This window comes from Mustela putorius, unplaced genomic scaffold, assembly GCF_011764305.1.
Source record: "Mustela putorius furo isolate JIRA1106 unplaced genomic scaffold, ASM1176430v1.1 tig00003834_pilon_pilon_pilon, whole genome shotgun sequence".
NCBI lineage: Eukaryota > Metazoa > Chordata > Mammalia > Carnivora > Mustelidae > Mustela > Mustela putorius.
In genome coordinates this window covers 46397770-46541948 of record NW_025421987.1, presented here as the reverse complement: position 1 = coordinate 46541948, position 144179 = coordinate 46397770, and the positions used below count along the sequence as shown (strand labels likewise).

Below are 144179 nucleotides of genomic sequence, written 5' to 3'. Positions count from 1 at the left end.
TTTCAAATCATTTTCAAATAAGTTGAAGCAAGTCATACTCCAATAATTGATATTCAAGACTAAACATTCTCCCACATCTTTGTCATCACTGGATATTTTCACTTTTTTTGAAAAGCAGCAGAGTATATTATATATATATATAAATATATTTATATATATATTTATATATATAAATATATTTATATATATATAAATTATTTTTTGTTTAGTTTTTATTTAAATTAACATATAGTGTAATATTGGTTTCACGTGTACAATTTAGTGATTCAATGCTTATCTACAATACCTCGTGCTCATCACATCACTTTTGCTTTAATTTGCATTTCCCTGACTTTAAGAATAATGATTAAGAGCATAAATGGATGAATTGTATGGTGTGTGAATTATATTCCAATAAAACTGTTACTAAAAAGTTAATTACAAGTAGTAACACATTTTAAATAATCAGCAAAATGATTTTTAAAACGCACACTAATCCATACCCTGAACATCTTTATAACCTTAATTTCTACCCATCTCGCAAAGGCTAATCAACCTCCTGAATGTCTCTACAAAGGAATTTGTAGGGATTACTGCTGAAGTTAATCCTAGATTGTGGCTCCTCTGGGTGAAAATAAAACTCATTCATTCTAGAAAGAAGAAACCAAGTTCTCTACTGGGGAGGGAGGAAAGACCTCAGAAATAAATCAACCGATCATATTAAGTAGAAAAAGGATGTGAGAAAGGGGAATAAATAATAATCCAAATAATGGCCCTGGCCAAGACATGTTAACTTCTCTGAGCCCTGCAGCTGCCTTTGGTTACAGGAATGATAGCCCTGCACAGAGATTTCATACCAGCTTGCCACAGGGCTGTTGCAAAGGCCAGAGGATTATCTGCCAATAATGATGACTTCCTGCCTCAATTTGCCAAGCCCCCATATCTGAAACCAAAGTAGTCCCCAGAAAACCTAGATGAGTTGGGTGTCTTACTACCAATTGAGTTTTAAGGTCCAAAGTAGATTTTGGAGCACAGAAAGAAATGCACACAGTAACATGTGACTGTATCAATATTCAGTTCATTTAAATTAGAAAAATGTAAGCTTATAGTCACCCATAAACATAGTTGTCTTATTCATAAATATATATGCTCAAAAGTATAAAAATAAGAATTACTTTCTCTCATCATTGAACTAGTGTTCCATTAACTATAAATTTAAAAGATTATAGTCCTCTAACAAATAACTATCTTTATAAATTGAACTACGTAAATACCCTTAAACATTTAAAACAACATTTACAAATTTAATGTCAAATACTTTCAGGCATTTCAGTTACCTCACAAAACAGTTATAAATTTAAGAAACAAAATTGCTAAATCCACACAACCAACAAAACTAAAAGGCAAAGGGCAAATATCCAAAATATCTAAAGAACTTTTACAATTCAACACCCTAAAAACAAATAATCCAATTTAAAAATGGGTAGAAGACATGAACAGACATTTCTCCAAAGAAGACATCCAGATGACCAACAGACACATGAAATGAGGTTCATCATCACTTACCATCAGGGAAATGCAAATCAAAACTACAATTACATACCACCTCACACCTGTCAGAATGGCTAAAATCAACAACACAAGAAACAACAAGTGTTGGTGAGGTTGTGGAGAAAAAGGAATACTCATGAACTGTTGGTGGGAATGCAAACTGGTACTGCCACTCTGGAAAACAGTATGGAAGTTCCTCCAAAAGTTAAAGATAGACTACCCTATGAACGAGCAATTGTACTATTGTGTATTTACTGAAAGAATACAAAAACATGAATTCAATGGGATATAGGCACCCCTATGTTTATAGAAGCATTATTTACAATAGCCCAGATATGGAAGCATTCCAACTGTCCATCAATTGATGACTCGATAAAGATGATGTGGTAGACAACTTCAATGGAATATTACTCAGCATAAAAAAGAATAAATCTTGCCATCTGCAATAACATGGTTGGAGCTAGAGAGTATAATGGTAAGCAAAATTAAGTCAGTCAAAGAAAGACAAATACCATATGGGTTCACTCAAAGGTGGAATTTAAGAAACAAAACAAAGAAGCAAAGTGGAAGAGAGAGGAAGAGAGAGACAAACCAAAAAACACTTTTAAAAAAAAGATTTTATTTATTTATTTGGCAGAGAGAGAGCTCATAAGTAGGCAGAGCAGCAGGCAGAGGCAGGGGGTGGGTTGGGGTGGGGGAAGCAGGTTCCCTGCTGAGCAGAGAGCCCGATGTAGGGCTTGATCCTGGAACCTGAGACCACAACCCAAGCCAAAAGCAGAGGCTGGACCCACTGAGCCATCCAGGTGCCCCCAAAAAACTCTTAATTAAGAACAAACTGATGGTTACCAGAGGATAGGGTGGTGGGGGGATGGGTAAAATAGGTGATGGGGATTAAGGCACGCACTTACTTATCATGATGAACATTGGGTGATATATGGAAGTGCTGAATCACTATATTGTACACCTCTAACTAATATAACACTGTATGTTAACTAACTGGAATTAAAATAAAATTTTTGACTTTTTAAAAAATAACAGACACACACAAAGATACCATGTTCCTGTTATTTAAGCTATTTATGGTTTAGTGTTTTCTTACCTGCACCCAAAAGCTTGCTTGTTGAGCACTCATATGACCCCATAATAGCCACTTACAGTTATGGCCTCTCAATAGCTCTCCCAGCCCCCTTCCACCATCCTGTATCCAGAATACTCTTCCTAAAGAACCGCTTGGATTAGAGAAATCTGTCACTCAAGCCACTACAAACAAAAGAAGGTAGTCACAAAAGACCACATATTACATGATTCCATTTATATGAAATGTCCAGAACAGGGAAGGACAGAAAATAGATTTGTGGCTTTAGGCTTGGGACAAAGATGAGTTAGGGGGTGAAAGATAAAGGTTTCTTTTTGAAGAGCCCAGATGTCCACTGACAGATGAATACATAGAGAAGATGTGGTTATACATATATATATATGGACTATTACCCACCATCAAAAAAAAGATATCTTACCATTTGCAACAACGTGGGTAGAACCAGAGGGGATTATACTAAGCAAAATAAGTCAGTTAGAGAAAGACAAATACCATACGATTTCATTCTTATGTGGAATTTAAGAAACAAAACTCATGGGGCACCTGGGTGGCTCCGTTGGTTGGGCAACTGCCTTGGGCTCAGGTTGTGGTCCCAGGGTCCTGGGATGGAGCCCCACATCAGGCTCCCTGCTCTGTGGGGAGCCTGCTTCTCCCTCTCCCTCTGCTGCTCTGCCTACTTGTGCTCTGTCAAATAAATAAATAAATAAATATCTTTTAAAAAAGAAACAAAACACATGAACAGAGGGGAAGTGAGGGAAAAATAAAATAAGACAAAAGCAGAGAGGGAGACAAACCATAAAAGACTCTTAACTATAGGAAACAAACTGAGGGTTGCTGGAGGGGGAGGGGTGAAGAGATGGGATAACTGAGGGATAGACACTAAGGACCAGGGCATGTGATGGAATGAGTACTGGGTGTTATGTGCAACTGATGAATCATACTAAACTATATCTCTGAACCTAATAATACCCTATATGTTAATTAAATTGAATTTAAACAAAATTTTTTAAAAAGGTTTCTTTTTGAGGTGATGATCATATTCTAAAACTGACTGTGATGGTTGCACTTACCTGTGAATATACTAAAAACCACTGAATTGTGCACTTTAAATAGGTAAATTGTATGGTATGTGAATTATATCTCAATAAAGCTGCTAAAAGAATACAGCCTTTAGGGGAACCTGAGTGGCTCAGTTGGTTAAGTGCCTGCCTCTTGGTTTAGGCTCACAATCTCTGGGGTCATAAGATGGAGTCCTGCATAGGCCTCCCAGCCCAGCAGGGAGTCTACTTTTTTTTTTTTTTTAAAGATTTTATTTATTTATTTGAGAGAGAGAGATCACAAGTAGGCAGAGAGGCAGGCAGAGAGAGGAGGAAGCAGGCTCCCTGCTGAGCAGAGAGCCCGATGCGGAACTCGATCCCAGGACCCTGAGATCATGACCTGAGCCGAAGGCAGCGGCTTAACCCACTGAGCCACCCAGGCGCCCTACTTGAGAGATTCTCTCCCTCTGCCCCTCCCCCAGGCACATGTCCCCCCTCCCAAATAAATAAATCAATCTTAAAAAAAAAAAAAATACAGCTGGGGCACCTGGGTGGCTCAGTGGGTTAAAGCCTCTGCCTTCAGCTTGGGTCATGATTCCAGGCTGCTGGGATTGAGCCCCACATCGGGCTCTCTGCTTGGCGGGGAGCCTGTTTCCCCCCCACCCTCTGCCTGCCTCTCTGCCTACTTGTGATTTCTGTCTGTCGAATAAATAAAATATTAAAAAAAAATACAGCCATCAGTGGGGATTCCGTTACCTAGAAAATAAAGCATGGAGCACCTGGGTGGCTGTCAGTTAAGCGTCTGATTTTGACTCAGGTCATGATCTCAGGGTCCTGGGATCAAGCCCTGTATCAGCTCCATGCTCAGTGAGGAGTCTGCTTATCTCTCTCTTTCTCTCCCCTCTGCCCCTCCTCCTGTCATGCTCTCTCTCAAATAAATAAATAAAATCTAAAAACGAAGAAAGGAAAGCACAAATTCATTACCTTGGCATCCAATTCTTTCTATTCTCCAGCCTCAAATCTAATTTAACCCCTGGCTACTTCTCTATATAGCAGTCAATCAGACAGCTCACGAGTGATTCCAGAAACACAGCCTGTGCTTCCCTATTTCACTACCCTTGATCCTGTGTTCCCTTGGATTAGAAAGACCTCTTTGACCAGCTTGGTCTCCCCCCAATTTTTTTTTTTTTTAAGATTTTATCTACTTATTTGACACAGAGAGAGAGATTCCTGAGCAGAGAGCCCGACGTGGGGCTCGATTCCAGGACCCTGAAATCATGACCTGAGCAGAAGGCAGAGGCTTTAACCCACTGAGCCACCCAGGTGCCCCTGGTCTCCCCAAATTTAATCTGCCTTCAAGGCCCAGTTCAAGTATTCTCCCCAGTCTTCCCAAGCAGAAACACCCCTTGCTCCTCTGAATTCACAGAATTTATGTATATCCTGCAGTGTTTTCCTTGTCCTCTTTCCCAGGCCTGTGTTTATATCCCCTGACTGGCTATACTAGCTGCAGTTTCCAGATCAAAAGCTGGATGGTAACTATATGTCAGAAAGGAAGAATACTGCAAATATGGACCATCTTAGAAATTATGGATTATATGGTTGCCATAACAGTTTTCCCACTAGAATGGATGGTTTTTTTCCTCCTTCACAGAGTTTTTAGAACTGTCTCTCAGATGGATGAAGGAACTTAGCCTCCCTTTCTCTCCCAGATGCACGGAAAATGCAGTTAGGTGGTTTTAATGCATTATATGTCAAATAAGTAAAAGCTAGACTGATGATACAGAAACATTTTTAAAGGCTATAAAAATACCAGGAGAAAATAAGAGAGGATATTTTTATAATCTTGTGATAGAGGAGACCCTCCTACATAAATCACAAAATCCAAGATGCCATCAAGAAAATCAATAATGAAATTTCCCCACCTAAAAACTTAAGCCTTCTGTATGGCAAAAGACACCATAAACAAGGTTAATGGACAAAAAACAGACTTTGAGAAAATATTTTTATGAGATGTAATAGTTAAAGGAAGAATATCAGCACTAACTGAACAAACAACACATTTTAAAAAGGCCAAAGGGCACCTGGGTGGCTCAGGTTGAGCGTCTGCCTTCGGCTCAGGTCATGATCCCAGGGTCCTGGGATGGAGCTCTGAATGGGCTCCCTGCTCAGCTGGGAGTCTGCTTCTCTCTCTCCCTCTACTGTTCTCCCTGCTTGTGCTCTCTCACTCTCTCTGTCAAATAAATAAAATCTTGAAACAAAGAAAGAAGGAAAGGAAGAAAGGAAGGAAGGAAAGAAGAAAGAAAGGAAAAGGCCAAAGCATATGAACAAATAATATGTACAGAAAAAATCGAAATGACAACACATGAAAGATGTTCAACATCACTAAGCACCAGGGAAATATGGAATAATATGCAACAAGGGTCAATTGCCTCTCAGATCCGCAAACATGGAAAAGATTAAGGCAATCCGTTATCGTCAAGTGTATGGGGAAAAGATCAGACATGAATAGGAGTGTTGCATACATACCATAATGTATGTAATTTTGAAAGAGCAATTTGGTAGGCTCTAATTATTTTCTGCAACAAACAGGTATTAAAGTCATAATTCCCAAACAAACTTTTCAAAAGCCATTCTTGATGAGTAATGAGGGAAATCTCAAATTCTCACTTTCCCAGTTTCTCCATTCTAGGCGGCTTATACAGAACCACGCTTTTAAAGATAATTTTTGGGTTACTTTCAATACTAAATAAGGAAGCCTGGCAGTGCTGATCATCCTTAAAAACCCTGCTCTAACTCTTTAAGTGAGAATTTATTTTTAAAAATTCTCCATATTTGCCTGGACTGACATTAGCCATGTTACCTGGCTACTTCTTCACATGGTGCATGTCGAATTGACTGATGCCAGGTGCAGCGGTTGGGGGCTACTTTGTTCTGATTTCCCCTCCCTTGGCTTTCCTTGATCAACACTCAATTGTATACATGCTTTTGGCTTGCCGGCTTTAATAGAAGGTTGGGTCTTGGTATAAAGCTTTATCAGTCTTTACAGTCATCCAAATACCCAGACTTTTGCGGAGCCTGGCATATTCCCTTATCCCACTGTCCATCCCGTAGGCCATAACAGCCCTATGATGCCTTGGTATGAGTTAGGAGAATGTGTCTCCTCAGGTGCAGCTCCAGGCCAGGCTGCATGGCTCTAGGAGTGGAGCACAGGTGTCGTTCAGGCCTGCCACCCCCTGGGCCACTGCTAGCCGTCCTGCTCCTCACACAAGTCTTCATCCAACTGCTGCCTAGGAAATCTTTGCACACTGCCATTTCCTCATTTCAAATGGTCACAGGATGCAGCAGCACCTGCTACTGCTGATGCCGCAGACACGTGGCTCAGGTTTCTTTCCCTGGCTTCTCCTCCTAAGTGGCCCTTGGAGATTTCATCAGGTGTCCAAATCTCGTTTGTTAATGCTTTTAGCCACCCCACCCCCACAGCCATCACACACACCCTACCAGGTCCTTGTTCCGCAGGGGAAACAGAGAGTGACGGAGCAGTTAATTGGTGTCTTATCCTTTTTACTGCTGTGGCCTTATCAGCGAAAGAGAATGATAAGGTGATTTTCTTCTTGGCCTTGAGTTTTCAGTTCTGAGCTTCCCCTCCTCACGGGAAAAGAAACAGCCCTTTGTGCTTCACAGGCTAAAACAGAGTCGTTTCTAGGCCCCCAGAATAAAGCTTTTTCCACTCAGATCTTTGTTTGGAAGCCAGACTTAAGAATTATTCAGGATCAAAGGAGGGAAGTGTGGGCCAGCTCCCCTCAGGGTGGCTTCCTAAGAGGGAGAAGCATGCATGTGCATGCGTGCCTGTGTAGAGGTAGTGAGTACAGGTTTCCAGGGTGGCAGGGTCTGTGTCCCACCACCCCTGCAGGAACTTAGGTGGGAGGCTACTTGAAAGCCTGTCAACGTTGGACACTACACACTTCTGGTTTGAGAGCCTGGGTGAGGACCTCTGTGGACAAACTATAGCCATTGGAGGCTCGCACAGCACCAAGGAGCCTCTCCATGGTCTTCTCAGCATCCTCCTGGACTGGCACAAGGGGTAGCAGAAAGAACAGTAAAAACCAAGGCACAAATCAGGATACCCCACTTCCCTGGGCTTGTGAAGGCCTAGAGGACAGAAACAGAGACCCAGTGTTTATGCTATTAGACTCTTCCCCAACTACAGAGAGTGAGGAATGTGAAGCCAAGTTTAACTTGGTTTTAGGGAAATAAAGAAATGTGGCATTCCTTGCGCTGAATATTATGCAGAAATTCCTACTTTTGCCAACATTTTTGTCTATACTATAATCTATGGAAATCCCCCCTGGAAAGAGAAGGGCTCCTGCATTTTGAGTAGTTTCCTTAACTCTTTCCTTTCACCATAATCTTCACCTATTAGAAATTTTCTCTTGTCTAAACAACATGTATAGTATAATTCGGAACATGCATTTATTAACTCAGTGGAAACACGAGTTCTTAGGATCCTCCCAAGTGCTCAACTGTCCATTAAAAAAAAAAAAGAAACAGATTTTTCAAGAAGAATCATGAAAATAAGACCTGGAGTTGGGGCCCACCAGCCTAGATCAGGATCTTGATTACTTGAAAATTCTGGTGCCCAAAAGGAATCCACTGGGGAGCAACTGGGTGAACAACAAGTAGACAAATGGATTTAGTTCCTTTGACTCAGGGTTTTACAGTAACACCCCACTGTGCAAAAAGGTAATGTGTGTTTGGCACTTGGGAAATACAGAGAAGTACAAGATACAGGTCCTTCCAGGAGGATGGCACCAGCTCACCAGAGAGAGAAGATAATGGGGCCATGAAATATATGATGAACTGGGTAGATGGGACATGGTGAGCCCAGAGAGACAAAAGGACTAATGAGTCAGGGAAGTCTCCCTGGAGGAGGGACACTGGAAGGAAACTTTGCCTATACAATTCCCTGATTTTAGCTGTCTGGAAGAGGAAGGTGAAAGGGAAGAAGAAGGTTCCAGATCCTTGACAAAGGGACAGAGGTAGGAATGGTCAATGCCTGGTTGTGAGGTCAGTGATGTATGCTGGAGGAATTAGGGAATACAAGGAGCTATAGCTGGAGAGTGGAACCGGTTTGAGGATAGCTTCTAGAGAGAGGAGTTTAGATATGAGGCAATTGGGTTTCCAGCCCAGAAATTACATGATGAGAGCAGGGCTTAGGGAGGATTAGCAGGCAGCTCCCATGAAAGAGACCAAGAATTAGGGACTCTTTGGGTTCGTAATGATTTCTTTGTAATAACATTTACAGTATTAAAAAAAAAAAGTTGACTTTGAGATGCAAGCATTGGATGTTGTACATAATGCTTCCGAAAGGTTTATACCTTGATATGACTTAACCCACTCTATTATTAAGGGAATGAAGGGATTATTGACTTATGAAATCAACATTCAGGAGGGTCTGGGTTGAAGAAATTTGGGAGCTAGCATAAAACTAGATGCCCAAGTGTTGACTTCATAAGGTGGTTATGAGAAAATGAAGAAGTTGGCGGAGGACCATGTTCTGCAAGAGCAGACTTGCAGGAGGGATGACTGGAGGATCCCCAGAGACAAAGGCGGGAGTGCTGGATAGCTGTCAGGAAATTGCCCTTGATGATGGTGAGTCACATGACACCTGGGAGCAACCTCATTGTACTCACTGCCTGATTTTGCCGTATGCATTCATTCCTTCACTTATACACTCAAAATTTTTCATTCATTCAAGTATTTATATCAGCTATGGCTCTATGGATGGTACAGATTTCAATGATGCATGACATGATCTCTATAATCCAGTGGGAGAGAAAAACATGCACAAGAATGATGGCAGTTCAGAGCTGTTCTTCTCTCCCTCCCCCACCAATCTCCTTCCCAACATCCCCTCCCTCTGGAAAACTAAAATATCTGTTGCATTGGTAGCTGATTGGCTCTCAATTTTCCTCCACGAGTTCCAACCTGAGGTTCAAAAACTAGCTTTGCTTTCTCTTCCATGGAAAGTTAAAAAACACCTTCAAAGAATATAAGCTTAACTCATGTAAATAATAAATCATTAGAAGGAAAAGATTATAGCTAATATTTTCAATTTAGAATATTGAATCTAAGAGAAGCAAAAGGAAAAATTAATGATATACATTTTAATATACTAATAAGAAGTAATTATAATTTTTTTTGTAAGACAATTTTTGTTTTGCTATGCTGGACTTGGGTAACATATTTAAATCGGCATTTGAAAGGAATTATGTCATATGCTTTTTCAAAAATTTTATGAATTTTACATCAGAAGAATTCGTGAAACATGTAAGCAAAGATTTTCTACTTATAAAGTATAAAGCAAGCAACTGGTTAATTGACTCCCAACTCAAATAATGGCAAGGCTACCTCTCCAGGAGCCCTCAGTAGTCCCTCTCTGAGTCCTAAGCACAGCCTCCCTGCTTGGAGGTAAGACAACCCTGACTTGTATGATTGTCTTTTATCTGCTTTTTAATATAATTTTGCAACCCACATTTATAATTTTTAAAGCTCTGTCAAAATAATCATGCACATCATTAAGAAAAAAATAAATAAAAGTGATGGTTTCCTGTCTTCCCCAGAACCACTCTGCAGAGGCAACCATTTCTCATCTTTCATGACATTTCTTCTGGTAGGTATCTCCACAGCTTTGAACAATACGCTCATATTATGATTGCATGATATATCCACATTTTTTTAAAAAAAATTATTTATTTATATATACAGAGAGAGTGTGCATGTGAGCAAGGGAAGGGGCAGAGGGAAGGAATCTTAAGCAGACTTCCTGCTAAGCAGGGGAGTCAGGCACGGCTTGACCTCAGGACCCTGGGATCCTGACCTGAGATGAAATCAGGGAGTTGGATGCTCAACTGACTGAGCTACCCAGACACCCCATGATGTATCCATTTTAAGAGGGTGAGAGAAGAAGAGAGAAATGAGTTTACCAACAGATCAAACATTTGAATTATACCTGACTTGTCATTAGTGACACTGGAGGCTAAAAAGCACTGGAGTGATTTTTCAACATCCCAAGGAAAAAAAACAATATTTAACGTAAAAATCTACTACTAGTTAAGGTATCAATTACATGTGAAAATTAAAGACAAGGATGAAGAATATTTATCACTCATACATCCTTTTTAAAAAAGTTACCTGAGGATGTACCTCAGTGAACTAAGGGAGTAAGGCCATAAAAGAATGAAATGTGAGGCCCAGGCAGCAATCTAAGCCAGTGAAGAGACTGAGGGATTCCTGTGCAGGAGCTGTGGAGGTCTCAGCGATCTCAGGGACAAAGATGGGGATATGTTAGAATCCATGATTAGATAAGGAGATTATACAGACTTGAGGATAAAATAATGGCAAAGTTTCTCAGAAAGGCAAATACAAACTTGAGGGGGAAAAAAATCCAAAAAGCTATAAAAGAAATGCAACCAGAGTGACTAATTGTCCTATAGCAAACAATATTTTCATGGTCATAATAATGTAAACCCGGTTGCTCATTTCAATATTTTAGACTAAGACTATTGAGAGAGCATGGAAGACTTAGTTTGGTCATAGAACACATGACAAATGTCATAGAGAACATTTTCTGTATCCTCAATATACAAATTTAATGATTATATGTCTAGGAGACTTATATCCTTCACCTATGGGAAATGTCTTATAGTTCCCATTATCTATTATTTTTTTCTTCTGGTAACTTAATCAGATGTGGGATATCCTAGATTAGCCCTCTGTGATTCTTTTTTTTTCTCTTATGATTTCTATCACTTTGTCCTTACTCTGGGATATATCTTTGAATTTATATTGCAATGCTTCTATTGATGTTTTTTATTTTTTTACAAATGTATTTTTTAAAAGATTTTTTAAATTTATTGAGAGAGAGAGGGAGAGAGCACAAGCATGGGGGGGGAGGGGAGGGCCAGAGGGAAAGCAGAAGCAGACGCTGCTGAGCAGGGAGCCCCCCGGTGTAGGCTGATCCCATGACCCCAGGACCATGACCTGAGCCAAAGACAGACAGTTAACTGAGCCACCCAGGCGCCCCTTACAATTTTTTTTTTAAATATTTTATTTATTTGTCAGAGAGAGAGAGAGAGAGAGCGCGAGAGAGAGCGTGCTAGCACACACAAGCAGGCAGACTGGCAGGCAGAGGCGGAGAGAGAAGCAGGCTTCCTGCCAAGCAAGGAGCCTGATGTGGGACTTGATCCCAGGACCCTGGGATCATGGCCTGAGCTGAAGGCAGCAACTTAACCGACTGACCCACCTAGGTGTCCCTACAAATGTATTTTTAATTTCCAGAGGCTATTCGTACTTCTCTGATTATTCCTCTTTCATTGCATCCTGTTCTCTTATAATGCAGTGTCTTCTCGAACACCTCCGAGAATACTAATTGGAGGTTTCTTTCCTCCCTTCTGTTTCCTATCTTTACTCTTTTCTCTGGTAACTTTTTTAAAGAAGATTTTATCTGTTTGACACAGAGAGAGAGAGAGAGAGAGAGAGCGAGCCCTCACATAGGCAGGGGGGCAGGAGGCAGAGGGAGAGGGAGAAGCAGACTCCCTGCTGAGCAGAGCTCCAATAAGGGGCTCCATCCCAGGACCCTGGGATCATGACCTGAGCAGAAGGCTGCTGCTCAACTGACTAAGTCATTCAGGCATCCCTCCTCTGGTCATTCTTGTGTTTATTTGTATCTATCTTTCATGCTGTGATTTTTCTTCAAATATCTGGTCATCCTCAGTTGTCTTTACTTCAGAATGAGACAAAAGATGTTACTTCGTGTACTTTTTGTTTTTTTCACCCAGGTGGGCCTTATTGAGTCTTCACCTTGTGGTGATCTAGTTTTGCGAGCTGTGTGATCTTAGGCAAGTTATCTAACCACTCCGAGCTCCAGTTTCTTCCTAGAGTTGTGAGCATTAAATAAATTAATATATAACATAGTTATTATAGTGCTATGTAACTATTTGCTACTTGTATAACTTTTACTATGATTACTTGGGAGAAACCCAGGTATTTGGCTAGGGAAGTCCTAAATACCAACAGATCAGGGGACTTATGTGTGGGGCCATTACATTTAGTACAGAAGAGAATATTGTTGTTCTTTTATTAGTAGTAGGGTGATGCAGGGGGGAGAGGCCAACTGCTTCTTTGTACTATTTTATCCATCACCACAATTTCAGCCCATCACTCACTCACTTGAGTTGCCTAGTACCCCAAGTTCTGTTCAGCAAAACATTTCCTTCTTGGTTCTATCCTCCTCCAACCTCCACTCATGCAGTATGAGTTTAGCTTCCTTTGTTCTCTTTCTTCTGCCACCACTCTTCCATCCACTGATTATCCTCTGGAAAAATCTTTGAAATATGTTATCTGCTGAGAGTCCCTATGCCATTACTGGGTATTTATCTCTTTTTAAATACCTTTATTTTCATTTTGGTGGGGTCTTGGTGACAATAAAATCAAGCGTGCCTAATCTGCCATCTTTAAATCAGACATTCATAAATTCTCTTGACAGATACAGTGCCAGTTTCCATGTTTAAAATCCTTGAATTTTTATGCACTTTTCTTACACTTGTAGGGCCGTTTAGCTTGGGGGAGATGAGGAAGGAAGGGAAGAAAGGAAGTGGTAACCAAAGTGACTTGATTTAGTTGGTGTCCCTTAGAAGACAGTCTATTAATGAATTCCTCTCCTGGAATGATCCAGTTGATCTGAATTTGCAGTCAGCAGGAGAGAGGGTTTTAGGCAAAGTTTCAGGAAAGATATCACAAGTAATAATAAAAAAAAATCACTTAAAAAGAGTGAGATACAAATTGCTTCTAAGTTCTGAAGTTATTAGGAGCATTTCTTTTACTGTAACTACTACCAGATCATTCCTTCATGATGCTATTGCTGGAAGTCAGTATGTATATTAGCTCAAGAAGATTTGGGGCTATTTCTGCAAAATGCAGTAGTAATTCTATTATGAATAACATAATAATGGCATATGATTCACTATTTTCATTACATTTATCATAAGCAGATATTGAGTAAATTTAGGCCACCGCTTTGAAGCTCAAGTTGGCAGAATTCACAATCATTTGTGAAATCTAAGCATCTTAAAATTTTACTTTTAAGCAGTAATAACTTCAATAGGTTATGGACTACCCTTCAAACAAATAATTAAAGAAATAATAGATTGGTAACCACAACCCTAATTAAAGAAATTACTAATAGCTAATCCATGTTAAAGGAAAACATGTTTTAACCATGACATATGTTATTAGTTAGGGTCTAACCAGAACAACAGAAACCATTATACAGATTTATAACAGAGGAAGTTTAATGCAAAGAATTGGTTATACAAGTTGATGAATGAGAAATTTAAGTTTGTGACGGTGGGAAGTCACTCACAACCCTGAGCTGGGGGGACAATCAGAGGTAATGGTATTACCAGAGGCCAGGGCTTGGGATCACCAAAGCAGCTGGAACCACAGTAGGCCCTTCATACCATCCAATGGCAGGAGACTTCAAAAGAAATATCCTTGTCTTTCCCTTCCTTCCACCCCAGGGCTTCTCACAGGCTGAGCCCAGCTGGAACCCAAGTGACTAGGCAGTTGGGGAAACCTGTCTGCAGTGGTCAGTCCCCTGAGACACAGAGCAGAGCAGGTGAAAGTGAAGAATGGGTCTGAAAGTAAATGGGTGCATGACCTATACAACACATACATACTATAATAGACCATTTAGACATTCCTTAGTTTAAATATATGACAAGTACTCATGTACAATATATGTATGTATAACTCTGTGGTTATATTTGTACTCAGATTAAATTGGAACCATAGTCTTGGCCAATTGAGCTCAAAATATCTAAATGGATTAAAATCAGGTTCAAATGAGCCATAAACGATTACAAACATAGCTGTCAATTAAATGAGGCTTCTTGGGGGCACCTGGCTCGCTCAGTTGATAGAGCAGCATGTGATTCTTGATCTTGGGGTTGTGAGTTCGAGCCCCATCATGGGTGGAGAGATTACTTAAAAAAAAAAAAGGGTAAATGATGCTTTTTATTTTTTAAATTAGGAAACACATCAACCACCCACCTTTGGACATGCAAAACATTTCCCTCCTTTCATTTTCCATCTACTACTAACTCTAGGAACATACAGTTTGAGAAGCACCACAGTTCCCATGATGGCACGAATGACATGTGACCTGCTCATGCAGAACTCACAGGCTGTGTGGTTTTTTAAACCAAGGACACCCAAGTTTAAGATTCTTTGGTAAATTTCACAGGACTATCAAAGAAAGATATTCTGAAATGTAGGCTTTACAAATAATGAAGAACAGTTCTTTGATTCTTCCTTCATAAAAGCTAGCAGTGGAAGTGCCGCGCTGGCTGTTTTCCCACACTAATTTCCTCCTGGCAGATGGCAGAATAAAACATTCACATGAGACAGTGCCTTCTTTCAGAGACTCAAATCCACAAAGTACTTGGAGAAGAAGGCTTGGGTCTTGGTCTCCTTCCGATGTGAGCATTAAGCAATAAATAAAAACCTCGGAGGGTGTGAGAGATGCCATCAGCCCATACCAATGCCTGGCTCCAAGGACTGGGCTGAGCTGAGCCCGGCTGGACACTGACTCATTTGCCATTTACCCTGAATGTCAGTGTCTCTTCCTAACCCTCCTCTGCTCCCTCAGTCAGAATGTAAGCCAGGAGGAAATAAAAATATTAAGACTATAGACTGTGCTGCCTTTTCCATTCTAACCTTTTGTTGCAATGGAAGAATGGCTTGGACAAACAAAAGGGAACTGCACAATTAGTTCTAAATAATTACAATAAAAATGGGTGGAGAAGAGGAGAAAGAGCAGAATAAAGGGGGAGGAGCTAAGGAAGGCACTTCCCCAGTTAATGGAAGCATTTATTCAAAGCTGCTCCCCTCACTGCCACCCTAGCTTCAAGTTTATTCACAAAGAAAGTCTCCTGGTAACTGGTTATCAGCCCTGGCTAATTACTGGGGGCACGAAGCCACCTAAATCAGATTCTCTGGGGTGAGACCCAGGTGTCAGTATTTTTAAGATCTCTGTTTCCAATGTGCAGCCAGAATGGAGAACCTTAGAGGTATGCCCCATCTTGGGCAGAACTTGGCCAAAGGCGAACAGCAGGAGTTTCGGAGGTGACTGGAGAGGAATCATAGTCACTATTTAGAGCAGTGGCTCCCAGTTGGGGCTGTGTTCCAGGAAATTTCTTCTCACTGAGCAGCTCAGTAATCTAGAAACTGCCCACTCCCAGCCCCTCCTGAGGACTGACATTGCCTTCTGCTCACATGCTCTGAGCAGAAGTTCCCAGTGGCGGTGATCTTGTCTCCTGGGTGGCCTTTGGAAACTCCATGGGGGTGTTTGCAGATGCCACACTGATTAATAGGTTACCACTTGGGTGGAAACTAGGCTATTGGAATGGGTGAGGGAGGCAAGGGGAAGGAAACTAACATTGGAAACCTCCCATGTAGTAGGCACTCCGATGGGCTCTTGGGAGAGATGCAGGCCCCCCGCCTTCCCACTTTTCCACCCCCAACACAAGCACTTCCACACACTCACCCACGAACTACAGCCTTATACAGCTTTTCTGAGTGTAGGGAGAAAAAATGTACCAGTGCAAGGAAGCTAAGAGATAGAACCCAGGGATAACATGGGAGAATACTATCCTTGCCTAATAAAGCCTGGATAATTAGCTCACACGAAATAGGGTCAAAGTTGAGTCAACAGAAGCACTATGACTCTCAAATGCAGACAGATGGGGTTGGGAAAGGAAAAAACCTATCCTCACAGCGCGAGGTCTGCTTGGCTTTAGAACTTACAGGACAGAAAGTACAGCAGCATGAGTGGAACCCCACCATTCTTTAATGCTCATATACCTGTGTCCCTCATGGGGCAGAGTTCACCTTTCCCAGTATGAGCCCATACCAGCTGTCCAGGCCCATGTGTTCATCTGCAAGCACTGTGGCTATTCCAAACCTGTGTCCCAAGTACTAACCCTGGTCAGCCCCGACCATCCCTCCCAAAGCCTCTCTCTCTCTCTCTTTTTTTTTTTTTTTAAATGTTGTGGCCTCCCAGGAACACTGCATCTTCTCTTCCCACAGAAACCACCAGAGCTTCTTCCCAGGCCAGACATCTTCCTATGGTGCCTCATCTTTTCAACCCACCAGAACATAGTCTCACCCAGCTTCCTTCTTTTGCCCACTTCCCAGCCTGACCTCCTATACTCTGGATATTATGCCCACTTCTCACAGCTATTTTTCTAGGGGTCACCAGGGCTCTCCTAACTGCCTATTCTGGTGGCCTCTTCAGTTTTTGTTTGTTTGTTGAATAGATTTTAGATTTTCTGAATTTTTCAAACACAGAAGTATAATAGTGTAACAAATACACCCATTTCTTTGATTTAGCCATCATCAACATTTTGCCATAACTGTTTCCTTTTTTTTTGAGTTATTATATAATAAATTACAGACATTCTGACATTTTACTCTAAAATAATTCAGTATGCATTTCTAAAGAATAAGAACATTTTTCCACATGACCATAGGATCCTATCACACCTACTAAAACATAGTTCTGTAACATACATTTTCCACATTCCAATTTCCTCACCTGTTCTAGAAATGTCTTAACAGCTAGTGCATTCAGACCAAGCTGCAATCATGAAAGTCCACTGTGTATCGCGTTGTGTCTTGGTTTTTACCAGTGACCTATCTCACTGTAGCGTTTGCTTCCACTAAGCAGTTCCTTCTGGGAGGTCCTCCTTTGGTTTTCATAATGTCAACTCTCTTTTCACTGCCTATTCTTGGCCATCTGTTTTCATCTCAGACCCTTCCTTTGCCATTTACCTTTTCAGTATTGGTGCTTCACGGAACTCTGTCCTTGGCTATCCATTCTTACCTTACACTTACATCCCCGCCAATTCTCCTGAACCATAGTCCACTGAATGGCTATACCACGTTTTGTTTATTCATTTACCAATTTATGGACTTTTGGGTTGTTTCTATCTGGGGGCTATTATGAATAATGCTGCTGTGAATAGAGTTTGTATATGATCACTTGTATTTGTACACACATTTTTTTTGTGTGAGCATATATTTTACTTTCTCTTGGGAATATACCTGGGTGTGAGATTGCTGGGTCATATGGTAATCTTACATTTAACAGTTTGGGAAGCTGCCAAATGTTTTCCAAAGTGTCGTTACTGTTTTATAGTCTTACTAGCAACATATAAGCGTTCCAATTTCTCTACATCCTTGCCAACACCTATTAGTGTCTTTTTTTTTTTAAAGTTTTATTTGTTTGTTTGTTTGTTTGAGAGAGACAGTGCAGGAGTGGCAGGGAGGGGCAGAGGGAGAAGGAGAAGCAGACTCCCTGCTGAGCAGGGAGCAGACATGGGGTTCCATTGTAGGGCTACATCCCAGGACCCCGAGATCAGAGACCACGAGTTGAAGGCAGACACTCAACTGACTGAGCAACCCAGGCACCCCTATTGTCTGTCTTTTTTATTATAGTCATCTTAGAAGGTGTGAAGTGATAGTTCATTTGGTTTTGATTTGCATTTCCCTAACGGTTAGTGGTTTGAGCATCTTTTAATGGGCTTCTCAGACACTTGTACTTTTTTTCTGGGGGGGATGTTTATAGAGGGGTTTTTTTGGCCAATTTTTAAATTGGGTTACTTGTCTTTTTTGTTTTTGAGTTGTAAGAATTTTTATATATTCTAGAAACAAGTCCCTTAGCAGAGATATGATTTGTAAACATTCTGTGGGTTGTTTCAGGATGTTTTTTATAAAAATCTCATAGAAGAGGAGTATGGATGTATGTATGTGTGCATGTGTGTGTTTCTTGAGGTTTAGGACAGAGCTTAGTCTCCAGCCCAGTACATATTCAATAAATACTTATTGAATTCAGTTGAATTCTTCATAGGTTTTCTGGCAAAGTCTTTGACCATCTGATTTACTCTCCCCTCAACTTGAACTTTCATTCTTAGACTGTAAGAAAATACAAATAAAAAATGAAGAATATGCACAATTTGGACTGGACATATGCATTTTTAAAAAAAAATCCAAAATGTAAGTGGTCTTTAAACAACAGATTTTAACAAGTCATTTACTCCCTCTGTTCCCTCAGCTGCAAATTGGATGATTACATGATCATCTCGATGCTTGCTTCTACTTTAACACTAAATGTATTTAACAATAATAAGCCAAGACCATTCCTGATGGCATGCTGGGCTCAGATCAAGTCACTTGGAATAATCACTGTGTCTGTCTTGTCTCTGTTATATTACAAGCACAGAGCACTGTGACCTACACATAGCAGGTAATAAATTGAGTGAATAATCCCTGCTAAGCCTACACCTCTCCAAATACACTGGTGACTCCCACATTTGCATCTCTAGCCTGGACTCTTTTCCTGATGGATCCCTTTGCTCATTCAATACTTACATCTGCAGGGCTAACAGAAATCACAATTGTAATGTGTCAAAAATAGAACATGTGATTCTCTACACCTCCTTAAACTTGCTCTGACTCCCCACCCAACCTCAGGCCTTTTTTTTCCCCCTTCATGCCCAGCATGAAGGCCATTGTGGGCTTGAACTCAAGACCCTGAGAGCAAGACCTGAGTTGAGATTAACAGACTTATAGACTTACCCACCTAGGTGCCCCCACTGGGCTAATTTCAGTAAATGGCACCAAAGAGATGCTCAGGCAAAATGATTAGTAGTCATTCTTAACTGCTCTTCTTCCTTAAAAGTTATTCAATTTGTCAAAAAGCCTTATCAGTTCTACCTTCAAAACATATTCCAAATCCAATGCCTTCTTACCCTCTTCATAGGTTACCACTCTGACCCAAGCCACTATCTTCTCTCCCCTGGATTCCTACAACAGCCTCCTAACTGATGTCCTGGAATCTACTTTACCCACCCTAAACTGCTTTCTTCATGCAAGAGGGCCAGGATGATTCTCAAAAAACTAAAGCCTGATCATACCACTATCCTGTTCAGAACTTTCCAAAGAACCTCAACCATACTCAGAATCAATTCAAAATCCCACCAAAAGCCTAGAAAGCTCAGGTGATCAGGGTTTGTCTTCCTCTCTGGTCTTATATTCTCTTTCTCTCTCTGTCTTGCTAACTCCAGCTTGACCTTATGTTCCTTGAACATGGCCAGCATGCTCTACCTCAGGGCATTTGCACATACTGCTCTTTGCCTGCAACACTGGTTCACCTGAGATTTCAACACGGCTTACTCTCTTGCTTCATTCAGGTCTCTGAATGTCACCACCTCAGGGAGGCTTACCCAATTGCCTTTCTAAAGAAGCCCCCTTTCAACTTATCGTCCCTTTATTCTGCTTTATGTTCAATTCATGGTGTTTAACATTTCCTAAATTACAGTCTGTATTTGTTTACTTCTTGTTTCCCCCACTAGAATGCAAGCTTTATGAGGGCAGACATCTTACCTTAATTTATTGCTTTGTTTATTGCTGCATCCCTAGTGCTGGGTACCATTTCCAGCACATTATAAACATTCAGTAGATGCTGTGGAATGAATAAATAAGGTGATGATATCATATTTCTCATCTGAGAGCAAGCCCTGGGTTTGTGCTTTGGCTATGCAACTTAATAACTCAACAGCCTTGGGCCAATCATTGAATCTCTCTAGGTCCTGGTTTCCTCATCTATAAAAATGAGCTATTAATACCCACTGTGAAGGAGGCTTAGAGATAAAAGTGTCTGGTTCAAGCGCTCACTTCATAGACCTGTCATTACCCATAAAAACAAACACCCCTCTTCATGCATGACTTGGTTGAGGGACAAAGGAGATCATCAAACCTGCTCTCCTAGAACCAGAGTTTACTGATGAAAAATTGCACACTTGGGGCTGAGGAAGAAAATGAATCCATTTCAGTGCGGAAGACTCAGAGCGCTGGGTTTATACACCAGCCATAATAGCTGGGCTTAGATACACAGCTTCCAAATTCAAGTCAAGGAGCTGCTTTGTTCTACGGACAGCAGCAGGGTTGGAGACAATGATTCAAAATGAACTCAGCTTTAGTCTCATCTGGTCCTGTGACCAGACCGCAGGCCACGCCCCATCCAGGGTAGTGATTTCCTCTGCAGCCCTCTGCAAAGAGGCCCTTGGACAGGGTGAAATGCTGTGCAGCCCTGGCAGAGGACGAGGCACTGCTACATGTCCTGACATGCAAAGGTCTTTAACACATGAAAATCTCCAGTTGCAGATAAAATATCGCACACAAACACTCACCAAGAACACTCCACACTATGTGTATACAGGTTTCTACAGAAGTACACAAACATACAAAGGCTTCTGGAAGGATGGAAACCATATAGGTTGTGCTCGTTTCTTCCGAGAGGTGGGATGCTGGCTGAAATTGGAAGTAGACGTCAAAGGAGACCAGCTTCATCCAGAATTTATTTTTATGAAGAGAATGTATTACTTCTATTGATGAAAATTAATTTTGAAAGCTGCCCAAACACGATGATGCTAAAACACACATTTAAGTAAAATGAAGGAGTTCACTTTGCCCTAACTAGCAGTTCTCCAATGGGACAGTCACTCCCAGTGGGTGCTTGGTGGCACTTTTTTGGTTGTCAAAAACTCCAGTGCTATTGACATTTATTTCCCCAGGGACGAGGGATTTAACTGCCTGTGTGTGTGACAGAGTCCCACGGCATAACACCATATCTCAGCCCAGATACCAACAGCAGTCCTAGTGAGAAACACTACCCAAAAGCTGGGGTTTGTTGTACTTATAAATTTATCTGTGACCTCCTACCAAGAATTTTCTGTCTTTGGGGCATATGGGTGGCTCAGGCAGTTAAGCAGCTACCTTAGGCTCAGGTCATGACCTGGGCCCCGCATCAGCACTCTCCCTCTCAAATAAATAAATAAATAAACAAAATCTTTTTTTAAATAGGGAATTTTCAGGGCACCTGGGTGGCTCAGTGGGTTGAGGCATCTGCCTTCGGCTCAGGTCATGATCCCAGGGTCCTGGGATCGAGCCCTGCATCGGGTTCTCTGCTCCACAGGGAGCCTGCTTCCTCCTCTTTCTGCCTGCCTCTCTGCCTACTTGTGATCTTTGTCTGTTGAATAAATAAATAAAATCTTTAAAAAGGGGGGGGGGATTTTCTGTCTTTGATTTGAGCTACTGAGATGTCCAGCCCATGTTCCATCTGGATATACAGGACAGTAAATTTTATAATCAATGGTCAAGCAAAGTAAGTTGAAAGCATGCCAGTCGCTGTGTCTGGGAAGCACAAGGGGGTTGGTCTTTATACCTCCCATCTAGAGTATGTGAATATTTCTGAGAATAAGGGTTGTCCAGGCACCAGCCACTTTGTACTTTGTACTAAGATTTTCAGACAAATGTCCCATTGGTCAGCAGTCAGGCAAGGGCAGGGAGACCTTATGGGCAAGTTGGGAAGGCCCCTTTACCCAAGATTCCCACACAAGATGGTCTACCTTCAGACCATCTGCCTTTGGGAAGCAGCTTTCAGCCTACAGAAATAGTGACAGAATGGTGATGATAGGCAAAACAGAAAGTGCTATCATTTCTCCCATCAATTCCATACTCTTGGACATTATCCTGATGCATGCATTCAACAAATACTTATGGAGCAACCACTATATGTCAAGACTGGGCTTGGTGCTGAGATGTACAGAGAAGGAGACAGGTTGGAAAGACGTAATAAACAGATCCACATCAATCAAATCTTTTTTTTTTTAAAGATTCTATTCATTTACTTGACAGACAGAGAGAGATCATAGTAGGCAGAGAGGCAGGGGGAGAGAGGAGGAAGCAGGCTCCCCGCTGAGCAGAGCCAGACTCCGGCTTGATCCCAGCACCCTGGGATCATGGCCTGAGCCAAAGGCAGAGTCTTTAACCCACTGAGCCACCCAGGTGCCCCAATCTGATCATTTTAAATAGTGTTAACTGTTGGGATGGAACAGGAGGAATGCGGAATGCGGTTGATAGTTACTAGAAGCGGAGGCCAGACTCAGGAGGCGGGCTAGGGGAAGAGGATGGGGATGATTCTGGGGGCCACCGTGGAAGGCTTACACCTGTGCAGCTGTTCCCGTCTCTTCCACCCCAGCCAGGGCAACAGGCCCTCGGGGATAGCAGATGTGCTCCAGGTCCCATGGGTCGCCAGGGCTCCTGAGCAGATAAAATTATCACAAGTAACATTCATGCTGCTGTTGATTTTGTTTTCCAGCTGTCTCCACCCAAGATTTCACCTGTATCCGAGGAAGCTGATTCCATGTGTTTCAGAGGTGTAGGGGTACATTGGTGGATCACTGGAATGTGCTTTCAAAGTTATTGTTACTTAAAAACACTTGCTTGGCACTCACGTTGTGTCAGGCACTGCTGTAAGCACTTTGCAAATGTTAAGTCATTTTGTCCTTACAGGAAACCTACATGCCAAGTGCTGAGGTATTACTATCCTCTGTTCTGCCAATCACTGCCCTTTCCCATCAGGTGCAGTGTGGTCTGCTGCTGGAAACATCAGCATCGGGTGGGGATAAGGCAGCAGCAGCCATGGGGTCAGAAAGGCAGACCTTTGACTGCCCACCAGCTACTGAATCAGACTCTGTTCTCTCCAGGTGATCCTTATGGATGGCCAAGTTCAAAACCATTGATCCAGTCCATTTTTTTCATTTCTAGGGAGATGATCTAAGGATGAGACTTCCTGATTAGCTAATCCTTCAAAATCAGATGAGTGTTCATTTTTACGCACGCTTTTTCCTCCTCAGTTAAAGTTCATTTCTCAGGTAGAGGAACCATGCACAACAGGGTTAGAATCAACCAGTAAACAACATGAAAGCAGGACATAGTATGTGCAAAGGGCTGGGTTTGGTGGTGCCGGGGGGTTGGGGAAAGTAGATCAGAGAAGGTGCAAACAAAAAGACATTGTCCCTCCCGGGAGGAGAACCTTATCCCCATGTGGAGAAAAGATACATAAATGTCAAAAATGTCAAAAAAGATACACAAATGTTTGGGCAGACAGACAGAGGTACTGTATTTTTACAGTGACATCTTATCCCACAAACAACTGAGAAGTCATCAATTTAACTGTACATCTCTGAGAGAAAGTCAAGAAGCAAGAGAGAGGGAAGGAAGGGAAGGGGGAGAGGGAGAGGATGAGAGAGAAAGAGATTGAGGAAGGAAGGAAGTGAGGAGGGAAGGAAGGGGGGAAAGGAGAGAGGAAAGGGGGAGGAGAAGAAAGGGGCAGGACAGGGAGAAGATTTAATGTTGGGGGGTATTCCCCCCACATTCCTCCAATGAGATGTCTCAGAGGCAACCTGCATTTCCCTGGGAGTCCTCAGCTACCACCTGCTTCTCAGCCAAGAAACGCGGCCCGCTCCCATGCTAGAGGGAAAACTGACTGTGTAGGGCTTACTGAGAGACATAGGTGTCCCATACTTTATTGGGTGATTTAAAGGATTTTCAAGAGACATTTTTTATTAAATATGTTTTCATCTTTGTGCTGACTTCAAACACTACCCTCTACTTAAGAGGTAACTGGACTCTGTGTGAAGGCCTCATATTTTCTGACTTTCTCTGTTGTCAAAACTGAGAAAGAAATTGGCCAACCAGACCCCATCCAAGGCTGCCAAGTCCACACTGAGGGGAGGAGACAAGGTTGCTGCCTCCAGAGGAAGCAAGAGCATCACAATCTCTGATGGCATCTGTCATTGATAATTCCTGCCCGCATTGTCACTGAGCTTGCACAGTATAAACATGTGCTCACACCCCCCGCAAAGTACAGTGCCAGGTGTATCTGTGTCCATGAGAGGGTGCAAGGCGAGGGGTCACCGCAACCCCAGTTCCTCTTTCCCCACCCACATGTTTCTTGTCCTGGAAAGCCGAGGCCCTCGTACTTGGCTTCTTGTGGCCAACCTCTCCTGTTGGTGCTGCTTGACCCTGTTGTGACCTCTGCATGGATCAGGCAGAGTGGACCACTCAGCACAGGCTGGACCCAGTTACCTCCAGGGTCTCCCTCTTCTAAACACAATCCGAGGGGTGCCCAGTCCTGCGGTCAGGTGGTAGCAGTCTCTGGTACTGGAAGGATCTGTAGATTTGGGGCTGGTAGCCATCTCAAGCACACAGGAACAGGCAAGAAACACAGGGACGAGGTGGCCTGAAGTGAGCAACCAACCAGGTGAGCAATCTCCCCCTTCAGGCTTTTTGTGCCCAGTTGCACCTGATACACCATCCTAGGGGTCCTTTACCTAGGTCTTTACTGCACCCCATCCCCCTTTTATTGAGCTGATGGGCCTTGGGTTGTCTTCTGTGTACAAATGAAGCTTTGCTGGCCTGGGCTTTATACTGTCCTCCTGGGGCTCTGAAGGCCCCCCCTAGAGCAGATAGGTCTTCTACCCACTTTGATACCTCACTGGAGAGCTTCAATCACTTGTGACATTCTGTGATCCCCAAAATGCAAACTTCTAGAATTTAGATGGTCTTGGCAAGCTCACTTGTCTAATTAAATCCCTTTCTGTAGGATGGACATTTTTTTCTTGGTACTATGTAAAATGCCCATTCTTTGGGCGAAATTCTTCCTTTTCTGATGGTTTCTCAGGGCTACCATCACCCTTTCCAATGGTGAGCATGAACTTTCCCTACTGTTTAGCACATTCGGAAAAGATGTAACAGTGCGCCCCAGGGCTTTCAACATTTTAGCACTGGGTTTTTTCCTTTTTCAAATTAATGTTATTTGAGGCAATAGAGAAGAGATACAACCCCGGCCGCCTCTGGGTTTCTTCTCTCTATACCCTTCCCAGACTCCTAGCTGCAGGCTCCTGCAGAACCTGAGGGCTCTGGGAACAAACTTTTGGCGCAATGATCAGGGTGGCTGATTGTTCATCCTTATCTTGGGCAAACATCGAGGAGCATCCATTACATAGTAGAGACATCCTAGGGCCTGTCCCAGGGTCTGGAAATGTCCCAGAAATACAGTGGCGTGAAAGATACCTCCCCAACACAAAGGAGAAACTGGGCAAATGAAATGCTAACAGCCTTCAAATAGAGTGTGTGCCAAGTACAAGGGTGTCAACCAGTACAGTTAGGACTGGAGAAGAGGTCAGGGCTAGAACAGTGGGGGGCAGGCCCCACGGAACAGCAGAGGGGCTTCAGCAGGATTTTGAGAGATTTACATAAGAAGAGAATGTAAAATCTGAGGGGTGGGGTTGGCAGGGTACATCCAGACTAGGGGAGAAGCACAAACAAGGGTGGAAATGTCTGTCATAGGAAGTGGTTAGCTGAAGAATTCGGTTGGATGACAGGGCATTCCCAACGGGAAGAAGGGAAGGGGCCAGAATTTGAATAACAGGCTAGGAAAATTCAACTCATTTTGGAGACCATCAAGAGGCCTGAGTGATTCAACTTAGAATTTAAAAAAACATTAGGAAAAAGAAAAACAAGATAAGAGCAGAAAGCAGACATCAAGCAGCTCAGAGGCGGTGTCTGGCATAGGTCTGCAGGAAAGACAAGGGTCAGCGAAGGGAACCCGCGATGACACATTTCCCTACCACTTAACCTCCCCCGCAACCCCTGCAAAAGGGTCAGAAGTCTTTGAGACCAGGAAAGGCAAGCTGCATTATCTTCTACTTATTCATCAGGCATCAAGAACCACTTGACTCATTTGAAGTCATCCCCCTGAGGACTCTGGGGGTCCTGATTCATCGGCCTTCCCAGAAGAATCCTCTCCAGCAAGAATGCATGATCACGAGACACTTGCTCAGTGGCTGGTGAAAGCAGTCTACAATTAGCTCAGGGCTTCTCAGGCCTTTCTCCTGCCTGAATCCAGGGAAGGGAAAAACCCCAAGTTACTCCCAGCCTCAGCTTACCACAGCACATTTACCAAAGGAATGTGGAGGGAGACGCATCGCCTGATAGGGAAACTGTTCCAAAATCATTACGGGGCAACACACACACACACACACACACACACACACACACACACAGGCATACCGGTCATCCTTAGAGAAGGTGTGAATATCAAAGAAGGTGTGAATGCAGTCACTCCTGGAGAAGGTGGTAAAGGTGAGGTTTGTACTTGGTCTGCCCTGAAGGAAGGCCTAATACTACAAACTTCCATGGGGAAGACAGTATAAAGATAGTCCCTCACCAGACACTGACTGATGGTGAACCATCTGGGCTAACCAGGTGTCTCTGTCTGTCTGCTACATAATATAGAATTCAGGGACAGGGGAAGGGCATGTTATGGGAGGGAAATAGGCCATAAAGAGTCCGAGTGTCTTCCTCAAGGGCCCTGGACAAGGCAGTGCATGGCTCCCCCTGTCATCCAGAGGCGGTGTTCTGTCCAACAGTTCCATGGGACGGATGAGAATGATATTATCAGAAAAGGGGACAGAGAATAGAGAGGACAGCCACTGTCAGTGGAGGAGGATTTCTGGGAGGTTGTGAGGTGGGGGTGTTCCTGAGGCTCTGGGGGTTGAGTGGAGGAGGGGGCACCCATGGTGGTCTTCTAGTCAGGAAAGCCTGTTAGTCACAGTTCAGCTAGTGACTTGCCACTGATGGGAAGGCCAGACCTCCCTGAGGTCACCAGCTGCCGTCAACCCTGGACATGTCCACTTCCCAGCACATCCCCACATATGTGGAGGGGACTCAAACTAACTTCCCAGTGACTGTACTGTCCCCCTTCTGCAATAAACAGACCATCTCCCCTTTACTGATTGTCTCTTCCAACTAGTTTTCTAAAATTTGTAAATAGAATAGCATGTGCCTGATTTTTAAAAATTCAAACAGTAGCAAAGGCTGTCCAATAAAAAGAAAAGCAGCAGAGGTTTAAGTATAACTTTCTTGCACTTGACCCATCAGTGTAAAGCAGCTTCATGTGGCTTCCACTCTGTGTGTCCTGCTTCTACTCTCATCTGTCCCATCCCTAATGCCTGCCCCCCTTCCTGTTGTGGTTACATGGCACCAAGGTTCATAACTTTTATGTTTTGTTCCAGAAACAGAATTGTTAGCGCTTCATCTAGAGCTTGGTTCTTAAAATTAAAAACAAAGAACCAGCATTTATCATATACTAGTTGTGTGATTACTGTCCTGTCCAGAGGCAAGCAGAGACCCGAAGAGAAGAACACGTGCTACTCAAAGGGAAATGAGGTGAACTAAGCTGGGAGGAGGGCTTGGGGAAGGGAAGGAGGTATTAAAGTTATTTCTCCTCAGCATGTTGAAGGCATTTCTCTGACTCCTATTGTTGGGTTGAAGGAGGGGAGGAACAAAATCAGGGGCCTTGTATTCATCTGTATTTTTTGAGTACCAATTATGCGTTAGATACTATGCTAAGCACTTAAGATGCGTACAAAAGCATTTCCCCGCCTTCAAAGAGCTCCTAGGGAGAGGCAGGAAATCAAAGACAGACTAAAAGCTCCAAGGCAGGGTTTTGTTCACTGCTGTAGTTTTAGTAGTTTAGTACTTAGATAAGCCAATTACTGAACGAATGACTGGGTGCAATGCCTGAGTTCAGCACAGTGGAGGCAGTGTGGGTTGGGGGAAGGAAAAGGGATGGGGAGGAGCACCTATAGGACCATGGAAGGAGCCCTGGAGGATGCCTCGTGCTTGAAGACTCAGAGGACTTTTCCAAAGAGAGCTTGAGTTGAATAGTGAAGTGGGAAGAGGATATGGGAAGAAACCGGGGAGAGGGGATCCCCAGTAGTATAGCAGAACCAGGAGGTGAGCTTGGGAAGTGGCCGATGAGATGAAATGACAGGAGGACCCAATCTACAAGGACTTGTGTGCTGGGCTGACTACCTGGGCTTTATTCCGGGGTGCTGGGGATTCTGGGAGGGCTGTCAGCAGGACAGCAGCATGGTCAGCTCTGTGATTTAGAGACACCTCTGTGTGGGCAGGGACAGGGGTGGATGGGGCTGCAGATGCGAGTTCAGCCAGGGGACAGGCTGTCTCTGGCATACAGCATGCTGAGAAACTGGACCAAGGCTCTGAGGGTGGAGGAAAGGGCTCAGCTCAGAGAAACATTAAGGAGGTAGAAACTGGTCAGTTTGGAAACTGATGGGCTTTGTGGGAGAGCTCAGACAGAGTGAGCTCCTGATGTGAGTGGCTGATGGGGTAGTGGCATCATTCGCAAAAAGGAGGATTAAAAGAAGGGCTCAGCAATTTCTAGGAGTGCTGCAGACTGCTGTGTGTTGTGCATGTGGGACACCTAAGTGGGGACGTCCTTATGTGGATCTACTTATACATCAGAGAATTATTGGCAAGTAAGTGGTATATAAAGCCAAGGACAGAGAAATGTAGGATACTACATACATGAAAGTTTATGGGAAATGCCACCTTTAAGGATGAACAGACCCAGAGAAGTCCCTTAAGGAGACTGGGAGGAGAGAGGGTATCACTCTTCCAGTGTAGGGTCGTGTGTGAATAAATAAAATAAAGGAATGAAGTCTGTATATTAAATTATTTATCCCTGCTTTTCCTTCTTGAAGTAACTTAAGCACTAGCCTGTACATTAAGAATCTGTTCCCATTAATCATAGAGCAACAGCCGTCAGAAGCACAGCCTAACTCTGGATGTGGTTAGAAAGTTTCCCTAGGATTTTCAAAAAATATTGGAAGTCATGAAGAGTCTCAGTAGTTTTTCAAAGAGTGGTTTCTTTGGAAGTTAGTTTTGTTTGTTTTGCCTTTTTTTTTTTAGGGTTTTATTTATTTATTTGACAGACAGATCACAAGTGGGCAGAGAGGCAGGCAGAGACAGAGAGGGGGGAAGCAGGCTGCCCGCTGAGCAGAGAGCCCGATGCGGGGCTTGATCCCAGGACCCCGGGATCATGACCTGAGCTGAAGGCAGAGGCTTCAACCCACTGAGCCACCCAGGTGCCCATGTTTTGCTTTTTTAATTTAAATTCAATTAGCCAACATATAGTTCATTAGTTTCAGATGCAGAGTTCATAATTCATCAGTTGCATATAACTCCCCCTTCTTTTTTTTTTTTTTTAAAGAATTTATTTATTTATTTGACAGAGACAGATCACAAGTAGGCAGAGAGGCAGGCAGAGAGAGAGGAGGAAGCAGGCTCCCTGCTGAGCAGAGAGCCCGATGCGGGACTCGATCCCAGGACCCTGGGATCATGACCTGAGCCGAAGGCAGTGGCCTAACCCACTGAGCCACCCAGGCGCCCAGCGCCCCCTTCTTTTAAAAGATTTTATGTATTTATTTGACAGAGAGACACAGCGAGAGAGGCAGCACAAGCAGGGGGAGTGGGAGAGCAAGAAGCAGGCTTCCTGCTGAGCAGGGAGCCTGATGTGGGGCTCAATCCCAGGACCCTAGGATCATAACTTGAGCCAAAGGCAGACACTTAACAACTGAGCCACACAGGTGCCCCAACACTTTTTTTTTAAAGTAAACTTTTCATTTTAGTTTTAGGTTTGGAGGAAAGCTGAGAAGATAGTAGAGAGAATTCTCATAAACCCAACACTCAACTTTCCCCTATTGGTAACGCCTTACATTAGTGTGGTTTGCTTGCCCTAACCAGTGAATCAATACTGATACTGTTTCTAACTAAAGTCTATACTCGGATTTCCTTGGTTTTTAAGTAACGTCTCTTTGTTGTTGCTGTTCTAGGAAAGTATCCAGGATTAGCACATTACACTTAGTTGTCACATCTCCTGATGTTCCCCTGGGTTGTAATAGTCTCTTACACTTTTCTTGTTTTTGAGGACTTTGATAGTTTTGAGGAATGTTGGTCATTATTTATAGAACTGCTCTCAATTTGGGTTTGTCTGCTGTTTTTCTTACGATTAAATTGGGGTTATGGGGACACCTGGGTGGCTCAGTATCTGCCTTTGGCTCAGGTCACGATCCAGGGTCCTGCGATCCAGTCCCTCATTGGCCTCCCTGCTCAGTGGAAAGCCTGCTTCTCACTCTCCCCCTCCCCCTGCTTGTGTTCTCTCTCTCGCTGTGTCTCTCTCTGTCAAACAAATAAAATCTTTAAAAAATAAAAAATAAAAAAAAATAAACTGGGGTTATGTGTTTTGGGGAGGAAGACAACAGAGTTTGTAAAGTGCCATTTTCATCACATCATATCAAGGTACGTACGTACTTGACGTGAGCTATCACTGTCGATGCTGACTTGCTCACCTGGTCCAAGTTGTGTTTTTCAGGTTTCTCTTCTGTAAAGTTAGTCCTTGCCTCCCTAACAAACTGTACTCTTTGGAATGAAGTCAATATGTACATCCTACACTTAAGGGTAGGAAAATTATGATCCCCCTTTTTGAAAGGAGCAGGCAGTTAACTTTTTAAATTCTTATCTTGCCTTTTCATTTGAAGGAAATTTCTCTCCAGCTTCCTTTTCTGCCTTTCAGATACTTTTTTTTTTTTTTTAAAAGATTTTATTTACTTATTTGAGAGAGAGAAAGAGTGCATACAGTTGGGGTGAAGGGCAGAGAGAGAAGCAGAGTTCCTGCCCAACAAGGAGCGGGGGACTTGATCCTGGGACCCTGGGATCTGACCTGAGCTGAAGGCAGGAAGGCAGGAGGCTTAACTAACATTATACCTCTCCTCCCACCCCCGACTGAGCCACCCAGGCATCCTCAGATGCTCTTTTAAGAACACATAGACCTGGGGCACTTGGATGGCTCAGTAGGTTAAAGCCTCTGCCTTCGGCTCAGGTCATGATCTCAGGATCCTGGGACCTCAAGATCCTGGGATCTCAGGATCCTGGGATCGAGCACCGCACCACCGGGATCCCTGCTCAGTGGGGAGTCTGCTTCCTCCTCTCTGTCTCTGCCTGCCTCTCTGCCTACCTGTGATCTCTCTCTGTCAAATAAATAAATAAAATCTTAAAAAAAAAAAAAAAAGAGCACATAGACCTATCAAACCATGGAGCCTGACTTTAAAGGGATCTTTTATGGGATTTAACATTTCTTAATGTATCTAAACACATGCAATCTCAAAATACCACGTGGCCAGATTTTATTTTATTTTTTTAAGATTTATTTATTTCTGGGGCGCCTGGGTGGCTCAGTGGGTTTAAAGCCTCTGCCTTCGGTTCCGGTAATGATCCTGGAGTCCTGGGATTGAGCCCCACATCGGGCTCTGCTCCGCGTGGAGCCTGCTTCCCCCTCTCTCTCTGCCTGCCTCTCTGCCTACTTTTGATCTCTGTCAAGAAAATAAATAAATTTAAAAAAAAAAAAAAGACTTATTTATTTCCTTTGGGGGAGGGCAGGGAAGAGCAAAGAGTGAGAGAGACAGAAAATCTCAAGCAGTTTCCCCACTGAATGCAGAACTCAGAAGGGGTGTGACTCAGGGCTCCATCCCACAACCCTGAGATCCTAACCTGAGCCAAATCAAGAGCCAGATATTCAACCAACTGAGACCCCCAGGAACCCCCACATGACCAGATTTTAAAATGCAAGTAGTGACTCCCTTCCAGGTAGGCACTGGTTTACTACTGCCTCTGGCATGATGATTCCCTTTGAAGCAAGCCCAGAATGATGACTTATACAGGGCTCATCCCTTGTCCACCCTGCTGGTGTTCTGTATGAGGCTGCCTTAACTTAAAAGTCAGGAATGAGTGAAAAACCCCTCAACAAGAGAGAAGAATCAGAAAGGAAGTACTTGAGAGGACTGATGTGTCCTTGTACTGTACAGATAAATAATCTCCTACTTTGCTACAATAATAGCATCTCTTCTATAAACCAAGAATATCATGGCAAAGCCACATAACACGATCAGAGATTGCATCCCTAAAAAAAAGGCAAAGAATTTCACAACAAGGAAAGATTATTTAAAGACAGAGAAACTCCACCAAGAATAATATAATGTGAATTAGGAAACATGGCACATGTATCTCAGCATAATAAATTTTTATAACTTAATAAAAAGTTATTGAGCTCTGGTAAGATAAGGCCCAAACCTGCTGCTTTGGTTTTCTCCTGTGACTGTGTCCTGCTGCCCTCTTGGGGCCTCACCACGGGGTAAGGAAGAGCAAGGAAGTGACACAAACTGTTTTTCTCGCACTCTTTTTTCTATCCTTATTGCCTGGACTTTGAAGTTCAGTGTCATGTAAATATTAACTCACTTCTTAAATAAAGAAAGCCTCAAAGAACAAACTGTAATCTGAGCATATGATTTACGCCAATATTTTCCCATGAGCTCTAAGGATTCGGATTTCTTCCCTACCAATAGGTCTCTATTTCACAGAATTAGTTTGAAAATAGTCTTAACTTATCATCACTGTTATTATTATGATGATTATGTGACTGAAGTATTTTCCAAAGAATGCCTGAGATGATTTTAGGTGGGAACAACCACTATGTTTCCTTTTAAATATATTTAAATTAAAAAAACTAATTTGAGGGGTGCCTGGGTGGCTAGTGGATTGAGCTTCTTGCCTTTGGCTCAGATCATGATCCCAGGGTCCTGGGATGGAGCCCCGCCCTCATCCGGCTCCCTGCTCAGCGGGGAGCCTGCTTCCCTCCCCCCTCTGCCTGCCTCTGCCTACTTGTGATCTCTTTCTCTCTCTCTCCCCCCCCACCCCCGTCAAATAAATAAATAAAATTAAAAAAAAAAAAAAGCAACTAATTTGACTTGGGGCACCTGGCTGGTTCAGTCAGTGGAGCATGTGACTCTCGGTCTCGGGGTTGTGAGTTTGAGCCTCACACTGGGTATAGAAATTACTTAAAAATAAAATCTTAAAAAACAAATCCTAATTTGACTTAAAGAAAAAAAAACATCAGTAGCAGTACACCTGGTGAAAAGTAGAGCAAAAAAGATCACTGGCTAAAGTTTGGGACTTACTGAACTCTTTACTAATCAGTTTCACAGGGGAAATTTATTGCATGTGTAAAGCCTGGATCATATTATTATAACTTTGGGAACAACCAACAGCATTAAGATGGTGGGTTTGGTTTCTTTTTTAAAAAATTTCTTGTTTTTGCTAGTCACATTACCCATAGTTTTCTTTTCTAATGCAATTGTGTTGATCACAATGGTCTAAGTAATTCCCGGGAAACCTTCAAACCAAATTAGACACCTCACTGACACAATCTTTGCAGAGGTGGTCAAGAGAAAGTTTCTTTGAATTTGTCTTAGAGAAGTTTTTAGATTTTCTTCCAGGTTATATTTTATTTTCCCAAATTAAAATAATATAAATTACAGTGGCTTTTTCTAATATTGAGAGCTTTAATGTACATTGCTATTTGAATTGCTGAAGAAATAGTCCCTTACTTATGAGATTTTGATTTTATAAAAATTCCACGTTTTAATTACCCCACTCTCCCCCTGTCATGGTGTGTTCTTCTGCAGGGTACATCTCATGTAGAGTTGGCTTGCTGGACCTGAACTGTGTAGCCAGTATGAGCTCAAGCAAATAAAGACTGATATTTAAAAAAAAAAAATGCCAGTTTCCTTAATCTCTTTTTTTTCCTCCTGCAGTGTGATGTTTCTCCTTGACACCTAATTAAATGCTTTTGAGCATTTGCTGAATTACTGCGTGGTTAAGCCCCCTCAACGGCAGGAAGCTTAGATATTTGTAAATTTCCTCCACACACCATTTCTCATTATTTAACCTTTTCTAAATAGTAAGCCAACCACTTGTAGTCAATTCTATCACTCCATGATTAGCCTGCATTTATCTGTACATAACACTGTTGGTGGTTTTTATTTGTTTTGAGGATTGGCATAGACAAAACAAATGGCTGTTATGTTACAGAGTTTTGAATTTATCCTAAACTATGATCACTGCTGTTACCTTAATGCTTAAGCTCCAAAGAATACGTTTGTTGTTATTCTGGCTGTTAATATTACTTCATCTTTATAAATACATCCCTCATTTTGCAAAATGACTTAATTTGTTTTATTGATTCTAGGTATCAGTGGTAGTGTACCTAATAAGCTTTGGAAACACAACTGTTATCACATTATTTCTGAATAATACATTAACATTCGTTCTATTTGTGCCCATTCTCCAATCCCTTCTCTCTCTCTTTCCCTCTTTCCCTCCTACTGTCCTTTCCTGTTTGCACCAAACATTTATTGGACATCTACATATCAGGCACTATGCTAGATGTTGGGGAGTCAATGACGGATGAACTCTTGGTTTCCCATGAAGCTTATTCTCTCAATTTAAAATCTTTCCTTCCTGTTTATTCCAAAGATTATATGGGAAAAATACACTTACGAAATTCACGGGAAAGCGAGCAGACACGGACTGCTTTCACTGAACTGGAAAAAAGCACATCACTCACCTTTAGCTGCTGCAGTTATCTTCCTTTCCTGTGGGCTCTGGCTATCTCAGCAATCCTTCTTTTCCCCCAAGAACTGGCTCCCGGGAGGGCATTCTTCCTCCTCTAGCAAAAATAACTCTGGGTGGGAATATTAGGATGGACACCAGTTGGACAAGGCACAGAGCAGCTGGAGAGTCCTCCTAGAAGACTCAGATGCTCACGCTCGTCTGGTGTGGCAGCTTGAGGCCTCTGGTAGAGAGCTCCTGTAGGAAACCACAAATGCACAGGAAATTGAGGAAAATCAGATAAAGACAAACCATTAAATGACATATGTACAGAGAGGAAACAGTTAAGAATTAACCCAAATTAATTTAAGGCTATAAGAACAAGTGGTGCAACGGTTTAGTTAATCAGTAGCTAGTTTCCAAAGCTAGGATATTTGAGCCAAATGACTAAGGACCTTCAGAACTATAAGGGGGCAGGTGGTTGGAGAAATGGATCTACCACAGAGAGAGTCACCGACAGCTGTGGAAAGTAGAAGTAGGCGCTGCATAGTGGACCAACGTTGGTTCATGCATACATCCATCTACCTACACCACACATGTATTGATCCATTCAGCAAATGCTTGTTGGGTGCCACTGTCCTAGGGGTGGTGTTGAGGATAGAGCAGTAAGCATGCCCTCAGGGACCTTAATATTCAGAAGCATGCACGAGGCACACTGAACAACAAACTGGAATTTAGGTAAGGAATATATAAAGAAAAGACAATGTTAAAACTTGAGTCTGCTGAGTTTGGCTAGTTTCTTTAGAATATCAGGGCCCAAAGAACCTTCCACTGGAAAAAGCTGTCACCCACTTCCTCACCCTTCCCCTAATCTGAGATTGTCTCCCTGCCTTTTCATTTTTTTAGCTTACAAAGCAACATCATGTCACCATCTACATCTTTAGGCTAAGGCCCATCTATATTCAGATCTCTAGTCCTGCTCTAATAGGAAACATAAGACCCTTGGCTTAAGTATCAGCTTCTTGAATTTCTGATTTCTTCCCTGTTTTTGACCTCTAAAAATTGAATTCAAGCTCCTGGACTTTCCAGACTCAGTATTTATCTAATGTCCTCTGTTTAACTCTGTTTAAATGCCCATCAATCTACGTGACCTTACTCAAATCCTTAACCCAGCCATGAAGAACTGGAGTGTGGAGTATGACAGTCTGGTCAGAGTGCCAGGGAATACAGTGGACAGAAGTGAACAACCTCAAAAGTGAGATGGGTTAAATGTCTGGAGACCAAGTTAGGAGATATAGTCCACAAGGGTCATAGTCTACTGGGGACGCGTTGCTTCTAGAAGACTCTCCCAGAGGTAATTCAACCCATGTTGTGGTTTGCAGATAGTTCAGTGGTGAGAATAAGGTGTCCTGTTGTAACTAAAATCAGGAAAAAGACCATTTGTAAATTCAAATGAGACAGAAGGGTATAGGGTAGAAGGGTGACTATCCCCCCACCCCCACCCCACTGCTTTTTTTAGGTAGGCTCCACCCTGGGCATGGACACGGGGTTGAAGCACTAAGCAAAGAGCCACCAGCTTCTACAGCAAAAAGTGCAGTCCTTCCACCCATGGGTCCTGTCCCCACGCTACTTAAATAAACTTACTAAGGCCTCAAAAATTCTTCCTTGACCATTGCATAACATTTTTAGTGGCCTGTACGGGGTTTACAGGGTGAATCCAAGAGGTTTTGTGCAACTTGTTGAGTCTTTTTATTTCTCCAGCCTCTACTTCTTACTTATTCTTTTCTGGAGATGTCCCAAATAGTATGACCCTTTTGAAAGTGTCTTTCCTGAGTGCTCAGGAGAGCACCTGTTGGTGGTGGCTATAACACGGGAAGGGATGGACTCCTGCTGCCCCACTAGATACTATTACTTTGGCTATAATAGCACTGGGCTCAGAAATCAGAGCCCCCTTATTTTTCCTGTTCTTTTAATGCATATATTCTTGTCAGGCACAGGACGACCACATAAGCTGTTTGGACAGCCATCAATCTCAAGACTCCCATGTAAGGTTTCTTCCTAAATAACCCAGTGTGATCCCTTAATTAGCATAAAATCCAAGATACATCTGATGCCATGCTTCCTGAAAGGGACGAGTCGGAAGTATTATCCAGTTGGGGAACTCACCCAACAGAGGACCACTCCCCTGGGGCTGGATCACGGATAAAGCTCCCAAGAAAGTTGTCCAGATTAGAGAGGAGTTTGTTTTCTTCTGTCTCTCATTTATCCTTATCCAAGGGCTGTTTGGCGTTCTCAGTCCTGGTCCCGGATTGAAAGTACTTCCAGCTTAGCTATATGATACTTAATACAATATAAAATAGCTGCCTCTTCCTAACAAAGGCCAGGACCTCTACCCCATCCATTCATTCCAGACCTAGGCTTACAAAGGGTATTATTATTGGTTGCCAAATACATTGACTCCCTCAAAATGGAAAGCGGAAACCTCAATCTCTGTGGTGTTTGAGTCCATTTACCAGCAACCCCTATAGCCTGGAATGCAATGGGGAAGTGAAGGGAGATCTGCACTCCTTCTCAGGTATTACAAAGGTATAAGAGGGCTAAGAAAGAGGGACACCTCCCACCACTCTGTACCCCAGGAACCTTTGGCAATATTCTTGATGGTACTCCATTTGGCAATGGAGGGAGATTTTGGCAATGAACTCTTAGTTAATGTACGCTCCTCATTTTGTAGGGATTAACTATGAAATCAACTTCCTCAGTTCCAAAGGATTGACCTCTGGGCTGTCTCATAGCACACTGGAATCAAGTTGGACAACAGGATTTAAAGAAAAAGTGCTTCCTGTTTTTCTATAATAATGCCTAGCCTCAATATTCTCTGGAGGATGATGAAAAAAAGGCCCATTAATGGGTCCTTAAGCTTCAATACTATTTATTAGTTAGACCTTTTTTTAGGTGTCGGGGAAAATGGACCAAAGTGCCCTACATCCAGGCCTTTATGGCACTGAGTCAGGCTCTTAATCTAAAGAGACTTGTAGCTATGTCTGTCAAGATTCCAGGCCCCCCTCCTTTAGATTTTTCATGCCCTGATTGTGTAAATACACCACACCAATCTAAGAAACCAACTGAGTCAAACAAGAAAATCAATCGACAGAAGAAAAAGTCAAAATAAGCCTGCAGGCATGCCCAGGTCCCCTAGTAACTCCTCCTCCATATAAACCTTTGGAGCCTTCTGCTCCTAACCCAGTGGGACATACTAGAAGCAGAACATCATACCTACTGAACACTCAGATTAAGGCAGGGCTGTATCCACTTTGGGAAGTAGCAAATGGGGAAATGGGTACAATTAAGGTACATATCCCATTTTCCATGTCAGATCTGGCTCAAATAAAACAATAACTAGCATGATACTCAGAGGATCCATCCAACTTCATAGATGGATGTCACCAGGTGTCTCTAATGTTTGATTTAACCCAGCAGGATATCTACATTATTGTAACACATTGTTGTCCCCCAGAAGAAAAAGCCTGATTTGGACTGGGGCACAGGAATGTGCAGATGAGCTGGCAAGTAGGGATAGAAATCATTATCCAGTAGGAGGAGATGCTGTTCCAAATGCCGAGCCTCACTGGAACTCCTGTGCAGACAGGACAGACCTGGCAGGGAAAGATGGGACCATATGGTCACCTGTTTATTGGGGGGAATGAAAAGAGGATTTTCTGAACCTGTCAATTTTGATAAAATTAAGAAAGTGACCCAGGAAAATGTTGAAACCCTAGCTTTATTTCAGGGGCGTTTAACAGAAGCAATTTATAAATATACAAATATAGACCCAACTGCACGAGAACGGATGCTATCCTGAACATACATTTTATGAACCAGTCAGCACCAGGCATTCACTGCAAACTGGGAAAGATGGCCCTAGGCCCTCAAACTCCAACCCAATGGCTGCTGCAAGTGGCTCCTGGAGTCTTTAATAACAGAGATTTGGCTCTAAAACAGGAGGACTGCAGGGCAAAACACAGGCAGAATGCAAGCTCAGATACTGGCTGCTGCTACTGCAGATCCCCCATAAGGCCTGGCTAATCAGGGGCAGCCAAAGAAGCTGGTATCAGACGGAAGTTCAGGTAAGACCCCATGTTATAGGTGCAGCCAAACTGAACACTATAGTAAAGAATATCTGAATAAATGCTCTCAACCAGAGACACTTCCGGCCTGCAAGGCAGAGGGACACTGGAAAAGAGACAGTCCTGGTCTCCAGAGAGAGGGAGAGGAAGACAGAAACTCATTTCCCAGGAGCAACAACTGAAGAGATGGCATGATAGGACTGAGGCTGGTCTGGCTCCACTGAACATCAAGATGGCCAAGCCTCAGATGTGGGAGGTAAATTTGTTGATTTTCTTACTGATATGGGAGCCACTTACTCTGTCCTTGTTCAGCACTCCAGCCTGACCTGTCTTTCTAAAATTACTGGAATAGAAGCAGAACCTAAATCATGTTTACAAACATCTCCTTTAACTTGCCAACATGAAAACCAATTAATAACCCACTCTTTTCTCGTTTTCTGTTCCTGTCCCACTGCCCTACTGGAAAAGGACTTCATGGCTAAGTTGGGAAGCCAGTTCAAGCTAAACTCCCTTGGATAAGCCAAATCTTTATGCTATACTGACTCCAGTTCTGGGCAATACAGAAAGGTTTACAGTGCCTTCTTTTGTATCCCCTTAAGCAAAGAGGCCCAGCCTCTATCTGCCTTAGAATTGACTCCACTAGGAGAACATCAAGCATTCCAGTTTACATAGACTGTCCCCAAACAGGGATTTAGAGATAGTCCCCATTTGTTTGGCAATGCACTCAGTAGAGAACTTAGAGCTCTCACAAGGCCTCAGGGGACAATAGCACAATATGTCGATGATATTTTAATATGTTGCCTCATGAAACTGGCCTCAGACTATAATTTTATTGTATTAAACAAAGGATACTGAGTGTCATCCAAAAAGGCTCAAATTTCCAAACAGAAGGTACAATACTTAGGATATGAATTAACTCCTGGAGATCGTTTCTTGTCGATTGAGAGAAAAAGAGCAATAACAGAATGGGACCTCCTGCCATAAAGAACCATCTCTGAACCTTATAAAAGGCTGCATTTTGCTGACTATGGATTCCAGGGTTCTGAGTCTTAGCCACTAGGGGGCCAAATGAAGAGCCTTTAAAATGGACAAAGAACAAGAGGCCTTTTAACAACTAAAAACGAAACTAATCTCAGCCAGGCTCTGGCTCTACGGAACTAGAAAAGCCATTTTACCCTATTCTGGGCAGGAAAAGCAGGACCAACTTCTAGGAGTACGAACACAAAAACTAGGGCATGAGTTGAGACCTGTAGGATGTTTTTCCAAAGCTACTGACAGGGTAGCACCAGGATGGCCAGCATGCCTCTGAGCAGCAGTACGTAGAAGCATCTAGACTTTTAATGGGAGAACCATTGACAGGGATGACTCATCAGGTTCAAGGAGTTTTAGAAAGTAAAGGACCTCATGGATGACAGGGGGATGACTGACTAAATATCAAGCTCTACTTTTAGACTCCAGTGATACTGTTCTCCAAACTTATCAAACCCTAAACCCGGCATACCTCATGCCTGGACCAGACCACGCTACTATTGTGTGTGAACATGGCTGTAAAGAGGTAATAGAATTAGTATATTCCAGCTATCTGGATCTGAGAAATCAAGTCATAGACAATGCTGCCAATAGCTGGTTTATAAACGGTAGTAGTTTTGTTTGTTTGTTTTTTAAGATTTCATTTATTTATTTGACAGAGAAATCACAAGTAGGCAGGCAGAGAGAGAGGGGGAAGCAGGCTCACTGCTGAGCAGAGAGACTGATTCGGGGCTTGATCCCAGGACCCTGAGATCATAACCTGAGCTGAAGGCAGAGGCTTAACCCACTGAGCCACCCAGGTGCCCCCAGATGGTAGTAGTTTTATAGAAGGACAGGAAAGGCTGGCTATGCAATTGTTAGTTTAATGAAAACTACTGAAGCCACTTCATTACCGACCAATAATTCAGCTCCAAAGGCAAAACTGATAGCTCTCACTCAAGGTCTCTGGTTAGCGAAAGGCCTAAGAGTCAGTATAAATACAGATACAAAATATGTCTTCCTTGTTACTCATACGCATGGTGCCACCTGGAAGGAGAAAAGGATATTAACCAGTCATAATTCCCCTATTAAATATGGACCCGAAATCATAACTCTATCACAGGCGTTCATCTCTCTGAAGAAGTTGCTGTGATCTATCTTAGAGGACATCACAAGGGAATAAAAATTAGAACCTAAAGGAAATAATTTAGACAATGGGGCAGCAAAATTGTCTGCTCCAACTAGCTATGAGTCTTATACCAGTGCTTAAATCCCTTAAGCACTGTTGTTCCCACTTTTACTATGGAGGAGAACAAAGGGGCGCTTGGGGAAGGATATACTAAAAATGCCAAGGGATGGTATAAAAATGATAATGGAGAAATCTTTGGCCCTAAGGAAAAACAAAAGAAATTAGCAACAGGTCTGCACCAGGCTACTCATATGGGAAGAGAAACTTTACGGAATTTCACCAAACACTTATTTGATGGAATAGGAATTAGAGCCATCTTACAAAAGGCACATAAATCTTGTGCAATACATGCCCGGGTTAACCCTGAAGATGCACTCTGACCACCCCCTCTTTTAACACCTGTCCAAAGATGAGGAACATATCCCGGGGAAGACCGGCAAATTGATTTCACACAAATGCACCTTACAAGGATATAAATATTTATTCGTCTAGATAGTTACTTCTACTGGATGGGTGGAAGCCTTCCCATGTAAGACAGAAAAGACTACTGAAGTAACAAAGACTTTATTAAGGGAAATCATCCCTGGGTGTGGGTTCCTTCAATCTCTTCAAAGTGATAATGGCTCCTCTTTACAGTGCAAATAACTCAACAGGCAGCCCAAACCCTTAAAATTAAATATTTTGTATATCCAGCCTGACATCTTCAATCATCAGGCAAAGTTGAAAAGGCCAATCATAATTTATTTTTTTAAAAGATTTATTTATTTTAGAGAGAGCAGGGGCAGGGCAGAAGGAGACAGAGGAGAAAGAGAGAAGCCCACTCCCCACTGAACATAGAGCCTGAAGTGTGTCTCCATCTCATGACCCTGAGATCATGACCTCAGCCAAAATCAAAATCGGAAGCTTAACCGACTACACCACCTAGGTGCCCAAGGCTAACCATAATTTAAAAAGACCTCTCACTAAGATAAGCATAGAAACACAAGAAAACTGAGTAACTTTTTACCAATAGGTGTCTTAAGCATAAGAATCACCCCACAGGAAAGATTAGGGGTAAACCCTTTTGAATTAATATATGGTAGGCCCTTCCTTAACTATTAATTTAACCTCGAACCCAGATTATAATAATCTGTTACATTTTTCATTAGAAGCTGGATTAATCCATAAAACTCTTAACAAATATGCCAATAAGGTACAGCCAAAACTGGACCCAAAGGAAATTCAAAATCCTCTGCAAGTAAACCCCAAATAACTAGATTATTTAAAATATTGGAAGGCAAACTATTCAGGAAAACTAATTCCTAAATGGGAAGGACCTTACAGGATCATATTAAGCACTCCCACTATGGCAGTCTACAAGGTCACTTGACATGGAGTCTTATTTCTAGAATTAAATTTATATCCCCTTCAACAAAGATGACAATGAACTGGACAATGTGTCCTCATATTCCTGTGACCAGCAAAAGAGCTCAAATTCCTCTCAAACAAGGAGATAAGAAAAAAACAAAGGTCTTTTTCTTTTTTTTTTACTTGCTATCTCCACACCATAACCAAGTGGTGAGTATTTTCTAAAATGGGTACAATGTTGGACTGAGCTACAAACCAATCTTCATGCTGAATTTGTGGCTTATGGTCCATATCAAGCACTTCAGGCCTCTGTTGGTGGGTTTTTCCATTACAAAGTACAGACTGGCCTTATTTACATCAATACATAGCCAATATGATACATCACCCCAATACTAGCACATATAGGGATATTTCTATTACTGAAAAGGATGTTTCTTCCCGACCTATGGTAAATGTTACATGTGAGTCTCCAGGCCGTAAGAGGCCTTTCTCTTATCCTCAGACTACCAAAATTTTAACTGAATATGTGAATCTACAGATTGGGGCTTACAACAATGAATTCCCCAACTACTAGTCTTTCCTATTGATAAACCAGGAAGGATTATATCCAATATGGAATGAATATATGTGGCTTACTCCCACAGTAGGACAACTAAGCCAAAAGGCCCTTCCATGCTGGGAACAGAAAGAACCATATCCTTGATTTATGCCCAATGGTACTCACCAAATCAGATGGCTCTTTCCAGAAGCCTGTGACCATACCATTACTTTATAGGCAACTGGTTTGCTATTAGACAAGGTGACCAGGCTTCACACATCTAGCACCTAATGAAACACAATGGTTATGTGGGCCAAATTTAAGGCCATGGCTTCCGCCACGCTGGACTGGAAGATATACTGTAGGTTATGCCCAAATGCATGGGCATTGCATTACAAGTATCACAAGTTCAGCTAATCTTCCATAACTAAAACAATGATGGACAAGATCTGTGTTCCATTGGCATGACCATTTGATGTGTACTGTTCTTCCATCAGTAGGTTTAGAAGATGTCATTTAGCACATGGAGGTCCCTGATAAATCTACAATTAAGGCCTTAAATGACTCTTGAAATAGGATTATGGTATTAAACACTGAAATAACTCAAGTGTGTAAAGCAGTTCTACAAAACAGAATGACATTAGATGTTGTAACAGCAGCACAAGGAGGAACATATTGCATGATTAAAGTGGAATGTTGCCTCTGCATTCAAGATTATGACCAAAATGTAATAAGATTACTTACTGACATGAATAATCAAATTGGTGCTCTTAAAGACCTTACATTGCCACTTAAGGACTGGCTACATTCCTGGTCAGGAGGGGGGACTAAGGCTCACATTAAAGGGTCTTCTCATTGCTTTTCTTATTTTCATTATAATAATCCTAATGTGTTTTGTCATTTTGTTCTCTATTGTTGAAATATATGCAAGCAATTCCTGACTCCTTTGCCCAGCTGGCAGATGATCCATACTACTTGAAACAAATATTTCCCAATGTCTTCTGGGGACTCTATAGCAATGGCCTTCCACAGCAGTTACTTGTAGGGACAGATAGTTAGCAATTTTGGTCCATAGGTAAGGACATCTCTACAACTCCTGTGAGCTTGAAGAAGTCACAGAAGATGAGGCCTTCACCCTTCAACAACCCTAAAGATTTAAGGACGGCACACTGGTCAGGGGGGATAAGGGATAAAAGCAGAAAAAACATTCACTTTTGGCTCAAAAGGCTGGCCTATAGGCTGCATCCTTCCAATAAGGGTCACATATGTGCTGGTTGCTACATTCTTAAAAGGTCTCATGACTATCTGTGTATCTCACTGATTGTTAATATTGAACTGAAAGATAAGCACCAGAGAAATCTTGCAAAAGGTAGTTTTATGAGTAGAAATTCGAAGAAAACATTTATAATCTAATACTCCCTGCACCCCCACTCCCAGCACTAAGTATACAAACACCAGCTTCATACAGCAAAAAATGAAGTACTTTCTGCCCATGGGTCCTGTCCCTTTGTTACTTAAATAAAATTACTAAGTTGCATCATACAAAGTCTCAAGAATTCTTTCTTGGGGCGCCTGGGTGGCTCAGTGGGTTAAGCTGCTGCCTTCGGCTCAGGTCATGTTCTCAGGGTCCTGGGATCGAGTCCCGTGTCGGGCTCTCTGCTCAGCAAGGAGCCTGCTTCCTCCTCTCTCTCTCTCTCTGCCTGCCCCTTTGCCTACTTGTAATCTCTGTCTGTCAAATAAAATAAATAAAAAATCTTAAAAAAAAAAAAAAGCTTTATTTAAAAAAAAAAAAAAGAATTCTTTCTTGACCCTTGTGTTTGAAGACTCTGTTAACACACCTACGAACTTTTAAGGCCCTGCAAGAGCAAGCTCCACTTTTCCGGAACAAAAAGTAAATAGGTGTGTGGGGGTGCAGCAAGGGATTCTTCCATACTCAAAGGAACTGTTTCCAAATAATTCCCAGCAATAGTTAATTGGAGGACTTGAATTAATTTTTCTTTTCCGAGGCCATTGAAGGACCCTGTGTTAGTCTTCTAGGGATGGCATGACAAAAAAACACACACAAGGCTGTCTAAACAACAAGTGTTCATTTTCTCACAGTTCTGGAGGATGTTAATCCAGGATCGAGATACCAGCAAGGGTTGGTGTCCTCTGAGGCCTGTCTCCTTGGTTTGCAGGTGGCTGCCCTCCTGCGGTATCCTTACATGGCCTTTTCTCTGTGTGCAAATCCCTGGTGGGTTTTTGTGTGTGTGTCCAAATTTACTCTTCATATAAGGAAGGCAGTCAGATTGGATTAGGGTCCACCTAAAATGGTCTCATTTTAATTTAAACACCTCTTTAAAGGCCCTATCTCCAAATACAGTCATACTTAAATATGACTTTTTAGGGACAAAAATCAGCCCTTTACAGCCCTCTCCCTTTGTTGATTCTTGCTGTCTGGATGCCCTGTGATTCACTGTGTGGAAAACAGCATGAACCACAGAGAGAGCCAGTGACCACAGGGTCCTCTACTTCCTCAAAGAATGCTTGCCTCAAACTAAGAGAGAAGTGGAAGTGTCTTGGGATATGTACCCCTTTACGGATACTTGCCCTCTATTAGAGACCCATCATTCATGCACTCCCAGGATTTAGGGGATTTCCCTGCATTTTCAGGGTGACTAAATTTCTACTTGAAGCAGCTGAAATATCTATTTTGTACCTGAGGATCACTCGAGAAAAGAACACACTGCTCAACATCAGAGGTTTCAGACTCAGGAGTCTTTAAAATCTGAGGTTGCTTTTGGAAACAAACTACAATATGGTAACAGAGCCAAGATGAGAGGAAGTAAAAGAACTCTGCAAGGCACAGCTAGTAGCACTCCGAAAGTCAGTGTTTCCTGTTTGCTAGCAAACCTCATTCTTCCACAGGGGTCTTTTTCCATGTTAGTAAGTGTTGTAATGCCAGTGACTGAGGTCAACTCATTGAAAAGCAGGTGTTTCCATTTTACCTTCCTAATCCCTGCCTGTCCCTCTCATCAAGTTTCTTCCTTTCTAATCCCTCTTAATCCTCCTCCTGCTATTTGTTCTCACTTCTTCCCCCATCCTTTCAAGTGCCTCAATTCCTCCAAACCTTGGTCCCTTCCCCTATCAATCCCAGTCCTTCTACATCGCTCCGCACTCTACAGATCCCTCCCTTCAGAGCCCAGTCCTTTACCCCCTCCTTTTACGCCTGTTACGCCAGCTCTGTTCATTAGGCCTAGTCCTCTAGCTCCTCCCACTCCGCCTAGCCCCTCCTCCTGCCCCATCCCCCCCATCTGCTCCTCCCCACCTCAAAGGGAATGCAGACATTTTCATAGTAATAAAGAACTCAGTGGCCTACGGAAAAACAGTGTACCAATTTACTCACGTCAGTGCTGAATTCTATGAACGGGCTTTCTGTCAGAAACCCTATGACTCTTTTAAACTATTTGGTAGCTTTTTTTTTTTTTTTTCGAAAATAAACATCTTACTGCTGTTTTATCTTGGATTTTGATTACTAGTAAATCTTAAAGCTGTTTTTTTGTCATTGTTGTTAAGTGTATTTCTGATTCTGTTAATTGCCTGTGCTTATCTTTGTCCGTTTTTCAATAGAGGTGCCTTTGTCTTACTGATTTATATTTGGATTATTAGTCTTTTATGTATCTCACGAATATTTTCTCTTCGCTGTCCCTTGTCTTCTGACTAACTGGGCTGTGACGGACTGCATATTCCTGAAAATGCTGTTATGTAGATACAACGGGATACTGACCAACTAAGATTTTGCAGAAATGGTCAACGTTGTTAAAAGAATTCCATCCAGTCCGAATTCCCAGCGGCAGACAGGCAATGCACGGAACAGGGAGTATCCGGGGCTGCATAGCTGTGGGCCTCTAGCTTCAGAAAACGCCCGGAGGTGGGCACCGAGTGTGGAGCCGCAGCAGGCCGGCCAAGCCCAAGCAGGCCGGGAAGGCGCCCTGGCGGAGACCTGCGGGCAGAAGGACCGCAACACTGCCGGGAGAAGCGCGGCAAGGCTGTGGCCACGTCCTTTTCCCCCAAAGTCCCGGTTTCTCCGACTCAAGAACGACCTCTGGAGGTAAATATTCTACAAAACTCTGCTCCATTCTACCCATTCCGAAGCCACCTCCACAGCCTGGCTCGCTCCTCCCTTTTCGCTTTCGAGAAGACTCGCAGTTCCGGGGCGGGGACCGCACGGGCCTTTCTGGAAAACGAAGTCTCTCAGAAGGGTTCTGGGAATCGTAGTTCCAACCCTCACTTTGCGCACGCGCACTTCTGTTTTCACCGTGCGGTTCCGGCTCTGTCCCCCGCGGGTAAGAGACAAGGGCGCCTTTGTTGCACTGGCCTTCGAACTGAGTTCTCTTCGGCTCCTTGTCTCATGGGGTCCCGGTTTAGAACGGGCTTGGGTCTTCTGTCAGTTTTAATTGCAAACTGTAATTGGGCAATTACAGCGGTTTGTGAGAATCTCCAAGATGCTAGATGCCGGGGCAGTGCATTAGGGCCTGGAGGAAGAGGCATCAGAGCCAAAACCTTGGGATGTGATTTAGGACTAGAACGAGGCTATACGTCCAAATACTGGGGCTTCGAGAGCCCAGGGACCCCAATGATCACGGCAACGACCTTGAAAGGAACTTTGAGTTACTGAGGAGATGGTGTGGTCCTCTGACAGTCTATAGGTGTTCTCCCTTTCAGGCAGCCGTGCGCTGCGTCCCTTATTTTATTTATGTCACTTGTGGCTATGGTTGGGAAAGGTCACCAAGAGAGTGCATTGCGGACCAAGCTATGTCCAGGGAGATGTGATAAGAGCTGTTGGTGGAGTATGCCTGGTGGCTCAGTTGGTTAAGCGTCTGCCATCTGCTCAGGTCATGATCCTGGGGTCCTGGGATCAGTCCCATATCCCGTTCATTGCTTAGCAGGGAGCCTGCTTCTTCTGCCTGCCACTCCCCTTGCTTGTGCTCTCTCTCTCTGGCAAATAAATAATCTTTTTTTTTTTTTTTTTTTTTTTTTTTTTTTAAAGCTCATGGTGGCAGTGGCAGTGTGGACTGAAGTGGATGATGAGGGTTCAGGGTGAGGGAGGAGTTGAGGATTCCCAGATTTCTGGTGTGGGCTGCTGTCATGTCTGCAGATAATTTCGCTTTGTGAAATTCTTACTCTTAATCTGTCTCCACTCCAAAAAAACACTCAAGGAGTCCTCGACTGAGCACATGTGCAAATTTATTGTCAAAACAATTCAGATGCATGCTTTAACCCAAAGGACATTCATTCACATACTCACAAAGCTCTGTTATACCCACCCTTGTGAGCACACTTGATGTGAAAATACACACAGTTATATAGTTACCCATGATCATATACTCACATATACTACATGCCCCAGACAAGGGCCCTGGTAAATGCCCAAGATGCCCTGCTATCTTGGGCTATGTGTGGCTTCCAGACCAAATGGACACACGTTGATTCTTTGTGCTTCTCTGGAAACTTCACACACAGCTCTGTCTATCCTTCCTACATCACGTCCATTATGACTCTGACTTTTCCTGTTATCTTCCTGCCACCCTGGCCTGATAGGAGGGATAAATGGGGTTTGAATTCAGGTAATTTGCTTATCTGAATTTTGCTGAAGCTTTTCCCAGAGCAGTAATTCTGAACATGTCTGTGTGTGCTGGACTGTTAAGATTTCAATGAAATTTGTGAACTTTCTTCTTAGATAAACACAGCTATATATCCATACTATTGTGAGAACAAAATTGAGACCCATCTATTAATCCCTGGTTAAGAACCTCACTAGAGGTAGATAGGAAGGTCAGTTTTCCTCTCTGTAGCTTTCAAGTGGGCCTAGAGGGGAGAAAAGTAGGACCCCAAGCACCTAGAGGAGTCAGGGTATGACGAAGGGGCAGCCAGTTTCCATCTTTCTGTTACCCTTAGTTATGGAGTTACACTGTCAGTCTGCAAGTTCTCTGCTGGGCTGTCATTTAGCTGGTTAGTGGAAGAGTCAGCAGGCAGCCAGTTCAAGCCCATCAGATGTTTAGTTATTTAGTGTTAGTAGGTCATTTAAAAAGCCAGTAGGTCAGTCAAATGATTTGTGGTTTAGAAAATCAGCCAACCGGCCAGTCATTTAGGGGTAGTTTTTCAGATGGACAGTAGTCCATCAGGATCCATCAGTTGAAGGTCGATTTAATGATCAGCCCATTCATCAGGGAGCCAGTTGTTGAGAATGCCGAACAGCTGGGTCGCCAGTGGGACAAAAGGGCAGCTGGGTTGAAACCATCTGGATGCAAAGTGTGTTTCTATTTGCTATATCCTGATGATGACAGTACAGTAACACACACACCCCTGTGTTTGCCGTTTTGCTTTGCATGGTTTCAGCTACCTGTGTTTGTGGTCTGTGGTTGGGAACCATATGATCCTTCCTCTGGGTTATCATCAGGAGGTCAGTAGTAGCCTGACACTACATCACAGTGCCTACATTGTTCACTCACTTCATGTCATCATATTGGCATTTTATGATCTCAAATCATCATGAGGAGGAGGGTGAGTGCAGTACAAGAAGATATTTTGAGGGAAGAAGAGGTGAGGGAGAGAGACCTCATTCATAGAACTTTTATTACAGTATATTGTCATAATTGTTCCATTTCATCGTTAATATTGTTAATTCTTACTGTGCCTAATTTATAAATTAAACTCTGCCATAGGTTCCTATGTATAGGAAAAAACATCATCTATGTAATGTTCGGTACTACCTGCATTTTGAGGCCTGCACTGGGGGTCTTGGAAAGTTCCCTCAAGGGTTAAGTGTGGACTCCTGTATAGGCAAGCATAGAGAAGAGTTGACTCCGAGGCCACCAGAGGGAGCCTTATGTCTCTGGGAAGGAGGCGTCCTCTGGTGTTGGGAGCCGGGAAAGAAAAAGCTGTTAGGACAAGGGTCAGGCCGAGTTGCCAGTAGAGGGCAGTGTGGTTTCCCAGTCGCATCCACACTAGGCCCTCTTCAGAGCTAAACTTCAGGCTTGTGGGAGTCCAATCTCTGGCCAGCGGGCTCCTGAAAGGATTTCTCCCCCAGGAAGTGCTCAACCAAGATATGCTTGACTCCTGAGCTAAGAGGAGGCCGGGCAGCTGCTGACTAGGAGGACTTGCCAATCCCAGGCCCTGATGCCAGGAGCATACCAGCCATGGGGGGAGGAAGGAGAATGGAGGAGAGGCCCCTTACCCCTCTCTCTCCTAGAATACAGAGGGGAGCAACTCCCCAAAGCTGAGGGCAGGATCTGTCTTCTGTCCAGGTGCATTTCACTTTCTGGGCTGCTTCTTCAGCTTCTCTAGGGGTCCAGGAGGGGCTAGGCCAATGGACCTAAGCCAGTGACTCCCATTTCTTTGCTGGGCTCCCTGGCAGCAACTGCTTCTGCAATGGCCAGTAATTAAGACACAAAGATGGAGGTTAGATATAGACAATGAAGGCAATGTGGAGAAAGGATGAGCTATGAGCTTGATTTCCCCTTGGGAATGGCTGAGATGTTTATATAAAGTGTCAGATATGGCCCTGGGCACCAAGGCAGGGCTCAGAAGATTGGAGTTCTTTTCTCCCCCAAAGGGAAGTGCATGGGCCCAGGTAGTTGTGTCTCCTGGTTATGCGTGGAGCATGAGGTTATGCCCTGAGATGGGCTTCCTGGGTTAATGGGCAAGGGCATAGTCTGGCTGCAGCTGGTTTGCTTGTCAGAGCAGTTAAAAGAAAGAATAACTCGGGGACAGTAGTGACGGTAGAGGTGTCCTGTGTGCCTGGTGCTTTATGTACACTCTCCCAGGAGGTGTCATCCCCACTTTACAGACGGGGCATCTGAGGTCTCACAGCTGGGAAGTGGTGTGGAACTGCTTTTGAACTTAGTCTATGTGGTTCCAAGTCTCTTTCCCTTTCTGGGAAACCCAACTCCAGATACTGGGGAAGGAGAAGAAAGTGAAAGACTGGGAGATTGTTAGATCCTGAGGAAGATTTGCTGGGGGTGGGGATGGGCTCTGGACAGGAGAGGACTGTCCCCTTCAGAGATTCTGCAAACCTGGCCACCCACGTAGTGACATTAAAACCCTTTTCCTCTCTCCCAGGCACACACAAAATGTGTCAACAACGGCAATCTGGGCACAACCGCTTCGGCCTTGCAAGTAACAAAGCTGGAGAGGTAAGTGGGAGTCAGACCATGAAGGGCCTTGTGAGTCACCTTATGGAGCTTGGATTTCATCTAGAAGGTAGAGGAGGAGAAGGGGTTTTAACAAGTAGGGGCACGGTTTGATCTGTGCAGTCCAGACGTCAGAGAGGAATCCTGAGTAAGGAGTTAGTGTGTGAGTAAGCACTCACACATACTTTATATTGGACCTGGGGGGAATGTTTACTATGATGGTGTCATGATGAGGAGCAAGGGCTTGGGAATCGGCTGCTTTGACTCCCACTTCTGCCACTTCCCTGCTGTGGGGCCTTGGTGGGGGACCTCTCCTCTTGGTTTCTTTCTCCATCTGAAAACTGGGAGACAGTAAGGATGACTTCCAAGTCACAGTATGGTTTTGAGGCTGAAACAAGGTTTTGCTTCTAAAGCACAGTGCAGTGCCCAAGACGCTGAAGCCTTGCAATGACATGGTCAAAGGAGCGAGACTGATAAAGCGAAGGTCAAGCAAAGCTTTATTTCATGCCAAGCATCGAGAATCAAACCGACCATTCAGGGCCGCCTCTTACAGAGAGAGCTACCACCCCCAGCCTCACAGACTAACTTTTATAGAGCAAAGGCCATGTGGTTAAGCCTGGCCACACACCGGTGACCAATGAGATTGTAACACACAGAGAAAGCTGCACAGTCATGCTAGGTCACACACGAGTCGCCAATTGAATTACATTCACTATTTGAACTAGCCTATCACCTAGGTGAGAACTCATCCCCTCATTCAGGCTCTGTTGTCTCCATCTGACCTGACCCGCCCTTGTATTTGGGCTCCGTTATCGTTCGACCACATTCTACTGGTTTCCCAGACTTGCTTTTAAGTAAGTTCCCCGGGGATGGGGGTGCAGGGTCAGTTTGAGTTTTACTGCATAAACAACAAAATCACTGTTTAACCGGATGGAATCGCTCTGGCTAAATAGGCCCTTATAAGGCCCTCAGTGAATGCCGACTCACCCTCACATCAAACACATCCCCTGCTCCACTCCCTATCCTCTCAGCCTTGTGTCTTTGTGGGCCACTGTTGCAGTGACTGGGCCCAGGACCTGACAGGATCTCATTCTCTTGCTTTCCACCCTAGGGGTTCTCAGATGCCAGAGAGCCCAGGTGAGCCCTCTGCCCTGATGCATGTTCAACCCAGTGTGTGGGGTAGAGAGCAGAGGATGGGGATGTCCCCCCCTTCCCCGGTCTTCCTCCAGATGAACAATTCAGGTGTGTCTCAGGTTTCTTAGGTAGTCCTGACTAGAGTAACCAGTCACCATATCAGCTCAGTATGCAGCTTCCCTGTAGCTTTCCCTCTCCCCTTTGTCCCCTTCCCTGTCTTTCACTTCTGCTCCTTGGGACCACATTCCCTAATAAACATCCACACTTAAGATTTTGTTCTCAGGCAGCTTTCAGAACCCAGGCTAAAACAACCCACTATAAGGTGATCCTACTTCCTTGGAAATGTTGCATTAGAAAAAAGTGGTTAGAGGGATACCTGGGTGGCTCAGTTGGTTAAGCATCTGCCTTCAGCTCAGGTCATGATTTCAGGGTCCTGGGATTGAGTCCCAGTTTGGGTCCCTGCTCAGTGGGGAGTCTGCTTCTCCCTTTCCCTCTTCCCTCCCTCCTGCTCATGCTCTCTCTCTCTCTCTCTCTCTCACATAAATACAGTCTTTTTTAAAAATGGGAAGAGAAAGGAAAGGAGCTAGAAAGATGAATGTAGCAGAGATCATTTCCTGGGCTAGGATCCACTCTGCTATACCCCCGGTTTCAGGTTCTGCTAATTTGCCCTTTTCTTTTTAAACTCATTGATCTGTTGTTGTTTTTAAATATTTATTTATTTATTTAAACAAGCAGGCAGAGTGGTAGGCAGAGGCAAAGAGAGAAGCAGGGTCCCTACTGAGCAAGGAGCCCAATGTGGGACTCGATCCCAGGACCCTGGGATCATGACTTAAGCCAAAGGCAGTGGCTTAACCAACTAAGCCACCCAGGTGTTCCTGCTAATTTGCTTTTATGAGGGTGGTGGAGTAAAGGGGCAGAGGAAGCGGTGGGCCAGGGGAGCTGGAAGGACTTTGTAGTCTGGGATGAGCCATGTTCCAGTCCTGGATCTGCCACCTCCTACTGACTGTGGGATCCTCCTCTGAGCCTCAGTCTCTTGACCTACACAGTGAAGATAAAAAATGCTTACACATCTTGTAAGACATAAAGTCTAGGTCAGTTGGATGCTTATTTAGCCCACTGTCCAGCCCCTGGTGTGTGTTCAGTAAATGGAAAATCTTGGTATAACAGCTCTCTGTAATCAGTTTTGGGCTGTTCAGGATCAAGTTTCTCCTACTGCTTCTTGTGTGCTTACTTAACTTCCACAATAAAATAAGTCCCTCAAAGGCAGTGATAGAAGAAATTTGTAATCAGTAGATATGTTATCCCTTTCAAGTAAATGACACGAGTTTTTCTGCCCTGACTCGCAGAGGTCTCAGGTCCTAGGATTTGCTTGCCTTCTGCTGCAAGTTGTTTCCCAGGAGCAGACTCAGATAGGGATGGGTGTGGGAAGTGTACCAGGGAATGTTCTTGGGGCCAACACTGTGGAGGAATGGAAGACAGCAGGGGAGGCAGAAGTGCACTGTGCTGAACCTGTGGGGAACACTGAAGTTGGGGTCGCCCTTCAGGGACCCCTGAATCCGGCCCTGGGCCGGATTGGAGACAGCAATGTGCCCAACAAAAGTACTTTCCTAGATTCTTTTGCAATGGAGGTGAGCCAAGGGACCCTCTCCTGGCCAGTAAGATGTAAACAGCAGTCTGGTTTCCTGATGAAATGGTAGGGCCATTGGAGAAAATGAAAGGCTTAGTTTGCTTAACTACTGTATTCAGGTTTCTGTTTCATGGAACCCCAGAGTCCTAAATAGTTCTGAGAGCCACTGTCAAGTCCTGCTTAGGAACATGGACAGTAGCTTGGAGTCCCATCCCCCACGCACACTTGCTAGGCATGGGAAACCTTGGCTGAGTCACTCCGTCAGACTTAACCTGTCTCTCAGAATTGGGAATGGTGGTACTCCCTAAAACGTGTCTCATGTGACACCATGCAACCAGCCCGTCCCAGTGTGCCTGGATCTTGCTCGGTTTTAGCAAGGAGGATCCTGCATGCTGAAACACTGGTCAGTCCCAGGCAAACGGTTGGCCTCCCTATTAAAACACAGCCCCAGGGCGCCTGGGTGGCTCAGTGGGTTAAGCTGCTGCCTTCGGCTCGGGTCATGATCTCAGGGTCCTGGGATGGAGTCCCGCATCGGGTTCTCTGCTCAGCGGGGAGCCTGCTTCCCTCTCTCTGGCTGCCTCTACGTCTACTTGTGATTTCTCTCTGTCATATAAATAAATAAAATCTTAAAAAAAAAAAAAAACCCACACACAAAAAAACACAGCCCCAAACTACCCTATCTCCTTTATACATACCAGACTGGGTCCTGAAGGCTACAAATGATGTTTCATGCTATCTCCTAATGGCTGAATATAATATAGCATCACAGCCAAAATTAGTTTTACATTATATAAGTGGTTTTTTCTTAACAAAAACAGCAACCACAGATGGTCAGGGGCACCTTTGGAATAGTCTCCTGTTCATTTAGATTTAAATTTATAACAGTTGTAACCCCACTATGTTTTAGTACTACTTGATATTCATCAGCAAAGATGGTATCTTATAGGGTTGTTGGGAGGATTAAATTAGTCTAAGAAAAGCCCCGGTGGGTCACACAGCACACGCACTCAAATTCACGGGCGTCATAGACGCTTGGGTTAGTTAGCCTCTAGGCTTTGAGTTTTCCTTTGGAAAAGTGACTTCATCCCCTGCCCCCCTCCCACCAACTTCAGCCTCTTTCCTCATTTGTATGAGGGGTAATAGAAATTTCTCGAGAGGGTTGTTGGGACTGATAAAGAAATGCTTGTGGGGCCCCTCAAGGGAAGCACGGAGCCCACAGCAGTGCTGTTATTACTCAGTTATTCAGATGCCAGGCCTCAGGCTGCCCCCATGCTGAGGGGCTCTGCAGCTCTGGGTGGAGCGAAGCTGACTCTCCAGGGCCATGCGCTGCTCCTCAAGGCCAGGCTCAGCTGGCAGATGGGCTGCAGAGGCCAGGAAAGCCTGAGCAGACTCTAGGCATTCAGTGGGTTCCTCTTAAGCAGAAGCTGTTATTATTCATGAGACGGTCACAGGACAGACAGTATACAGGGGTGCAAGCCCAGCATTTAGTCCAGTGGCCTTGGGCAATGGCGGCTAACTGGCGCCCAGGCCAGAATTCTGGCCACCGTCCAAGCCAGAACCGCACTGTAAACCCTGGCTGTTCTTGGCTTTCGACTTGCGGCTATGTTTAAACACATAGGGCTACACCCACACTAGCTGGGCTGCTGCATCAGTTCAGGCTTCCTGAAGATGGAAGCACGCATCCCTGCCTCTCCTGTCTCAGTCTAGGGGTCCTAGAGAGAGGAATCAATCACATCTTTCCAAAGCCCAATTCTGCTGTGGCTTCAAAGACCCTCAAGCAGGCTTAATAGCAGTATAGAGTTCTTCATTCTGTTTATAAGTGAAAGTGGAGAAATACTACTCTAGTATATTAATAATTATCTAGCAGTATTGAAAAAGGGTTAACTACTTTAACACATATAGCTGCTAGCTTCTGCTTGTTCTGTGTACCTCAAAAGCATGTGGCCCCATTTATTACCTTGCTTTTAAGTTTCAGTTTCACTCATTTTTAATGATATTTAAATATTTATTTATTTGAGAGAAAGGGGGAGTCTTAAGCAGACTCCACCCTAAGCTCGGAGCCTGATGCCCAACTCAATTTCACATCTGCGTGGAAAATTTCTGGAGGAATATCTGTCAAACATCCCACAGTGTTGTCTCTGGAGGTGGGAATAGAAGAGAACTTCACTTTTGAAGTTGCTTTCAGTATAGTCTGATTGTTTTCCAGTGTGCATGTATTAATTTTAATCATAAAAACAAGACAGCTGAATGTGCACATGTGCACACCCACACCTGCCATGAACTAAGCCATCAAGACCACTGTCCAGAAACCAAGAACTGGATGCATTAATCTCAGCTCAGTGATCAGCGTTTGTTTTTGGAGCGAGATGTCTTGGAACTTAATACTGAGGAAGATGTGTAAATGATGTGCACACCTGAGGTCTTGGGAAGCAAAACCTTTAGCTACGCTTTTAATATACGACATATTTACCTTTACCAATAGCTGTTTCAAACGGATTCTTCTTCTTCTTCTTCTTTTTTTTTTTTTTTTTTAAGATTTATTTATTTGACAGACAGAGATCACAAGCAGGCAGAGAGACAGGCAGAGAGAGAAGGGGAAGCAGGCTCCCTGATGAGCTGAGAGCCCAATGTGGGGCTCAATCCCAGTACCCTGGGATCGTGACCTGAGCTGAGAGCAGAGGCTTTAACCCACTGAGTCACCCAGGTGCCCCCAAACTGATTCTTTTTAAAGATTTATTTGAGAGACGAGTGAGAGAGGGGTCCTCCTCCCACAAGAGCAGGGGTGGGGGGTAGAGACAGAGGATGGTGGGGGTGGGGAGAGAGAATCTCAAGCAGACTCCCTGCTGAACCCAGGGCCTGAGAACCTGATGTGCATGGCAGGGCTCCATCTCACAACTCTTGCGATCATGACCTGGACCAAAACCGAGAGGCAGATGCTTAACCGACTGAGCCACCCAAGTGCCCCTCAATCTGATTTTTAAAATATCTTCTGATCCATTTTTAGTTTTATATTTTCAAGCTGGGTTTAGTAGTTCTAATTCGGATATACTGTGAGTGGAAGCAAAAAACAACAATTTTAACTACTCAAGAGACAACACATGATTTTCAGCAATAAAAGGAAGATTTAAGATAGATTTTAAACCACGCCAAGGCCACTATCTGTGCACGGCCTCCCAGCCCACGGAGCCCGGATGCTGCTGTCAGAGCTGGAAGCCCTGGCCCTCTAGGCCCAGCACTGCTGTCCCTTTCCTCTATCTCTGGTGGGCCAGCATAGCCTAGCCTCCCTTTTCCACGCACACCGGGGAGTTCTTTAATTTAAACATTTTTACTTATACTTAATAAATAAATAAATAAGTTTCTACAATTTGGGAACTTACTTGAAGAGAACTAGAATGCCTTGTAGGTACAAACCATGACTTACATGTACGAGTATTCTTCAAAAATTTATTTATAGAAACAGACGTATCCAAAGGCAACATTAGACAAAAACAAAGAAGAAAGTGTGGAATGCCAAAGACACTTCAGAATCTCACTTGCACTTTACATTTCTTCACATGGAACTAGCACCATTTTAGTTCAGAAACCACAGATTTAATTACAATTGCTTCTAATATATAAAATATCTTAGAAAGATTATTTAGCTATCTATAACAAAGTTCTCCCAAAAGCTTATTTAAAAATCAATTAGAATTTACCATTTGAAATTGATGCAGACGGTTTAAAAATTGATCCAATTCTACAGCTTATCAAAGGGAATAAGCCATAATTAGTTTTATTGGAAGAAAGTGCTTGAATTCAGCTTCTAGCTTCCTTCTAACCACCAAGCAGGTATGGTAAATTGAATTTTACCTAGGACTAAGAGCACATCTAAAACCGGTCTTAGAAAATAGTTCCCTAGACTATAAAAATACTAAATAGAATACAAAAATTTCAGCCTATACAGCAAATAGACTACAGCAGACAGATATTTAAAACATACCTACCATAATCATCATGAACATCAAGTATTATTCTAATAATTTTTCTACGATTCATTCTGATTTGATGTTTATTTCCCCTCAAGTTTTGTTATCACACCAGCTACAGAGCAAATTCGGTGTTTCTCGCAGAAGTTCCTGGAGGCACCACTGAATAATTTTTTGCACTTAACTGGTTCTCAAAGTGCTGGAAGTGCAAATGTAGCAGAGCCTGTGTTTCTGAGATTAGGGGTCAGCAAACTCGGGCTGTGAATATAGCCACACTCGTTTGTTTCCATGCTGTCTATGGTTGCTTTCACGTCACATGACTGTATGTGGCCTCTGGGACCCCAGAGTCCACAGTCTTTACTATCTGGCTCTGTACGGGAAAAATGTACCAACCCCAATGTATAGATAAATCACTTCGGGAATGGTTTTGCTGAACAGGAACAAGGCAAAACCACCCCAGATGAAGAAAATTTTGGTTGAGGTTTGCTGGTTCCATCATATGCTACCCCTGCAGATCGAAATACTATACATATGGATTGGCAGCTCTAGGTATTGACATACCCTGTGGCATCATGAGCAAACTCAGGCTACGACGGAAGTACCTTCCTCTTTCTATGAACTGGCCGTGATGTACCAAGTAACCCACGAACCCAATTATAGCGATGTGCTTCCCATTCAACCCAATCATCCACATGGCTCAAACATGATTTCTAGCCTTTATAAATCAATAGTCTTATACCCTTGACAATGGATAGATCTAGAAGTGGACCCTTCCCATCCTTCTGTATTGGCATAGATTCTATCAGCCCTGCACTCCCTCCCTTCTAGAATCCTTCCCTGTGACATGCGTCGTAATAATTAGGACTACCGCTACTCCCCAGGGCCACAAACATGTCCCGCTTGACAAAGCGGACTAAGTTTTCTAGGGGGCACATGGGCTTGGAGGAATGCTTGTGGTGGTCCTGGCAAAAAGAGGTATGGAATGTGACATCGACGCCATTATAAAGAATCCGGACAGAATGCTCACTTGGCTTTTCTCGGTCTTGCCAGAGCTCCAAGATCAACCTAGCTGCAAACCTTGGGAATCTGGCTTCCATCAGGCCCAAGGCGCTAAGAACCGGTGACAAAGTGACATCATGAGCAGAGTAGAGGGCAAAGACCTCCTCTCTCCTGCCCTCCGCAGCACGCTGCATCCGGTTGACAGTCTGGTTCAGGATGGGGTGGGCGCCTAGGAGCGCGTAGCCCAAATAGAGCTTCTTCTCCCGCCTCTCTCTCTCATCCTCTATCTGATGCGTCTTGATCACCTTGAAGTGCTCCATGTCGATACAGCCGTTCCTCGTGCATGGGAAGCTGACGTTGTGGCAGAAGCGGCAGAGCATGGAGTCTATGGGGTTGGCAGCGCGAAGTTGCTTGGTGGGGACGTCCACAATCCTGGCCATGTCCTCGTAGGTCCTCTCCAGCTGGCTGTTTTTCAGACGTAAGAGGTACTGCCGACGCTGCTCCTTTTCCAGGTACTGGTTTCTCATGGGGCAATAGCAATTTCCGGAGCAGAACAGAGCGCTTGGCTGATGCCTGAAATGAATCTTCTTCCAGTCAAAATCTGGGAGAAAGCCATAAAGCAAGGCCAGCCCACTTTGTAGGGTCCGGCTTTTCCCAGTGGTCTCCAAGTAGAGGTGGTCTGTGGACCAGTCACTCGGCAGGAGTTTGTGTTTCTTTAGATAGATGTCCCTCAGCAGCTGGCCATTCTGCAAATGCTGCACAACTCCTAAAACACAGGGACACAAACTGTCCTCACTACCAGCTCAGCAGAAGGAGCAGCAAAGGGAGACGGAGTCAGAGGCCGACTCTGCAGTGCTTTCCATTGTACATGGAAATATAATCAAAACCAGCATGTGGAAGCTACAAGAATGGGTTTGTGTGAACTCCTGAGGGGAGCCCCTTGGCATTATCCAGGAAGGGATGAGCAGAGGGGAGCACCAGGACCATCTGCTCAATCCCTCCCTTCCCTGGGAGGAGGCATTGTGACCGGGGTGGGGGGGGGGGGGGGCTCAGACGGCAGCTGTCGAGCCTCCTGGCAGATGTCAAGGCTGTAACTGGCATGGGCTTAAGAAGAGCTTTCTTCCTCCTCCCCAGGGACACAGTATTCGTTAGTGTGCAGGGAGGGCCCACGAAAATCAGACAGGTAAAGAGAAAAAGGTGCTGCTGGCTGCTTAGACCTCTCACTGTTGGGGGGTTCTCTCCTTTGCCTCATTCTTCCTACTCTCCCAAGTGAAGGCTTGCTGCTAACCTTCTAGGTACATTCTGCCTAAGCCTCCTGGGGCATTACCTGCTCATCAAGGACATTCTGTCTGTGGAGATATGGAATGTTCTTTCAGACCCTTGGATAGAGTATTTGGGAAAAACAAGGGGCAGAATAGTACATTTATTATACTCCTTTTAAATAAAAATGAGGAAAAAATAAGAATGTGTATTTGCAGTTGTTTGTGTTTTACATAAAGAAAATTTGGAAGGATGCATACGAAACCAGTATTACCTGGGGAGATAGGGGTACAGAAATGGCAAATAGAACATGGATAGGAAGAAGAATTTTAAATTTGCCTGCCAACTAAAAGTTTAAAAAGTTTTAGTCTTGAACTACCCCAGTACGGTAACAAATTATCTTGGAAAAAAACAAAAACCAAAAAACAAAGAAAAGAAGAGCCTTATCTTCAAGTAGAAGACAATCCCAGATGAAAGCAAGCTTACCCTCCAGGCAGCAGGATGTAGGGGGATGGAATCCCAGTAACAGATCTGCATTCTCTGAGGGTCAACCACACGCAGTCCCCCACCCCGACCAGGTCATGACCAATGTTGCTTATTCAGATGCCCAAACTGTGTGAAAACCTGAGACAACTTGAGGCGGAGATGTGTGAGACACAAGGCAAGGCACTGGCCCAGGAAGGGGAACAGCTCAGGAAAACATTACCAAGGACGTCTGCATCCCATTCTGAAGGAAGTATATTGAGCACAGAATTCCCTGAGAGATCTGGGCTGACACAGGTCTTAACGCATTTCCAAAAATGGTTTACAAAAAGAGACAAAACATGATGACAAACATTAAGAATCTGTGTCTGGCCACGGTTGGCCTCTGGGCCTGCCTTATATCTCCAGGTTGTGTATCTTAGGTTTGAGTGCTTCCCATGTTCAGACCTTTTTCCATTCAACCTCACAAAAACCCAATAAAGTAGGCGTATTATTATTTCCATTTTCTTTATTTTACAGCCAAGGAAACCGAGGCCCTGAGCCAATCACTGTTAAGAGGTCGCAGAGCTGGCACTCAGCCCCATGTGGGCCCAACCTTGCCCTCCTAGTCCCTGCTCGTAGCACCTTCTCCCCTGTCTTTTCAGGCAGAAATACGAAGTTCTAGCAATTTAGAGCCTCTTAATGTCTCCAAACCCAGCCTGCATCTTTATGACCTTGGCATTTCTCAGCCTAGAGAAATCCTCACCCGGTGCCTGGCTCCAATATGGCCCACTCTGTAGCCTTCCTTCTTCCTCCCCCAGGTCAGACCAAGAATTCCTTCCTGTTCCTGTTCCACGGGCTCTCCAGGACTTGGGCTGCAATTGTCCAGCCCAGCACATGCTAGCACCGTGCCAGGCACTTGACACATGCTAATCTCACTCACCACCGGCCCTGGGGGGAGGGGGCATCTGCAGCCTGTCCCATGGGCCCCTTCTACTCCACAGCCTGGGTTTCTTCCGCAGGCCTGCAGTAGCACGGTGAGTCGCCTCCGCCTCCATGCCCGCTGTTCCATAGCAGCTGCGTGCGGGCTCCTTTAGGACAAGGTGGGGAGCATCTGTTCATCCAGCCGCTCCCCACCCCTCTACACTCAGCAGCTGCCAAAGCATCTTGAATAAGAGTAGGCACTAATGATCAGGCCTCCATAGTTACTGTGGGGCACCAAAAGTGTTTGAGTTATAAATGGTTATTCTAACAGCTATGCATTTTTAATGAAATTTAAAATAGAAGATAAAAGTGAGCATTAAAAGAGAATTAGGGTACAGGAGCAAACAGTACCGTGAAAATGATTTCTTGATTTAGAAAACGATATAGACAATAGAATGACTGAGAAGAAAGGTAGGAATGAATGAGTGTCTCTAAATGTGTGAGGGCCAGCTCCCCCCAACTCTTCTCAGGGAACAGCCCCTGGATTGAGAGGCTGGTAGGCCCCCACTGCTCAGTGCACAGTGACCTCTGAGTCAGCTGATGGACACTGACCCCTGAAGGACCCTGTCAGATTTTCTTTCTCTTACTGTCTCTTAAGAATTTGGACTTGCCGTTCATCTCTAGGTGAGGCTAGGATGGTCCCTCTGTAGAGAGACACAAAGCAAAACTACAGGGCTGGGACAGACAGATTTCTTATTCCTGGTTCCAGTCTCTGGAGGCCTGGTCATCTTCTTGCCTTCAGACTCTGGAGTCACCCTGAATCCATATAATAAATGTCCATCTTTTGCTGGAGTTGGTTTCTGTCACTTGCCACCAGAGGGTCTAACCAGTGGTTCTCAACAAGCGTGGCTCTGCTGTCAGGGAGGATTTGGGGGTGAGTTGTCACAATGATACAGGGAGGAACATTCCGGACACCTACTGGGTGGGGGCCACGGAGCTAGACAGTCTCCCCAAAGAACTGTTTTCTGACCCACGTAGCTTTTGACGGTACTACAAGATATTACCACATGTGAAAAACCTGTTTAAATACTTTAGCCTGGAACCTGCGTCATAAATACAAAATCATTTTTACACATCATTAATGTCCACTGATTTTTTTCCAGAAATACAAGAAAAATTAAGGGACATCTGTATTTTATTTTGATCAGAACTTGTCAAAAAAATCATGTCCCCAAATGTGGTATTAGAGTCCCCAGTATAATATCCCTTGGTCTGCATTTCTAATAGTCACAGTTGCCAATCTTCATTTAAGCATAAACAACCGACTGTGTCATTTTGTTTCCTAGTGAGAGTGTGCTCAAACTTCTATACTGAGACATATAGCATTGTATAATAAATTCGTTTCCTTTTGTTTCTCCTTTATATTATAGTTAGGGTACTTGATATAACTGCTCTTCTTTACAATTTTCTAACTAGAAAGGTTCTAATTATATTTGAATTTCACTTCAGGAGAGATAAAGTAGCACCACAAGATACTTGTTACAGAACGGGGGTGGTTGGTCTGGTTGGATGCGAACTCCTGTTTTAAACTACTGCAGACCTTGAGCACATGGAACTGATAATCAAAAGCTTTTGACAAAACTCCTATTCAAGGCTAGTCTTCCAGAGTCTTCAGTTCATCCCACTCTGTCACCATATTCTCCCCAATAATAATGGCTTCTAAAACACGGCAAAACTCTGCAGGGCCAACTACAGGACACAGACCTCCCTTCCATCAGAGCTGAGGTCCCACGGTACTGGTGGGATGAGGAAACAACATGGCCAACAGGTCCTTCCGATTCTCCCAAAAAGGCTGGTGACCACACAAAGGTCCTTTGAGGTCCCAGACTGAAGTAGGAAGAAGCTAGGACCTACTGGGTCCTAGCTAGAGTCCTAGCTAGGACCCCCAGTTCCTTCTCTTCCTAACGGAGGTAGCCCCACAGTTAACTTGCCAACCTGCCCTGACAGGGAACTGGCTGTGTGAGGGTACGAGCAGGGTTGCAGAGGGAAAGCTGGGCTTCTGGGAGGGACACACTCAGTCCAACTCTGTGCTCACTAGGGATCTGCCCCACGCGTTTGCTTCTGAGATCTCGCACGTTGAAAACTTATCAGGTCATTTTCTTTGGAGTTTCTAAGAACATGGGATTGGTTATATCAATTATAGTCCAGCAATAGTGGGATAATTAATATGTAGGTCCCAGAAATGATGCTGTTAACCAATGTTTATCAATAGGGAAAGATGATTACAATGTACTGTTCACTGAAAAAGTGGGTTATCAAAGAGTGTGCTTAGTAAGATACTACTGTGTGTGCATGTGTGCACACAAATGAAAAAGGATGACTAATTTCTTCAGTGGATTGGGATTATGGGTACTTTAAACTCTTTTTCCTTTTGTTCAACTGTCTTTCCTAATTTCTCTTCCATGGCCATATACTGCTCTTGCACTAAGAAAAAGGGTTATTTTTAATTTTTAGAAATTGGAGGTTTACTTAGATACCTTGGTGGACTCAGGCGCCGGACTCTTGCCTGAGGTGCCAGTCTTCAGTTGTCCCTGTGAGCCCACAGTGCCTTGCCCAGGAGCATTCACTCCAATGTATGTCACACGGAGGAGGGTGCAGGAGACGGGGTGAGCCGAGGCTGTCACACATACCTGTCTGAGTGAGCTCTCCCATCTCACACAGTGGATGATTGGGGTAAAGAGGCAGGGAGTGTAAGGGGCTTTCAAAAGAGGCTCCAGATCCTTTCGACATGTGACTAACAAAAGCTTCCAGTTTCGGGTGATACGGTTTCCTAAAGAGAGAATACAGAATCATTGGTCACTATGCTTCCAAAGAGCCCACAAGAGTTTCCACTTCAGCCAGCAGAAGTGGAATATAATAATATATATCCAATAATATATCCATAATAACAGGTCCTGGCTCAGTCACTTTGATTTTTTTTTTTTAAGATTTTATTTATTTATTTTGAGAAAGAGCATGCACAGGAGCAGGGGGAGGGACAGAGGGAGAGGAAGGAGAGCAGCAGATCCCCTGCTGAGCAGAGCCTGCCAGGCCAGGCCACAAGGCTGGATCTCAGGACACTGAGGTCATGACCTGAGCCAAAATTAAGAGTCTGAAGCTTAGAGCACACAAGCTGGGGGAGTGGCAGGCAGAAGGAAAGGGAGAGGCAGGCTTCCCGATGAGCAGGGACCTTGATGTGGGGCTTGATCCTGGGACTACGACCTGAGCCAAAGGCAGACACTTAACCAATTGAGCCACTCAGGAGCCCTTGGCTCAATAATTTTTAAATTCCAGTATCAATACTGCCTGACCCCTGACATTCCATAGGATTAACATGGGCCTCCAACCTCTGCTGCAGCATCCATCATCCTGGGTGCTGGGGGAATCAGCTTTGCCCTCCACCTCCCACATCCCCAGCCTGCACTCCTCCTGTTTTTCCGTCCTCGGGAGGCCACCCACTGCCCCCAGACAATCACGCCCAGGCCCAGGGTCCTCCTTGATTTCTCCCTCCCCTGCTCCCACGCATGCCATCTGCCACCCAATCCTGCAGCTGTGTCCTCCTGGGGCTTCTCTGCCCCTCTCTCCGGCACCCCTGCAGCCACTGCCCGGGGTTCTGGCACAGGCAGCTTTTGTCTGGAAGCCATGGGCTCCTTTCTGGCCTACCTGTGGCCTAATCTTGCCTTCTCCACAGCCTGAGCTCTACCTAAAAGCCAGGCCGGCTCTCCCTGCTCCTGTGCACCGCCCCCTGCCCCCAGGACCAGTGCGTGGCCTTGTACTCTGTCCTGGTCCCACCTCATTTTGAGGCTAGGGCCCCCCACCCTCTCCATTCTAATGTTGGGCTCTGGTCCCACATAACCAAGTGCCTTCCATCCCCCCAACACACCTTGTTCTTTATTATGTCTGAGACTTTCCCCATGCTGCCCCTTCCTCCTAGCAAACCTACCTCAGACTTCACCCTCAGGAATTTTTAACTCCCTCTGAGAAATCTCCTTTGAAGAGAACTAGCTGACTATGAACCAAGATCTCTACAGTTCACTCTGCTTTTTGCACATACAGTATCTCTTTTTATGTGGGATGGTAACACAGATGTAACAAAGATGTAAAAAAAATCTTTTTGTTTAATAATACCTGACATATTTCTGCCATGAAGTACCTGGGGTAAATCAAGATTTAATTTATCTTTCTGGTTGCTAATATACACTTTCCCTGAATAATGAAATGACCTATAAATACGTACACATTTTCTCCAAATAATGAGATGACCTATGAATATACACACCTTTTCTTTGGATAATGAAATGGCCTATGATGAATGTATACACATTTTCCAGCTGAACGGAAGTGAGCAGATAAGATGAGTTCCCAGGTAAGCTAAATCAGCATGAAAAGAAGCTAGGACTAACTGTTCTAACGGCAGACCTCTCCTGCTTGAAAGCCTGGTTAACTCTGGCTGCTAAAATGCTCTGCTTTCCAAAACATAACGCTAAAAAAGAGCCTATCTTTAAAAAAATGTTTTAAAATTAGAGAATGCTTACCCTGACACAGTGTAGTCTAATCATCCTGGATTGCTGCAGGGTACTGTGTCTCTCCATAAAAAACAGAGGGTCTGTTATTATTCCTGGGGCTAAATCACATAAATATTTGCAAACTGGGGAATAAGAGTTCCAGACTGACAATGAGGCTGCCAATATGAATCCACGTTAACAAAGCTATCTATCAACAGGAGTCAAATGTTCTGCTCGAGGCCATTATTTCAGGTTGGTGAGTTTTGAGGCTCTGAGAAGGCTTTGCTGCCAATTTCAGGAATGAAATTTCACTACAGGAAGTGTTTGCTGAGCTATTCCAGCTTTTCAGGGCATCTGACTACTTAATGATATGCTAACATCTAACTGTATATATGACAATTTGGTTTTGGTCTGGAAAGATGGTGATTCATGGAAGAAAAACTTCACTTACAGGAGAGAGCAAATGGCTGGATCTTTTTAACAAGAAGAGGAAGAGGTAACCTGAGTCCCTAGGCCTGTCCTGGATCAAAATGACCAGGTCCTACCTGCCGAGTCCTCAGCTCCACCCCCCAGCCAAGAGGGTAGGGGGCACTAGGCAGATAATCCAAAAACAGGGCGCCTGGGTGGCTCAGTGGGTTAAGCCGCTGCCTTCGGCTCAGGTCATGATCTCAGGGTCCTGGGATCGAGTCCCGCATCGGGCTCTCTGCTCAGCAGGGAGCCTGCTTCCTCCTCTCTATCTCTGCCTGCCTCTCTGCCTACTTGTAATCTCTCTCTGTCAAATAAATAAATAAAATCTTCAAAAACACGTGTGAATGAATGTGACTGGGAAGTACCCCATCCTAAGATGCTTCACGAAAAGGCCAAGCTTCCCATAGCACTGAATATGGGAAGGTCCTATCCTGGTTTATTAGAATATTCATAATTCGATGGAAATATGAGCAAAACTGCTAATTGTGACAAAGACTCTCTTTGAGTAAACTATAGTTAGGCTCCTCTGAACCCTCTTTCCAACTAGGCTTCAACCTTTGGACTTTCATATTCTTTGGACTTGTGCACTCGGTTTTAGCAAAAATCCTGCTAAGTCGGAGTTAGCCAGAATCTCCCACTCTTGGTATCTGATCAACTTCCTCATCTAAAAAAAAAATTCCTCATCCCCCAGGTGGTATGTGCTCACCCTGGCCTGCCTTTAGCAATCTCCTCACCCTTGAGGTCTCCTCTCCGTCATTTTCCATCCACTGACCTCCACCCTGCTCCTTGGCTATAAATTCCCACTGCCCATGTTGTATTTGGAATTGAGCCCAGTTCTACATGCAGATCTCTTTTCCCCTACTGCTTTAGTTCCTGAATACAATCTGTTTTGACTGCTACTAACTACTGTGCAGCTCTGGTTTTTCTTTAACAGTTGTATGCTAAAATCTGTTCTCCTCTGGGGCACCCGGGTGGTTCAGTTGGTTAAGCATGTGACCCTTGATTTCGGCTCAGGTCATGATCTCAGGGCCCTGAGGTGGAGCCCCATGTTGGGCTGCATGCTCAGTGGGGAATATGCTGGAGATTCTCTTCCTCTCCCCTCTGCCCTCCTCCACTTGTGCGTGCTTTCCCTCTCTTTCAAATAAATAAATCTTAAAAAAAGAATCTATTCTCTTCTTGGGAAATGGGTTAGATCCCATTTCTGAGGCCCTACACATGGTATTCACTAATAGAATGGAAGGATGTATCCCTCTACTGGGTTTAGGATTTCAGGTCTTGGGGTGCCCCATGCATTCTTTTCCCTCCCAGTGCCTCCTAGGTAGACATAGCAGCAATTAGGTTCAGTCATGTAGACATCCCTAGGGCATGATGGAAACCATGACCTGGAAGGGACCTGGGGACCAAAATGACCAAGTGGAGCCACTTCATATAACCTGGATCACTCATCTCAGACCCTCACACAAGGCAAAGATAAACTTTGTTATTTGAGGCAATGTGTTCTTCAGTCTCTTTGTTACCAAAGGCAAGCCTTAGTCTGACTAACACAGATAATCATGTCTGTCATGATGAATTTTTTTTTCCAGGAAAAACTCATGTCATTGCAGACTCTTTGGAAATCTACTTGCCTATTGAAAATTGAAAGAATTAAAGGTGCTACTATCTTAAGGCTTCATACAATTCACTTCCAGAGTTTTTATTTACATTTTTGTACACATCATTTATATCCCTCCATGCCACGAAGCTTGACACAGAACCCCGGGGCTAATCTATACATCCATGAGAAAATTTACTGTGCTTTAGTTATAACCGGAGCAATTACTGAGTCCTGCCAGAACATTAAAACAGAGAAGAGGTATAATACCAGTGATACTCTTTATCAGAAGACACAATTCAAAAAAGCTTACATGGCTGCAAACTGGAATGAGCTCATACCATAGATTTTTAGAATTTATGTGAAAGAATTTATATTATTAATGAAATGAAATTCTGAAAAAATCAGCTCAATATACCTTTCTTGGTCGTTGGCTTTCTGGACCTCTGTGCACTACCTGAGATTAAATGCCCCTCATCCTTTCTTCAAACTTTTTCCTTTCTTAACTCTCCTAGCATCGCCTCCTGTTTGCAAAGTCACCGTGTCTCCTCCTGGGATCCTCCTTTCTCTCTGTGCTACGTTCTAGGTTGGTGCTTGCCAGGACCCTGTTTTAGCCTTCCCTTGCTCCATAGGCTCTGATACCAGTCACCCATGGCATAAGTGTGACCTCTCAAATGTACCCCTATCTCCCAGCAGGACAATGTACCTGAGATCAGGACCTGAGCCAAAGGCAGAGGCTTAAACCACAGAACCACCCATGTGCCCAGGAACAGCCTCTCTTGTATGAATCTTTAGCCTCCTGCTCTCCTACTTCCTCCTCCCATCTAGTTACATACTGCCTTACTGTTCTCATACTGAGCAGCTCTTCCAGCCCCAGGCTCTTTGCACTTGCCGTTCCCGCTATCTGGAACACTCTTCTGCCAGATCTGTACAGGGCAGCCTCCTTCTTTTTTTTTTTTTTTTTTAAAGATTTTATTTATTTGACAGGAGAGAGAGGGATCACAAGTAGGCAGAAAGGCAGGCAGAGAGAGGGGAGGAAGCAGGCTCCCCACTGACCAGAGAGCCCGACATGGGGCTCGATCCCAGGACCCTGAGATCATGACCTGAGCTGAAGGCAGAGGCTTAACCCACTGAGCCACCCAGGCACCCGCAGGCTCCTTCATTTTATTTAGGTGCCGGCCCACATCCCATCTCCTGGTACGTGGACCCACGACATGTCACAATACCTGATGCATAACAGGTGTTTGAAAATAAAATGTATTGAATAAATACAGACTGAAGTGAATATTCTTTTTTTTTTTTTTTTTTAAAGATTTTATTTATTTATTTGACAGAGAGAAATCACAAGTAGTCAGAGAGGCAGGCAGAGAGAGAGAGAGGGAAGCAGGCTCCCTGCTGAGCAGAGAGCCCGATGCGGGACTCGATCCCAGGACTCTGAGATCATGACCTGAGCCGAAGGCAGCGGCCCAACCCACTGAGCCACCCAGGCGCCCTGAAGTGAATATTCTTTTCTTCCTTGGATGTAGAAAAGAGTATCTAATTCATATCCGTGAATGCAAATTTTATTTTTTACATTTAATAAACATGGTATATCTATGACTAATAACCTTACTGCTGGCTAAACACCATTCTAGGAAAACTTTGTCATGAGGCACAGGGCATTCAAAGTTTTTCCACTGCAAAGACTTGGGAGAGTCACGGAATGTGTCACCATGAAGGGAAACACCAGGGCCACCAACCTGCATGGACGTCAGCTCCTACGTTCTCAGCTCACTGAAACCCTGGCCTGCTGGCTCAGATAGCCCCTCACTAGATTAGCGCAGCCTTTCAGAGGTCATAAAAATTAATGATTAGTGAAGCTGAACTAGTTCCTGGGAAGGCAGCAGGCGCAGCTAGTGACCAAGACCCCACAGTCCCAGGGGATTCAGGAGCCCAAAGTGGCGCCACGTCCTGGGAGTCCTGCTCACTCTAAGTGTGCATTTATAAGGACAAGTCAACTTTATGCTTTTAAAGATGGACTAAAGGACAGTAATTAAATAAGCATACTCTTTCCTCTTTCCACCGATGTCTTCAAGCAGCTCTTAAAGACACAGAATGTGCAGTAAAATAGAAGTAGGTCAAAAGATCAAGGCCAGGGAAAATGAGGGCAGAGGTAGCCAGAGCAGCCGATCCCCCCCCCCCGCCCCCAGGAACTGTGTCTCTCCACTGGGAATTCCAAAAATGGCCATGTCAGGGGATCCTGCCATGGCTGTGACGGAATGAGGGGCCCTGGGACCTGGCCTCATGACCGCGACCTTGCAGGGGAGGAAGGAGGCCGGGCCCAGCAAGCTTGCAGGCCACTGTAGGAAATGAAACACCATCATGGTTCCACCTCTCAGTATGACCAGCTCAGTGCTTCAGTCCTTCCCCTTGGTTAGACTTCACAAGGCTGTGATCAGGGTTGGACCACTTTCCCCACATTCCAGGATGGAGTACTGAGGCTCACAAAGGTGAAGGGATTTGCCTTCTATCAGAAATGTTACAAGGGCCTCAGAGGGTTCCACAGCAGAGGCTGAAATCTATCATGAGGCACCTGATTGGTCATTTTGACTCATGATTTTTTTTTTTTTAATATTTTCTTTATTTATTTTGACAGAGGTTACCAGCGGTCAGAGAGGCAGGCAGAAAGAGAGGGGGAAGCAGGCTCCCCGCCGAGCAGAGAACCCAATGCGGGGCTTGATCCCAGGACCCTGAGATCATGACCTGAGTCAAAGGCAGAGGCTTTAACCCACTGAGCCACCCAGGTGCCCCTTGACTCATGATTTTCACGAAGGTCCTGAATTCACTCTGCAACCAAGCTAGCCCAACAACTATTTCATGCCAGGCTTGGGCAGGGCACCATTGATAAAGGAGCAAGATGCAATGCCCTCGAGGAGCCTCGTGGTGTGGGAAGGGCAGAAGCGATCATGCTAGAAGACACACTACAAAGAACGGAAATGCACAGGGGAGGCCCTGCATGCTGGCGGGCAGCCGTTCCCAATGGGCGCCTTCTCTAGGAACAGCTAGGGTAACCTCCAGAGCCTCGAGGTGCTCAGGGACACGACACGACTGGTCTGAGGAGAGACCCCCGGTCGGAACCAAGCCACTGGAATTCTCACATCTGGGAATGGGAAGCCCAGTGAGAGAAAGGGGAGAGAAGCCACGAGTTGCCAGGTACTGTCCACAGAGTCTTTGAGGCTCCCCCAAATCTGGCCAACCAAGAGGCCTTTTGGCCTATCCATTCCTGGGCAATTCAAAGAGCAGATACCCACGGTCTGTGCTGGTGGAGCAAAGCCACTTCTCTGAGCTGCCTTCCCTGCACCCCACCTCATGTCCTCCTGCCATCCCGGACACTCCAGACCATCCCCCGATCCAGCCACCAGAGGATGAATCCCCAGCGCAGCAAGGAGCCTCTATCCTTGCTCTAATCCTAAGGCCAGTTCAGGATTGGTCATTAAATATTTTGTTCTGAGACCCTTGCTGTATTCCCCCTTATTAGTGGCAGTGCCTGATACAACCAGAGAAGCCATCCTCACACACCAGGAGAGGTTTCCCGAGGCGGCAGTATCTCAGGGGAGCGTCTGAGGAGCTGTAGGAGTGGGTCACGTGGGGACGGGGTGAGCAAGCTAAACAGCAGGGGCAAAGGCCTGAAGGGGTAGGCGGCTGGCGAGAGGGGCCAGAGTAGGAGTAGAAGGTCCCAGCAGGAAGGCAGGCACAGAAGGCTAGAGGTCAGAGGAAGAAAGCCAGTGTCTGTGTGGTCTTCGACCCAGAGGCTTTTCTGACCATGGGACACTGGGACATGTACCCAGGTTTCCTAAACATAGAAAGGACACAAGTACCCAGATTGCAAGCTCTATGGCCTCCAGCAGGAAAGGAGCACAGGAAAGCCTACAGTCAGATGCTAGTTCAGGATGTGTTTCTATTCAAGGGTTCACTTTCTCTTCTCCATAATCCTGGATGGTGAGAAGCCTAGAGATGCTAAGAGTCACTCTGAGACCCCTTCCCTGGGGTTCACACCACCATCCACTAGAAGGAACAGGGCCTTGGCAACAGGAAGGCAACCCACGGTTCCCCCAGACTGGCCCTGCGTGGGGCAGGCTGGCATCCAGAAACATCCCATCTGCATGACATCTTCCTCACTGAGCACTCCCCTCCGTCTCCTCCGCTCATTCAGTCTGCCCTGTGAGGGGTGTTAGGTGCCCCCGGACACGGTGCTGAGGCTTGGCCCATCATTTCAGTGCCAACCCTGCCTCTCGTTTTAGAACCGTACCTTTTCCATATGCAATCTGTTGGATTATTTTTCATCCTAAGGGCTCTCAACCAAGGATGTTCTATTCCTATCCCCATGAAAAATGAAAAGGTGGAATTCCATGTGTATGACTCTGCAGCTGGAGTGCACGCTCTCTTCTATCATGTATATGACTCTGCAGCTGGAGTGCACGCTCTCTTCTATCATGTATATGACTCTGCAGCTGGAGTGCATGCTCTCTTCTATCATGTATATGACTCTGCAGCTGGAGTGCACGCTCTCTTCTATCATGTATATGACTCTGCAGCTGGAGTGCACGCTCTCTTCTATCATGTATATGACTCTGCAGCTGGTGTGCACGCTCGCCTCTATCATTTCACTCGATCCTGACCTAGCACCAGTCCACGGCAGCATCCCCATGGCAGAGATGAGGGGGGAGGCCCAGAGATTAAGAGACCTCCCTGCTGTCCCAAACCCCACAGCTGCCCCAGGGTCTGAGGACATCTGGCCCAGTGTTCACTGCACCATGTCCCAGCTCTTTCTCAAACTGTAGAACAGGACGGGACAGGAGACCTCATGCTGGCCTGGACCCACATCTCACTTTCTCTGCTGTGTGGCCTTACATAGCTGTCCTTGCTTCTCTGGGCCTCCTCTTTCTCCACTGGGAAATGACAATTAACACGCAGGATTGTTCTGAAGATCAGGCTCCCAGCAAACAGGATGTGCTCGACAAGTGTGGCTCAGTCCCCTTTTCTGTTATTCTCCAGCCAGTGTTTTGACTGGGACAGAGAAAACAGATTCTTAAAAACAACTTGTAGAAAAAGTGCAATTTACCTGTTGGCCACCAGAGTGCAGTCAATTTCTGGTCGCTTGGTTTTGGGAATGACATACAGTGGGTACCTGTCCCCATGTCGAATGAACACATGCACGGAGACCAGCTTAAAATGATGTGGGGCGTGACCTGTAGGAGAGGAGCGGATTGCCTGGTTAGCATTTAGGAGGTATGGACCCTGTCCAGTCCACAGAAGAGCACGGATGAGCATGGCAGCAGGGTGCCATGGAGGGGGGTGCTCACAAGGCAGGTGGAGGAACGGAGACAGGGCCAGTTAGGTCTCAGACACCCCCGCCCCCAAAGTAACAGGGAGACTCTGGGAGTGTAACTGGGAGCTGGCAGCCAGCAGCCAGTAAAATGGGGTCCCGATGATTCACGCAGCCCCTCTCACATCCACAGCCTGAGGGAGGCCTACGAAGGGCTGGAAACAATGACTTCTGCTTTGAAGCTCCATGAAACAGGGGCTCCTAACTGGCTCAGTCGACAGCATGCAACTCTTAATCTCAGGGTTGTGAGTTCAAGCCCCACATTGGGTGTGGAGCCTACTTAAAAAAATAAAATAAAGCTCCATAAAACAAATCAGGGCACAGTATGATAAAAATATTCAATATCATTCTTTGATACATTTAAAAAAAAGCAGAAGTCAACACAGAAATCCTATTTTGCTACACCTTTACTGCAAGATACCAACAGAGCAGCCCGCATCCTGTGGATGTCCAAAGCCCTGAGAAAGTTTCCTGGAAAGGGGGGTAGACAGGGGTGACGCCCTTGAGTCCATAAAGCCTGCCTTTCCATCTCTGGTATCTCAACAGAAACCATGAGGGTGAATGTGTGCAGAGGGTCTCTCATGAGCCATGTGCTATTCCAGAGTGGTTACGGAAGCCTCTGGGCAGCCTTGTGAGTAGGGACTGCTACTTATGCCCATTTCACAGATGAGGAAGCTAAGACCTGGGAACTCATTCAAGGGCACAGCCTACAGGGTGTGAGCAGCTACAGAGTGTGAGCCCAGGCCACCTGTCCCTTCCTACTACGCTGTGCTGCTTGAAGAACTACTAGTCCTCAGAGGGGTGCGCGTCCAGGTGCCACACTGGGCGGCACAGGAAGGCCTACCTTCCATGCTGCGCTCAGCCACGCTGGGAATGTTGCAGTACAAGAGAGCTTCGTAAATGGGGTCCGTCACGGGGGGCTCAGTCACCGGCTCAGGCATGACTCTCTTTCGACTCTTGCTACTCACTCCATTTTTAGCTGTGGACACTGGGGTCAGGTGGACTGCAAGGGAAGCAAAGCAGGTCATGACACGTGCAGTCACCGGGGGGTGGGGTACCAGGCCAGCCCCAGGGCCCCAGAGCACGGCTGGATTTTCACCAAGTAACTCTTCTCCTCCCTCAGCACTGGGGTGGAATTCAGTCCAGCCAGAGGTCAGCTTCTCATCAGGAACTGTTTCTTGAGCCCCCACTTTGCCCTGTCTCTTTCTCAAGGCCATTACCTCCTCCCGACCAGTAATGAGCTGTGCAAAGGCAGGTGGGCCACCCTGGAGAAAGGGGCTTTGCTCCGATGGTAAAGGAAGAACTTTGTGCAGCCTGGTTACTTTATTCTTAACACCCTTTGAATTCTAGTAAATTCCAGAGAGGAAAACCATCACCTCTTGAGTGCCTAGGAAGTACCAGATGTGGGGACAGATCTCATTTCCTATCACTGGCTTTGTACCTTGAGGTCCCCAGGAGCCCGATGACAGGCATCACTCATTAATCCTCACAAGACCACTGTTACAAAGGAGGGAGCCTGGTGCTAAGTGGGAAGTTGAGGCAGCCGCCCAAGGCGGAGGTGGTGGACAAAGCCCCATGCGAAGCTCATTCCTCTGCCTCCAGGCCAGGTTTTCCCCACCAGTCTTCCGGATGTCATGTGTGGGCCCTGCAGTCTATCTGTCATCTAGCACCCCTCTTTTTGTGGGTGAACCGCTCCTTCCGCATGTCCCTGTCCCCAGCTGCGGATGGACATGTGACCAAGTCAATGAGGACAGTGATGGGGCAATTAGTCTCCTTTTGCTTGACAGAGGCACTGTGCACACACTAGAAAAGGGTCTCTTTTGTATGCCAATCTCTAAGAACAGAAACCCGGGGCTGCCCCAGCTACCTGTCCCTCCTCAGAGAGCCTCTGTCTGCAGTGGGAGAAAATGATGCTGAGTAGAGACAAGGCAGACCAAGACATGCAGAGGCTTAATCAGAGAGAGAGAGAGTTGAGGACATCTATTCTTGGAGACCTTGGGTTCAGATGTGGCTGAAGCCAGACCTCTCTTAGATGTCCCAGCTATATACATTGTACATAACCCTTGCTGCTTAAGCTAGTTTGAATTGGGCTTTAGTTACTTTCAACCAAATGAGTCCTGACTAATAGACTTTATCAATTACTTATAAGCAGATGTAAGTCCATCTTTTGGGTTGATGGTCCCCAACTTTTCCATGTATGGGGGACCTCTTTGCAGCATCACACATTTTCTGGAACTCTCTACGCAATAATAGTTGTATTTTTAGTATCCACCAGCTGAGGAAATGTACAGAAATAGTTGTGTCCATGTATCATTAAATTTCTAAAAGATTTATTAACCACCAGAATATATATACATACATTTGAACAATAGCTAAAACAGGGCCCAACCACCAGTTTAAATCCATTTAAATTCCCTAATTCCTTCTACAGATTTTTCCAAATAAGTACTTAAGACTTCCCTTGGGCAAACAGATGTCATAAAAAGGTAAAAGACAAACAATCCACTCATTGAAAGGAAAATATTTGCAACCTACATAACAGACAAATTATTAATATCCAAAATACATATGGGATCCTACAACTAAAACATTGGCAGGGGACACGAGTAGGCTGATTACAGAAAAACAAATGCCAGTGGCAATGAACATACAAAAAGATATCCAACGTTATTCATACTTAAATGCAGTCTCTGATCCCGCCTATCAGACTAGAATATCATGTTTTAATAATAATAGCAGTACTGACAAGGGTATGAAAACCCACTTCCACACCACAGGTAAGAGTGGAAATAGAAACTGTCCGTAAACATTTGGCAGTATCTACTAAATGTTCTATGTGCCTTATCCCCGATTCCATTACTCCGCATTTTGGAATTTACTCATCGGACATCAATCCCAATCACAAAGCTATGTGGCCAAGGAGATTCGCTGTAAGGCTGCTTGTAGTAACGGAAAAAGGGCAACGACTAAATATCCCTTGTTAACAGAACAGAACGCTACATCCATTTTGGGAATATTCTGCTACAGTTAAAGAGAATGGAAAAGAATCAAAGATAAATGAAACGAGGTGAAAATACCAAGTTACTGGATAAGAAAAAAACAAACTATAAATATACGAATATATAAGCATCAGTTTATTATGTAAGTACACAGAAAAATGTCTATAAGGACATCCATTATAATGCAGCAGTGGTTTCCTCTGGGGAATGGGTGGAACAGGGTATGAACAAGTATTTTTATTGTTTTTCTCCCGAAATATTTATATTGTTTTACAGATCTACATACATACACATTTACAGTAAGCATGTGTTACATACCTCCTCTACGTATAGACATAAACGTGTCTTTCCAGAACATCCAGATATACTTCTCTTATCAGCACATTTTCATTCCTTACTTGTATTAAAACAACCGTCACAGAGCTATAGAACTGGTCCTTCACCAATTCAAATTAGTCTTTTGGTTGGCCCTACAGCCACTTTCTTCACAGCAGCTGGAAATGGCCAGAACTGCTAAAACACAAGCTCAGGTGTCCAGAGGTAATTTACCATTGTGGGATTTGGGTCAGAGCAAGGGAAGGAGAAAAGGATATGGCTGAAGGCAGCATCTTAATGACCCAGCAATTCTGGCCGTGTGGTAACCCTCAGTCCTAAACTCTGCTCTTTCATGAAACGGTACCAGATTCTGGCCCCTTGGCCATGCCTGCGGGCACATTTCCTTTGAGTCTGGGCCAGGCAGAGGTGAAGCTAAGGACATGTGAACGTAAGAGTGACACAGGAACATAGGGACACAGGTTTGCAAGCTTACCTGTAAGCACGTGGTGTGGGGTAAGGCCTATGGGAGCCACCACTTGGGAACTGCTAGACTGAATGTGTCCCCCTAAAATTCACATGTTGAAACCCTAACCCTCAATGTGATAGTATTGGGAGGGGAGGCCTTTGGAAGATGATTCGGTCAAATGGGATTAGCATCCCCATAACTGAGACCCCAAAGAGTAATCCCCCGCCTGGCCCTCCACCATCTGAGTTTACAGAGAAAAGATACCTTCTGAGAAGCGGGTCTTCATAGACACTGAATCTTCAGGTGCTTTGATCCTGGACTTCCCAGTCTTCAGAACAAAAAAATATAAATTTCTGTTGTTTATAAGCTACCCCATTAATGGCATTTTTATTAAGCTGCCCAGTGGAATAGGAAGGAACGAGGGTGGTTGTGCGACCCAAGGAAGCAGTGGTTTGAAAGACACAGATAGAGACTGGGTGATAATCAGAGGCCTTCGATCCAGAAAGATTTCATCTACTACTTCCTCGGCATCTGAACCTATCGGCCTCACCCATGCTACTGAGATCACCCCATGCCGTTTGTACCCTGCTGAGTCACCAGAATGCAGGGTGGGTCCACACAGGGCCCTTCGGTGAGCCCTCCAGATGCTAGACATTTGGGGGAGCTTCTGATGCACAGAAGCCAGGGGGCAAGACGTCTCCTCCAGATCCACCCTCCTACCTCCTCACCCCCAACTTAGTTCTCACTGTCCTGAACTGCTCGGAGCTGCCCCCACTGCCACAGGGTGGGCACACCCCTCCTTTTGTGTTTAACTATCCTCATTCCACCACCGTTCCCCAAATCTGGCCAACTCCATATGATCCTGGTGTCACCGCTCTGGGAAGCCCACTCCAACATCCCTCTTCCATTGGCCCCCCTGACTCCTGGTCCTTGCTGCCATCTTGCCTCACAACACAGTACTCATAAACAGGGTTGTCCACAGTTGCTCAACAGGCCACCCCAAACATCGAGGGAGTCAGGGCTGTATCTTTTTCATCTTTATATTCCCCATCCGACCAGCAAAGGGCAGGTGTCCTACATGGCTTGTTGAACTGGAGGCCCACTCTGAGCCAGGCGCTGGGCTCTACGCTTTGAGGAAGTGTTTTACTGGACAGAGAAAAGACGGGCAAGGGCCTGGGTCAGGAGCAGATTGTTACTTAACAGCACAGGCCCTTGAGCCATAAGCCCCTAGGTGACCTTGGGCCTCAGGCCACCTCAGTTGCTTGGACAGACTCAGTGACCCACAGGATCAGCAGGTGATCCTACAGCCAGGTGTCTGCTGCCAGCTCATTACCAGGGAGGCTCTGACTTGCACACGACAAGTTAGAGTCCCTCCGCTAGGTGTGGGCTCGAAGCCCATGCCCAGGGTCTCTAGCTCATCTCCCTGTATCAGAGCTCTGGTCAAGGACAGACGACACACATCTACCTGCACACCTGGCTTTCCTCCACTAGCTTTAGCCTGTATGCAAGCCCTTCACAGGTGCCTCAAATCTGACTTGCCTGAGCGTTGTGGGGGCTCCCATCCCGGGATCAGATCACCGCCCCTCCCTTCCTTCTCTGGAGGGGCACTCCCTGCCCCTGCCCCATGCCAACACTGTGGCCAGGTGGAGGGCTACCATGCTGCTCCTCTAAGATCCCGCCCATGCCTTACTGACTGACAGGGACCCGAGTCTAGCCACTTGTGCCAACGAGGCCCCTTTCGAGGAAAGAAAGGTTTCCCCATGTAGAAGCAGCAATTTCATAAGAAGTGAGGTGGCCTCCTGCCATCCCTACTCGAGGTTATAGGCCACTTCCTACTGTCCCTAGGCCTATGTGGTTCAGTTGTCAGCTCCTCCTCTCCTTACGCTGATATCCTGGCAGATCCAAATCAGGTGTTAGGGACCCACAGGTGTTCTGGTGAAGGCAAACACGACAGGCAAAAGTGTTGGCTCACCTCGCCATTGCTGACTCAGCTGCCTGAGTCACATCACTGACCATGTCAGCAAAGACCCTCATGGGGCCAAAGGCACGGCCCCACCATGTACCTTTTACCTCCCTTGCTCCAGGGCCTACGTCACCCTCAGTGCTGGACTGGTCATCTTCCCAGCAGACGGTAGTAACCTCTTGGGACATGTCATTTCTGGGGCCGCTAAAGTCTGTCCTCGGTCACGTGTGCTGCCATGGCTGTCCATGGTTCTGAATGCAGGGAGGTGGTAGGAAGCTGCGGGCTACTGAGTCACAATCGTGGGTTTGAGCCCTGACTTTGTTACTTCCCAGCTGCATGACCTTAGGCAAATCCTCCTGCCTCACTATGCCTCATGCCCTTCCCCCATAAAACGAAGATGATGGCATCTCGACCAGCGTGGGGTCATGGATGGCCCAAGACCTCCCCTGTGGGACACTGAGCTGTGCCTGCTGTGTATCCCTTCTTAGGGATAAAGAAGTGCTATTTGCATGGGGCGCCTGGGTGGCTAAGTGGGTTAAGCCTCTGCCTTCAGCTCAGGTCATGATCTCAGGGTCCTGGGATTGAGCCCCACATCGGATTCTCTGCTCAGCAGGGAGCCTGCTTCCTCCTCTATGACTGCCTCTCTGCCTACTTGTGATCTCTGTTTGTCAAATAAATAAAATCTTTAAAAAAAAAAGTGCTATTTGTATGTCTGGAAGTGATTATTCTGGCTCCTTCCAGGCTCTCAGAAGGTGCTCCCTTCAACTCGGGATCTGGAAGGGATGCTGTCCCTCTGTGTCCACAACTTTCACAGAAACACAATGGACCAGTCTCCTGTCCCCTCTCAACTACCCAATTTTAGCAGCTTTTCTGACTCCTTTAAATACATTCAGCTTATCTAAGATGGCACCTTTTTTTTTTTAAGCTCCACACCCAGTGAGGGCTTGATCTCAGGACCCTGATATCAAGAGTCACATGCTCTACTGACTGAGCCCACAAGATGCCCCCAAGATGCCACCTTCTTATATGCTAAAATACCCCTACTTCCAGTATCCCCCAATAATCCAAAGGCTCTTGAATTCCGTCTCCTTCACTGGCCTGCCAAAGAATAATGATTTGCTCTACAGGTAGTTCCCACAATTCCCTCAGTGCCCCTCCATCCACCGAGTTGTCTTAAAGGTCCATCGTGCCTCTGCCCTGCACTGAATATAAAAATGTCTGTGAGTAATTCTCAAATATAAACCAAATGGAGACCCATTCTGTTATTTGCCTTTGGCCATTTGCTTTTAGAGGCAGGATGAGAAATCATGCTTAGGGTTGCAAGGTGGAAGTCAAGTCCACATTTGCATACTTTGAGAAACTTGGTTTACATGGGCAAGATTGATCAAACAGCTGAATCTACCCTTTCTGAACCATCCACTTTGGGCCACAAAACAATACCAACCTTTCCTGTTCTCCTTGTTCTCAACTATTCTTCATTCCTTATTCTTGTTGCCTCATGGTGAACCACTGTTAGGTAAGAATCTAGTAAGTGCTGTTGGTGCCAGTGATAAGCCTGGTCCCATTTAGGAAGCCAGCAAACCATAGGAGGTATGGCTCATGGGGTTGGGACTTGGCACAGAGAACAGGCTGGAGGTTTTGCCCTGGGCTGTTCCCAAGCTCTTATCTCCCCTGTGCCTGACCCTCCCTCTGACGTCAGCCACTGAGCCATCAGTGCAAGGACTGCCAGAGCACAGGGCCAGGGTTCCCACGGTGGCCTGAGCTTCAGCCCAGCTGTGGCCTCCTAGAGGGGACAGGAAATCTCACTGTCTTCTTAAGCAACTGATAAATGGCCTGGCCCAAACAGAGTCCTTTGGATTAGATGACAGAAGTCCTAAGGACTCCAAATCATTACAGAAACTAGAAATCAGAGAGAAATCCAAGGACAAGCCCCCAGAAAGAATTGAGAGAAGAACCTCAGCCATCCTTAACCACTCAGAGAACCTTAGCCACTTGAAAGAACCTTAGCCATCCTTAACTCATAGCCTGAATCCCCCTGCCTCCCCTTTGGGAATCTGACAAAAGCTATTGCTCCTCAACCCTGAAAAAGAGCTGCACACACAAGCTTCTGAATTTGCATTCTGAGGGCTCACAGGAACCCCCAAAGCCACACGAGATGATGCGGACATCTGTGGACTCAGGATAACAACTCAGTGTGCCTGGAAATAGGTTTCTGATTTTGACACACTTGATAGGAGATTTTTTTTTCCCCCCAAAATGAAAAGGGAGCTTTACAACTCACATAAACATGTGTTCATCCTAAAATAGTCATTCAACACTAAGGTATAAAAAGAAGTGAAAATCACCCATAATCTTATCACCCGGAACAACCCACAGTCTATATTTTAGTGCATACATATGGCTGGATGTCCTGCCGGAGGTGTCTGTGCTTCTGTCCCTGCTCTGAGGAGAGTCACTAAGGCCCAAGAGCATCATTTCCCTTCCCCTCAAGAAACAAGTAAGTTTTCCGGGTCTCAAAGGCCTATCTTTTGGAAGCACTAAACCCCACGGAGCCACCAAACCAACTGTCCAGGAAGGCGGCTGGTCATCTGCCTTCTGTGAAAAGGATCACGAGGAAGACACAGCCAGGAATGAGGGTGCGCTTTCGGGAAGCCCCCCGCACTGAAAGACAATGCTGAGGGAGGGGCACTCACCCTCAGGTGACTGGATGGACTGGCCAGCCCACCCTCTGGTGGATGCCTAGGGTGGGGGAGAGGCAGAGCTCTGGCTGGCTTCTAGGTTCCCCAGAGGACACCCCCAGAGAGTGGGGTTCCACCCCTTAGATGACACAGGAAAGCCAGCGAGAAGGGCAGGGGCATGATGTGATGCTGCGGCCCAAGCCCGACAGGTCAGAGGGTCCATGGGTCGTGGTGACTCCTGGTCCCTTCTGCCTGGAGGCAGCCTGGCTCTGCGGGGCGCATGAGGCACTGGCTGCCGACAGTGAAGATGGTCGGAGGGCTCTCTCTAGGTGTGGCCTGGCTCCCTCAGATTCTAGATTCAGATTCCGCCCTCCAGACCTTATTCCTGGTAGTTTCAGGAACCCCCGGGGCCACCCTCCCCTCGGGGCGGAGCCGCTCCCAAGACCAGGGGCTCCACCTCTGATTACCACTGACCTCAGGTCAAGGTGGACTTTCTCAGGTTTTTTGTTTTTTGTTTTTTAATGTCATCCAGCTTGGAGCAGGTGCGCTGTTGCCAAGACAACCGGTGGGGGGGGGCCCAAGTTCATCAGTGCAGTTGGAGCAAATTCCCTCCACCTGGGCAAACTCCCACTGTGTCCTTGGCTCCCCTCCACGGTGGTTAATCCAATGTAAACATCCTTCCGCTTTCTCTCCTATTTTGTCCCTCTCCTCACACAGTCTTGGCATAGGCAGATGCTCTCCCTGAGTTCACTGGCTACTTTTACTAACATTCTCTTGTTTTACTAACTAGCCCCAATAGTCTCCTCTTCTCTAAAATGGGAGATTTCCTTCTTGCCGATACTGTTGACATACACACGAGTATTCCCATGTAAAATACCGTATGTACTTTTAGTTATGGACAACCTTGCAGGTGAATACCGACAGGTATGTGTAACCAGAGCATAGTGGCTGCAAGAGGATTTACTGTTGGTTGCTCTGCTGCCTTCCCCCCTTTTGCCTCTTGTAAGCAATGCTGCACTAAATACCTTTAAACATACATTTCTATCCTCTCGTCTAATTATTCTTCGGAGAAATTCTCTAAGATCAGAAACTGGGAAGGAAGGAAAGAAGGAGGGACGGAGAGAAAGAAGAAGCAGAAAGAGAGAGAGGAGAGAAACAATGTCCTCCCCACCCCCAAGGGATACTAGAAAAGTCCATTTTTAGCTCATGGAAGGGCCTGCTACATGATACTCTGCCCCAACAATGTAACTAAAACATGAACTTAAAACATAGGACGAAAGCTGATCTGTCACACTTAATTTTGACACCTACAGAATTTTTTCACTCACAGATATTTATTTAACACTATGGGGTAGATGGACAGGAAGGATTCAGAGAAAAAGCAAAATTAAAACTCTCAGAAATCAGGGGCGCCTGCGTGGTTCAGCTGTTAAGTGTCTGCCTTTGGCTCAGGTCATGATCCCAGGGTCCTGGGATCGAGTTCCACACTGGGCTTCCTGCTCAGTGGGAAGCCTGCTTCTTCCTCTCCCTCTACAGCTCCCCTTGCTTGTGTTCCCTCTCTCACTAAGTCTATCTCTGTCAAATAAATAAAAATCTTTAAAAAAAAACCCAAAACTCTCAGAAATCAAACAGAAAATAAACCTCCAAGAAAAGAACTGAAATAAATACAAAATACTAATGTAAAACTTAAGTGATAATGATGAGATTAGGATATCATATACAGAACTTCTTAGGTTAAAAATGCAAGCCATCATGGGGCACCTGGGTGCAGTGGGTTAAGCCTCTGCCTTTGGCTCAGGTCATGATCTCAGGGTCCTGGGATTGAGCTCCGCATCGGGCTCTCCACTGAGGAGGGAGCCTGCTTCCCCCTCTCTCTCTGCCTGCCTCTCTGCCTACTTGTGATCTCTCTCTATCAAATAAATAAATAAAAATCTTTAAAAAAAATTTAAAAAATGCAAGCCATCATATTTAATTCCTCATTTAAAAAAAAGATTTTATTTATTTATTTGATAGAAAGAGATAGCCAGAGAGGGAACACAAGCAGGGGGAGTGGGAGAGGGACAAGCAGTCTCCCTGCTGAGCCTGGAGCCCGATGCGGGACTCAGTCCTAGGACGCTGGGATCATGACCTGGGCCGAAGGCAGCTGCTTAAAGACTGAGCCATCCAGGTGCCCTAATTCCTCATTCTTTCTGACTCCAATTCACCAAAATAAAACCCCAGGAGGAATCTTACTATGGCTTTTAAAATAGAGTACACATGGATGCCTGGGTATCTCAGTCAGTTGGGCATCCAACTCTTGGTTTCAGCTCAGGTCATGATCTCGGGGTCCTGAGATAGAGCCCTGCTTCATTGTGTTAGGCTCTGTGTTCAGCAGGGGTCTGCTTGAGTTTCTCTCTCCCTCTGCCCCTCTCCCTGCTTGTGCACTGTTTCTCTATCTAAAATAACTAAATAAACGTTTTTTACAAAAACAAATAGAGTACACAGTACTCAAGACCCTTGGCATTCTAAGAGTTGCACCCCCAAACCTTTGCCATGAAAACATTAAAATCTTCTTGAATCCCCAGTTCACACATAGCCCTGGGGTACCTGCTTTTCTCCATAAAACAGACACAGAATAAAGAGCAGGAGTGACAAAGCACCCGGGCTGGCTACCAGGGCCAGGCCTGCCTAGCAGCCAGGAGCTCACTCCTGGCTGTTAGTATCCAAATTTGTGCCTCAGCAAAATCCATGGTGCCATCTACCACAGAGTTAGGGTGCCTGCAGAGAGTGGGAGCCGTGAATGCCAACAGCCAACTACGGAGAGCAGGCTGAAGTCAAGGTCTGAATGACCACGGCGAATATGACAACACCCAATCATTCATTTTTCAGGGCTCCTCACTCTCCTTCTCAGAGGCAATTTTCTTCTAATTTACACACTGTTCTACCAAAGCTTTGGTAGAACAGAGGACAAGGGATCCAAAGCAGCATATAAAGGGGGGGGGCTGTGGGGGCTGCAGGAAAATGCTGGCTCTGTGGGAAAAGAGATACCAGGAAAACTACTCAAGACACATACACACACCACTCATACACCACTCACATGTACCACATACACACCACTCACATACACACACTGCCACTCATACACACTAAACACACCCCCCACTCACATACCACATACGTACAACTCACACACACTGAGGTGGTTCAGCTGGGGTGCCTATTGAACATACACACACACCACACCCATACTACCTTTCACACACTAATTTGGCCCAGATGGGTTACCTACTGAACACACACGGCACTCACACCACATACACACCACCACCACTCACACCACATAAACACAACTCACACATAGGCTGGTTTGGCTGGGGTGCCTACTGAACAGACACACATACAGAGAGCTGATTAAGCCAAGGCTCCTCGGGGGCCTACCCGTTTCCCTCGCCTTTGGGGCCCCACCTCTCTGCTGCCATTCTGTCTCCTTCATGGCCTCCCTTCCCTGGTCTGCCAAGATCTCATCTTTCCCTTGTCCTCTTCTTCCTCCGACCTGTACCAGGGGCACAAATTCCCAAGGTGACAGGGTTCAGCAAGCAGAGACCATGGAGAAAGGAAGAGCTTGCACTCCCCTCAACAGGGGCAGCCAGAACCCAGCTGCTGGCTCCAGGCACTGTCCCCGAAGGGACCATGGGTCTTGGCATACTGGACAGTCTGGTTTTTGTTTTTGTTTTTCAAGAGGGGCTTAAAATTTACATGAAATTGCCTAAATTCCAAAACACTGGTAAATAAATACAAAAAGGTGAAAACACTAGTTGGGCCAAATAAAAACCTTGGTCTGGAGTGATTTCCACATGCTGCTGGGAGACATGGTCTCCTCAGGTCATGGCTTTGAGAAGAGTGAACACAAAGTCCTCCAGCAGGGTCTCTCTTCGGCTCAGATCCTGAAACCACTTTCCAGCATGACACGGTACTGAGACAGCCCTCAGATACCTCATCGACACCTCCAACCCCTTGTCCTACTCCACACCTGGCTTGTCCATGTGCTGGGGCCTTATCCAGACCCAGGGAGCCGTCAACCCCACACGGTTACCTCCCAGGCCATGTTCTGGGCATTTCCTTTAGCCTTTGGTGTATTTCACCCCGGTGGAGATGAGACGTTTATGTGAATGAGGCATCTGCTGAACTGCTCATGCCAGACTCCTGTGTGTCATGGTGAGGTCTTCCCCTCCTCTTTTCACCCCAGCCCACTCTACCACCCAGTTGGCTCAGAGCCCCACAGCATCCCCTGCCACTTTGGCTGCACAGATCCTTCTTCTAGGGCCAATACCTTAAAGACGCCCCCTCAGCCTTTTATGGAGGGAAACCTGCCTGAGTTGCCACCCAGCTTCACCCTGCCATCAGCCTCTGAACAGGGAGTGCCCAGGATTTGTGCTTATCAGACTTGCCCAGGAAGCATGTCAAAAGTTCAGATTTCTGGGTTCCCACGCCTGCCAAAATTCCGGTTCTGTAGGGAGGGGCACAAAATGAGCTCTCTTTTGGTCGTAGAGCAGGCATTCTTTAAAAGTTTCCAGAGCCACTCTCCTCAAGGTGCTCAGGAGACCACACAGGGCAGATATTGTCCTGGTCTATGGTCCTTCCAAGCCATCCGTCTTCTGGTGTGTTCCCTGCTTCCAGGGTCTCCCCATAGCCTTCAGGATATAACGTAGAGATGGAGGTGGCCCCAGCATTTGTCCACCTTAATAGCTACATGCAGGCAACTACCAGGGTCCTACTCTCTTTCACTCTGTCTCTGCACACCCATGTCATTCTGCGGGAATGCCTCTCCCACTTTCCTTCATGACCAACTCCTACTCACCCCTTAAGGACGAAGCTCAGATGTTACCTCTGCTGGGGAGTCGTCTGTGAATTCTCAGACTAGATTAGCTTCTTGTCCTCTTTCCTCCCATATCACCCTGCTGTAAAAGATCCCTAAATCATTTTAGTTAATCAACACTCCTACAGAGATCGCTACGTGCCAGACATTGTTCTGGATGTCTTGAAATAGAAGCTCACTAAATCCTTTACTAACCCTGTGAAATAGGGACTATCGTTATCCCCATTCTACAGATGAGTAAACCGAGGCAGGGAGAGGGTAAATAACAGGGTGAGGTCACCTAGCTGCTAAGTGGCAGGACAAGGATTCAATCCAGGCAGTCTGGGTTTTCCTTAGAGCCATGTTCTCCATCCCCCCACCCCCACCTTACATGCCTAGCACATCACACACTGTATTCCAAGGGTTGCTTATGATTTTCCTCCAGTAAGGCAGACAGCTCCTGTAGTCTTTGGGGGGTTAAACTCCCAGCCCAGGACCTAACCTATGGTGGAAATTCAGGGAACATTTACTGAAGGACGAAGCTGTACATACTCATGGCACTGGGTCAACAAGAAAAGATAAAATTCCTAAAACCTCAGACTTTGAAGAGACCTTAAATGGAATCAGGCCCGATGACCTGCCTAAAATTCTCCCCTTCACAGAGCAACGCTCCCGAGTTTGCATGCCATGCTTTCCACCTCTGCAAAACACTGACTTTTAGGATGCTCCACCTTATGCTTCACTGGACTGTGTCCCCACAGTCACTTGGGCCACAGAGAACAAGTCTGACCCCTGCAGAAAAGGCTCTTCAGATATTGAAGACAACCCTGGTTTTCACTGCTGGAGGGTAACATTCCCTCTTACGCCTGGGGATCTGAACCCCCGTCCATCTTTGGTATTTTCCTTAGAAGCTGCTCCGGTCAACTGGGGCCCTGCCCAGGAATATCACCCCCAGATACAGAGCCATGTGCACCGTATGGACTGACCACTTTCATGGCCAATGAACTCTGATCAGAAACAAATAAAAGTATGATATATTTCAGAAACCTCCTCCCTGACAAGTGGCTGAAGAAACACAAGCCTTGGCAGCCTTTGGGACCCCAAGAGCCCTGGTTTCTGAGGACGGGCGCTGGTGATGGCATCTGTGCTGTTGCTTACAAGGTTTACATGGACTATATTTCCACAAGCCAAGGAGTTTCCCCACAAGGTTCCTCTTCTCACACCAAGGCTGGAGCAGCCACAGCTTGTTCCCGTTCCACTTTACAGAAGAAGAAACAGAGACATCTGACTTGCCCAAGGGCACACAGCTGGCAAGAGGCAGAGCAGCATTCACACCCAAGGCTGTCATTCCAGAGCCTCTGCGCTCCTGAGCGCCGCCATTTTGGGAATGCCGTTGGAACATGGCGAAAGGAGCACAAAATACGCATTAAGGAAAGGCTGGGTGGAAGGAGGAACAGAAAAAGCAGAACAACAACTAATCCAGTCTTGACATACTGGTGATCTTTGTCCTGTTGCCCTAAAGCAGTCCCTTAATCTGAGAAGTAATTTTTATACACATACACATTTTAACTAGAATAACTAAAGATAGCCATGTCTTATTTGTTCCCTTTTACAATTTGAACACCAGGAATTTCAACGTTTCCCTATTTCCAAACTCAAAAATATCCAGGACTTAAAAATACAAAATGAATGATTTTCATTAAAGGCTGTTAGCCTAGAGCAAGTCATTAATATCATTTAAAATAAACATATTTTGAGAAACTATGACCTGTATCTTAACCTTTTTTATATCCTTTCCCTCCACCTCCACCCTGACACTGTAGAAAAATGCCCGACACACATATGCACTTAATGAATATATATGGGTTCACAGACCCACTTTCTGTACAAAGAAGAAATGCTTCTTTAAACAACCTGGCTTTTAAATTGTAAGCCGGGTCTTAACTTTCTCATATTCAAAACATCAGAAAAAGCCAACAAGACAAAATAAAATACATGATCGTTGCAGAAAGCAAATAGAACTATACTGGTTTACTTAAAGCCTGAGAAAAACCAAGTTATATTGGATTGCCTCACACACATTACCTGAAGTAATTACATGTGCTAATCTGGTATTTATTCAAAAATTAGTCAAAAGAAATGATGAAAAAAAAAGTCCATATATTTTAGGGTAAGAATGAAAACACAAATGTTAGTTAAATGTATACTTTTATATTACCAATTAGTGCAGTGCCTTACACTGTAATAACCAGCAAGCCACGATGCAATTAAATAAATAAAGCAATTAAACTCCACATCTACAGAAATGGTTAAGTTCCAAAGTTACAGTTTACCTAGAAGTAGAAGAGCAGTAAGGACATCCATATCTTAATAGCTTTCTGAACTCCAACGTATCCAAGAATAAAGAGCTCCAACCCAGGCAGGCTAATTTACCCTGCAAAATTTTCCTTAAAAAAAAGTATGGCTGAAAATTGGCTCTCCTAAAACAGAAGGTACTTTCAGAGGAGTTATATAAGCAAAACACACTGGCCAATTCAGTGACGTGGAAACCACCTCATGCAAGAGAAACGCAGCAAACACAAGTAACCCACATTCACGTCTCAGATCCTGTCAGCTTCACAGAAGAAAAAATCAAGGTTGACTGTAACCTCCGACCTCCCCAGCCAAAGGATGGAAAATTTTTAATGAAAAGTTATGAGCTATTAAACTACTGAAAGTCCTAACACACTTTTTGGAAAGGATTCGTATTTTATGGTTCATTAACCATCTGGAGGATCTTTAAATTTCCTGTGCCCACCTACTCTTGACCTCGTTTCCTATTCTGGAGGGATAAAATGAGTATTTTTAATTGTCTTTCGTATTAGAAACAGCCTTTCATGGGTATCAGACGTGTGCACGGAGTATGTCACAAACTGGAGGTGTACGAGGGGAAACGTGCTCAAAGCCTCCTCTCTTCAAACCACTTATTCCAAAAGCCAAGTCTTTCCCACATTCCTCAGCGCTCACAGAACCTCCCACTTGCTGAGCCACCTGCCCTTCTTTCCATCACTCAAACTGCGACAGAAGTGCCACCTCCTCACAGAGCTGTTCTATGCAGTGACGGGTGCCAACCGCGCACCTCCCATCCATCAGGGTGTGGTGGTAAAATGGAGGGAAGGCAGGGGACAGCAAAGCCAAAGTTCCCAGTGTCGTACAGATACTCTCAGCTTCGGGTATACAGCACCAGAAGGAGAGGGAATTTGGGTCAGCCTGCTTTTCACAACAGGTGGAGATTCATTCATTCATTTAATAAAAAGTCATGAAACCCCTACTGTGTGGTAGGCAGTGCAGTTCCAGGGACAGGGAGGGAAACAGAACATGCATGGTCCCTGCTCTCGGAGAACAGTGTGATGGGAGGAAGAGACATGAGAACTGAACATTAGAATACTACATGGTTAGTGTGAGGAGGGGAACAGGTTTAGGGCATTCTGGAAGTACAACAAAGAAGCATCAGATCTGGCTGAAGGGTAGGTGGGGGGAGTTCTGGAAGGTTCCTAGAGGAGGAAGACGACTGAGTGACGCACGTCGAGGGACATGAGGAGGACGGCGCTCTAGGCAGAGGGGCCGGTGGGATCTGGGCACAGAGAAGAGGGTAAATGTGTAGAGAACGCCAAGCAATTTAGCGTGAGACAGGGACCACTGGAGGACAGAGAGCCTCCCCCGGACATCATGGGCCACCCCTGTAAGATCATAACCAAGGAGCTGCTGGGGCCGGATCTGTGTTTGAGGATGCCCACTCTTGGGGGAGCAGTGGGGCATGCAGCTTGGGGACCAAACCTGAACACAGGTGCCAAGTGGAGGACAAAGTGCTGGGCGGAGAGATCTGTGGACTGGCTTCATCAGCCTGCCCTTGCCTCACCACACAAGAAACCCTGTGCATGGTCCCCACTGCCCAGAAAACAGAGTTTGGGACCTAGTCCCCCTACCCTCCCAACAACCGCAGTCCCATAGCTCACTGAACAGAAAACAGACACCAACCCTCAAAGAATGTACCAGCAGGCTGAACACCCCAGCTCCTGCTGGGCCGCTCGGTGTCTCCCCCTGGGGAATCCAAGAATCTGGGAATAACCAGGCCAGTCAGGAATCTCTGCGGAAGCCAGAAACATTTCAGGAGGCCTGGTTCCTCATGGCCGAAAAAGACACTCAGCACAAAGCTCAGCGGTTTTAGGATCTGTACGCACAACCGTCCACTCTCAGTACCAATAATAAAAATACTCAGTTGTTTTAAAACTGCCTTGTTCATTCGAAAAACAAAGGCTTTGGGGCCTGCTTGTTTCCTCCCCACAAGGGCCCTCTCTCTCAGGAGGAAGGCTCCCCCCCAACCCCCTGTCCCAGCGGTGCCAGGCGACACTCACAGAACTGCAGGCTGAGGCTCACGAAGGCCAGCACGGCAGCCAGGGCCAACAGCAGCAAGAAGCGACTGCGGAAAAGCATTATTATTTGCTCTATTTTCTCTTCATGGTTTCACCTCCGAACAGGAACACATCCTGTGAACAAAACAGAGGCAATAAACATGTGTTCCGAGGTGGAAAACTGAGTTTGTCAACTGAAAATAATCCAATTAGCCCGGTCCTCCAGCAGGGGAGCGTGAATCCTGGTCGCAGAACAATCGTGGGTTATGGCATTGCCCCCAGACAAGCCCAAATGAGAATGCTCCCTTCAACTTAAGAGGAGGAGACTGGTTCCTGAATGCTTCGTTTATCTGACATCCACACAGAAAGAGACACTTCCTAGCAGGACCTTTCCAAAGAAAAATGTAAGGAGCTTCATCTAGTGCCCGACAATGAAGTCTTTACAGACCAGCTCATGCTCAGCCCATTCTGACAAGCAACTTCCTCACCTTCAGCGTTTTCTGGTGAATTTTTTGCGGATACACTTCTGGTCTTTTAAAAATGTGCATCATTCACCTGAATGCCAATCCCTGCCACGTGTCCCACAGTCATGGCTTTAGGGATGGCTGGAGTATGCCAGGGGATCTGTCTCTACACTCAGTGGCCCCATCTGCTAACTGAAGACCTTCTCCCATCTGGACTGGTGACCCTATTTCTGCTGTGTCCACCGGTCTTCCTCTCACCATTCTCATTTCCTTCCACCATGTTAGAGCTGCACAGAAGGATTTCAGAAATGCTGAACGAGGCCCTTCTGTGAGAAAACTGAATGGCTGCTTGACAGTGTAACCTATCAGCCAAGTTTCTCTCCTGGTTCTCTCTGGGGCTTGAAACAGAACTTGAAGACCACTCTCTCCTCAGAAAAGGTCCCATCTGTTACAGTATGAGGACAACAATAATTTCAGACCTGATTTTATTAGTGGCATCTTTTCCTCCTTCAAATACAATCGCCTTCAGAGCCCCAACAGACACAATCAGACAAAAGCTCATTTGCTCACTCGGTGAGGGTTAGAGCTGCCCAACTTTGTGAATAAATATATCAGAGGCTGTTGGGGGGCACCTGGGTGGCTCCATGGGGTAAGTGCCTGGCCCTTGATTTCAGCATCGTGAGATCGAGTTCCACTGCAGGCTCTGAGCTCAGCGTCAAGTTCGCTTGGGATTCTTTCTCCTTTCCCTCTGGCCCTTCCCACCCTGTGTGTGCACATGCACTCTCTCAAATAAGTAAGTAAATAAATAAATCTTTAAGAGATCTTGAATTGTGCACTTTGGGTGAACTGGATGGTATGAGAATTCTATCTTATATCATCTTTTTTTTTTTAAACCTATCTATAGGGAATGAAGCAGGACCCGGAGCCTTAGAGTCCCTTGTTTCCCAGCCCTTAACCCCAGAAGGACCCTGAAAGGGAGTTTGAGAAGCATTCCTTTAAAGGGATTTGTCAGATTGTCTCAAATAGAGAACATTTGCTGAAAGACTAACAAAAGTATATTTGTACCTCACAATGGCACCTGTACACTGGCCACCAGCATCTCTGTTGACAGATCCCAAATTCACACCTTCAAATACTCACTGATTCTGTCCCTTCAGTCACCACCTCTAAGCAAGGACCAGTGCCTAGTGTCCAAAGATGGCCCGTGACTCTTCCTGTGGACACCCTCCTTGCCCTGGGGAGGGCACTTGCTAGCCTGGAAAGCTCTCTAGCATCCTGGCCAAGACAGCATATCACTCTGGCTGGTCCTACATCCCACCCAGGACTTCATGTATTTGGGATCCCAAACAAATGTTTTGTTTCCAAAATTTAAATTCCTCATAAGCTCCAGTTGGAAGTGTTTGAAAAGACACACACATATCTGAAAGCAGATCAGCAGACTCTGTGCTTGGTGAGGGACAATGGCTTCTACACTGAGCACCCAAGGAGGCTGAGGTCACAGTTTGAGACAGAGCATGAGTCCACCAGACAGTGGCACTATATAGGTCAACTCTTCTGTGCTAACAATGAAGGTGAACCCTTAATGCTGATAAACCCTATCCCAGATACAAAATGCTAAAACTGGGTGGCTCTGGGCCACCTTGACCTTGGGGGTATCCTTGGTAATGCTTATCTGATGGTTCAACAGTAAACCATAGGGACCAAACAACCTAAGTAAAATCCAGGTCATAGTTGCTTTCTTTTCTTTTCCTTCTTTTTCTTTCAGATTTTATTCATTTATTTGAGAGAGAGAGAGAGAGAGAGAGAAAGAACAGGACCCTGGAGGAGAGGCAGAAGCAGAACCCACTGAGCAGGGAGCCTGACAAGGGGCTCTATTCCAGGACCCTGGGATCATGAACTGAGCCGAAGGTAGATGCTTAACCAACTAAGCCACCCAGCCATCCTGGAGTCACAGTTTCTGTCCTCCACCCTCAGCTCCCCAGAGGATGAGCATGGAAGGCAACAATATTCACTTGTGAACACTAGCCACAGTGCTTTCAAAACATACCCAACTTGGGCAGAGTAACAATGCTCAGCTACCCCCGCACCTCCTCTTGGCAGCTTTCTAGTTTTGCTCTGCTTCTCCAGGGAACAGGAACTTCTAACTGCTCAAAACCATCATTCCCAAGGTTTCCATTCATAGAGCGCAGTGTAAACCAGCCCCCATGCGGGGTCCTTGACACAACCTCTTTCACGCTCTGCAGGGCAGACATGTGCATCTCTAATATGCAGGCAGAAAACCAAAACTCAAGAGCACAGGTTACGAAGTCATGGTGACAAGATACAAAACAAGATCTCTGTGCCTCTACAGTTGGTTTTTCCATGTTGTGGTGGTGTCTCCCCGACAGGTCTGCACGCTGACTCTAGCTCCAAGCTGTGGATCAACAAAGAACAAGTTAGTTCTTGGCATGTGCCAGTTTCTTAGGTACTAGAAGATGGCTGACAGCTCCTCACTAGATAGCCTTTGGGTTTCAGAAGCCTCTCATAACCTAGGTCATTCTTGATTGAATTTATTCTACTTTATCAATGACCTCCTTACTGAGTGGGGTGTGTAGGTAGAGACTGGATCACAGAATGGGGAGGGGGTTCAGTGGATATGTCTCCTTTGGGGTATCTCTCTCTCTTTCTTAAAAATTTTATTTATTTGACAGAGAGAGAAAGCACAAGCAGGAAGAGTGGCAAAGGAGAGGGAGAAGTAGGCTCCCTGCTGAGCAAAGAGCCTGACACTGGGCTCGATCCAGGACCCTGGGATCATGCCCTCAGCTGAAGGCAGATGCTTAACCAACTGAGCCACCCAGGTGACCCTCCTTTGGGGTATCTCTGTACTCCAGACGAAAAAAGGTGCTGGGTTTTTTCTTTATGCCCTCCTCACCTTTCTGTCACCATGCCACCATCTGAGGCTGCCATCTTTTCCTTTATCATGAACATTTTTCAGTGTTCCTACCTGGGAGATGGCCTTTTGGGTCTTTGAGAACTCTCCTGTTAGGAGGGCTCTGCAGTCCTTGCTACCTGAAGATGCTTTCTTGCGGACCACATCAGCAGCATGGTGGGGAAAAGACAGGAGCAGCCCTATGGAAGCAGACAGGCCTGGGCCAGAACATTGAGCTCAGTGACATAGGTCCAGTTCCTTAACCTTGCTGAGACTGAGTTTCCTCATCTGTAAATTGGAGCTAGTCACCGCAGGAGGCTGTGAGGACTAAAAGTCTAAGTACCATCCCTAGCATACGACAGACATTCAAAAGACAACAGTTGTTACTAGCATTATTTCCTTCTCATCTTCTCTCAGTTCTTTTTGCCACTTCTTCCCTCCTCCTGGGAGACAGGAAGAGTTTCTTCACCTGTTTGTAGGTTTCTCCAGGTAGGCAAATACTGAAGATTGACATGTTATTGCTCACCTCTCCCTCTCCAGCTCAAGTGCTGTCTTCAGCCTCTGTCCCCCTCAGGGCGTGGGAAACAATCTTGCTGCCTCTGGGAAGTCACCCACCTCTGACTTCTAAGCCCAGTGGTGTCTTTTGCTTCAGTATGTCAGAGACCAGACCTGCCACTTGGTTGCTCTGTGTTTGGGTTTGGGAGGTGACGATCTTTCTTCTCGTCTGGCTCTTCAACTGCTTCCTGCCTCCGGCCTCTTGGGGGATTTTCCACCACACTTACTGGCAGGTGAGACCACCAGAACAACGACCATGTTCTCTGCCTATGGTTTTAGCCGACACTGCCTTTTTATACAAGGATGAACCACAAGACTGTTCAGGGTCGTCTTCTGTGGGGGTGGAAACAACTACTACTTACTGAGTTAGACTTCAGGCTTATAGCATGGCGGATCTGTAGTCTTTCTGTATCCAGAGCCTGTGTAGTTTCCTCCCACATGGACTCTAAGTTTGGACAAGGTATTGACTTTTTGTCTTATGGGGACAACAGTAGCTGAGCAGAGGCTTGAAAAATACTTATGCATTGGGGCCTGTCCTCCTTTGCTGCTTCTGGAACACTGAGACCACCATGGGAAGACACCCAAGCTAGCTGGCGAAGGATGGGAGACCACACAGAGCCAAAGCAAGGAGCCCCTGCTGAGGCTCTCGTTAGCCAGTCTGCCCATCACCACACGTGTGAGCAAGGCCATCCCAGACCGTTCCAGCCCGGCCACGCCACCAGCAGATGGGGACCAGGAAAGTCAGCCAAGACTTAGAAGAACTACGTGGCCAACCCACAGATCACAAGCAAGTGTAATGGTTGCTGTTTTAAGCCAGTAAGTTTTAGAAGCTTGCTACAAAATGAAAGCTAACTGATATAACAAAGTGGAAGTGGCTTACATCTTTACTAGGAATTCCTAAGTCAGGGTCTGGAGCTCCATACCACCCTGTGCAGAAAGCAGAGGCAAAGCTCTACTTTTCTACGTTCCTTAATAAGCTGAGTGCTTTTTTGGAAAAGAGCTATATTTAGCTCCAGATTTAAAATACTGGGGATGTGTTGGGTTAACCAGATGGCGGGGACCGTGTGCCTGCCTGACTGCTTCTAGTTTTTGGGCTACTGACATCTCTATACATCTGTAGTTTTTCATCTGACACGGGCTTCAGTCTGGGAACACCCAACCTTTTCCCCTTAATACTCTCAGGATTTCTGCACCCTCCACTTTCTGGCCCTGCTTTGGTACCACCAAACACCAAATGGCAGGGATGTGGTCAGAGTCTCATTATTTCCACTTGTGCTAGGGACGGACCTGGTGTGATCACAGCCCTGGAGCTGCGCTCACAGCCTGGAGTGGGTGGTGACCTCAGGCCCCAGGAAACACATACACATGCTTTCTTCCGGAGCCTATTTTCCTAGAAAACTTGGAAAGAAAGGTCATGCTTTGTTCTTACATTTTTTTTCTTAATGGCTAAATAAACATGGTATTTAAAATACACATGGATTTGAAGACATTTGTGTTTGCAGCTGGAGCTAGGATCCCAATGGGTGTGTGTGAGCGCCCAAGAGTAGGTCCCACGGTGGGACGTGGGGTGCACCTGTCAGAGAAAAGAAGTCTTCAGCAGAGACACCTCCTCACTGCGAGAGATGGAGAGGAGCCCTGACATGGTGACAAAGAGGCAGCTCCAGAGGCCGACAGATCTGGGCCAGCTCCCTGCTCTGCTGCTTAGTTTCTGTGTGCCCCTCTGACAACTAACTAACTTCATTTGTCTGAGCCCAGGGTCTCGATCTCTCGATCTTTAAACGAGAGTGGGAAGCAGCGTATGAGAGAGCAGGAAGGCCGGGGAGAAAACCACAGAGGCAGCAGGCATGCACTGTGCTTGCCCAGCTCTGGAGGAATCATACAGATCCCTGCACCATCATCTAAACACAAAGACTTGCCCTTTCCCCCAGGCTACTGCTTCTTCCCCACGTTTTGATTCCTCTTCCAAATCCTGGCCACTGGCCATGTTTCTACTCGCCAGCCCCAGCCGTTGGGGCAGGAAGCCACGTTTGCAGCCTCGTTCCTGCCTCCCCCAGCATGGCAAGTCTTCCCTTGGCTGACTCATCTGTGGTGGCCCCAGCCACCATGACAGGTTTTTCCAGCCTGGAACATCTGTGTCAGCTTCTGTCAGGCCCCATCCTAAGAAAATGAGGATTACCAGCCAATGGGCTCTGTCTCTATGGCCCGAGCTCTGGCTTAGTCTCCACAGAGTCCATTCTCGTGCAGCATTCAAGAAGTCATGTAGTTGTGGGTTCCCTCCAGGGATCGTCCCGCAACTTCCTTCCATGGGGGCTCTGTGCGTACGCTCCTCCAGACACTCTATCACACTTGTCCAAGTCATGCCAAGTGACAGCCAGAGACTCAAGGTCTCTGGGTCCACAGCAGAAGCCCCAGAGCCTCCTCCCTCACAGCCCAGAAAATGATGTGTGTGGGAAGTCACTGCAACAGCCACTGGATGAGAGGCTGGGACTATGGCCTACTTCAGCATGGCACTCACATCTCCTTGTCCTCTGACATCTCTCAAGGTCCACCACCTTCCAAAGAAAAGGTGCTCTAGACACAATATGGCATCACAACCCAATCCAACTCCTATAATACAACTGTAGAAACAACTGTTTTATGTTCCAGGCTGAACTGGTACTCATCAGATGTCTACTGGGCACAGCCTTAGTCCCAGAGCTAAACCCACACAGTAAAAATATCTTAAATCCAGAAATAGAATTATTACTCTGAATTCCTGATGAAACAGTAAAAAATAAAACAAACAGAAAACCCAGCCAACTTTAACTTTACAGTAGATTTGAGTGGTGAAAGGAAATATTTAAGAATACAATTTTGATAAAGGACTAGTTGATAGGTTCTTCCCATTATGGTAAGTATCATTTCTGAATTAAGAGGAAAAGGGAACATGTTAAAGGCATTTTTACAAACGACATTCTACCCCCAAAGATTTCCAAAAGCCCAAGGCCTGGCCTGATTTTTACCTCATAAGAGTGGGAAATGCCATGTCCAATGACTCTAGTCTCAGGGTCTCCTTCAAAGTGTATAGAATTTAGGGTTCTAAACGTGACCACAACTGCTTGGAAGAAAAATATGTATTTAATTATCTCTTACTTGTGTAGTTAAAATGCCATTACCAGGAATAGAAAGATGTTATTAAAGAAAACACTTAAGATGTATTCTATACTTTGATTTTTTGGGTCTTAATCACCTTGGCCTAAGTAAATATGTTATTATAATTTTTTTAAAAACCCCAAGGCTATAATTGTGAACTAAATATGAACTAATCAAAGGTAAAAGCTACAACGTAGCTTTTTTACAGTCCTCTCTATCCAATGTCACCTCAATGTAGAGTTTAATTGCAAAATCAAAGATGCTTGTCTCAAAATAAACCAACCTTAAAAGTCTGAGGACTGATGGACAGATTTCAGAACCTCCTAGAAACCCCCAGGCAGCAGGGCAGACACTAAGAAGGCTGTGGGTTCCTAGCAGTTACACACATTCCAGTTACTCAAATTCCAGCTAGGACGCATGCTCACTTCTAAAGGCTGAAACCAATTCACAGCCCTAGTCAGTCAGTAGATTCTAACAACATTATTTCTGGGGCACCTGGGTGGCTCAGTGGGTTAAGCCTCTGCCTTCGGCTCAGGTCATAATTTCAGGGTCCTGAGATCGAGCCCCGCATCAGGCTTTCTGCTCAGCAGGGAGCCTGCTTCCTCCTCTCTCTCTCTCTGCCTGCCTCTCTGCCTACTTGTGATCTCTGTCAAATAAATAAATAAAATTAAAGAAAAAACATTATTTCTTTTCTTAAGATCAGTATGTGTTGGGCATCATCCACACTGAGCGCGCACAGAACACAGGATTCAGGATGCAGTTCCGCCATCTTGAAGCTCACAGCTGAAATGTTCAAAAGTATATATAGGAGAATGACACAAGATCTAGAAAATGCTATAAAATATTCAGCAGGGGGGGCAGGAAGGGGAATTAATAAATTGAGAGTAGCAAAAGGCTGACAACTGCTGGCAAAACTGACAACTGGTTGATGGATTCTTGAGGATGTCTTGTATGATCCTCTCTGCTCTCGTGAATGTTTGAAAGTAAAAGTTAAAAAAAATTAAAAAAGGACGCTCACAGTCTGGTCAGTGGGACCACGAGTGAAAGGACCATTACACCACATGAAAGCAGTGCCATGAGGCACAAGCAGGAGTGGGATGGGGAGGAGACACACCTAGGCCCAGAGAGAGAGGATAGCTCTCTTGAAGAGGCTCAGCTAGAGCTCAGCCTTGAAGAGCAGATTGGAGCTGGTGTATTTATAATTGCATTTTAGGAAAACAGAATGAACCAAAGAGACAGCACCAAGTGAGACTGTATTGACTGCTGAGGGGTAATGAGGAAGGTGGGGGGGCCTTGTTTGTGTCAGGAGTCACAGAAGAGAAGTGGGCTGCTGTGCCCGGGGAAAAGCTAGCTACCCAGGGGCAAGGGTCTCACTCCCTCTGCCCGGGCCAACCTCCCTGATGACCCCAAGGAGGCCTATCACCAAGCGCACCAGAAAATACATGCACTGATGCCTACTCCCTCCCTGGAGCCCCCTCTGGGCACAGAGCCACTGACTTCCAAGTTGGAGCAGGAGGATGTCATCCCAGGATCCCTGCCACCAATCAGTGCCAGCTTAAGGGACAGGCTGACTTCCTGAAAATGACCCTCATTTTCTAGAGCAAGTGTTCTGTGTCTTCCCAGCCCCAGCCTCTTTTGGGAGGACAGGAGCAGGCCAGAGGCCTCTGTGCTCCTTGCACAGGGGCAACAGCTGAAAGGATGTCAATAGAGTACCTGGTGTGTCTCCCCTTGAACATTCCGTACATTGCCCCACGGCTGACCGTCCCAGGGCTCCTTTCTCACCAGGGTACTCTTTCCTAAAGAACAGCCTGTCTTCTCCCCTGGGGTAGTGAAAAGGTGATGTAACCCATGACAATGTCCTGCCTCGATGTGACAGAAGTGGCAGTAGCCATCTCCTGGCTCTGGGGTAATGGTGTGGGGGGCCATCCAATGCTACAGATCGATCCCCAAACTGGCCCTGGATAAAGGCTAGCATCAAGCCCAAAGCTCTTTGACCCTTCTTGCACGGTTCATTATGATCAGGCCATACCCCACAAATCCCACGTCATGTCCCAGCCCTTCCCACAACACGCAGTTAAGCATGTGGGCTCAGGGATCCGTTGGCTGGGGCTCAAGCCTTTCTTAAACCCTTAAGGAGCCACAGTTTCCCCATCTATGAAATGGGAACAACCACAGGCTCCATGTCACATGTTGGGTTAGGGTTAGTGAGGTTAGCAGGTGTACGGGACCCAGCACAGTACCTGGCTTCTAAAAGCCAAGTCAGCAGTGACTTCTCTCATGGTTTTAATACTCACGACCCACATATGAGGTACTGCTTCCCCTTCATCTCTGCCCCCACTCGAGAAGCAGCATGCCTGTGGAACCCTGCCAGAGAAGGTCAGAGTTGGGAGAGGTTTTAAATATCACCTGATTCAAGTCTTCTGATTGACCAGAAGAGAGGCCAGAGCAGGTGAGAACTGGCAAAGGCTCCAGGCTGCTCCAGGAGACTGGCTCTTGTGACTCAAATCCTTGCTTCACAATCAGAGAGGCACCCAGCCTGTTCTCCTTGTCCCGTGCTGCCTCTCTCCTGCAGAGGACACACCATGTGGCAGATATCTCTGTCTCCCCGTGTCTATTTGCTCTTTTTTCTTCCTAAGGGAATCCTCTAGGTTTTAGCTGGATACACGGCCACCCAGCTAGAGAGGATATTCTCCAGAGTCCCTTGCAACCAGCAGTTGCCATATGATCAAATCTGGGCCAACTGAAAGTATTAGAAGCAATTCTGGGTCAAAAGGAGGCTGTCTGCCCCATCTCATTCTGACCTTCCTCCTTTGCCGTTTCCCATGCTCTAAATCGCTGGTGGGGAGCTAAGCCAGCTTTCTTGACACCCATGGAGACAACATCCTAGTGCATATCAGAGAAGAACCCTGGATGGCCTCATGGGGCAGACTACCCATTTCCTTGACTGTCTACCAGCCCAAACTGTTTTGGGAGAGAAAAAACAATCTCACAACCTTTTAAAATCATTGTTATTTCGGGGCGCCTGGGCGGCTCAGTTGGTTAAGCAGCTGCCTTCGGCTCAGGTCATGATCCCAGTGTCCTGGGATCGAGTCCCACATCGGGCTCCTTGCTCAGCAGGGAGCCTGCTTCTCCCTCTGCCTCTGCCTGCCACTCTGTCTGCCTGTGCTCGCTCTCTCTCCCTCTCTCTCTGACAAATAAATAAAATCTTAAAAAAAAAATCATTGTTATTTCACTTCTGTTAAAGAAGTCAAACCCATATCCTAACTAGAACCTGCCAGGAGCACTAGATGACATCAGTCCTCTTCATGGCGGCTGCCTCTGTAGGCAATGATGAATAAACATAAACCAATTCATGACAAACTGCACTAGGCAGGAAAATCTCATCACATACTCTAAAATGTCACCTTAGATATGATAGAGATTAGTCACGGTTGTGATAACCTAAGTTCTTTTTGAGCTTTATTTTTTCTTTTATCTTAAACTATTTATTTATCTGTGAAGATGGCTTGGCTGCAGGTAACAGAAACCCTCTTGAACACAAAGAGACTCAGTCATATTCTCATATGAGGAGTCAGAGTGTGAGGAAGGGCGGCTCCAAGGTTAGTTAATTCAGGGCCCCAGAAGCATCATCAGGAAGCCAGCACCCTTCCATCTCTGGTCTCTGCCATCCTGTCCTTGTCCCATCCCTAGGATGACTTCCCCTCAGGGATTTAAGATGGTGGCCATGTTCTTGGGCATCACGTCACCTTGGGCAATCTGCAGATGGGAAAGGGACAATCCTGCACATGCTTGCTGGCAGCAAGGAAGGCCTTCCCAGAAACCCTCCAGCAGACCTCCCCTAACGGCTAACTGGCAGGACGGTGTCACGAGCCTATGCGCAAGCTCATCACGGGCACTGGGAATGGACCACCACGATGGAGTGAAACCAACTGGGTATCACCTCCTTCCTGGCAGAGGTCCATGGAGGAAGGGAGACGGTGGAGGCCTGCACAGAATCAGAGTTATGTTACAAACAAGGGAGTCAGTGGGTGTCTGCAAGAACCCACAACTGGAGATTTGACAACACACACGATTATTCTAAAAAATAATGACAGTACCAGCACTTTTCAGATCTAGCAATCAAAGCACATACAGTCCTAATTCTATGTTTAAGAAACACCAGTGTTGGTTCACTCAGGTAGAATTCCACAGTGACAAACAGCAGAGAGGCACTCTCACGAGGCATGTGTCCTACCAACAAGACCGTTTGTTCCATATTTTATGTATTTAAATATGCAACATGAATTATTTACCTACCATTTCTTTCCAGAAAGGATCTAGGCAGATAATCTACAGATTTAGTACTTTTTATCCCTGAAATATTAAAGACCCCACCCCCCCCACTTCTGAACTCTACTTTCCTGCCACTCTCTCCTTTGAGGTTTTTTCCCTAGCTCTACAAAGGATAAACTTGTCAAGGGGTCTGATCACTTCTCAGGACCGGAAAAAACTGAAATAACTAATTTGTCAAGCCAGGATCTCCAATCTTACGTACTTCTTAGTGGTCTCTTTCCGACACGGTGGGAGAGGCCTGGGTTGCATCCAGCTTCACCACTTTGCTCCTTCTTAAAGTTGCAGCAGTAGCGACATCTGAAATTGGCTTATTCTGACTCAGAATGTCAAGAACAGCTTTAAGTACCTCAACAAAGAAAAGGGAGAACATGCAGTTGGCAAGATTTACTCATCACAAAGCCACTTAAAAAATACAGCTGATTCTTTTTTTTTTTTTTAAGATTTTATTTATTTATTTGATAGACAGAGATCACAAGTAGGCAGAGAGGAAGGCAGACAGAGATCGGAAGAGAGGCAGGCTCCCCGATGAGCACAGAGCCTGATGCAGGGCTCGATCCCAGGACCCGGGGATTATGATCTGAGCCAAAGGCAGAGGCTTTAACTCACTGAGCCACGCAGGCGCCCCCAAATATACCTGATTTATTTATTTTGCAAGCAAACTGTGTCAATAAAAAGTCTGTTACAGGGGTGCCTGGGTGGCTCCGTAAGTTAAGCCCCTGCCTTTGGCTCAGGTCATGATCCCACGGTTCTGGGACTGAGCCCCTCATCAGGCTCTCTGCTCAGTGGAGGAGTCTGCTTCCCTCTCTCTGCCCCTCCCCCTGCTCATTCTAATAAATAAACAAAATCTTTATAAAACAAACAAACAAAAGCCAGATACATTTCCTTTTTTAAAATATTTTATTTGAAGGACACCTGGGTGGCTCAGTCATTAAGTGTCTGCCTTCAGTTCAGCTCATGATTCCAGGGTCCTGGGACTTTTTTTTAAAGATTTTATTTATTTATTTATTTGACAGGCAGAGATCACAAGGAGGCAGAGAGGCAGGCAGAGAGAGAGAGAGGGAAGCAGGCTCCCTGCTGAGCAGAGAACCCGATGCAGGACTTGATCCCAGGACCCTGAGATCATGACCTGAGCCAAAGGCAGCGGCTTAACCCACTGAGCCACCCAGGCACCCCAGGGTCCTGGGATTGCGCCTCACATCGGGCTCCCTACTTGGTGGGCCTGTTTCTCCTTCTCCCTCTGCCTGCTGCTCCCCCTGCTATATGCTCTCTCTCTCTCTCTCTGTGCATCAAAAAATAAAATCTTTGAAAAAAAAAAAAAAACTTCCTTTAAACGTTTGTTACGGTGTCAAGGAAAGCATAAAACATTCAACGTGCAGGGCTGTAAAATGAGAAATACATATGTACAATAAAGGTTTGCATGGTAAAAGCCAAATTTTATAGACAAAAAATAAGGTGAGCTTCGGAGGGTCTGCAAATCCCAGCAATGTGAATCAGGCCCCCTGAGAGTGCAGTTTGCCACAGCCCCCTTCGCTTTCTGAAAACTGTGTTTTCCAGGTTAACAATACTACACAGAAACAGGGTTTTGTTCTGGATAGACACGTGAATGGGGGCACTGATGCATGCTACAAATCAAGGTGTTTTGCCCAACGAGGCCCTTTCCTGGCTTGAAGCACACTTGCCTACAAAGCTTTGATCATACCCGGTGCTCAATGCCAGCTCATCCCATGACTCCCTCATGATGAGGCACAGAGTTTCAGGTCCCCTGTGGACCATCACTGCCAGCGCCCAAGGCAAGAACTCCATGCCCTTAAAATATGTTTAAGAAAATTTCTGGATGGTTCAGTGGGAGGGTGGCAGCCTCCGTGTCAGTACAGAACGAGCCCTCCTGCTCAAGGAGATGGTCAAGGTGGGTAGTTACTTGCTGGCGATGCTCCATGTACCTGAAATCCAAGGAGTCTCTGGTTCAAGCTCTCAAAACTTTTTTTTTGGTGGTGGGGGATGTTCCTTTGCACTTGCATTTTGCAAAGTGCAAACTCACTTGCAATTGCAAACTCTACAAAAACAGAGCTAAGAGCACTGTCACACAGAATCAGACATTTAGATTGGGAAGGAATCTGAATTGCTATTAGTCCAAACTCCTTTCTAGTAAAGCAGGGACTAACACTGTTCTAAGCTCCAAAACTTTGATTCAGCTTAGATTAAAGCCATAATTAAATATATGCCTCAAAGTCAATGGTATTCATCATACACCACGGTGAGAAGCTGAGAGCTTTTCCTCTTAGACAAGGATGCCCACTTTCACTTTTATTCAATATAGTACTAGAAACCCTACCCACAGCAATTAGGTAAGATAATGAAATGAATGATATTCAAATGAGAAGGCAAGAAGTAACACTGCCTCTATATTTGCAGTCTGCTTCTCCCTCTCTCTCTGTTGCTCCCCTTTGCTTGTTTGTTATAAGCTCTCTCTCTTTCTGTGTCAAAATAGATACTTAAAATCTTAAAAAAAAAAAAAAAAGGAAGGAAATCTTGAAAGTTTTCATCACAAGAAAAAATATTGTAAGCGTGTAAGGAGATGGATATTAACCAAACTTGTGGTGATCATTTCACAATACAGACATATACCAAATCTTTATGTTGCACGCCTTAGTACAGTGCTCTATGTCAATTATATCTCAATAAAACTGGAAAGCAAAGAAAATGGGATATAACTTGATGTCGAGGAAACAAAAATGTGCAGTGTTAATAAAATAATCCAAAGGGGAAAAAAAGCCCATGTGGAAGCAGCATACCACAGAAGACTGAGTTTCCATCAGCCTGGGTCCCCAAATCTCTATATGGAGCAGAGGTCCCACCTCATGGACCCCCACCTCAATACCACTGTCTTGGAGCCAAGTTGGACTGCTTTTACATAGGAAAAATAATCCATTGTGCCAAGCCATTGCAATTTAGGAATTTGCTACAGCAGCTTAACATAAATCCTAATACTTCTCTGTATATACAGGCTTTTGATAAGTACTAAGCAAAATAATATATATAAAACACCAAGTCATAATAGCTCAAAAAATGCTTAATTTCTTTTTGCTTTGGAGCAAGAGTTTTCTAGGAATACTCACATGCACAGATTGGGGCTAGCCCCATAAACTTATTACCAAGCAACATTTTCAGGAGAGTTCTGGTTATTTGCATCTTTAAATCACTCTGTCATTGGGAATATGGTACTTACCTTGAAACCTAACTTGAAGCTGAGAGAGGCAGAGACCTTGAAACAAAGATGTCACTTGGTAGATGGTAGGCCCTTTCAAGTCTTCCAGAGGGGGTCATGCTTACCTGTAAACCACTAGGCATTCTTAAAACAAAAACAAAAACAAAACAAAAAAACGAGGTCAGTGGTACTTAATGAGAAACGTGGGGGAAGAAGCTGTTCACACCCGTGCTTCTGAGAATGCCAGGCACTGAGGTGGCCACAGTCTTTGTTTACACATCAGTTTCCACAAACTTAAGCTAAATGAATGAATACTTATTCTGTATTGTCCTCATAAAATTGAGTTTCTAACTTGAGATTCTGAGTGTGTCTACTAAAAAGAGCAAAGAGCTATCCTATAATAGTCATCTTCCAAGGTTATCCACTGGCCACTATTCATCAGTGACTGTCGCACTATCAGTTGAGTGTTGCTGGACGTCACAATGGTAGGAACGTTTGCTGCAGACGGTGGTTCCACTGACAGTGTTGTGGGCCCTGTTGGCTACAGAAGATCGGCTCTGCCCACCAACTCTGTGATAACTAACCCCAGACCACCGAATCACTGACCTTATTATAACGTGCTTAACCAGATTAAGACTGATGCTTCCTCTTCTGAAATTAGCAACACACCTGAAAGTCTTCTATAAGCAAAAGAAATCATTCTAACTGGTTACTTTAAAAACACGGTGCAAAATCTTGTTCTTCCCAGAGGTCTGTCCTTGTCTTTTCACTGAGGTATAATTTCCATAACATTATATTAGTTTCAGACACAAGATGGAATGATTTGGTATTTGTACATATTACAAAAGGATCACCACAATAAGTCTAGTTAACGTTCCTCACCATAGTTAACATTCACCATCACACACAGTTACAATTATTTTCTTATATGAGAACTTTTAAGACCCACTCTAAGCATCTCCATGACTTAATGATTTTATAACCATAAGTTTGTACCTTTTCACCCCCTTCACCCTTTTTGCCCATCCCCACCTGGCAACCATTTATCTGTTTCTCCATATCTATGATCTCATTTTTTTTTTTTTATTTTAAGATTCCACATATAAGTGAGATCATAGTGTCTTCTATAATCTCCCTAGCAGGTGATGATCAAAACTTTGGGCCTTTAGCAGTTTCCTCTAATGCCCTTAGGAGGCTGACCAAACCCTGCCCATGGCCTCCAAGGCCCCAGTGTTAGTCCAGGTGTACCTCAGCCCCACACATAGCCCTCCAGTCATCCTAGCCATCTCTTAGCCCCACAAAAGTACCATGCTCTGGGGGCCCTAGTGTCTGTGTCCACATATGTCCTCCAATGACCCAAATAGGAGGAAAGTCAGCTTGGCAAATGCTTGGAGTGCCAATCCATGAGGGGCTCCAACACCCCTCCCCGCAAGAAGGAGCCAGAGATAATTAGAAAACTATACCTTTCTGGAGCTATTTGGGGCAGGGGAGGAAGGTGGGACCCCCAAGGGGCATGCTGGAGCTAGGACGCAAGCCATAAGACTATCTCTTCTGGAAGACTCTGGTGAGCTCAGGCACGCAGATAAGTTTAAAGCCAGGTAAAGTTTAAAGTTTAAAGGATGAAGGCCGTCTGGCAGCTCCCTGAGAAAAGGATCTTGGAGCTGGGATCGGAGGGCCAGTCATGAGTTAGCTAGGTGGGAAAGGTAGAGGTGGTGTAGGAAAGAACATTAGAGTTCAAAGCCAATGGCCATGAAAGAATTCTCGAGATGTCTTTGGTGCAAAAAGGTGATTTTATTAAAGCATAGGGACAGGACATGTGGCAGAAAGAGCAGCACTGGGGACATGAGGAATGGCCCATTATATACTTTCAAGTTGGGAGGGGGTTAGGGATAGCATCAATCTCAAAGGACTTTGGAGGCAAGGTTTCCAGGACCTTAGGAGGTCATATACTTGGGGCGTGGTTGCCAACATGTATCTTGGGGAATAGAGATGAAGATTCCGAAAGAATTTTTATAACCATAAAAACTTATAACCATAAGTTTATTTTTATAACCATAAGTTAAAGTGGGCTTACAGAATCCTGGGGCAGTGTGGGGAGAGGAAAGATGGTGGGTTAGGATTGCCTGTTGCCCTTAGCAAAGTGTCAGCCTCAAGGCAGTTGAGTCCCTAGAAGAATGTCATTCTGCCTGTTTCAAGGACTTGTCAGTGGGCTGTAAGTAGTAAGGAAATTTAATAATTTTTCTTCTGCCTCTGTTTCCCCTGGGACAGAAGAGAGATGGCAACGTGCCTGCTGGGGAAGGCAGAAAAGATGAGTTGCTGGTGGGTGTGGTGAGCCTCTCCCTATTCATTCATGCATTCATCTGTCCGTTCATTCAGTCATCCAACAAACCTTGACTGATCACCTGGTCTGGGCCAAGTACTGTTCTTGGTACTGAGAACAGAAGAGTTAGGAGCAAGACTGACAAAGTCTCAAGCTTTCACTACTGCTGTGTAACAAGTCATTCCCGAACTTGGTGACTTAAAACCACCGTCATTTTACTGTTATCCTTGTGATCTGGAGGTGGACAGGGCCTACTCTTATTTATCACTCGGGTCCCACACAGTTATTCAGGCACTGGCCAGTCTGGAATCACCCAAATGTTCCCTCATTCACATGTCTGAAGCCTGGGCTGGGAAGCCTCGGACAGTTGGAGCTGCTTGGGCATCCCTGTCTCTGGGTGGCCTCTCATGCGGGATTTCTAGTGTGATCACTTCAGGGCTCCAAAGCAAGAGACCTAAGAAAGACTGAGCCAGGTAGAATCTCATGGTCTCTGAGGTCACACAGCATCATTTTTGTCCCATTCTATTAAGGTAGTCCTGAGGCCTACTCAGGGGACCCAGAACCCCCTCTTGATGGGAGATGGGACAGAAGATTTGTAGATATGCTCTAGAACCACTACACCCTCATGCTCGGCTCTCCCTAGCTTTTCACACTTGGCTTTTTTTTTTTTTTAAAGATGTATTTATTTAGGGGTGCCTGGGTGGCTCAGTGGGTTAAAGCCTCCGCCTTTGGCTCAGGTCATGATCCCAGGGTCCTGGGATCGAACCCCACATCGGGCTCTCTGCTCAGCAGGAAGCCTGCTTCCCCCATCCCTCTCTGCCTGCTTCTCTGCCTGCTTGTGATCTCTGTCTGTCAAATAAATAAATAAATAAAATCTTAAAAAATACATTTATTTATTTGAAAGAGAGAGAGAGAAACTACACACACACACACACACACACACGTGTGAGGAGGGGGAGAGAGAGCGAATCTTCAAGCAGACTCCATGCTGAATAGGGAGTCTGACACAGGGCTTGATCTCACAACCCTGAGATCATGACCAAGCCGAGACCAAGAGTCAGACACTTAACCAGTGGGTCACCCAGACGGCCTTCATCCTTTAAACTTTAAACTTTACCTGGCTTTAAACTTATCTGCGTCCCGTCCAGTTCAGATCCTGTCTGACACTCTCAAGTCACCCCGTCCTCCTTCATGACACGTCTTAGGGCTATCCTTACATAATCAAATAATCATGCTGAAATTCTGGCTGTCTCCTGTGACTGACTGTAAGCAACGGGTCTGTTCATAAGCCTGTCTCTAGTGCTGGACAAAGCCTGGCCCAGAGCTGGCTGACTAGGTATCAGAACATTTCTGAAGACTGGTAGCATACAGCTCAGCTGTTTTTATTCACAAGACTTCTGACACCAAAAGTGTAGTGTTTTTTCCTCAAGCCAACCAATTTTTCAACTCTGTGGACACCAGCTGGGTGTCCTACAATTCAATTCAATTCCAGCACTGACTACTCTGAGTTAGTATCAGACTACATGGGCATAAGGGCTCAGTCCCAAAGACTGCCCCTACTTGAGTTGTCAGTTACCAGCACCAGGTCCCCAAATTACCCACTTTTGTCAGACCTGGTTACAAAGACGGGGAGGGAGGTGTTCCTCGAAAGACGCATACCCCTTTCTGCTTTGATAATTTGCTCCAACAGCTCACAAAACTGGAAAACACTTTACTTGCTGTTACTGTAGATTTATTATAAAGGCTAAAACTCAGGAACAGCCCAATGGAAGGAATGCATCGGGCAAGGGCATAGGGTTTCCATGCTCTCTCCAGGCATGCTGCCAGTCTGAAAGCCCTCTGAACCTGAACCCCTGTTGTTCAGAGCCCCCCCCCTTTTTTTAAGGTTCCAGACTGAGTCACAAGTGACCCTTGGTGACTGATTTCAACCTCTGGCCTCTCTCCCCTCCCTGGAAGTCAGAGGGTGGGGCTGAACGTCCAATCCTCCAACCGTGCTCTGGCCTTTCAGGCAACCAGCAGCCATCCGGAAGCCACTTACCCCCACCCCACAGTATTACCATATGAAAGACGTTCTTCACACTCTGGAGTTTGCCAGGGTGTTAGGAGCTGTGTACCAGGAACTGGGGAAAAACAACCGAATATTTACTTTTTATGATACTCTCCTGTTTTTAGGTGGTGCTTATTTTCACTCTTCTCATTAATATTGCGCTAGAATTGGCCTCTAACTGCTAGCCCACCCTCTACCAAGCTGTCCAAACCCACTCAAACCCTGGTCATTCTCACCACACACACTCCAGGAAACCAAGAAGTTGAACATTTTCTTCAGGTTTACTGGGTAGTCTGGGGAAGAGGTGGAACCTGAAGCCAACTCTCCAGACTCCCAGTTCCACATGGTGTCTTTCACACCATACTGCCTCCTGGATATTCTCCCCGCTGTGGAAAACTCTGGGGGAATCATAACCTGTCCCTCCAAACAACGACAAACAAGCCTGTGCACTTTCCACAATGGAACACGTGAAGCAGGCGAAGCTTCTTCATATTTAACATACAGGCTTCAGTGTCTCTACAGAACAAGAGCCTACGCTGATATTTACCTCCGCACCTCCTCACACACCTAAGGGATGAGCTCCTCAGCAAACACCTAATTCGGATTTTAATTTGGTTCTTTTATTGGACAGACCTCTGCACAAGGTGTTGATCTGCTTTCCTTTCTTTTCCATTACTTGTCATTCCCCAGGTCAGTGGAGATTTAAGGACATAAATAAATGAAGATAAAGAATATTTCAGGTGGGCGCACCTGGGCGCCTCAGTTGGTTAAGCATCTGCTTTTGGCTCAGGTCATCATCCTGGAGTCCAGGGATCAAGTCTCCCGCATGGCCCCATATCGGGCTCCTTGCTCAGCGGGGAGTCCGCTTCTTCTTCTACCCCTCACCCCACTCGTGCTCTCTCTCAAATAAATAAGTAAAATGCTAAAAAAAAAAAAAAATTCTCCAGGTGATCTGCAATAGTTCAGTAAGATAGAACTCCTGAAACTGAGCTTTTAAAGACAATGCAATGACCCAGAAAAAAAAAATGTGAACATTTTAATGTGACTTAATGTGAAAAACTAAAAAAAGATACAGAGCGCCATGCATGCAATGACTCTAAAATTTTATTTAAATGTGTGTGTATACATATATATATATATATATATATATTCTTGGAAAAGCTGGATGGAAAGAAATACAAATTTAAAAATGACATGGCATGTCTCACCATTTCGATTGGCAAAAAAAAAATTAATTAACTAATACTCTTTACCCCAGGAATTTGTATTCTGGGTCTCTAGTCTCAAAAAACGCTCGTTCACGGGTGCAAAGTGGCAAAAGGAATAAATATAAATGTCTGAAAACCGAAATGTTCGCCCATAGGGCAATGGTTGGAAAATTATAGTTTTTCATACAATGGAACATGATTCTGCCTTTAAAAAGGAAGAGGGGACACTTGGCCGGGTCAGTCAGGAGAGCATGCGAATTTTGATCTCAGGGTTGTGAGTTTGAGCCTCATATTGGGTATAAAAGATTGTTTAAAATTAGAATGCTTAAAAAACAAACAAGGGAAAGAAAAAAGGAAGGGAGGAAGAAAGAGAAAGAGGTAGACAGGCTTAGCTGTGGATGTGGACAAATCTCCAGATTTTACGAGTTAAAAATGAATGAGACAGCGTGTGAGAGGCGGTGTCACAGATCCAGTGCATATGTGCTATGTAGGTAAGACATCTACACAGCTCAGCATATACAAGGAAATCTGAAGAGAATACGTAAACTCACAGAATAAAGCCTGGAAGGAGACAGCCTCTGTTGAGAGCCACATGGAGTCTCTCATGTCAAGCAGTTATGCAAGCAGTTCAGGAGATACCCCTGGGACTTACGTCAGCTGACACCCCAGAACCGATCACTGACAGAACCAGAGGGGGTTCTGCAGAGACCCAAAACTGATTAAAGCCCTTTAGAAAGGGGAGGATTTGGGCAGCAAACTGTCAGACTTCAAACACAACCCTTTCATGTCTGACCGCTTAAAAAAGGCAACTGCTGAGAAGGCTCTGCGGATGGATCTCTAACCAGACCCCAGATCCTTCACTGCTCAGACATCAGAAGCAGCGAGCGCCAAGGGCTGAACCAGACCAGCCCTGGGCCTTATCTCAGCCGTGCGCCCTCAGACTGACATCGTGGTTGGTTCCTCAACCACGTGGTTGGTCCTGCACCCCTCTGTTAGCTTGTTCGCTGTGTGGCTGTCTTTTGTCCTGTCTTGTGTGTGTGTAGGAAGACAAGTTTAATCACACGGGGGCCCGCAACAGAGTCTGGAATCGTGAACCTGTGATTTGGGATTTAACCTTCATCACTGAATAAAGCGGACACTGTGAAAAGACACGACTCGTGTGTGCGCCTTCACTGTGTGCTCATGACAGCCTCTAAATTAACAGTGGTCAGCTCAACTGCGGACTTTTCAAAATTTACTCATACATTTAATGCTTTGTTTTTACAATGTATTATGTACAAATAACAAAAACGATTAATAATGACAGTAGGAAATGTGATGTTGTCAAGTCAAAAAAGCAAGCTATAGGGGTGCCTAGGTGGCTCAGTGGGTTGAGCCTCTGCCTTCAACTCAGGTCATAATCTCGGGGTCCTGGGATCGAGCCCCCTGTTGGGGCTCTCTGCTCCACAGGAAGCCTGCATCCCTCCCACTCCCCCACCCCCACGCCCCCTGCCTGCTTCTGTCTACTTGTGATCTCTCTTTCTCTGTCAAATAAATAAAATCCTTTAAAAAATAAATAAATAAAGCAAGCTACAGCAGCTTTTTACAGCTTTTTACAAATACAGCACCTACAGTTTGAGCTCAGTTATGTTATAAACAATATATATTACAAAACTGGACCGTGTGGTTTGAAACAGGGCTGGAAGTGGGACTTTTTACTGTTACACTCTTTAGAATTTTGAACCTATTGCTATTTTTAGAAATCACTAAAAGAGACAATTTTTAAAGGAACGCCAGAAAGAGAAAAATAGACCCTTAATGTTATGAGTGGTTATGGCTGGGATTACAAGTACTCTTTTCTTTGAAACAAACTGTAAGGATGAAAGTATGGTTTACAATTCTTTAAGTAGGTGGTGAGATACTGCAAGACTTTTCTCATTTATAGTTTTCTGTATTTTCCAAACTTTCTTAAACATTTGCTACTTTCAATATTAGAAAAAAAGGAAGCTGCAGAACTTATTTATTTTTTAGGGGCGCCTGGGTAGCTCAGCCTTCAGTTCGGGTCATGGTCTCAGGGTCCTGGGATTGAGCCCTGCATTGGGCTCTCTGCTTAGCGGCCAGCCTGCTCCACACCCCCACCCTCCCACCCCCACCATGTGCTGCTCTGCCTACTCATGATCTCTCTCTCTCTGTCAAATAAATAAATAAAATCTTTGAAAAAATAGTAATAACAAATTATTTTTTAAACAACATAGTTGAGGGGGCGTCCGAGTGGCTCAGTCAGCTAAGTGTCTGCCTTCAGCTCAGGTCATGATCTCAGAGTCTTGGGATCTGGACACCCCCCTGGTTGGGCTCTCTGCTCAGCAGGGAGTCTGCTTCTCCTTCTGCCTCTGCCCCTCTCCCGCTTCGTGCTCTCCATCTTGCATGGCAGGCCCGCTCGCACGTTCTCTCTCAAATAAATAAAATCTTTAAAAACAAAAAACTAAAAAACAAAACCAAAAACCCAACAGTGCAGTGAAGCAAGAAGTCACAAGACTTCTTGGGTATGCAATAAGTTATAAAGAGACTAGTGGTTTTGAAAGAGCACCTCCTTTCAAAACTAATGCAACACTAAACCTGATGTGTAAGAAGATAAAATCAGAGTTCATCAGGAGGGGTGGGGTGTCCCACTCAGCAGAAGCTTCATCTCAGGCCCAGAAACCAGGACTCTGGGAAGGTGATTAGGAAACACACTGTATAGACAGATGGAAGCTGCAGGAGCCCGGGAAGAGGGCAGGGTGCTAGCTGGTCATTGGGGGGCTTCAAGGAAGAGGCAGAAACTGCTAAAGCTACAAGGGCAGGATGGACGTCTGTTGGCATGCTTGATGTGAGCTGGCATTTCAGAGAGGATAAACCATGTACACAGTAATAGCCGGGTGGAGCAGAGTACACACCTCCACTGCTGACTGGTGACAGGTTTTATGCAGTCACTCATCAGGGAAGAGGGTGGAGAGTGACTGGGTCCAGACTAGGCTCCTGTAGGAGGAAGGAGCCACAGAAGGTTCCTGAATACATGCATGACAGGATGAAGGCATCAACCTAAAAACATCACTCTTGAGCGGCTGACAGATACACTCCTGCATATTCATCCCAGCTTCGAGTTTACAGCAAGGCCCTGACAGCCAAGAAGGCAGACAACCTTGTGGGCCTTGGCATTTGGGGGCTCGCGACTCATTGCCATACGAATGCTAGCTTTTACCAAGCTTCTGCTGTCATTTGGTCAGAATGTCAGCCAGACAGGCTGTGGGCCCTCCTCCAGGGTTATCCTGGAAGCCACCCACATTTCAGTGGCAAGGGGCTGGGACCCCGAAGTCACAGCTCATGGTGCCTTCTGGGGACTGAGATCTAGGCCTTTTCTTCCACCACTTACCAGCAGTGGCACCTGAGGCAGCTTACTTCATCTCTCTGAGCCAGTTTCCTCACCTGTGAATTTGGTGATTCGATCGTTCATTCAACAAACATTTCCTGAGCATCTGCTATACGCCAAGCACAGTTCTTGAAGCTTGGGATCAACAGTGACCAAATCAGTCCAAAATTCTTCCCTCGTGGAGCTTATTTTCTTGTGGAATGTAAAATTACCTATTTCATGGGGGTTGTGGAAAGGATTAGGTACTCCATGGAAAGCATTTAGGGTATTAGGGATTCTGTATCTGATTCCAAAGTGTGTATGGGTTTTTGCCCCACACCACCCAGCAGTTCCTCGACAGCGACTGGCTGTCCCAGATCAACTCAATCCCACCTCACCTAGCTGGAGATAGCATCAGATTCCACAGGTTAAGGGCTCAGTCCCACAAAACTGACCCCCCATCCCCCCAGCCCCCACCACTTCAGAGGCCAACTTAAAATCCAGCTTGTGACCTGTGCTTCTGACCAACTGGCAGACTGGAGGTTCCAATGACCCCCCCCCCCTTGGGTTTGATTAATTTGCTAGGGTGGCCTGTGGGACTCAGAGAAACATTTGACTCACTAGATCAAGAATAGCCAGATGGGAGAGGTGTGCATGGCAAGACATGCACGTGGGAAAGGTCACCTAGCTTTCATGTCCTCTCCCAGGGTGCCGGTTGGCCCTGGAAACTCTTGGAACCCATCCTTTTGTGTTTTCATGGAGACTTCATTACATAGGCATGACTGATTGAATCGTTGGCCACTGACAACTGATTTGACCTCCAATCCCCCTCGGTCCAGGAAGGTCTGGGGTGGGGACTAAGAGTTCCAACGGTTCTCCAGGCAACCAGCCCTACACTTAGGTTACCTGGGGGCTTTCAAAAACATCACCTCGTTAGCATAACAAAAGACACCTTAGGTCCAATTTTAGGAAATTCTAAAGGTTTCAGGGGCTCTGTGTCAGAAACAGGGATGAACACGTCTCTATTTCTTATTACAAATCACATCACAGGTTGTAAGGATCCTCCTTTTTCCATTTTGTTATTATGCACATTCCCTACAGCCCTTAGCACCAAGAAGGCATGCAGTAAACACCAGGTACTGGTCTGAGTTTCCTTCTATGGACTGACATTTCCTTTCCCGGAGACAAGGAGACAAAGTGCCATCCATTCAGCCCTGGGTCCATTCAGCCCTGGACTTTGACGAGCATGAAGGTTCCTCTCTGCATCTCACCCCCAGCACTGTCAATTCCACCTAACAAAGAGGCTGGGTATGGAGAGAGAAGGAAACCACCCTGGGGCCATTCGTCTCCATGAAGGCAGCTGACAGCTCTGCTAAACCCTGGTACAGCCCTCATCTCCTCAGGGAGCTGAGCACACCCGCTGACCGTGAGAGTGGGGCCCCTCCCCAGGCAGTGCTCACATCTTCCTTGCCTGCACGGAAACCCCTCGTGGACTGCATTGACAGTCACGGGCCCACAGAGATGACTTGGCCCCTCCCAACAGGCCAGCCCACAGTAAGGCCAAACCTCTCTTGGTGGGTTTCAGTCTGCCCTCGGGGTTGGAAACAGGCACAACCAGGCCAGATTCTGAGCCAGGTGGCCAGAAGTGTTGGACTGAGTTGAAAGGAGAGGACAAAAATTGTAAACCAACTTTTAGAACCTCATCCTCGGAGCTCTAAGAAAGGGCTTCATCAAAGACCTAGCTGGCACATATCTTGATATGTAATGACAATTTCAACTTTCCCCACCAACTACATGCTGGTGATCTGCGCCAGTCTCTATAGCCTGAGTAATTCCCGGGCAAAGGACCAGACAGGAATTGGAAACAGAGGGATGAAGCAGAAGAGGGGATGGTACAAGTAATGGGCCCATATCCTACTCAACCCCCAACAGCAAACCCGGCAGGGCAGAGGCTGGGACGGCCTGGGCGGCCAGGCCCTCCTCAGATTCCTACCCACCTTCCCCAGAGCCTCATTCCTTCCTACCACCCAGATCCCAAGCTCCCCTGGGGGTAGGACCTTATCTCTTTTGTTCACTACTGTATTAAGTAAGCAAATGATCACACTGCCCTACCCCAAGTGTGACACACTGAACCTCCTCACCGGTCCCTCTGAAGCCCCACATGCCCCCTCTCATAACTCAGTGTCTGTGCCCATTTCATTCTCTCTGCCCAGGTACCTTCTTGACCTGCTTAATTCCTGCTCCTCCTTTTTGTTTTGCTTTTTAAAAAATTTTATTTATCTGAGAGAGGGAGACGGAGAGCAGAATCAGGGGAGAAGCAGGCTCCCTGCTAAGCAGGGAGCCCGATGCAGGACTTGATCCCAGGACGCTGGGACCATGACCTGAGTCGAAGGTAGACACCTAACCACCTGAGTCCCCCAGGCATCCCATCTCCTGCTCATCCTTAAATTCAGCTCAAAAGCCAGCTCCTCCAGGAAGCTCTCCCTGACCCCAATGCTAGGTGAGGCTCACCCACTGTATTGGTCAACCAGAGTCTTCTCATAGTATTCACTGACACATAGGCTCCTGTCAACTTCCCTGCCTATCTAACTCCAAGGCTAGGTGGACACAGAGCTGAGTAAACAGGAGGTGCTCAGCAGGCGGTAAGTTTGTGTGGGAAGAAAGGAAGGGAGGGAGGAAAGAAGGGAATCAAGAAAGAAGCTGTGGAAGGAGAGGCACCTGTCACAGAAACCTACAACAAACCAAACAAGAACGCTAAAACCCATTAGATTAACGGATCATTCATTAATGTTGATGGTGATAAAAAGAGAAGGAAGTGGTTGGGAAAATACATCTCAGATCACTGGAGTGGGAAGCAGAGGTCTCTCTCTCCGCATCCTCTTCTCCCTTTCAGAAGTGGGCTCTTGTAGGGGCTGAAGAGGAAGAAAAACTTTGGAAGGCTAGGTGAGTGGGGGCATTTGAAAGGCTCTTAGGCCAGGAGCTCTCAGAGGCTCAGAGCTCCTCTGGCCTAGGGGTGTTGAGGGCCATTTCTTCTGGGGGTAATCTTCAACTGCTGAGGGGGGATCAATTATGGCTCATTCCTATAAAGCTGCTAAGAACATGCCCTGGGTCAAGAAAGAGGGATAATGAGGACCTGCTACTGCCCTGCTGGCCCAGTTCCCAAAGGTAGGAACAGAAGCAGGGATTTAAGACAGATGATCCAGAAAGAAAAGACTATTTTTGGCTGGAGCCTTCTTAGCACAGTATTTCCTTGTAAGACAGACACCCCCAGTTGTCCCACAATATTCATTCCTTCTTCCTTCCTAGGAGAGCTCTGATTTTGGAGAGGGGTAGGGAGGGGGATAGTGTGGCAGAGATTGCCAGCTAATTGTGAAACCTAACGCCTCTCCCTGGACTAAGTTCCCCAGCCTCTCTTGCAGGAGGTGTGACCATGTGTCTAAGCATACGCCACCCTGCCACCCCCATGGAAAATCAGTGGAATTAATTCACCACCTCCACGCCTGGCCCATAAAATTCTCCCCCACACCATCTTCCATCCTCCTTTCTCTTGATTAATGTAAGCAAGCATGGCCATCTTAAGATCCTGGGTCCCTTCGTCACCTCTCGGAGAATTAGGAACAGCCCTTTTGGATTTTGTGTGAGCGAAAAGTAAATGTCTGCCCTGTTTGAGTTATTAAGCCTTTCTGGGTAGTTTGTTTAGCAGTGAGCCCACATAACTCTTATCAGGATTGTGCCCTGCCAGATACTCCCATGGCCCTTTAAATTGGGAGTGGTCTGCTAGGCGTTTTGGGGAAAACGTATGCTTTCCTGGGGCGCCTGGGTAACTCAGTCGGCTAAGCATCTGCCTTCGGCTCAGGTCATGATCCCAGGGTCCTGGGATCGAGCCTCACATCAGGGTCTCTACTTGTGGGAAGCCTGCTTCTCTCTCTCCTCCCAGCTCTGCTCTCTCTCTCAGATAAATGAAAAAATCTTAAAAAAAATAAAATAAAAAAGAAAAGAAAATGTCTGCTTTCCTGATAAAAGGTACCCATGCTGCTGGCGCCTCCTTCCTGCTGCAGTCATCTTGTCACCATAAAGGAAAGGCCAAGAAAAGAACAGAAGTATCGGTCCAGACAGACAACAGCTGTTGAAACTAATGCTAGCAACCACCTACCTTCAGACATCTTGTTACAGGAGAAAAAGAAATCATTATTTGCTTAAGCCACTGAAGTAGGGCTTTCTGTTACTTGTAGTCAAAAGCCCAACTGACTGCTTTGCAACCAACCAGGCATTCATTTGCCCAGTCTTTACCTATGCATATTTCTTGCCAGTCCTTGTGCTAAGTGGTGAAGAGTCAGAGACAAGCTGGATGAGGCCACTGGGCCTCCAGGAGCCGCTAGGCAAGCCAGGGAGATAGGCCCATGAGCAGACAATCCGCATGCAGCAGGCACAGATGCTATCATGGCACACGGTGCCCCAGGGGAGTGTGAGCATGGGGGCAAGGAGTTCCCAACTCCCTTTCTGGCCTTCAGCACACAGAGGAAACACTCCTCAAGCTCAAAGGGAAGTAAAAAGAATGAGCTAGGCTCAGCCAAGCCAACGGCAATTACTTACTGTATGTTGAGTGGTTAAACACCATCAATTAATGCAGCTGTTCCAAGATAATCAGCACTCATTAAAGCAAGATGCACAAGAGGAGAAAATAAAAAATCATATGCCACTAACTTAGAGAAGCTGTAAATGAGATGAACCAAGAACGAGGCAGCCTTGCCAACATCTTCCTGCTTGCTGGTGTTAGTCATCTCCGGAAATACACCTTCTTTCTCAAAAAAGGCACAGTAATTTTTCACCTTGAAGACAGAGCCAAAACAAAATCTACTGTCCGTGCCATGACCTTCGACCAGAAATGTCCAAGCTTTGATTTCCAGGTCTGCGTTTCCATTAGGAACTGCGATGGAGACAGACAAATTGGCGACGAGATGACTTGATCTGGGAAATCAAGAGGCACCCATGATCTGAAAACTTAGAGCACTCTGTTTAACTTTGTTCTACCTACATACAAATAAATGGTTTTTTTAAAAAGGAATGATATTATTTGCCATGTCTTTATCTTCAAAGTATGGGGCAAGTATTTAAAAAAAAAATACAGCAGAACCTTATTTGCTTCAAATTCCAGTAGTTTAAAAATGAATAAAAATAAGCAGGCTCTTCATTAAGAGAGCTATCATGTTTCCAGTCTGCCTGCCAACTTATTAACAGAAGTGCTCCAGCCTAGAGCCAAGGGCATACCAATCACACTTAAACAGGGCAGAGAGGCGCTCGTGTCCCTAAGGCAGCAGCAATCCCAGGCTCTCTCATCCATGGCCCATGGCTAGAGTCCCTCGCTAGGCCTTGATGGCAGGGGCTGGAGGGCAGGCCTCCAGTGGGAGTTTCTTTGTAAGGCACACAGAGCAAGGGAGGACCTGCCTTCTCCAGGACCAGTTATTAAACCCAAGCCTATCAACACAGTTTCCCAGAGATCTTCCATATGCAGATGGTTCTGGCTAGGGGAGACACAGGAAGCACAGGAGTCTGGTCTTCTGCCTCTGGCAAGTCCCCTACTCAACCTTGGGAACAGCTGTGCCAGTCCTCACTGAGAACTGGGTCCCTTATGGTATTATAGGCTCCCAGGGCTGCTGAAAGACCAGTCCAAAGCAGTGGCCAGGGCAGTGCGCTGTCCACTGGGTCTAGGAACACTGCTGGCAAAGCAGGTGTGCAAATACTGAGTTTATGGTCTCTTATCACACTTCCTACTAACAACTTGAGGCCAAGCGTTACGGTGAAAACATTAACAACCAGCGGGTGTCAGACACAGACCGATCTTTCTAGTCCCTACCCGAAACAGCTGGCAAGGCCAAGTCATACCAGTGTGTACCTGCTAAAGGTCATCAGCTCCTCCTCCTGCTGTGGTCAACCCTTTACAGGCCCACCCTAGGCTCTCATGACCGATAGGTGGCCAAGAGCCAGGTGAATGCATGGGAAACATCTCAACTACCCTTCATGTCCTTCACTGTGAAGTTAAGCATGGTGTCCTCTGTTCCAGAGGGACAGAGACTACGTGTGTCTTATCCATTCTCCGATCTATCAACTCAGTGCAGCTGGTTGGAACCAAAACCCTATTTTAAAGGAATGAATGAATAGTAGTAATAGCTAACTTTTTTTTTTTTTTAAGATTTTATTTGTTTATTTGACAGACAGAGATCACAAATAGGCAGAGAGGCAGGCAGAGAGAGAGGAGGAAGCAGGCCTCCGGCTGAGCAGAGAGCCTGAAGCGGTGCTCGATCCCAGGACCTGGGATCATGACGTGAGCCGAAGGCAGAGGCTTTAACCCACTGAGCCACTCAGGCGCTCCAAGAGCTAACATTTTTAAAGCACACCATGTGCTAGGGCACCGTTCGAAGTCTTCATCATGGTATTTCACTTTAGCCTTACAATAACAGCATCTCAGTTTTCTTCATCATCATCATTATCATCTCAATTTTACAGATGAAGAAAATGAGGCACAGAGAGGTGAAGTAACTAGCCCAAGTGTACAGGACCAGTAATGGCAGATCCAGAATTCAAAGCCAGCCTGGCTTCAGAGCCTACACTCTTCACTACTGTACTCTGCTGAATATACAAACTCAGGTACTCTAGTATTAGAAAGTCATCGGCAGAGAACCTCTGAAACTCACAAACCCTGAGAAATCCTTCCAGATGGTTTCTGGTGGTGCTAATCATAGTTTTTGTGACCTGCAGAACATTTTAAAGAAGGCCTACTTTTACCTCTAAGCAAGAGACTACCTATAATTTTCAAATAACTACATAGCCACATTTGGTTATCAAGCAGCTGTAGCAGGAATATTGAGATTTACACAGTATTTCCCTGCTCAAGAGTTCTGAGTTCTAGAAGCCTTTGAAACCCCCCAGTGTTCCCCTGTTCCCACGATCCCAAACATGCTGGAAGGACTGAACAAGATCATGGACTCAGTTGCCCATTTATATGGTAAGGTACTGCACAAGCCTAATGTATAATCATATTAATATATTTCAACAAAATGAAAGATTAAAATTTCTATACTCGTTAGTTACTACTCACCAAAATTCTTTTTTAATTTTATTTATTTATTTGACAGACAGAGATCACAAGTAGGCAGGGAGGCAGGCAGAGAGAGGGGGAAGCAGGCTCCCTGCCCAGCAGAGAGCCCGATGTGGGCCTCATTCCCAGGACCCTGGGATCATGACCTGAGCGGAAGGCAGAGGCTTTAACCCACTGAGCCACCCAGGCACCCAATACTCACCAACGTTCTATACTTGCCTACATACTTCTATGGATGTTCTTATTTATATCTCTGCACATTTCAGTAACGATGTTCAAAACCCAATTTATTTTTTCATGAGAGTATGTCCCTGCATTATTATTTTTGAGCCTCCAGACATTTCTACGATAATAACGTTCTTCCACCTTAATCCACCTGCTTCTTTCACTTGAGAAGCATAGGATTTAACAAGGCAGTAAATGTTCTATTCTAACTTCAGATTCTTCTGTATTAGTTGTATTAGTTGACAAAATTAGCAAAGAAGAGCTTCATTTTATAATTTAAAAGCTCAAAATGATACGGCATATCTCTGAAGGCCTAATGTTGGGTATTGCATCCAAGAATGAGGTAGGTCTAGGAAAGTAAGCTGTGGTTTTGTTATTTGGGAAGACACATGTCTCCTCCTTCTAATTGAGGGGTAGGGCAGATAGTATTCAAACTATTTGTAAATTCGGTATAAATTATGACTCTAACCACAAATGAGCAGAGAGGAAGGGGCAGGCAGGGGAGAGTGTCAAGCCAGGTGCAATAATTTTCATCTTAGTTTGTTTTTTAAAGGTCTGGTTTCAATGCTGTGGATTACAGCTCTAAGGAAGTCAGTTATACACAGAGGCACAATGTGGTAAGCGCATGACAAAGGCTAGCCCATAATATGGAAACACGAATGTATGTGTACGTTGGGGAAGTGACTGGGCAAATAGAAACAGAATTTTCAAGTTCCTACAGATGTTTGAGTTCCCCAAATTCTCTCCCACCCCACGGGACCAGCACAGAGGCAGCTTCACTGTTGTGTGTGGTGTGTGGAAGAATGAGACTGGGGACCAGGGATTGGACAGAGGAAGGAGGGGGAGAGGAAGGGAGGGAGGCTACATGGATGACACCTCCCGCCCCCCAAAGAGCCCACAGTCAAGGCTGCCTCCTAGGTGCAGGAGCTATTCCACGAGGCCCCTCTAAGTCCATTTTTCAATCACTTTATCTTTTTAATCATTTATCTTCTTCCATACACCTAGGACTATTCCTTCCTTCGTTACTGATACAGCGGTTCCTTTCCAAAAAACCGGGGTTTGTCCAACCAAGGCCCAAGAACATTCAGAGCAGCCTATTGGTTCTGGGGGTGGAGACTAGCAGACCAGAAGTTGAACCTTGACCCTCCTGCCTTTCGAACTCAGGGCAGACTCTGCGATTCATCTCCTGGTTCCCAGGTGCCTCCTCGTGGCTGGCCTGCAGGATCTGCAAGGTGAAGGGGCTTCAGCAGGCCCTAACCCATCTGCCAGGCTGCCCAGCAGGTTCAAGAAGCGTCCCTGGAAGACTGCTTCTGTCAAAAGGCCCACCATCCTACCAGAAGGTAGCTATTGCCTCTTCTTCACCCCCTAAGTGTAGATGCAGAAACTCTGCTAGCTGCTTATCCTTTTCCACTCCCCAGTGCTCTCCCCCCAGCATCTCAGGTGTGAGGTGACTCCCCAGGGCCAGATCCCAGACCAACATCACTCAAGCCATTTCCAAAGGAGCACAACCCTCCCTCAAAAACTTATAAAAGTTCCAGACTCTATCACTTTGCTAAACCCAGCTCTCAGCTGTTCTTCAGGGCCTTCTAGAAACCAGAACAGTGAGCCCAGCAAACTATATTTCAGGTTACTGTTGGGGCTAGACTTCCTGTCTCAGTGACTCTGCTCCTAATGGTAACCCCTGTACCAGAATGTGGGCACATGTCCTTATCCACCAATCAGAAGCCTTGATGCAGGGCAAACCCTGGGGCTGAAGTCTACCCCTTCTGTTTTTCCAGGACCCTGGATAGTCTCCCCTTCTTTTCCCTCCCCACCTTGAGATAGCAGGCACCACCACCCCTTCCAGTCTCTCTTTCTCTGTCTCATTCACAAACTGCAGGCATTAATTAAACCTCTTCGAGAAAACAGATTTTCACCAGCTGCAGGAATTCTGGGTAAGAGCCAGATCCAGAGACAGAGAAAGTCTGTGTAAGAAAGATAAGACCATGACAACCCTGAACCTGTGGGCAGTGCAGGGAATCCCCACATCCAGGTAACATTCTGAATGCCAGCCCTTCCCAGATTCCTGGAAAAAGACAGCCCAGGGGACGGCTCCCTCAGCCTCTGCCTGTATTCTCCAGCGCTAGCCTTTGACAGGGGCAGAAAAGCCGGCCTTTGCTCGGTCTATCAGGGGGTCATAGCCACCTCCAACAGACAACCATTCTCATAAAACAGCAGCTTCCCTCCCCCACTGCAGAGCTGCAAACCATACTGCCAGAAATGTGTAAGAAGCCGCACTGCCCGCTCTCCGTGGGGAAGTGATTTGGCGCGGCCAGCAACCACCAGACTGAAGATGGTGGCATCTAAAGCAGCCAGTAGGGCTCCGCCAATGGCACTCCATCTACCTGAGTGCCTCTTCCCATAACAGAAAGGGATGAGGTTTCCTGGGGGTGGGGTGGGGGGCTACAGCCACAGCTCAGGGCCCTATAGGTTAAGCCACGCAGGACTCATTCCCTCAGCCAAAAGCCTTACCTCCCTGGAGTGCCCGTCACTTCATCACCCCAGTTCTATGGTAAGGACAACCAATTTCCTTCATGGAAATTCTGGAGTCCCCACGGAGGTCAGAGACACAGCTATCAGAGCCTGACCCATAAACTGAGCTCTCTGCTCCAAATAAACATGAAAATAGTTTCTCTTAAAAAAAAAAAAAAAAAGTTTGCCTCCAGTGACATGTACTTTTAAAAAATTGATGAATTTAAGGATAATATTTTGAAAACTGCAGCACAATGGAAAACACAAGTTATGGACTCAGACTGGATTGAATAGGGGGATCCATTTCTTTCCTGGATAAACACTGAGGACCTCTCACTTACAGGGTGCCAGGCTGGGTGCTGACAGAGATGCATCCACCCTGAAGGCCCTCAAGGCTGGCAGGGCATCTCACCATCCAGCTGTATGGTGGGGACTAAGCAGACACTTGCAGCATTCGGTGGGTACTCAGAGGGAGCCCACTGAGCCCCTGTGTGACCTTGGGCTAATTACTTATTAATTCATTCTTCAAAGCTGAAAGAATATTGAACTAATTACCATTCGGGCCAATCAACAGGGAAAAAAAAATTACTGATCCCACAGTTACACAAAAGTTCAGAGGGTTGTGCTTCAAAGGCCAAGCTGCCCATCCTGTCCCCAGCGCCCCAAAGCATCCTCTCCAAGTAGGAGCGAGGATGGGCTGGCCAGCAGCTAATCCCTCAAAGAGAAGTCTCCGCTACATGTCCTTTTCCTGAAATAGACAATTAATTAATTTAAGCCAAGACTTAATGAAAGCCAGGAGAAGGGACGGGGCAGATCCAGGCACTGGCTTCTAGGCTGTAACGGATACATCTCCACCTCTCTCGAGGGAACATGAGGTTTTTCAAACCATCTGCTTTCAACTCTCTTCCCACAGATGTCCAGACTGAGTACCAGCACCTCTAAGGAGAAGGAGTTGCTGCCAAGCCCCGTTGGCAGTCACGTCACGTTTGTAAGGCTGAGCTGGGCACGGTCTGCTTTACTCTCGGGTTCAGCCAGGGGCCCTCCGCAAATACCAACAAATGTCCCCAAGTTGTGAAGCCCTCTTGGGGACCCCGGGGCCATCCACCCGACGCTTCCCCCATTCGCGCGGATCTAACTCCACATCTTTCCTGATTTTTACTTTTTGAAAGCTTACGAAGCATACTAGCCTTCCCAGGAAGGCACTAGCCACCCAGGCGGTGAGAGCCTCGCTGAGCGCCCAGCGGAGCGGGAAAATATGGCTCCACATCTTCGGCCCCGCTAATCCACAGGTACAACTTGAAACCAGGCTGTTGCCACAAAGAAAGCCACCAGCTCTAAGCCAATTCCATTGCTACGTGTGACAAAGCTGGCTTCTTCAGAACGTCGCGAAAGACTAGCAAAAGCAAAGCCGTGGGGTCTGAGTCACGCAGTCCCAACCCGAACACCCAGGCATGACCGCCCGCGCACGCACTGGCCGCTGGGCTGGGTGTTCGCACCCCCGCAGGCACGCGGGGGAAACCAGTCCCACCCCCAAGAAAGGCCGCGAAGTTGCCGCCGCCTTCTCACCTGGAGACCCGCAGGTTCAGGAGTGCCGCGGGGTCCCAGATCTTGGCAGCCCGAGTTCGGGGTGGAATTGGGCGCAGGGGTGTGGGCGCACGGCGGGAGCGGGTGGCAGGGGCGGGGACGCGGTGGAGGGCGGCGCAGGAGAGGCGCGGGGCTGGAGGAGGAGAAGCTCAAGGCAGCGGGGTTGGGGGAGGCGCCCGCCGGGAGGTAGGGGCGCAAGAGAGGGCGCCGGAATCGTCTGCAGAGTTGGAGGGTGCTGAGGCTTGGGGACAGGGGGCGGCGGAGCGGAGGGCTGGGTGGCTAGGGAAGAAAGCGCAAGTCGGGGGGCTGGGGTTTTGGGGTTTGGGGAGGGAGCTAGAACGGAGGGAGGGAACTCAGGCGCGGGCTTAAAACCCGGGGTTCGGAAGCCCGCCCCAGCACATCTCTCCCACCGGAGACTCTGCCCCATCGTCCCGGCCTCGGAGCGTCCCCAGGATCCCCTCGGGCTTTCAATCCCGGACCCCAGGACGCCTGTCCGCCTCGCGCCTCCACGCCGCTCGGCCGCAACGGCAACCAGCCCGGTCTCGGCCCGCTCCCACTCACCGTGCATAGTCCCGGCCCGGTTCCGGCCCCGGCTCCGCCGCTGCGCGCCGGGTCCAGCGCTGGCCGCCTGCTCAGCCGGGGGCGGAGGGAAAGCGAGGGGGGCGAGGGGAGGCGAGGGCTGCGCGCACCCACCGCCTGGCCGCTCCGCATGCCGCAGCGCCCCCTGCTGGCCCCGCCCCGCGCCGGGCTCGGCCCGCCCCGCGCCCGGCCCCCTCGAGCTCCGCCCCGGAGGCGGCGGTGCGGGGCGGTCCGCCCCAGGAGAAGGGCGCGGAAGGGTTTGCGGTGAGGGCGCTGGCCGGGGGAGGCCAAACAGTCCCCAGAGGCGGGACAGCCCGCAGAGTTCCCAGCGTGCGTAAGCCACGGCCACGGGCATCCTGAGGGTACCGGGACCGCGGCCACAGGAGCTCAGGGTTGCCGCGCGCCTCACAAAGCCGGACTTGGGATCAGGGACTACGCAGATGCACGTCCCGGCCGGGGTACACGGATCCTGCCTGGACCCCGGGTCCCACTGAGGGTGCCTTTGGGCGGTGTTCCCGGCCAGGCGCCGCCCAGATCCCCGTGCTGGGATGGGCAAGCGTGTTTGAGGTCCTCCACCGCGAGCGAATGCTGACGCGTGGCCCCAAATTGTCACTATTCTTGCCACCGTGCCCCCGCCCCCGTTCAGCCTTCCTCACGTTTCTCTTCCGGCACCGACCACATCCGGCTCTGTGCGCGGACCGTAGACCAGCGGCTGCTGGGTGTGGTGATGGCCCGCAGGCGCCCTGGGCAGGTCACGGGCCCCCAGGCCTCTCCCTCAGCACTGTCCCGTCCCGGGACTTCTGAGGAGCCGGCCCCTGAGGAGTCAGCCAGCACTTGAAGTGGATTTGTGTTGTGCTGTTAGACAGCCGCGTGCTGTGCGGTTGAACCTGATTTGACACCGCATTTGTGGGTCATTTCTTTCCCATGTTGGGCTCCAGCTGGGGGAATTCCTACATGATTTCTCTGTGGGAGATGATCGATCTCACCAACTACGACTGTCGGGCTTCTGGTGTCAGTGACCCCTATGTGCCCTAGCATACTGGCCTTGAACAAAATAGACACTGTGTTTAGCTATGACTTACCTTCGAGAAGCATGTTCTGGAGAAAAGCATCACTTGGCCTCGTCTTTCACTCGTGTATTAATGGCTCCTACACTATACTACACCCAGATATTTTACCCATGTTTCTGCCGGCTCTCTAGTTTTCTGCTTAGAACTTCCTCCACCAAAGGTGTCTGCTCCCAGTTCCCAACCCCATCTACCCATGCGGTCTCATCATTCCCCCGGCCAATTCGGATGCCTTCTTCCCCTGAAGGCTCAAGGTGCCTCAAACCTTGGTAGCCTGCCCTTCTCACCGCATTTCTGTGATGTGATGCCCTGCCCTGCCCTCCTGAGCTCCTTCCTGCCCTGACACACAACCCCTTCCAGTCATGAAGCCGGATGGTGCGTCTCTCACAACAAAATATTTTCACTGTGCCTGTAGCATCGCCCCTCTCACCTGGTTCTCAGTCTACCCATCCCACCCAGCCCACCTCCTTACACTGATTCCTGGCTCCACCCCTCCGCTGGTGCTGCCTCCCTCTAACTTACATGGGTTCAGCACTTTCTGCTGTGAATGACAGAAGGTCCAATTACTACTTCCTTAAACAAACAAAAAACAAAACTATTGGTTGACATACAAATGAAAATCCCAGGCACGTCTGTTCAGATCTGGATTTAGTTCCAGAGACTGAAGATTGACGAGATTCTCCATCTCTCAGCTTTGATTCCTTAGGCGTGACACTCTAGCAGATCCCGGCTGATAACCTCATAGCAGTAAGTCGAGTGGAGAAATAGCTTCTCCTTGTCAACCATTCTACCGGACCTTGGGCCTGATTGTCCTCAGCAGGAGTGGGTCACCTGTCCGTCCTGTTCTCTCAGCCACTGTTACCTCAGGGTAGATTGGTTTCTTCTCTCTCTGAGTTGCCTTCTCATCCCCCACAGGGAACATGTGGGTGCTCCTGGATCCCTCCCTTGTCACAGGGGGACTATAGGTCACTCAGCGGCACCATTGGGAGCCATTTCTCATGAAATATGCCACACCACCACTTCACTTGGCAGCGGTCCTCCTGTGTTGGCACATGACCTTCTGGGGCAGAGTCCGAGACAGGAAGTGGGCACAGACTCTCTCTGTTCTCAGCTTTCTCCTCAACCTGCTGGGACTTCTGTTGTTGTACTCTACCCCCTCCTAGGTCAAGACTTGGGACAGAGGTGGTGTCAGGCCCCTCAGGGAACTTGGGTGTCATACTATCCCTAGACTCATCCTCTCCTATCTCTTTCCTCACGTTGCCTATTCCCTGAGAGCTTCTATGGTGCCTTCCATTCAAGAAGAGGTATCCCCTTCCTCCTCTCTGTGGACTTTAGTTCTGAGAGGTACCTGGATTTTTTTTTCAGGTTCATTGTCCAGAAAATTCCCTACATCCCCCCCAAAATTGGAATTGGTTTTTCTGTCACCTGCAAGTAAGAGAGTCCTGAGTAGGACCAGCCCACAGCCCAGTGCCTGGAAGCACATTGCTTCCTACAAAATAGGAACTATCATCATTGTTATTCATCAGATGGAGGAGCAAGTGATGCCCACCAATGACAGTGAAACAAAGCAGAAATGAAAATGTGCCATGCCATCGGCTCCCAGCCTTGGTCTCCCCTTCTTTTCCCAGCCTGTTCCTTTGTCCTCTCCACACACATCTTGGCCCCCCAGGGAAACTATAAAAATTCAGTGAAAGCAGAACCCATCCGTCTTACAAAAACGTTCCCAGTCTCGCCCAAGTTATGAATATTCTGCTAGGCAGCTGCCATTTACTGAATGAATATTCTGCTGACATTTGCTGCCATTTCACATACGCAATATCTGCCTAGACCAAGAGCAGCTAGGAGCAGGTGCCCATCTTCAATTCAGTTTCAATCCATTAAGCAAAAATTGAACAAATATTTGTCCAGCCTTCTTTGTCGTGCCCTGTATACTCAGAGGAACAATGGGCTACTGCTTCACCCTTAAGAGAACTTCACTACAGGGGAAGAAGACAAGCAGTCTAGGACAGAAACTGAGGAAACATAACAATACTGGGGAAGCTTCTAGAGGAGGGGGTGGGGCAGTTTATTTGCATCAGGCTCTAAGTTCCAAAGGTCTGCTGCCTGCAATCCTGCCTTACAACAGAATTATATATCCACACAAAATATTTCTTTTGTCCCCACCACATACCTAGGTTACAAATATTATCTTTAAATTCCATTTACTGTGGATTTGGTTCTCTGATTATTAGAGGAGTGCCCATTCACTGTAGAAACTTGGAAAAATACACAGTACACAAAAATAAACATGAAAATAAAAATTCTCCATCATAAATTTCTGTCGATTCATATGGTACAGAATATCAAACTAAGCTCTCAAGGGAGATCGGTCCACCCCGCTGCTGAAGACACAGGGCTTCAGGACATAAAAGTCTTACAAAAGGCTAAAAGTCATTTCAGAGGTTCTTGCAAAAATGTGTACTTGCCCTAACACTTGCGTATTTAGAAAAAATGCGATGAGAGCCTCTCAGCTTCAGGGTGGTCTGTTCTCTATTATTTATGTATGCGTGATTCATTTTACCAGCTGTAATGCCTTCTCACTGCCTCAGGCTTATTCTTTAAGCCCCTTCCCCTCCTGAGAGCAACTAGGGAGGGCAAATTCATTTTACCATCCATCAGGATGAAATTTAATTAGAAAGGCAAATCTGGAAGAACAGAACACAAAATAACCACGTTAAATAAAAATAAAAGATGGCTCTGAACCTGACCTAGAGCCAAAAAGGATCACAAAGAACTGAAGTAATTTGCTGAATCATAGATCTAAATATTCATTTTCATCCTCTAAACTCGGAGCTCAATTGAAAGATGTTTCTGAGAAAAAAAGAAACAAGCACTAGATGAACTCACTAATATCATTTAGAAATCATAAAGGGACAACAAAGATTCTGGAAATCTATTTCATCTGCCACAGTACCTAGCACATACTTTATAAAAATTGGATGAACGGATGAATGGATCAAGGGTCCCTCCCTCTCAGTTAGAAGCCAATCAGAAAGGGGACAAGAAAAAATGAGAACCCCAAAAATGAACTCCCATGGAGCTTTCTGCAGTCTCATGGGATTCATGTTCATGAACGTAACCCCAGACTTCCAGTTAGGACCCAAAACAGAAAAGATGGAAGCTCGAAGAAAACAGCTTTAAAATGCAGAAAGAGGGGGGGGGCACCTGGGTGGCTCAGTGGGTTAAGCCGCTGCCTTTGGCTCAGGTCATGATCTCAGGGTCCTGGGATCGAGTCCCGCATCGGCTCTCTGCTCAGCAGGGGGCCTGCTTCCCTCTCTCTCTGCCTGCCTCTCCATCTACTTGTGATCTCTGTCTGTCAAACAAATAAATAAATAAATAAATAAATCTTTAAAGAAAAAATGCAGAAAGAGGGGTGCCTGGGTGGCTCAGTCTATTGACTGAAGCTTGGTTTTGTCTTAGGCTTGTGATCTCGGGGTTGTGGGACTGAGTCTTCTGGCAGGCTCTGTCCTCAGATGAAGATTCTCTCCCTCTCCCTCCTCCTCTGCTTACCATCCTCTCCTGCCCACTACCACTCTCTCTCTTGCTCAAATTAAAAAAAAAAAAAAGCCAAAAGAAAGTCATTGCCAATGCAGAATTCTGTGCCAGAGAAAAGAGGGGGCAGAGAACAGTCAATTTGTCCAAAAATCAATCAGAGAAAAGGGGAGATCTGGGGCATCATAAACATTTCAGGGTCCTTTTCACTGAACTAAAGGGATTTCTTTACTTCATATATATGTTTTAAACCACTGAATGAAAAGAAAATGAAACATCTCAGTATTATCCAGAGAGGAGCTGAACAAATTTATCTTATAGTCACTTTGAATTTTTTTTTGGAAATTGCATTCCAAAGCCAGCTGGAGTCACCCATACTCTCGGTGTGCTCAGGTTACTTATATATATATTTTTTTTACCACTGGCTGAGTTGACTTGGGTTGAGAGATCCTCTGCCTCCAGCCCAGGTCTCTCTGTTGAGCAATAGACAACAATATCTACTTACCTGCTCAGTGATTCCACCTGAACCTCCACAAGCTCCACCATGTGAAACTGAACACTTTATCTGATGTCCAACCTAGTGTCTCCTATCCTATGGAAAAGCACATCAGATACTTTCCCTAATCTGGAAACTAGAGACTGAGAGACGTCTTCTCTCCCTCATCCTTTACATCAACTTTTCCCAACTCTTGCTAATCACTACCTGTTTAAATATTCCCCCAATTTGCCCACTTTGCTTCTCCCTATCACTGCCATACCCCAAACCACAGATTTGCTTGCTGTCACTGAGAGTACTTTGCGTTTTCTGGAATTTTATATAAATGAAATCACACAGAATGCATGCTTTTTGTTTTGTTGCTGGCTTTTTTCACTTACTTAACATAATTACTTTGACATTCATCCATGCTAATGTGTGTACTAAAAATTCATTCTTTTTCTTGTTGAGTATTATTCCATTTTAAAGATATACCACAATTTGTTTATCAAGTCACCTGTTGATGGACATTTAGGTTGTTCCCAGTTTGGGCTGTTACAAAGACACCTGCTATGAACATTTGTGTACAAGTATTGGTACTTGCATTAGTGAGCTCACGTTCTCATTGCTTTTAGGTAACTAGATATGGTCTGGTTGGGTCATATGGTAGGCATATGTAGACTTTTCTTTTTTTTAAGTAATCTCTGCACCCATCGTGGGGCTCAAACTGACAACCTCAAGATCAAAGCTTCATGTTCTGCTGACTGAGCTAGCCAGCCCCCCCCCATGTTTAACCTTTTAGGAAGCTGCCAAATTGTTTTCTAGGGTGCTTATATCATATTACATTATCTCCAGCAGTGTATGACAATTCCTGTTGCTCTGTATCCTTACCCATACTTGATACATACAGTCAGTACTTTAAATTTTAGCCATCTTGGTGGGTGTGTAGAGTATCTTACTGGAGTTTAAATTTACATATCACCTCTGTTTAATGACGTTGAGCATCTTTTCATGTGCTTATCTGCCATCTGTATATCTTCCTTGGTGAAGTGTCTATTCAAACCTTTTAACCATTTTTTGCCTTCTTATTGAGTCATGAGTGTTTTTTTTTATATATTTTAGAAACAAGTCAGACATACATTTTACAAATAATGTCTCCCAGCCCGTTTGCATTTTTGTTTTCATAACCATGTTTTTGAAGAGCAAAAATTTTTAATTTTGATGAAGTTTTTTGATTTTTTTACTTCTACAGTTCTTGATTTTTGTGTTTTCTTTAAGAAATCTTTGTTGGGGCACCTGGGTGGTTCAGTGGGTTACGCCTCTGCCTTTGGTCCAAGTCATGGTCTCAGGGTCCTGGGATGGAGCCCCTCATTGGGCTCTCTGCTCAGTGGTGAGCCTGCTTTCCCTCCTCTTTCTGCCTGCGGCTCTGCCTGCTTGTGATCTCTCTCCCTCTGTCAAATAAATAAATAAAATATTTAAAAAAAAAAAAAGAAATCTTTGTCAAACCCAATGCCAATTAGGATTTTCTCCTACTCTCTTCAGAAGTTTTAGCTCTTACATTTAGGTCTATGATCCAATTCAAGTTAATTTTAGAGAGAGTGAGAGGTCAGGGTGGAGGTGCAAGTTTTTGTATATGATTTCTAATTGTTTTGTCATCATGTGTAAACATTATCCTTTCCCTATTGATTTGCCTGAGCTCCTTTGTTGAAATCAATTGCTTTATTCGTGTTTGTCTATTTGTGACCTCTCTACCCTGTTCCATTAATCTGTGCATCTCTCTTCATGGCAGTACCACATGGTCAGTACAGTAGCTTTGTAATAAGTTGTAGGGTTGCGGAGGGTGGGCTCGGGAGGGGTGGCGGTCATTTTCTGTAATAAGTTGTAATACCAGATAGCACAATCCTCTGATTTTGTTCTTCTTTTTTTCAGAATTGTTTTCTTTTAGGTCTTTTCCATTTCCACATAAATTTTAGACTCAGCTTGTGAATTTCTACAAAACACTTGCTGGGAATTTGATTGGGATTGCATCAAATCTATAGATCACTTTGAGGAGGTTAGTGAACTTAACAATAGTAAGTCTTTTGAAATATACACCATATATGTCTATTGCAACTTTCTGTTGCAATGTTTTGTTGTTTTCATTGTGCAGGTGTTGCACACTTTTTGTTGAATTTACCCCCAATAGTTCCATATTTTTGATGCTGTTTTAATGGTGTTGTTTCTAAAATGTCCAATTGTTCATTGACAGTAGGTATAAATACAATTGATTTTTGTATATTGCTCTTGTATCTGGCAAACTTGCTAACCTCTTTTATTCTAGCAGCTTTTGGGAGATCCCTTTAAAATTTTCTATGGAGATGATTATATCATGTGTGGCTAGAGTTCTTCTTCTTTTTGTTAAGATTTTATTTATTTGACAGAGAGAGAGACAGTGGGAAAGGAAACACAATTAGGGGGAAGCTGGAGAGTGAGAAGCAGGGGGAAGCAGGTTCCCTCGTGAGCAGGGATCCTGAAAGTACCCTGGGATCATGACCTTAGCTGAAGGCAGAGGCTTAATGACTCAGCCATCCAGGCACACCTAGAGTTCTTCTTCTGTCCCAACTGGATGCCTTTTATCTCTTGTTCTTACTGTACCAGTTTAAGCTTCTAGTAAAATGCTAAACAAGAGTGGGGAGAATGTTTATGATTTTAAAGTATCTTTGAGTCTTTCACCATTGAGTATGATGTTAGCTGTGGGCTTTACATAGGTCCCTTTTATGAGAGTGAAGACGCTCCTATCTATTTCTAATTTGCTGAGTTTTCAACGATAATGATGCTGGATTCTGTCCGATGCTTTTTTCTCTAAATTATTTTAAATTAACATATATTATTTGTTTCAGGGGTGCAGGTCTGTGAATCATCAGGCTTACATCTTCCCAGCACTCACGAGAGCACATACCCTCCCCAATGTCCATAACCCAACCACCCTATCCCTACCTCCCCACCCCTCAGCAACCCTCATTTTGTTTTGTGAGATTAAGAGTCTCTTATGGTTTGTCTCCCTTCCATCCCATCTTGTTCATTTTTTTTCTTTTTTTAAAATTCCCTACTGCCAGATCCTTTTTATCCATCTACTGAGAAGACCAAACAATTTTTTCTCTTATCTCAGTTAACATGGTATATTATACTCACTTTTTAAAAATGTTAAGCCAGCCTTGGATTCCTAGGATAAATTCCACTTGGTCATGATACATTCTCCTTTTAACACACTGTTGTATTTGATTTGCTAAAATTTTGTTTCAAATGTTTGCATCTATGTTCACAAGTGATATTAATGTATAGTTTTCTTATAAAGTTATTTTCTGTTTCTGGAGTCAGGGCTGGCTTTATCAAATGAGTTAGGAAGTATCTATACCTATTTTAGTTTCTGGAAAATTTTGTGCAGAACAGGTGCTATTCCTTCCTTAAATTTTTGTAGATATTGCCATGAAAGTCATCTAGACTTGGAGTCTCCTTTATAGGAATTTTTAAACCATGAATTTTATTTCATAAATGGATGTGACTGCCCAAAATATCTATTTCTTTTCCAGTAAGATTTGGTAATTTGTGTCTTCTCTCTTTTTTTTAAAGATTTTTATTTATTTATTTGACAGAGAAAGATATCATGAGTAGGTAGAGAGAGGCAGGCAGAGAGAGGGGGGAAGCAAGCTTCCCGCTGAGCGGAGAGCCAGGTGCGGGGATCAATCCCAGGACCCTGAGACCATGACCTGAGCAGAAAGCAGAGGCTTAACCCACTGAGCCACCCAGGCGCCCCCGTAATTTGTGTCATTGAAGTAATTTGTCAATTTCATCTAAGTTGTCAAACATATTAGCATAAACTTGTTCACAATATTCCCTTATCTTTGTAATATCTATAAAATCTGTAGTGATTTCTCCTCTTTCATTTCTGTTGTTGGTAGTCTGTGTATTTTATCTGTCTCTTCTTTCTGCTAGAGTTTATAAATTTTATTGAGCATTTCAAAAGTGAGCTTTTGATTTCATTGGTTTTCTCTGTTGGTTTTTTGTTTTCTATTTCATCCATTTCTGCTATTATATTTATTATTTACTTTCCCCCCTGTTCCCTCTGATTACTTGAGGTAAAATTGTAGGTCGTTGATTTCAGACCTTCCTTATTTTCTAATATAGGCTTTTAGTGCTACATAAATTTCCTTTTTAATCATTACATTAACTGCATCGCAAAAATTCTGATACATTGTTTTCATTTACATTCAGTTCAAAATATTTTCTGTTTGCTCTTTGAGCTGTGAGTTATTTAATAGTTTGTTTAGCTTATGAATATGTGGGGATTTTCCAGGTATATTTCTGTTACAGATTTTTAATTTTATTCCTCTGTGGTCAAAGAACATGCTTTGTATGATTTGATTGTTTTAAAATTTATTGAGACTTATTTATGGCCCACAGTATAGTTTAACATTAACAGTTTTGAAACAGAATATACATTCTGCTGTTGTTGTGTAGAGTGTCATATATATATGAATTAAATCAAGCTGGTTGATAGTGATTTTAGACTTTTCCTATCCTCACTGATTTTCTATTTGTTCCATCAATTATTGAATGATTCCATGTTTGTTTATTTCTCCTTTCAGTTCTATTAATTTTTGTTTCATGTATTTTTTTAAAGATTTTATTTATTTATTTGACAGACAGAGATCACAAGTAGGCAGCGAGGCAGGCAGAGAGAGCAGAGGAAGCAGGCTCCCTGCAGAGCACAAAGCCCAATGTGGAGCTCAATCCCAAGATCCTGGGATCATGACCTGAGCCGAAGGCAGAGGCTTTAACCCCCTGAGCCACCCAGGCGCCCGTTTCATGTATTTTTAAGTTGTTAATAGATGCATACATGTTTTGGTCTGTTATTTGTAACTAATAGATTGTCCCTTTATCATTGTGAAAAGACCTTTTCTATCCCTTCAAATGTTCTTTGATCTGAAATATACTTAGTATATTAATACAGCCACTGCAGCTTTCTTTTGGTTAGAAAAGAAAGGATGTATTTTGGCACATCCTTTTCTATCCCTTTTCTTTTAATCTATTGATGTCTTTATATTTAAAGTAGTTTTTTGGTAAGCATCATAAAGTTGTATGTTGCTTTTTAAAAAAGATGTTGTCTTATTTATTTGAGAGAGTGTGTGTGTGTGTGAGAGAGAGAGCACAAGCAGGGAAGAAGGGCAGAGGGAGACAGAGAAGCAGACTCCCCTGCCGAGCCGGGAGCTCTACTTGAGGCTCCATGCCTGGACCCTGAGATCATGCTTAACTGACTGAGCCACTCAGGTGCCCCTGTATGTTGCTTTTATATTCAGTCTGACAATCTGCCTTTTATTTGAAGTGTTTAAAAAACTATTTTTGTTCAAAAAGATTAATAATTTTGTTGGGTTTGACACTACCATTTTACTATTTGCTTTTTATTTGTCCCATTCTGCTTTTTGTTTGCTCATTTTGCTGAGTACAGAGGTGCTCCCTCACTGCACAGAGGCCAAACATATTCTCACACATTCTATAGGGAGCAAGAAGCCAAATAATCCTGACTTGTCCCTCTTCTGCTCCCTTCTCCCTATCAATCAGACCTGGCTTCAACACCCTATCCCATTCCTTTGGACACTTCCTGGGTGGCAAAATGATCCAAAGCAGAAAAGTTGAGCTGAGCCATAGGTTGGGGTGGAGGCAGAAGCAGGCCTGGGACAACTGGGGTACTCTCTGTTGTCCTGGAGAACCAAAGGTCTATCCACCCAAAACCCTTTGAAAAAGTGGCAGACCGGCATAATGGCCGCATGGAGAGGTGGGCAAAGAATGGAGTGGTTACAAGAAGGCTCCAATTCTTGTTCATTCATTTACTGAGTGCTAGGATATGCCCTGTGCCCAGTGCCCAGCACTGAGTTGGGCATCACTCAAGCAAGACAACACTGAATCTTCACTGCTTGAGCAGTTTCAAAAGCCTGTCTGAGAAGCTGTATTGTCCAACAAGCAGCAGTGCACGATGTGACCACTTTGGGTTCTGCAGGAAGAAAAGCAATCCTATTTCATGTAAGGGACAAAAGTAATGGCTAGAGAGGTTCAGTGATGTGCCCAAGGTGACCCAAGAATCTGGTGTTTGAATTTGTATAAAATTAAGGCCCAAGGTTAGTTTTCATCCACTGTCTCGGGGCTCTCATCCATCCAACTGTACCCCACAGACCAAGAAAGCCCTCACAGGTCAGAACCGTCCAGGGTGCACATCATGATACCGTAGTTCTTCACCAGGGCCCTGTGTGCAGATCCCAGGTCCTTGAGCAGGGTCTGTACTCCCTAGAGTTCCCCCACATGGCTCCTGCTGCCTCGAGGGGCTGGAACTTGTCATACGGCAGACATGTCAGCTGGTCAGACAGCAATGTCTCTGAATCCTCCAGAGTGCCTTGCACAGGCCTGGAGATCGATAAATGTCTGCTGATCAAGTCTCTGTTAATGAATGGCGACGACTTCATCAGTGAATACTGATGGCTTTGAGACTCCTGCTCACTCTGGACAATAAGCCAGGGCTTTTGCCAAAGGAGACAGAAAAGAATTCCCAATAAGCTGGATGTATTCCAGTCCCCTACATGGACAAATCTGTAATCAATTCAGGGGAAGTGGGGCTCTCTCTGTTGTCATGGTGACTCTTTAAAAAGTCTTAACAGCATCCCAGACATCAAGGCTCTGAAGTAATGGCCCTTTTAAAATGGAATCATATTAATAATATCTACCTGACGGAACAATGTATTTCTTTCTTTCTCTTTATTAGATGCATTATTAACTTGGCTAGCAGCGAGACCTCATAAATGCAAAGTGCCCATTCAAGAACACCACTTCCAGCTTGTCATACATAAGGATGCAACTCACCTATTCCAGAGAAACTCCTGGAGAAGGAATGAGCTCTGTGAATGGTTATCTTCAGACTGTAGATTCTTGAAGGGTCTGAATTGTGTGTGGGTCTCTTCCCTTGGGTGAATCCTCCAAACCTGGGGCACTTTGCGCAGATAGGCAGACCAGGCTGGTCACAGAACATCGGAGGGAAGTTGGAAAAAGAATAGGTACATTTCAAAGAAGTTCTACATTGTGCAAGAAATAAATTGCAAGAATCTTGAATCTAACAGCTTTCCTTCCCCAGTGTCAACTTTGGACATTGGATTAAAAATATTTAGTGTTTATTGAGCAAGTAATAATCGCTTCTCAGCCATTCAGCTAAAATCAAGTGTATTGAGCAAGGAATGAGGTAGATAGACTCTAAAATAGCCTCCAGGGATCTCCACCTTTTGGTATTCAAACCCTTGTGTAACCCCCTCACTTTGAATGTGAGCAGGACCTTCAAGCTTCTTTTAGCCAATATGACAAAGGTGATAAGATGACCTCCTGTGATTACATTACATAGAATGTAATTTGTTAACTGACTCTCTCCCTTGCTGGTTTTGATGAAGCAAGGCACCATATTGTGGGCTAAGTTATGGAGAAACCCTCTGGCAGACAACTGAAGGCAGACTCTAGCCAACTGCCAGAAAGAAACTGAGACCATAAGTCCAACAACCCCAAGGAACTGAACTCTCCCAGCAACCGTATGAGCTTTGAGGTAGATTCTTCCCCTGGTCAGAGTTTCAGGTAAGACTCCAACCCTAGCCAACTTCTTAACTGCAGCCTCATGAGAAATCCTGAAGCAGAGGACTCCGCTAAGCCATGCCCAGATTCTTTTTTTTTTTTTTTTTAAAGATTTTATTTATTTGACAGAGAGAAATCACAAGTAGACGGAGAGGCAGGCAGAGAGAGAGGGAAGCCGGCTCCCCGCTGAGCAGAGAGCCCGATGCGGGACTCGATCCCAGGACCCTGAGATCATGACCTGAGCCGAAGGCAGCGGCTTAACCCAATGAGCCACCCAGGCGCCCCCATGCCCAGATTCTTGATTCACACAAACTCTGAGATAACAACTGAGTGTTGTTTTAAGCCACTACCTTCGTGTTTATAGCAATCGATAACTAATACAATCACCTGGTAATATTCTTTTTCTTCTTTTTTCTTCTGATTTATTTTTTTAAAATTTAAATTCAATTAATTAACTATAATGTATTATTAGTTTCAGAGACAGAGTTCAGGGATTCATCGGTTGTATATAACACCCAGTTCTCATTACATCAAGTGCCCTCCATAATGCCCGTCACCCAGTTAGCCCATCCCCCCACCCACATCCCTTCCAGCAACCCTCAGTTTGTTTCCTATTGTTAAGAATCTCTTACCTGGGAGTAAGAGTCTCTTACCTGGACCTAAGAATCTCTTACCTGGACCACCTGGGTGGCTCAGTGGTCTGGGCCTCTGCCTTCAGCTCAGGTCATGGTCTCGGGGTCCTGGGATGGAGCCCTGTGTCAGGCTTTCTGCTCAGCAGGGAGCCTGCTTCCTGGCCCCCTGCCCCTCTGCCTGCCTCTCTGCCTGCTTGTGATCTCTTCTCTGTCTGTCAAATAAATAAATAATAGAAAATCTTAAAAAAAAATCTCTTACAGTTTGTCTCCCTCTCTGATTTGGTCTTATTTTATTTTTCCCTCCATTCCCCTATTATCCCGTTTTGTTTCTTAAATTCCACATACGAGTGAAATCATGTAGTTGTCTTTCTCTGATTGACTTATTTAGCTTACCATAATACCCTCCATTGAAAATGGTAAGATTTCATTTTTTGATGGCTGAGTAATATTCCCTTGTGTATATATACACCACATCTTCTTTATCCATTCATTTATTGGTGGATATCTGGGCTCTTTCCATGTTTGGCTACTGTGGACATTGCTGTTATAAACACTGGTGTGCATGTGCCCCTTCAGCTCACTCTTTGTATCCTTTGGGTAAATACCCAGTAGTGTGATTGCTGGGTTGTAGGGTAGCTCCATTTTTAATTTTTTGAGGAACCTCCATACTGTTTTCCAGAATGACTGCACCAGCTTGCATTCTAACCAGAGTACAGGAGGGGTCCCCTTTCTGTGCATCCTTGCCAATATCTGTTGTTTCCTGACTTGTTAATTTTAGCTGTTCTGACTGAACACCTACTAATGTTCTTAGCACCATGCAGACACATGGCAGACAACTTCCTGCCTTTGTGGATATTCCCTCCCAGTTGAGGAGAGAGAAAACAAACAAACAAATAAATCATTGCCATGGAGGAAAAGAAATCAGGGCAAGGGAATAGAACAGGAGGTGGATGGTATTTTAAGATTTTTTTTTTTTTTTTTGAGTAATCTCTACACCCAGTGTGAGGTTCAAACTCACAACTTACGAGATCAAAAGCCATTTGCACCAAGGACTGAGCCTCCATGGATGGTATTTTAGATAGGGTTGGTGAGGAAACTTCTCTGCGCAGAGGAAACATATGTACAGAGAATGGAAGAAGTGAGAATATCTGAAGGAAGATCAGTCTAGGCAGAGGGAATGGCAAATCCAAAGGTCCTGGGGTGGGATCAGGTTTCTCAAGTTGAATCGTGACATGCACTGACTTATGAGAGTCTCCCTGGAAGGATGATCCTTTTCTAATACAGCATGAATTGGCTGAAGCTACACAGAGCCTGGAAAGTCACAAAGAGCCTCTCACCTATTTTTTTCAGGGATTCTCCCAGAAAGCCTGGGGCAGGTACAGGAAGTTCCTCCCCAGCTTTGCATCCCTCTAGCTGAAAATGCTGGTCTATACGGTTGGACTTCTGGGTCCTTTTTGCACATTCAGGAGCCATTATAATGGAAGCAGAACAAAGAGTGAGTCACTCCAGTCATGACTTAGGGACCCTAGATAGTAATGTCAGAAAGTCTTTGAATATTTGCATGGAGATGACAAATATGCATGGTATTTGCAGTGAGGCAAGTGGACATACAGGAATCCTCCCACCCTCGCTTTTTATTTATTTATTTGTTTGTTTGTTTTTTACATTTTAGAGAAGGAAGATCCTGAAAATATTTTTTGTGAATTAATTATATAGGGCACATTATTACTAATCTAAATGTATTTTTTAAAAGATTTTATTTATTTATTTGATAGAGAGAGAGAGAGAGAGACAGCAAGAGAGAGAACGCAAGTACGGAGAGTGGGATAGGGAGAAGCAGGCTTCCTGCTGAGCAGGGAGCCCAGTGCAGGGCTCGATCCCAGGACCCTGGGATTATGACCTGAGCCAAAGGCAGACGCTTAACCACTGAGCCACCCAGGTGCTGCCTAAAATGTTTTAAATGCCATTAATATGGTAGTTTCTTCCTTTTTTTTTTAAAAATGGTACTCTATGTATTGTGTTTTTGTAGAGGTCACTTAGATACAATAGAAGTTTTATATATTCACATATATTAATCCCTTAATCTTATTTTCTGGTAAGGTTTGAGTCCACATGTACAATATTTTTGTTAAGCAAACATAAGCCTCAGGTTTGAAAGAGAAATCTGTTTTACTACCCCTGAAATTGGAGAGATTAAGTAAAAGACCTCTGTGTTTCCTTAGAGGGGTCCTGGTGGTGTGGGCCCTGGGAGAGGGGGAGTGCAGCAAACCTAATGATATTGGGAAATAGGTGACTAAAACCTCACCCTACTCTCCATTCATCCACTCATCCATCCACCCATGCATTTCCCTATCCACCCCACACATCCATTTAACAAATAGTTACTGAGCACCTGATAAAGCCAAGCATTGCAATAGAAAAGTCGAGATCAGGCAGCCAAGGCCACTGTCCTCATATAGTTTAATCTTCATTCTCCACACAAAGTTGGGTACCATCCCTAAATTACAATCTCCTCCACTACCCTGACTCTCATTTCTGCAGTCACACATCTCACACTGGCTGGGGGATGTCCAGATAAATGTTGCTCCCCAGTCTTACGGAAGCAGAATCCAAGAGATTCCCTCAAAGCACTCTCTGAGATGGATGTGATCAGAGTAGACAATCAGAGATCTCAGAATCTGGTGCAAAGTCCTTCTGGTACCTAACTCATGGGAAGCTCTTCTGGGTTGTAATACTAACAGCACAAAGCCTTCTGAAATAAATATTCAAATCTGTTGAATACTATTACAGGCTGGCAGGACTGAGGAATTATTTTCAAAAAGTACGTGTTTCTAAAAAAAAAAAAAAAAGTACGTGTTTCTTTTTCTTGTTTTAAGATTTTATTTATTCATGTGAAAAACAGCAAATGAGAGAGAGCACAGGCTGGGGGAGTGGCAGACAGAGGGAGATGCATGCTCCCCACTGAGCAGGAAGCCTGACGTGGGGCTTGATCCCAGGGATCCCAGGGATTGATCCCCTGGGATCATGACCTGAGCCAAAGGCAGATGCTTAACTGACTGAGCTACTCAAGTGCCCCCAAAAGGTATGTGTTTCTTTCTAGATCCTGCTCCTCTGTTGCCTCTGTCCTAAAATTTTGATGTGTTCTCCAAGGTTAACTTCTTTGCCTTCTGCTTTATGTACCTTGAGTGAATTCAAACATTTCTTTTTTTACCAAATCTGAATCCTGGTCCAGTAAGTTCTCCTAAGCTCATGACCTATGTGTCTATTTTCCTGCTGAACTCACATATCCCAAAGGGCACAGATACTCAGTCTGTCCTAAACCAAACTTGAAGGCAAGTATAATAGCAAGGCCTCTGGACTTTAAGATGTGTGAGAATGAAACCTGCAGAGGATGTCTCCTGGGCACAGAGAGGCTAACCCTAGTTCAAGAACATGAACCCCCCTCAAGAAACATACAGGAGAGGGGCGCCTGGGTGGCTCAGTGGGTTAAAGCCTCTGCCTTCAGCTCAGGTCATGATATCTCAGGGTCCTGGGATCGAGCCCCGTATCAGGCTCTCTGCTTGGCAGGGAGCCTGTTCCCCCCACCTCCGCTGCCTGCCTCTCTGCCTATTTGTGATCTCTGTCTGTCAAATAAATAAATAAAATATAAAAAAAAAAAAGTACAGCAGAGAAATCCTGGGGTTCAGAGAGAAAACCGTTACTGTCCCAGGAGGAGAGTACCTGGAGAGAGGGGTTCTAGTAGCAGTCGTGCTGCTAGAGAGGGACCTTAGTCCTGGAGTAGGAGACTGTTTTAAGACGTTCTGGTCGAGGGTCCATGGCTCCTAAACTGCTGAATGATTAAGACCTTAACATCTTAGCACATTGACACATTCAGAACTTTCCTGACTCCAGATCAGGGCCCCAGTGCTGGGACTACACTGCCTTTTGGGAGAAGGGGTACATCAGTTTCCTGTGGGTATGGTTACCATGAGCAGAACACTGAAAGACATAATTCTGAGTGGCCTGTGAG

General features: G+C 45.5%; 1 protein-coding gene and 1 long non-coding RNA gene across 8 annotated transcripts; one reads left to right on the top strand and one right to left on the bottom strand.

Annotated features, from left to right (window-relative positions):
* The first annotated feature begins 47419 nt into the window (after positions 1-47419).
* LOC106004511 lies at positions 47420-59176 on the top strand. 2 transcript variants are annotated; one of them, XR_001177538.1, is made up of 3 exons: positions 47420-47466; positions 51242-51315; positions 59089-59176. It is a non-coding gene; the product is annotated as an uncharacterized LOC106004511 (long non-coding RNA). The 2 variants fall into 2 exon arrangements; XR_001177539.1 differs by lacking the exon at positions 47420-47466 and adding an exon at positions 49680-49723.
* Positions 57504-126974, bottom strand: PXYLP1 (2-phosphoxylose phosphatase 1). 6 transcript variants are annotated; one of them, XM_045088445.1, is made up of 9 exons: positions 126810-126974; positions 105915-106037; positions 102891-103034; positions 100763-100922; positions 91301-91432; positions 74496-74654; positions 73388-73514; positions 64374-64513; positions 57504-59803 (listed from the first exon to the last, which is right to left on the bottom strand). In XM_045088445.1, exons 5-9 carry the CDS (start codon positions 91377-91379, stop codon positions 58863-58865), a joined length of 1446 nt encoding a protein of 481 aa, XP_044944380.1. In that variant the 5' UTR covers positions 91380-91432; positions 100763-100922; positions 102891-103034; positions 105915-106037; positions 126810-126974; the 3' UTR covers positions 57504-58862. The 6 variants fall into 6 exon arrangements, with proteins under 6 accessions (XP_044944380.1, XP_044944378.1, XP_044944381.1 ...); XM_045088443.1 differs by lacking the exon at positions 100763-100922; XM_045088446.1 differs by lacking the exon at positions 100763-100922 and having other exon boundaries at positions 102891-103024.
* Positions 126975-144179: the final 17205 nt, after the last annotated feature.

Bases quoted from the DNA above. Each gene is read 5' to 3' on its own strand.
- PXYLP1 (XM_045088445.1), bottom strand. From the start codon at position 91,379: ATGCTTTTCCGCAGTCGCTTCTTGCTGCTGTTGGCCCTGGCTGCCGTG. The intron at 74,655-91,300 runs GTGAGTGTCGCC...CTTCCCTTGCAG, and splicing joins GAGCCTCAGCCTGCAGTTCT to TCCACCTGACCCCAGTGTCC. The intron at 59,804-64,373 runs GTATGTGTGACA...CCTGTGTTTTAG, and splicing joins GGGAGAGCTCACTCAGACAG to GAGTTGTGCAGCATTTGCAG.